Raw genomic sequence first — 142,229 nt, forward strand, 5'->3', positions numbered from 1 at the left:
TAATTTTTAGTTAATTAAATTAAATTTATTTTTTAATTTAATATTTAAAAATAATTTAATTAATTAATTAAAAAAACAATTGTGTTTAAAAAAAAACCAGCATCACAAGTAAAATATAGGGTAGGCGTGACCAGATGCCAAATTTGTGTGAACCAGATGGAAGGGGTTCAATGAACTTCAACATTCATATGAATCAGCAGTGAAGCCAATGCAGCTGATTCTCACCTGACCACATCAAGATATACATAATACTCAGGACTAGGGAAGTCAAGGTCCTCTCCTGATCGATCCATAGAGTGTTATGCTCAGGTCTGAGAACACTGATAAACAGGAGATAGCCAGAAGAAGGTGGCCAACGTGAGACAAAGAAATAAGAAAATGAAAGACATGAGGAAGGACTAAAAGGGTCCCAATAGTCTTGATTCTAAGTGATGGAACTTAAAACTAGGATTTCTATCTTCTAGTTAAATGTTCTTTCCGTTGCACCACACCATCTGCAAATAGGAATGCAAGAGTTGGACAAATAGGTGCCCTCCAGGTTTGTACTTTCATCCTGGTACTCCACACCAGGCCATGGGCAGGCACCTTCACTTCTGCCTTGTCAAAGGACTTCCGTGACTTCTAGAAGAGAGAGTGAGGCTCTGCTGATGAAGGAAATGCAAATTAAAACAATTCTGATACCGCCTGACACCTATGCGTAGTGGCTGATACGACCAAAGAGGGAATGTGGGAAATCTGAACTCAGTTCACTGATATGACCATTCTGGAGAGCAACAGGGAACGACGTACAAAGGGCCAGCTCTCCTGGGTCTGTATCCCAAAGAGATCAGAGAGAGGAGGAAAGGATCTACTTGTACAAAAGTATTTTTAGCAGCTCTTTTTGAAAGAATTAGAAACTGAGGGGGTATCCATCAGATGAAGAACTGCCAAACAGGCTGTAGAATATAGAAAACTACTGCATAAGAATGAATGAATAAGGCGAGTCCAGAAAAACTTGGAAAGATTTATATGAACTGATGCAAAGTTGAAGTGAGCAGCACCAGAACAGTGTCTATAGTAACAAAAATAGTGTATGATGATCGACTGTGAAGGACTAAACTATCATCAGCAAAACAAGGTTCCAAGATAACCCCAAAGGTTATGATGAGTCCAAGGACTCATGAAAAAATGTTCAGTGGCCTGGAGACTTCTCAATCCACTAAAGCCACCTCGACGCCCAGTGGCTGTTATCAAAGTGTGATTATCTGGGGGCAGCTGGGTGCTGCCCCAGAGATGGGAGGTCCTGGGTTCAAATCTGGCCTCATCCACTTCCTAGTTGTGTGACCCTGGGCAAGTCACCTAACCCCCATTGCCTAGCCTTTATCACTGTTCTGCCTTGGAGCCAATACACAGTATTGATTCTAAGACAGAAGGTGTGGGTTAGAATCATACATCTGGAAGAGCCTTTGAAAATCTTTAGGCCCCAACACCTCCCTAACCAAGGCATGACCCTTGCCTCCAACAGTCTTGAAAAGAGATCATCCAACCTTTGCTCCCTGATCACACGTGACAAGGTACTTACATCGAGGGAACCTGCTTCATTTTTGGAAGTCAGCACTGGCTGAAGGGAGAGGGGAAGATGTGGAAGCAGAGGGCATAGCCTTGGACAAACCACAGTACGTTCTACCTTCTCCCATTAACCGCCAACATTTTATGCAAGTGATCAGGTTAAAATAAGTATCAAAGGCAGCCTTGGAGAGAAAAAGACAACACGCAATGCAGCCTAGAAAAGGGGGGCTGGGAGCCCCACTTTGCTTCAGTAACGGGGGAGGAGAGAGGAGAGGTCCGCTCTTTACTTTGAGGGCACAAGGCTCATTCACGCAAAGGTGCATTTCATTTTCTAGGCAATTAGTCAATATTCTTTAAGTTTTACTATTTGATAAGCGCTGTGCCAAGTGCTATTGAGAAAGACAAGACAGAAGCTGAAGAGCCCAAACAAGCCTATACAGGGTCAAGGATATCATTCAGAATCACATACAGAGTCTTGGGGCCTCCGAAACGCAGACTGTGAAGTCTTAGCATCCTAGAAGCCCCAAAGCACAGAATCGTAACCCTCTGGACAGGGAGGGAACCACAGAGCTCATCCAATACAATATGGAACAGTGATCAGAGCCTGAACATGGGGTCAGGAAGCTGAGGGTTCGAATCCCACTCCAGATACTTGCTGATAACTGTGTGACCCTGCGAAGTTAATCAATAAGCATTAATTCAGACACTGTGCTAAGTACTGAATACAAAGGCAAAAAAGATCCTTATCCTCTGGGACCTTAAATTCTAATGGGGAAGGCAATACATACCTAAGTAGGAACAGACAAGATAGAATCAGACTAGGAGGCCTGAGTATCAGCAATAAAATGAGACAGCTGGACTAGCTGTCCAAAGGTTTCTTATAGGGGGCAGCTGGGTGGCTCAGTGATTGAGAGCCAGGTCAAGAGATGGGAGGTCCTGGGTTCAAATCTGACCTCAGATACTTCTCAGCCGGGTGACCCTGGGTAAGTCACTTAACCCCCATCACCCAGCCCTTACCACTCTTCTGCCTTGGAGTCAATACACAGTACTGACTCTAAGACAGAAAGTAAGGGTTTATTTAAAAAAAAAAAAAAGCTCTTATAAACCCTAGTAGGTGCTCAGTAAGCTGGTTATCTAATAACTGATGATTGACAATAAGACAGTTAGTGTGCAAAGAAGAGAGAGATCGCCTTCCTGCTTTGTGCAGCCTTAGTGTTTTGTTGTTTGTTTGTTTTAATAAATCCACTTCAGGGTTTAATTTCATTTTAAACTTATTTATTTGTCCAATGAACAAGTATTTCTTTTTCCTCCCTCCCATCTCTCCTCCCCACAAAAAAAAATTTGTGGGGGAAAAAAAAATCTTATAGCAAATCTGCATTATAAACAAATCCCCAGGATGGCCAAGTAGAAATGTTGATGGTTCGTTGTGTTTCCTGAGTCCATCCTCTCTTGGTCAGGAAGTGGGCAGCGCGGTTCATCCTCCATTCACTGCACTGGTTGTTCGCAGTTCTTGTCTTTCCAAATTGCCTGTATCTGTTACGCTCATATCGGTTTTTCTCCTGGTTCTGCTCACTTCGCTATGCACCCCTTCATACGCATCTCCCTGGGTTTTTCTAAAACGGTCCCTTTCATCACGTCTCGTGGGACAGTCACATTCCGCTACTTACAGCATCGTCTGTCCAGCCAATCCCCAACTGGTAGGAGCCCCCTTCCCTTCCAAAAGAGCCGCTATGCATCTTTTCAGACACACAGATCTTTTCCTTTTTTTAAAACCTCTTTGGAGTATAAGATTAGTAGTGCCATCTTTACCCGGCTTCCGAAGCTAAACTTTCCCTTCGCGTTCTAGGCTGCACGGACCTCCTCAGCTCCAGAGAACAAGTTTTCCTGCAAGAAGGAGAAAAACTGAGTTTAAAGGGCACCTTGTCATTTAAGAAAGGGGAGGCCAAGGAGCTAATAATGTGTGGGTGTAAGAACCAGGCGAGCCCAGCTGAAAAAGGACGTGGGGGGGAGGGAAAAAGATGCTGTGACGGGACGCTACGCCTCCACAGCGCTTACCATCCGGCATGCCAAGCTGCTGGACAGTGGCACCTGCCGGTGCTGCGCACAGCCCTCTTTCAGGGTCACCATGGCTCCGTGACAATCCCAGGTGAGCCACAGGATGCCCAGGGCCTCCTCCCACCCCACGGCTTCTCCAGAGCCCCTCCACACAGCACGTGAGACTGATCTGGGCACACAAACCGCTGAACGGGATGGTAATGAGGGTCAACTCCAGAAACAGAGAGAGGGAGACCAGAACATAGAGGGGCTCTGCTGAGCCTGTTCCCACAAAGATATGCCCTCCCGCTAAAAGGATCATAGTGTGCAGCTTGGTGGCTCAGTGGATAAAGAGCCATGTCTGGAGATGGGAGCTCCTGGGTTCAAATCTGGCCTTAGACACTTCCTAGCTGTGTGGCCCTGGGCAAGTCATTCAATCCCATTTTGCTTAGCCCTTAGCACTCTTCTGCCTCGGAACCAATACTTGGTATCCATTTTTAAGGCATAAGGTACGGTTTTTAAAAAAAGGGCCATAGAATGTTAAAACTGTAGTGAACCATAAGAGCTCACTGAGTCCAATCTTCTCATGGCAAGACAAGCAAAATATTTTACCCAGTCACTTAAAAAGGAAGGAAATGAGGCAGGATTCAAACCCAGACCTTCTGACTGAATCTCACATTCTTCCTACCATCCCACAGATTCAGCAGTTCTTGTATTTTGTGCACCTTTTAGTCATTTTTGTCAGTGTAAAGATGTAGACTGCTATAGAAAAACATTTTGGAAAGCCTTCCTATTCCCTTGTCACATTTTCCTTAAGAATACCTTTGATCTTTTTGTAGACCCTCGTCATAAAGATTTTATCAGATGAGAAACTACGTGTCTGAGTTGGCAGTAACTGATATTTTTCAGTTGCCTTTGAGGAATACGAATATTGTTTATTATTTTTTCATCCTGTTGGGTCTTCTCTTCTTTGGCATATCTTGTAAAACCATCTCTCTATGCTCTCAAGACTGCTGATATTTCCTCAGAAGGTACGTGGTCTGGTCCAGACACTCATCCTTATTTAAATTCTAGTCTGACTTCCTTGTATAACATAACAGGAGCTGAGGGAGGCACTAAGTTCCAAATGGGCTGCATCCACTGTCATGGATGAGAGCAGATCGTTATAGAAACATTGATAAACATGTCACTTTTTGCATTCTTTTGTTGCTCTCCTCCCAACTGCATTAGAGGGAGGCCAAGGCCCAGTCAAATAAGTGATTTGCCCCTCGTCCTCCAGCTTGTGTTAGAGGCAGAATTTGAACCCTGGACTCTTCTGGTGCTTCCAGCACGGCACAAGGATACCTCCTGACGATGAGATGATCATCCACGATTTTACTGAAAGTTCCAAAAGCTTATTTTTGCCTCTATGGCTTTTCAATGATTTTGTGAACATGGTAGTGTTTCATGAGTTTGTTTTCCTTCTATTATTCTTGGCAGCCACCTCTCTCCATGTGACAGAGATCAAATGTTTGCTGATCAAGGCAATGTCTGACTCTTTTAATAGCAACTGTTTTACACTGGTTAAACTTTTGCAGGAACAGCGATCATCAAGGACAGAGGTTGCCTTTCCCTTCGTCACTTCAGCACAGCCGACATTCAAACCTTTAGGTTTACAAAGTATTTACATGTTCAATCACTTTGCAAACTAACTGATCAGCAAGCATCGATTCAGTGCTTATGGTATGCCAAGCACTCTGTTAGATGCCAAAAGTATCAAGGGGGGAAAATATCCCTGCTTCCAAAGAGCTCACATTCTAACAGGAGAAACAACACAGAGATGAATCCAAACTACAGAGAAGGCAGAAGGTAGCTTAAGGGAGGAAGGGCCTGGGAAGGAGGAGCCCCAGGAAAGGCCTCCAGGGGTAAAAATTGGGTTATATCTCTAATAATAAAAACACTCTATTTTATGAGGTTTATTGAGGATCATGAGAAATCAAAGAATAAAGGAGATACAAAATAAAAAACACGTGCCCGTGGCTGATTAGCCAGACATTCTGAGAGGCAGAAGTTAGCCAGGAAAGCGTGCCGGGTGTGAGGGACAACCAGCAGAAAGGACAGCCGTAGCCGATGGGGCATCCCGTGTGGGCCTCCAGGGCTAGACCGTGGGCATGGAAATGGGTAAGACACGGTGCGGTGAGGTGACCCGGGGCGGCGGGGGCCACTGGCGACGTGACGGGCACTTTACAACCGCGCTGTGCCCAGTCGCCCAACCAGCACATACCAAGTGCCAGAAGCAGAATCTAGCCCCGGCTCGCCCGTGAATCCAGAGCGGGTCTGCTATGCTGCTGCCGAAATTAACAGGAGTTGTGTCGGGTCACTTCTGAGAGCTCTCGAGGCCTCGTCCAACTCCAAGCCCAGCCCCCCCCCCCCCCCCCCCCCCCGGTACTGTGCTACCAAACCAAGCAGCGAGAGATGCGCCCTGGCCGCAGGCAGCTTCCCGAGGCACCTGCTAAACGAGTGACGGAGGGAAATGGGAATGATCTGTCCCGCGGGTTCTCCTTTGTCTGGGATGCATCGGCTGTCGTTTCAAGTGTTCATAATACCAACACGATAACGTCAGTCGCTTCGATGCTGCGCTGAGCTTGCTTCACCACATGAGCCCCAAGTAGGAGCTCACAAGCTGCCACGAAAGCCGCTGACTGGTTCAGGAAGCCGGAGCCAATCAGACTGAACAGATCTAAACTCAGTTTGTCTCCTCTCTCCCAACGATGAACGTAAGGAAAGGAGAAACCCACTCCTTCTAGGTGGTGGGCAGGTGCTTAATAAATGTGGATGCAACGTATTGGCAACATGCAAGAACTCCCTACTCTTTTTTTTTTTTAAACCCTCACCTTCCGTCTTAAAATCAATACTGTGTATCAGTTTCAAGGCAGAAGAGTGGTAAGGGCTAGGCAATGGGGGTCAAGTGACTTGCCCAGGGTCACACAGCTGGGAAGTGTCTGAGGCCACATCCATCCACTGAGCTACCCAGCTGCCCCCAGAACTCTCTACTCTTAAGAAATCATTTTAAAAATTAAAAAAAAATTGCATTGATTTAAAATATAAATATATATGTCATATCTATACATATAAAATATAAAATTAAAAATTGCAATGATTTTTTTTCAAAGCCTGGAAAAAAATCACCCAAAAGCACTCACTAAATATCTGTTTCGTGCATTGTGCTAGAGTAGAAGTCAGGCAGTTGTAGTTTAAAGTGGGCTTTAAAGGCAAGGTGTTCTCCTTGGCAGTGATCATGGAAAGGGAAGAGATAAACGCAGGCGAATAGACTCACTGACCTCTGGCATCCCCTTTAAACCTGAGTATTCTGGGTTTGAAGCAGAGAAGGGGAACAGCCCCAAGACAGACCTGGAAGACCAAGGAGACGCCTCCTCTAGCCACGGTGAAAGATCATTCCCGACGGAAAGAAGAAACCTGGAGAGCGAAGGGGATTCCCCGTGTGACCCTGGGGCTGGGTCTGTCTCCTGGGGAGACAGTTCTTCTGTCTATCTATCTACCTATCACTGCTGTCTCAGCAGTGTGCTGTCCGAAGGAGCTCCCTCCGCCTGGTCAGGCCTTCCCCTGGGAGGGAAGGGGTAGGATTTCAAGCTGTCCTTTTCTGAGGGGGGGCAGCAGGAAGGGATGATCTGCCAAAAATCCAGCAACCGTTTCTAATGCCCCCCCCAGAGGAGAGCAGAGAAACCCTAGGGACACGAGCAGCAGCAAAGGGTGGACGTGGGCTCGCCGGATGCTTGGTTTTAAACACTGCAGCCGGCCCCTAGAGCGGGCGAACAGGTGGATGGAAGGAGCAGGCCAATTTGTATGTCAGAACATTTGTACGAAAGGCCATCGGGAACCATCTGAGAAACAAAATCTCTCCCACTCGAACAGGCTTTTCTTGCTCCTTCCCCCAACAGATTAAACACGTCTCAGGCAACAGAAAAGGCGACACTCTTGGCTCCGTTTGCTTAATAGTTCAGAGAAGCTTTTCCTCAATCGACAAACATTTGCAGAGTTGCGGAACACGCAGTACCCAGCACTTGCCTCTTCCCTGATAAGATGTAGAAGGACCAGATTTCGAGTCCCGAGTTCAAATGTTGCCTCTGCCCCATGCCAACCCAAAGAACTCGGACCAGTCAATAAACCTCTGTGGGTCTTCATTTCCTGCCTATAAAACGAGGGGATCTCCCTATGCATTCTGCCTTACATCTTTTCTCTCTGGCCTTGCCCGAGCTGCCGCCCTGGTACTGGTCTCCCTACTTCAGCGTTCTCTCCTTCCTCCAATCCAGCCCTCACCACTCCCACATTTACCTCTCATACGTGGTTCTCCTGCCCCTGTTGCTTAAAACCCTCTCCGTGCTCCCCTTGTCTGCCAAAGAAACACGGGTTAACCTGCTGAACAAATAGGGATGTGTCTGTTTAAAGAATCAATGAACGAAAAGCACTCACTGCTGAGACACTGCAGCAAAGGGAGAGGGATACAAGTCACTAAGCCTCAGCTTTCTCCTCCGTTCAATGGGCATAATACCAACAGTCTTACCTCACAGGGTGGTTGTGTAGCCCAAATAAAATTCTACAAGCAAACAAGACAGTCCCTGCCTTTAAATAGACATACAGAGAAGAAGAGTTGGGGCAGCTGCTAGTATAGTGGATAGAGCTCCAGGCCTGGAGTCTGGAGGACCTGAGTTCAAATGCGCCCTCAGACACTTCCTCGTTGTGGGACCCTGGGCAAGTCACTTAACCTCAATTGCCTAGCCTTTGCTAGCTTCTGTCTTAAAAGGTGAGGGTGGTTTGGGATTTTTTTAAGCCTATAGAAGTGGCTAAGGAAGTTTTTTAGAAAGGGGAATTTTAAAAAATGGTGATTAGAATAAACAGGGATTAGAATAATCGAGTAAACAATTGGCACCCCCTTACCAAGGATAGTAGTGTGTTTTCATAATTATTTTCTGAGCTAGGGTTGGAGAGGAAGGGATCAGGGAAGCATGAACGGGGCCTGGGAAGTGGAATGGTGGGCTCACAAAATGAGGTGACTCACCCATCAGAGCCTAGGATAAAGGGTTGGGATGTTCAATTCCAGGTGGCAGTGGAGGACTACTTAGACCCAGAATACTAACCTGAATCCTAGAAATATCTATTTTTTTCATAAGCAATAGATCTCTGTACTGGACCTTCTTTCTTATTTCCCCACCAATCTTCCTTACCACTTTCCCCCTCCAATCCTCATACCAATTCTGGCCACTTAACCACAGAATGACAACAGAGTCCAAATCTTGATGATCTTAGGAGCCTAGGAAGATGGCGCCCATGTTGCCTGAACTCATCGTGTCAGATTAGAAGACCTTAAAAACAAGGCTGTCTGCAAAGAAGCCAGAGCTCAGACACCTTCCTTGGTGCCTACCACTACCCAGAACCCCAAGACTTTCTCCTGTTTCCTCCACTCCTATTTCCACCCAAGGGCTAAAGATAATGAGTTTATGAAGTTGGGAATCATCGATTTGATTCTTCACGTGAACATTTTGTTTCCCAGTACATGAGAGAAGAAATCAAAATACCTGGAAATAAGCACAAGTCATTACTTTCCATTATTCTCCTGTGTTCCCTGCACTGTTCCCCTGCCCCAAAAATATGAAAATGCCTACACTTCGGTAAAAGATTACGTATAAGGAGAGACTGAATGGATCGAAGTTTTTACTCTGCTGGGCTAAATGCTGGGGGTACCCACAGAAGAGCAGAGCCTGTCCCTGCTCAAGGAGCTCACATTCACACGGGGAGATCACACACCTGGGTGCAGCTACGCGACAGATGGGAAGGTGCCATGGTTCTCCGGGGGGCAGAAACCAAGCAAAGGGTTATGAATCACTTTTAATATCATTTCCATTGAACCACCTGACAGGGCCAAGGGCTTCTGGTGTAGAGAACTTCTTTTCTGGGTCTTTAGTGGTCTTCAGTGGCCGAGAGGTGCCGGGGTTTTGGCTTCAGGAGCAGTTCCTACCAGGCTGCATCTCCATAAGGGTTGTTCCTCCAAGGAAGGCTGTGGGGGCCAGTTTGGAAGCAGGATTGGTACTTGGGGGCACTACTATACTGAGTTCAGGGTCCTGGGCTGTTGTAAGGACAGGTGGGAGTTAAAAGTTGTATAAGCAGAAAATTTCCACTTATACAAAGTTCAGCAAAACTGAAAGCATGACCCGCTTTTGAAAGTACACATAGATTTAGGTAAGTCTAGTTAAATCAATTTCCATGTGTACCAGGGGATGATGGTCTGGAAAAAAGAAAGGAATCTTGAGAGACCATCTAATCCCCTTGCCCCATCCCTCATTTTATAGAAGAGGAAACTGAGGCTCAGAGAGTCACTTTCCCAAAGCATCGGAGCACAATTTGTCTTCCTTCAATTCACTGCTTCTGACACTTCATTTTTCACAAGTCTTCCTTCCTGACCACATTTTTAGTTCTCCTTAAGAGAGGCAGCACAGCATAGTGGAGAGTCGGGAAGATTTGGATTTGAATTCTCTCCATAAAATTTACTTGACAAGTCATTAAGCCTTAGCTTTCTCCTCTGTTAAATGGGGAAAATCCCAATAGTCTTACCTCACAAAGTGGTTGTGTAGCACAGATAAGATTATTCAAACAAAACACTTTACAAAGTCCTCTAAGAGTTTCACATCAATGAAGGCAAGGACCTTGTCTTATTTAATTATTGCATTTTCCCCAAACCCTACTAGGAGACAGTAAGCATTAAAAAAAATTTAAAACCCATAACCTTCTGTTTTAGAAACAATAAAAGTATGAGTTCCAGAGCAGAGAGGAGTAGTAAGGGTTAGGTAACTGGAGTTAAGTGACTTGCCCAGGGTCATGCAAGTCTCTGAAATCCAATTTGAAGCCAGCGCACCACAAAAATAAGCATTTCACAAAATTTAATTCGCTGCTTTCCTTACCCATTCACCTATTTTCTATAACTTTCCATAAATAATTAAGTATTGTTTTTTTCCATATGCATCCTTAACCCACCCTTTGTATAGCAAAATTTTATAGCAGGATTTTTGCTGGTGTTTGAAGTCACTGATTAGTGAGTGCACTAATCCAAAGCTCTGTTGTTCTTCCCACAGGTTTGTAAGAGTTATGGGAAGGGCTCCAAAAAGAGGTATATCAAACTCCCTGAAAGAAAAATTCCACTAAAATTTAAGCTTATCTTTTTCCTCCTATATTTGACATCACAAATTCCACTAAAAGCAGAGGATGCTTTGAGATGGGGGAGTGATAGAGCCAGAGACCGGGAGTCTTCTCCCAGCTCTTCCAATGGATAGCTCCATAACTTTGGAAAAATCATTTCCCCTTCTAAGCCAGTTTCCTCACTAATAAAATGATGAGAACCCTGAAGTCCAAGTTTAAGCAGCTTCTAGAAGAAAATTAGAGACCATGGAAGTTCAATTGCCGGTCTGCCTGACTTTATTTCATTTAAATAAAAAGATCAGCTTTTAAAAAGGAAAGACCATTGTCTGGTTCAGTAAGAAATAATGTATTGAGCTCTGTACTGGCCTTATTGAGGGGGAAAAATAAGACTAGGAAAATCTCTGGGCTTAGCAAACATAGATGCTAGTGGAGAATATAGACGAGAATGTAAACGTAGCCCATGCACAGTACCAGAGGAGGTGTGACAGGCTCTTGGGATTTAGACAAAGGAGTGTTACATCTGGGGGGGCAGAGGCAGATTCCAATTAAGAAGATTCCAACGAGCTAATGATTAGTTCTCAGGGGTTCAACGTGGCTTCAGCCGGCAGAGAGCCAAAAGAATGTTCCAGGTGTAAAGAAAAGAGGGAGCAAAGGCACGAAGGTGGGAACAAAGAAAGGTTGAGAGCAGTCTCATCTGACCAGAGTAGTGTGTATGGGAATTAGAGCAGCAAGATGGGGCCAGACTGGGGAGGGCTCTTATGGACTGAATCGGGCAGACAACTGATTGTCCTTAAATACACTCGGGTAGGGAAATGAGCTGAGGAGAGCTTGAGGATAGGGGAGTCCTCAAAACGAACCTGGCAGTACTGCGTAAAATGGATTGGGTGCAAGAAGTTAGGCATAGAGCCATATACTCTAGACACAAGATATGGAGGCCTGGACTAAGGAATGATGGAGGGGAGAGAAGAAGGGATGGGAAAACACATTCTGAAGAAAGAACGGATCTCTAAGATCAGACAACGGACAGAAGAGAAGTGGAAGCTGACAGGCGGGATTAGGGGTACCACTAACAGAAAAAGGAAAGTCAAGATAAGCTGGTTTCCAGTAAAATATACAAGTTGATCTGGTGAGAGTGAGATCTGATTTTTAGCACATTTTTTTTCCCTTCCCTTAAAAACAGCCACTAAGAGCAGCTAAGTGGCTCAGTGGATAGAGCCAAGTGTAAAGGCAAGAGGTCATGGATTCAAATCAGACCTCAAATACTTCCTAGCTGTGTGTGATCCTAGGTAAGTCACTTGACTCAAATTGCCTAGCCCTTTCCACTCTTCTGCCTTGGAATCAATACTTAATATTGATTCTAATACAGAAGGTATGAGCTTTAAGAAATAAAAATAAAACAAAGCCTCTAACACCAGTTTTTTTTAATGAATTTTATTTAACATGGGAAAGGGAAGGTAGAAGAAGAAAGCCATTTTCTAGGGTAGAGAAAGGAGAGCCATGCTGACGTGATAAATGGCACCATGTCCTTCCCATCTATCTCTGCCACTCTAGTGGCTCTCACTTTCCTGATTAGTCTTGACCTCAAAGTAAATCCACTTCAGTGATTCACTATCATTCATTTTCCCTCCTCTGCTTGACAAATCCTAATCATCAACTAAATAATAACGGTGGCCATGTGAATTCTGCTACGTGGCTACTAAATAAGACTAGGGAAAATAGCAAAACATCTAAGGTTCATTACCCCTAAGCTATTTTGACACCGATTCCCCATCTCATTCTCCTGAGGGAAATGGAAGCCCAAAGAAGCTCCACTATTTGCCAAGGATAATATAACTATTCTATGTCTAAGGAAGGATTCAAACCCAAGTCTTCCCGTTTCCAAGTCTGACACTATTTCTGGCAAACACATCCTTCCTGATCTCTTTGCAGCAGGACAACGATGACTTCTCTTCCCAGATACTCTTTTCCTCCTGAGATGTTCGTGACACTTTCTCCTGGTTCCCCCTCTGTCCGACTGTTCCTCAGTTCTTTACTTTTTCATCACCTATGGCACACGACTATGGGTGCACCCCAATGCCCTAACCCTTCTCTTTTTTTCTCCACATTCTTACTTGGGGAATCTCATTTCCCATGGGTTCAATTGGCTCCTCCACAGGGATTACTTCTAAATCTGTGTCCATCCCTAACGTCCCTCCTAAATTGCACTCCTGCATCAAGAATTCCTTCTTGACAACTTTGAATTGAAATGTCTCATAAGCATCTCAAACTCAACCAGTCCAAAACAGAACTTTCCTCTCCCCAAACCCAGCTGCTTTCTAAATGTCACCAAGGGAATCCAGTCATCTGGATTATTTCCTGATATTCTCCTTCACAATACTGTTCCAGCATGTTATCTTCTGGTTCCCCCATAACCTCTAAGATCAAGTATAAATTCCTGCTTGGCATTCAAAGCCCTTCTCAACCTGGTTCCTTCCTATCTTTCTTGTCTTTTGATCTATTATTCCCTTCGACAATCCCTGCCATCTAATCATAATGGCCAACTTGTTCTACACACACTCTGCTCCTTCTCTGTGCCTTCACAAAGGCTGCCCCAGGGCCAGCAATGCAATCATTCCCTCACCTCCACCTCCCAGATCCCCGATTTCCTGGAAGATTCAGCTCAGGTACTGCGTTCTAAGTGAAGCCTTTTCTAGTCCCTCTAGTAGCAAGCTTACTCATTTCCCGAACTATCTTGGATCCATTTTGTATAATTACATACATATTTATTTTTACATGTTATATTTTATACATGTATATACACACACATACACACACTCTCTCTTATGTGTCTGTGTGTCTGTGTCTGTCTCGGTATTCCCAGTGCCTAGTACGGTGCCTGGAACACTGCAGGAATATAAATGCTCATTGATGAATGGCTTTGAAATGTCGGATTCTGACCCACCTCCTTCGCTCCAGACGTGCATTTCCAATGGCCCACTCTAGAGCTCCATTTAGATAAAGTCGCTGGTCCCTTAAACCCAAGGTATGTTCCTCCTTCTGGTGTCCCCCCATTCCACCGTCCCGCTGCCTCCTGCCTCCACTCCCTCCCTTCTGGTCCTACTGTGGCCGCTACTCGAGTCCCAGCCTTTGACTGCGAGCCTGGATGCCACAATGACCTTCTCCCCGATCTTCCTCTCTACCAGCCTTCGCCCTTGTGCAGGACCAAGCTGTCGTGAGGGGAACGAGGAGGAGAGGACAGCGATTCCCCTCCTATCACGCGAGTGAGATGTGAGAGCTTTAGACAAAGGCAGGCAGCCTGTCCCACACTTTTAGACCTCCTATAGCATCCTGCTAGGCACAGTCCATGCGCTGCTCAAACACTTGTTCATTGACAAGCAATGATAAAATCTTCATTGATTACTGAGCTTTATGCTTCCATTAGAAAATTCAGAGACAGGACTCGGCAATGAAAAGATTTTAGGTGAGTACCAGCCTGAATGCATATCTTTAGGCAGAAATGTGCCAACCTGCAGTGGTCAGATGAGTTCTACTCAATACTAAAGAGCCATTTAGGGCAGTGATGGCAAACCTTTTAGAGACACGTGCCCAAACTGCAACCCTCCTATCACATGCAAGCCCCCCACCTGACCCCAGACAGAGGAGAGAAGAAGAACTTCCATTGGGCTGCTGGGCAGAGGGGTGGGTCATGGGAGAAATGTCCTCAGGCATGGGGGAGGGGGAAGGAGATCAGTCCCCTCCAGCCCCCATGCCATAGGTTCACCAACACAGGTTTAGAGGCATTAAAACCAGCAAAACCCTTATCTCCAAAGAATTAGGTAGAATAAACAGCCCTGGAATAAAACATGGCATAAGGATGCAAACGATTATTATACCACAAGTTGCAATGAACATGAAGAATAAAAAAAAGAAAGTAAAAAAGACTGACAAGATGTGATACAGAATGAAGATGTATAAAGAATATACAAATGAACAACTATAAATGAAGACAACCTTAAAGGTCAACAAAACTCAGGTTAAATAGACTAAATGGCTCAGTACCAACTTGTTAAAACTAAATGGCTTCCCTTCTTTTGACAAAATGCTAACTGCAAAAGGATTGCATGTCTTACTATGTCAAAATTAGTATCAACTATGGAAATGTTTTGCATGATAATACATATATAACCCAGATTGAATTGCTCATAAACTCCGGGGGGGAGGTGGGGGAGGAAAAAGGGAGGGAGACAGCATGAATCCTATAACTTTGGAAAACGTATATAGAAATTTATTATTAAAATAAAGATTATCATTATTTTTTAAAACCATTACCTTCTATCTTAGTAATAATTCTAAGACAGGAGAGCAGGGGCTAGACAAATGGAATTAAGAGACTTGCCCAGGGTTACACAGCTAAGAAATGTCCAAATTTGAACCCAGGTCCTCTTGATCCTAGGTCTGGTCCATTATGCCATCTACGTGGCCCCAAAATTATTTAAAAAACACAAACAAAACTTGCTGTAAAACTGTCAGTGGTTAAATGTCTTATACTGAGTTTAGTAATTATCTGTATTTCAAGTTAAATGTGACAATATTTATATCACTAATAATTTAGCTCTAAAAGTAATTGTAAAAAAATTTAATTATAAATTGCCTTAAGTGGCTTTAAAATAGGTAGATTTAACCACTGGAATCTTAACATTTAGATTGCAATATCCACAACTCAGAAAATAAGAAATGTTGAAATCCTATCAACCAGCACCCAATTCCACCCTAGCAATTGAACTCTCCTATATTTGTCTTCTCTCCAATTAGAATGTAAATGGAAGAACAGGGAGGACTAATTTATCACTTTACTATCTGTATCCCCAATACCTTGAATATTACCTATCACAAAGCAAGCATTTTAGAGTAAGAGTGAGATTTAGGACAGAGACGTAACAAAAGTTTGCAACATATGACACCCCTGTTTAGATCACTTCTAAAGACTTCTACTCACCTTGATAAGTCAGAGAATTTTACACTTTTCAACAAAGAAAATCTCTTGAATCTCACAGCTTTACTTTTTAGCCAATCTACCTTAGATCTCCTTCCCAGCAACTGACCTGCCGGGATACAAGTTAAGAAGGATTGGTGTGGATAGGTGAATTTGCTGCTCCAAACAGAATCATCTCTGAAAGTCCTTGTTTTTAGCATCTTTATGATCCTCCCCGCCACACACATAAAAATTTTCCTCCTATGAAATCAGGTCCCTGATTTCCTTCAAGACTCAGTTCAGGTGCAACCTTCTACCTGAAACTTTTTTCTCAAGCAAATGCTCCCAACATCGTGACTTAGATGGAAATATTTAAATTCCCTTGGACAAATGATTTCATTTTTCTATATATCCATTTCCTCACCTGAAAAATGAGAGGCTGACCTATAGGATCTCTCAAGTTCCAACTCTAAAATTCTACCATGCAACAATTCAAAAGCTCAGAATTCAATATTCACTATCTACAGCCATTCAGGCCTTCCATAGGCTTCCATATCATGTGGAACTATCAACAACCACCTAAAATACAGATGTATCATGCTTGAGAAGTCAGTCAATAAGCATTTCTTTAGCACCTACTACATGCCAAGCTCTATGCTATGTGCTGGGGATACAAAATGAAGCAAAAAAAAATTTTCTTTTTCAAAGAGTTCATAATACACCGGGATACGCAAGAAATAAATATGTACAACTTTATAAAGGACAGACAGGAAGAAACTGAAAAAGGGAGAGTGCTAAGATGAGGAAGATTTCCTATTGAAGGTGGGATCTGAAGGAAACTAGAGAAACCAGGAGGCAGAGATGAGGAGGGAGAAAAGCACGAACAGTCAGAGAAATTGCTAGGAGGTGAGAGATGGGAGTGTTCTGTTCAGGGCACAGCAAAGAGCAAGGAAGAGTACACAGCAGGGAAGGAGATGTAAGACTAGAAAGAGGGTGGGGGTGGGAGTGGGGGTGGAGGTGGTAAATTGTGAAGGACTCTGCCGGAAGATTTGATCCCAAAAGTGGTAGGATATCACTGGAATTTATTGAAAGGAAGTGGGGAGACAGAAGTTACATGGCTGGAAGCACTAAATAAAAGACCAGATCTACCATTAAGATCATTGAGAATAGGGGAGAAGAGATGATTTGTTACTTTACCAAAGATTTACAGTAAGATTCTTTGATGGATTAAAAACAAAATGAATAAAAGCTTATTGAATATAATAAATTTGGAAAATGTAGGTTCAAATCCTGTCCTTGCTTCTTGATGGTAGCGATGGTCTACATTAGATAGGTCTATGTAGTCTGATCAGGCATGGTTGCACACACTGTACCTGTACCCCAACATAGTGTGTACGAAGGACAACCAATCAACCAAACTGGGAAGAGTCACAACCTTCCTCATCTGTAAAATGGTCTCATCTCTAAAATGAAGAGGTTGGACTAGGTCCTGTCTCAATATCCTATAATGTTTCAGGCTAACCAGATGTGGTCAGCTAACCCTCCTTAAGAGCTCTGGTCCTTCCCCTACCTAGCCTGCAATCAACGATGGCTTCTTAAGTGACTCCTCCTCCTCAATGACCAAATCTATTCACCCTCCTCCCTTAATCTAGCCTCTTACAACTAAGATATATCTTCAGGTTTACCTATGATAGGTTCATTCGACCAGCTTACTCTATGTACAAGCTTTGTGCTGGCTACTGGAGATGCAGACACAAAAACGGAAAGAATCCCTGTCCTCAAGGAGCTTATGGTCTACTAAAAAGCCAGTGGTGCCTTCATCAGAAATAAGGTTGGAAGAAGGGCAGATTTAACAGAAAAGAAAATGAACTGTGTTTGGGACATGCTGAGCTTCCAGAAGCATACAAGACATTAAAGGAAGAGATGTCCAAGAGGCAGCTAGAAAGTTCAGGAAACTAAACTGGGGAAATCATTTGTATAGAGATAAAATAAAATGTGAAATGTTGTGAATCTTGAAATTTCTCAGACTTGTGAATGTTAAAAAATTCCCCATTAGGGAATTCTCCATTGGGACAATTCCCTATTGGGAACATTCCCCATTTGGACAGTGAGAACTCTACTTAGATCAAAAATGGGAAGACCTCTACTCCACCTGTACTTAAGACTGCTTTAGGGGAGAGAACTCCTTGCTGAACAATGAAAAATACTTAAACCCATACTTAAGCCATGCCTATTTTTAGAATTAATACAAAGGGGTGCTAAGTACCTATAAAGGTCAGGCAACTTGTGAACTTACAAGGAGCAAAGAAGAAAAAACTTACTCAGAGATTCTAGCCTACTCAGGTGTGGATTACTAAAAGGATTAGTCTACTCAGGTGTGAATTCAGAATGGGCTGTCCTTTGGAAAATGTCTACTATGATTGGTAGATGGAAGAACTTAGGGAAGGTGACATAGGAGAAAACCCCCTATATAAAAAAAGGACAGGCTGTTGAAAGAGATGAGTCTCTTGAGAGAAAGCCTCTAAGGAGATTGTTGAGAGAAGGACAATCTCTAAGGAGGTCTCTCAAGGGAGGCTGACTCTGGCTGGAACTCCCTCTGGGGAGACTCTATCCCCCTGAATCCTCGCTTGAACAGATCTTATGGTGAGTGATTAAGGACTGACTGATCTTTTCTTTTAGGGCTTAAGCCTGGGTTGGCCAGAGCTGCCTGGGTCGGCCTATTCTTTTCTCATTTATTTCCTTTTTCTCTCTCTCTCTTTCTTTGATTCCTCATTGTATTATTAATTAAATTCTCTATAAAACCCAGTTGACTTGGGTATATTTATAATTGGGAATATTTCCCTGGCGACCACCTTATATATTGATTTAAAAACAAGACACTGTAGTGAAAACATATTTCCTGCGGTCACAAATTTACTCACTCACTCTTATATCTACTATAATTTAAGTCTTCAACTATTTTTACTCACTACAGTTTATAGCCTTCAACCATTTTAACTATTACAGTTTATGGCTCCCACTATTTTAACTGCCACAATGTCCATGACAGTGAGACAGAAATGTCAAGAGAAGAGTCCACTGAAGGAAAATTCATGTTTAGGAGATTAGAAATGAATGATAAAAGCAGGAAAGAACTAACAAAGAATAGTCAGGAAAACTTTGTTGGGACAGTGGATAGAGCACTGGGCTTGGAATCAGGAAGATTCACATTCATAAGTTAGTTCAAAGCCAGTCTCAGAGACACTTACTGGCAGTGTGACCTCAGGCAAGTGTAATCCTGTTTGCCTCAGTTTCCTCATCTGTAAAATGAACTAGAAAAAGAAATAGCAAACTACTCCAGTGTCTTTGCCAAGAAAACCCCAAATGTGGTCGCTAAGAATGGTCAGACAAACTGGGTGAACTCTACCACAGAAACCAAGGGAAGAAAGAGCAACCAGGACAAGGGGTGGTTGACCATAACAAAAGCTTCATAAAGGTCAAACAGAATGAAGTCTTAGGAAAGGCCAACAGATTTAACAGTTAAAAGATAATTAGAAAAATAAGAGTAATGGCTATTACCCCAACAGATAAGTGGTTAAAAGATATGAAGAATGTTTAAAATCATTAATAAGAGAAAGGTAAATTTTAAGGTTTTATCTCACACCCTGAAAATTGGCAAAATGACCCCAAATAGCAACACTCAACATTAGAGGGATTATAGAATAAAAAACACACTAATACGTTGTTGGCAGAGCTTTAAGATGGTCTGGTCTGGCCATTTTAGAAAACAACTTGGAATTGTGCAAAAAAAGTGACTAAATGCCCATACCTTTTAACTCCATAACTGGGCTGGTACTCTCTGGGGAAGTCACTGACAAGAAAAAAGTTCCCACAGACATCAAAATATTTATAGCAGCATTTTTTTTTTACAAAATAGATGTCTATCAACTGGGAAATAGCTAAATAAATTGTGGCACATGAATGTAATGGAATATTACTATGCAATAAAAAATGATGTGTGATGAATACAAATGTAAATGCTATATGTAAGATAGAGTAAAGTGAGCAGAGCAAAAAAAAAATCACACACACACACACACACACACACACACACACACACACACACACACACACACGATTACCCAAACCAAAGTAAACAGAAAGAATTATACCCAAAAAAAACCGAAAAGCAAGTGCAGCAAAATTACAAAGATTAAGCAAGGCACAAATGAAGAGATGACAAGACAATCCCAACCCACCCCCTTTCTGGAAGTTGGTGCTATACACTACAGATTTTTGTACTTTTTCAATGAATTGATTAATTGTGCTTTTTTTGGCCTCTAAAAAAAGCCAAAAAACCCAAACTATTTGGTCTATAGGATGGTTGTTTAGGAGCAGGTAAAAGAGGAATACTTGGGGAAACTATGATGTAAGAAATGGGCTATAAATAATAATAGCAATGATAAGAATCATAGCAGCTAGTATTTATATAGCACCTACTATGTGCCACTTTCCAAATATTGTGTCATTTGATTTTCACAGCAACCCTGGGAGGTAGGTATTATTATCACCCCCAATTTCCAGTTGAGGAAACGAAGGCAAACAGAGGTTAAATGATTTGCCCAGGATCACACAGCTAGTATCTGAGGTCACATTTGCAATCAGGTTTCCCTGACTCCAGATTAGTAGTCTATCTACTATATCACCTAGCTGTCTCAATAAATTTCTATTTCTTAATGACAGAATCAGAAAATTTTAGGTTAGGAAGAAAATCTTCGAGGCAATCTAGTTCAATTCCCTCATTAAATTTAGAAGAAAAAAAAAACTGAAGCCAGAAAAGTTAAATGACTTGCCCAGTTATTCAAAGTCAGAATTTTCTAAGGGAGAAAAAGAATATCAGAATTAATTTGCAAGGGAGGCCCCAAAGCAAATAAACAGTTCATTCCCAGATCAGAGACTTAGATCTTATATTTGAATCTAACTGATCATGAAACAGATCCACTTTCAAATGTTAAGTTCTTTTTCCTCAGTTTTTGAGCCCTTCCTTCCTGGTGATGAAGAAACTTTGAGCAAATTCTATTAGTTCTTTCCTCTGGCATCCTTAAAAGAAAATATTCCCCCTTGCCACAGATTAAAAACAAGGGCTGTCTATAATAGAGAATTAATTCACAGTCAGTTAGAAGTCCCAAGTTGTCAACATGGAAATGATGATTTTTATTACAAATGTACTGAGACCAAACTGATGTGACTCTAAAGTGCATTTCTAAACTGCCCAGCTTCTCCCAGTGCCTCTGCTCAGCTTCATCCCTATATCTACCAATATTCTTCCAATATTTAAAAAAATAGTTTAAAGGGTGCAAAAACAGATACAAATTGAGATTTCATCCTATTGTATAATTTAAAAAGTGAGCCTTTTTGAGAGAAAGGGGAAAAGAAATCAGCATGTACCCTCTCCCAGCCATTTTACTGCTAACTCCAATCATCCCAATCATTCCATTCAACAGTTTTAAAGCAAAGATAACAAGCTAGAGCAGCCATTTGACCAGCGGTCATTTCTATGTCTACTCTGTTTTCAGGCAAGTACATAAAGTTGGGAATTATACCTGCTTTGCTAATGTAAAAGTGATAGTGGAGGCTGGGGTTTGGGTTTAATATATGACACAGGAACAGAAATGTCGATCTGGGTCCCTTCAGAATTCTCAATCCTCTGAGTTACCTGCTCAGAGCACATATATTTCATACTTCTTGTGGCTTTTTAGTTATTTATTCAGTCTTTGAGGAAAAGCCAGTCCTACACGTCACTTATTTCTCTTGCTCCTCACTTAACTTGGGAACTTGAATGATGTTTGACTTGCCTGGCATGTGCTAAAATGATATGGGTGAGTGAAAATAAGTGAAAAAATAATAACAATTACTTCCAGTATCAAGGAAAATCAGACTACTTCAACTAGAGTCACCACCACACTAGGGGCCCAAATGTCACCACACATATGTATTCATCCCAAAGCCAATTACTGCCTTAAAGAGTGCTGCTAGACAAGTAGAGGAGCTGCTCTTTTGCCTACCAATCAAAGCACATCTCATTCTAGGAAGTCTTCTTTGACTAAGTTTTAAAGAGAATAGATTCCTACTCTCTTACCTCAAACTTTGAAAGACTTAATGATGGTTTGAGAAAGAGAGAGGGGGAAAAAAATTCACATGTAAGGCATCAATCTATATTTATCTATTCATTCCCAGAAAGCAAGGCCTGTGTTCTATCCAGAACTAAATAAATAACGGTCACTCAGAGCAGATACTGATGGTCATCCTGCTGATTAGAGACTGAAGTCACATTTCTAAGACTTAGGCCAACATCCTCTTGACCTTAGGGAAGGAATTGCAAGCAGGATCAATATTCCTGACTCCCACATACCCTTATTCTCTAGAATGAGAAAAAAGCACACACTCTGGTGAGTTACTAACAGTGAAGATATTCTTTCCCAGAGAAAGGAAGATACCTCAATTTCTTGGGGTCCACAGCATGGATCAAAAGATTCAAGTTAAAGAGCAAAGATGCTGTTTTATAGATCCTCATTGCCCAGTATCTGCTCATAGAACACACTATTCATTCCTTAATTGCAGATCTGATGCATCTATTTCTCAGAAACATAGTTGATGGCACAGCTAAAGCCAGAGGAAGGGCTCTAAGAAATAGTTACATTTTCTTCATGCCCTAAATCCCCGAGAGGTGAAAATGGAGATTTAACATAGCCTTGCCTACTGCTATTAGTGATATTTGCCATGAAGGTATCCATATCTTTTGCAAAATCACTTCTATCTTTTCTGTGTCTCCAGATAACTTTGGTACAAATGCTCCTTGCCCTATTTTATCCAAAGATTTGAAAAAAATCATCTGCCTAGGAAGATATGCCAGACCAGAAATTTTGTCAGCCAGTATGAAAACAGCAATGGGCCCCTAATTTTTAGAGAATGCAGTCCTAGTGAACTCTAGCACTGCCAACAATACCCCAACCTCCTGCCACAAAATCCCAACAGATCAAAACCCACACATGGGCACCAAGCTGTGCAGATGTTATGCCAAAAGGCTCTCAAGGAACTGCCTTCCTTCCCTTCTTGGCCTCAGCTGAATTACACCCTGCTAGTCCTTTCATCAATAGCCTCTGATCCAGCTGTTCTCTCACCTGTTCAGCAATAGCTCCATGCCAAAAAGACATCCTAAAACAGAGCTATAGTCCATAATGTTCACTGAAAAAGGAAAGGAAAAAAAGAAAAAGGAAAGTGGAGGGAGACCATTACCAGCCAAGAAATGACTACAGATTCTCCTCCTAACTATTTGTATTTTCAAATGACTCCCAGGTTTGCCTTTAGTGGCTCCACCACTAAATTCAAACCATGGCACACCTGTGACTTCCATAAATAGGACTGATATCATCAGCTTCCCACCCCTCCCAACATACCCCCCCCCCACCTTATGACCCAGCATAGCCCTATGGGCCATCACCCTATCCCCACTATTCCCATTTGACATTTTGAAGCTCCAACAACATTCTTGACCGTCTTCATTTATTCAACTTTAGAAAATGAATGATCCGCAGAGCTGTGTACATGTGTATAGGGATGCTCTTAGGTTAACAGAGTAAGACCCTTAAAGTCAAATACCTCCTTAAGTCAAGTACTCTTGGGCCTGGCCACAAATGGCATGACTCCAACAGCAGCAAGATCCAAGCAAGACAGGAAAAGTTTACAAGTGAAATGTGTTTTTAAAAAAAGTTTAAAAAGAGACAACAACAACAACAAAAAATCTAAATTCCTGAAAACCAATGAATTATCAAGTATCAATGAACTAGACACTCAAGCAGTTCACGAAACATCCCATTCATTTCTGGAAGAGATGTCTTGAGGAGGTTCCCAGGACAACAGGCAGAAAACCAAGACCATTACAGACCCTGAACCCAAGCGTCCCAGTCCTCTGTCCCTTTAGCTTTCATACTGCCTTAACCTTTCCCAACAAGGGAACATGGTCAGGGCTCCAGTTAAGAATATACCGTATTGTCTTCTTACAGAGAACTGGCTCCTCTGAAAGTATTTTAAAAAGAAAAATGAGCAAAACCAGGGAGACAGACTAATAAGTGACTTTCTCTTTTCCACTTTAACTGTCCATCAGTTTGCTCTGGAGGCTCAAGGCAAAGCTCTGGCTTTATTTCACCTGACTTCAAGGCTAATCCAGCCAGGAGGAGCCACTTTCATCCAGTTAAGACCAATACTTTATGCCAAAAGGACCACAGGGTGTTGGTTCCACTGCATTCACTTTAAAATACACTGAAAGGGAAGATGGAGGCTGGAGGAGAAAGCGACATCCTCCAATACAAGGCAGCATGACAGATAGCAGAACCCTAACTAGACCTTTAAGGAATTTATTTCATTCTGAAAGAGACACATAATTAAGTTTCACAAGTATAAAATCAAGTCATCACTCTGAATTCAGGAATAAGAGGCATTCGGATGTAGATACAATTCCATCTGTAAATGCTAACTTTAAATTTGGAGAGGGACAGCACTCGTTGCATTAATATTATGGGTCGGGATTCTGGTGAAGTTCCTATAGCCACATACTATTTTTTATACAATGTACATTTGTAGTAAGACTACCACGGCCCCAGCTCAATGGGTCTTGAGCTTCAGAAAGTCCATGGGTCATGAAGTTGGCTGTCACTGCTATAGCCGCTGCTCGAAGAAGCCTCGCTGTTTGGTGTTTGCCGAGTGGAGTCCTCACCATTTAAGCTCTTTCTGCAAACAGGACACGTGTCATGCTGAAACACAGACACCAGAGGAAATCAACAGAAAGATTTGGAGGAAAAAAGGGGCAGGGGGGGGAGGGGGGGCTAGAAAAAAGTCAAAATGTGACTCAAAGAAAACCATTATAATTAAAAGTTGTTGGAAGTATAGTTTTGAGGGCCCATAGGATCTACCTCAATATACCCAAGGCTGACTATTTTCATAGTAAGTGCCTATTAAAATACTTCTTCCTTTTCTAACTATATATCTATGTGAAGGCAGATGTTATTCATATAATTCAAGCAAAACAACATATCACAACCGACAGAATACAGATGATATGAAAATCCAGCTTCTTCTATTAAGTCAGACATAAAAGAGCCTTGCAAAAATACATAACATTCTCAAATTTTATTTGTTTTGGAAAGTGTTTTTTGCTATCAAAAATGTTTTATGAGTTTATTATTGTTATCTTAAAATATTTTGAAAATTCATTAGTTTTAATTTCCAATAGGGCTGTAACCCATTTAAAAAAAATCTCTTAAAGCCTGGCACAGTACCTAGCCCATAGACACTTAATAAATGTTTACTGGACTTACTGAAATAAGGATCTTTAATTTTTAAGAATATAAAAGGGTTCTGAGACCAAAAAGATTGAGAACTGCTGACAGAGAGATGATTGCTATCTGGAGAACACCTTAGGCTCAAGAGTCAATTCTAACAGCTGCTATGAATATTAGGTCTAAATCCCAAAGAGACCAGAGAGAGAAAAAGGATACATAGCACAAAAATATTTATAGTAACACTTTTTTTCTGGCTCTAAAAAACTGTACTGTTGCCTCCTTAATACCACTCCCATTCTATATACACTAAAGCCCACTAGTTGAAAACCAAACTCACCAGTTCCAACCATGGCACAATGCAGCTGCTGTGAAAGAAGTGGTTGCAAGGTAGCTGTCGTACTTTCTCTTCAACGACATAGTCTTCTTTGCACACTGGACACTCTAAACCCGTATCTGCAAGGAAAGAATACACGTCATGAAATGCACAGGTGATAGACAATGGCCCCATATTCCCACCAACAGGAGAGGAAAAGTGGGAAGAGAGTAGTGGTGAACAGAGCTGTGAGTTTTAACCCAAAATGGAGGAAGGGAAGGAAAATGGAAGAGAGGCAAGAATCTCAGCAGAATAGAATCTTCTCCAACATAAGCTTAGATCTGAACTAATTCAGCCTGGATTTTCAATTACAGATTAAACAAATCTAGTTTAAATTATATTTTTTACCAAAAAGAAAAACCAAGTTAACACCCTCCTAATTCTTTTTAGTTGACCATGTAAAATGCTCCAAGGCTACCTGCTTCCATTCAGCAAACAGTGGTGTTCTTCCAATCAAAAGGAAGGCATTCACCTCTGCACATTTAATAGCTTTCACTCAATGTCTCCGGTCACTGCTCTGTTTTTAGCAACCACCCCCATTCTCCTCCCTGCAGGAATGGCTGACCCATTCCAGGGGCACAAGGTGCAGGGTAAAGGTCTGGCCATAAGGGGGCAATGGAACCACAATGCAGGTGCCCTTTGAATCTGCCCTGCAGCCAGGGAGAGCCAGCAATGGATGGAGGACTTGAGGGGTGGGGCGGCCGGTGAAAGAGATGCCACTCTCAGCAGGCTCCCGTCTCAGTGTCTCCTAGCTCCTAGCTAGGATTGAAAACCAGGCGGCTCAGCCTCTCCCACTGCCCAGGGAGGCAGCTGTGTAGGAGTGCCAGTGGCGGCCCAAAGTGAGGTGGCTGTCATGGCAGCAAGAGCGGAGCTTCCCAGAGGGCACCATCCCCATCTCCAAAACAGCTGAAATGTAGACCTACACACAAAGGAGCTGGAAGAAGTAACAGCTGGGGATCTCTGGTTCACTCTTCTCTCAACATTCTCGCTGCAAAGATCCCAGTCCCAGGATACATATATAAAATCTCTGTCTCTCTCACACACACTTCCATCCACATTTGAATTACTTTAAAAGCCTCCCAGTCCACCTCTCTGACACCAAACTCCCTCCCACCTCAGTCTAAACTACAACTTCTAGACTAAGCTTCCTAAAATAAAACTTTCATCATATTACTCCCCTACACTCACTGCCATTTGAAGGTCTTATTGCCATTTTTCTAAGTGCAACTTAAAAAAGGGTGTATTTTATCTTCCCTCCCAAAAAGAATTCACACTCCAAACTTTTCCTATTTCTATGAATTGGGCTATCAAGATCCTAAACTCTCTCAAACCTACTTAATTTCTTTCTTTAAATTGTCTCTAATATACATTTCCTCTTTTATTTCCTCTGTCATGGTGTCAATCCTCCCCTTAATTACCTTTCTCTTTAATTCAGAAGCCTACCCAGAGGTATCAACATTATCTTCTTAAAAGGCAGTTTTCACCTTGTCTGGTTCAAGAATCAGCAATGACTTTCTCCTATGGTCTACCTTAAGTCCAAGTAAGTCCAAGCTGTTCTGCATGGCTATCCTGAACTTCCATAATCTACTTGCTCAAACTTATTTCTATTTCCCAATATACAATCCCTCACTGCACTCATCCATCATTCTCATTCTTACTACTCTGCTCTTAACTCCCATTGCTTCCTCTCAGAGTTCAAGATTTAGCTCAATCCTCATCTCTTCCTTAAGTCTTTCAAGATGACACCAAGACATACTCATATTTCCCTCCATCTGCACTCCTGCTTACTTGGGTTGGACTGCAAGGTACTAATTAGTACCTATATATTTATACTGTTATTAAATTGTTCCATGGTTCCCAACTAGGTCATAAACTTCTGGGTGGAAGGTGCCACCACTCCACTCATGTTTGTCTAGGTTCCCTCAGGTAAGTGCTATCACAATACTGAGCACATAGCTGGTAGGTACTTAAACTGCTTGTCAATCAGCACACGGAAAGGAAAAGCCATTCACTACCTCTCTCCCTATCTAGAACTAAAATAAACATACAAGACTGGCAGAGAACTATGGGAACATCAGTCTTATCAAACTGAGCCTAAAGATTCTAATACAGGAAGGTCAAATTCCTGAAGAGCACAGTGAAAAGAAGGTAACAGGTAAGAAAATTAACCCACCAACTTGTTCCTGAGTTACTGTCACTGTTGGAAGGGATGTGATCTTTTCTTTATCAGCTGGGGGAGGCCCGGTGTTTTCCAACTGCCCCAAGAGCTGCAAAAGAAAAATGCAGACAACTTAAACACTGAAATAGAAGGTAGCTGATGCAGCAGAAGATGGATGGTCAGATGGCGGGAGTGGGACATGTTTTCCGTTTTGACCTTTACAGGGCTTTGAAAACCATAGGTTTCCCCCCTCTTACTCTAGAGGTTCTTGGGTTTGTTCTCCAGGGCATCAGGTCAGGTTAATATTACATCAAAGTTAATTTAAGGGGTATATCATTTCTTAGTTGAGACACAACTAGGCCAAAATTTGGCCACATGGTAACTGCAAAGGCAGGAAGAGGGAGACAGTATTGGTGATACTATGAACAAGATCACAGGCTAGTTCAAAGAAATAGCTAGTGATTGGCAAACCTCATTTATCAGGAATTGGAAAGGAAGCTGCCAGAGACAGGAAAAGGACGAATGGGTTAAGCATACCCTGACTTTGGCAATCTATAAATTTCTCTAAATATACCCTATACCCACACCTCCATCCACCCTTACAACCTAATACTTCTACTAGAGAATTCTCCTCTCATTACAGTTGAACATCATCTTCCAGGAACTCACCGAAACCCCAAAAGAATATGGAAAGCACTTTCCAGGCACAATGTACCAAACCTATTTCTAGTCAAATGGAAACTCAGATTTAGGCACTGAGAAAAACTGTGAATGGTGTTGACTGCAGGGATCATCATTAAAGCACTGCTAAAAAGAAGGGAAGCCTGTGACTTGGAAACACAAAGAATAGACATCCTTACAAAGGCAGCTCCTCACCTGGGTGACAATGGCATCAAGCCCCGCCTGACCCCAGGCATAGTCCCCGGGATTGGAGTGCAGCATCCCACTCCTGCAGATGGGATGAGACAAACAGCATTAGGAGGGGTCACCTCGCCAAGCCCCAGAAGAACTGGCAAAGGGACCCCATTCTGGGGAATCTTGAAGGCTCCTCCAAACCAGTTGGAAAGGAATTACTCAAGTGGGTACTAGATGTTTTTCATCTCTAAGGGTTCACTCTCTACACTGAATAGAGCACCAAAAGGCAATTCATCATACTTAAGATAGAAGATAATAAAGCAAAAACCAAAACAAAACCCACCCACCTACCTGCCAGCCCCATCTAGATGCTCAAGGGAGGCTTCTCCTTACATTTAAAGAGTGGCCCAGAGGGGCAGCTTCCAAAATGACACCACAGAACATAATAAAGCAAGAGGTAGGTAGTTACTTACCATGAAAAAGGGTGGGGGGTTCCAGGAATTGCTGAGTTTGCAAAGAATCCTGCAAAGATCTGTTGAATGATTCTGTTAGAAAAGAGGGAGGCGGGGAAGGAGGAGGAAAGCACACATAGTCAAGAAAACTGAGAACAAAGAAAACTCTCCTCCACAACCCAGAAAAAAAAATAATAACAGTGGAAGATGAATCTAATAGGCCCTCCCTAAACCTCAAAGTAGTTTAAGTGGGGAGGGCTAATCACATCAGGTGTTAAGTATCTTTTTGTCCCAATGGTTTCTCCCTTTAGGCCAAAATCCTTTACTTAGGTAGCCAAACCCTTGCAGGAGCTTCCCCTTAGGCTTCAGCCCCACACAGTAATTCCTGTCCAGGACTCCACATTTTTCTTTGTTACCATTGTAAAGCCAATCAACTATCCTCTCTCATCCTCAGTCCTCAGTTACCCCAAAAAGGTGCTTAAGCTTTCCAATTTTAATGGCTCTTTGGAGTTTTTCATCTAAGCAGTAAGCAGCCAGTCTGGGGACTCTGGGGTTTATGGCACACAGCTCTGTGAGGAGGCTTTAATAACACACGAACCCCTTTTTCCCTAATTAAAAAATTGTTTTTCTGACTATTTAATAATTCTATGTTTTTTCCAGTTTAACAGTTGTGGTGATTGGCTTCCTATAAAATGAATCCAAATCAAGATCTTAAGCCCTTAGTCCCTACAGAAAGTGTCTCGGGAAAAGAGGCTGGACAAAATCCAACTGGGATCATCCTTGAGTGTCCTATCACCCTAGAATGACCCTTGTGGCTTCAACTGAATTGCTACTTCCAAGTCAAAATAGTTGGACAGAAAGATGTGTAAATACCTAAAATCTCCCACCAAAGATCTCTGACCACATAATATTGCCTGTGTAGTGCATTAATAAAAGTCTACGGTCACCTATAAGATTACAAGTTTCTTTGGGTTTCAAAGATCCCCAACTATTCTCACTCACCAGAATAATCAAAAATCCCCTAAATCTTCTTACCAAGTTGCTATGATGTTGCATTTTACAATAATGTGTAATTATTACATTATAATAATCCACCATGCCTCATCTAAGGTTAGGTGATCACCTGAAATTTCATCAACATGCTGCTGACTGGTCCCATTTTTTCTAGCACATTCTCAACTCTTTTGGCAACCTACTCCTCAGATTAGAGAACTAGAAGGCATCATCACTCAATTCCACCCCAAGCCATCTTTTAGAGAGGGCAAGATGTGGGCTTGGCAGTTCACTGCACTTTCCATCCACTGCTCAGTTTGGACTCAACACTGCTGAACAAGATGACCTGGTCGTGTCCTTCTCCTCCCTCCATGCCCAGCTTTCTTCTCCCTTTTGTCTTCTCCCTGTTGGATTGTGCCTTCAGGGCAAGAACTCTCCTCTTTTTCTTATTTACTGACACAGTTAATTATATGCTTAATGAATTTAATAGTGTAATATCTTATGTTTAGTATTTCTATTAAAATATCTTTAATAAGAAGAAAAATTAATTAATCAAGTATTTCAGTTTGGTTTCCTGGGAGGTTGGAGGTCCTCCTGGAGGGCAGGGAAGCATCTCATTTTTCCCTTAGGGTTATTCTCAAGTTATCTAAAAGCTGGGATATCCCCCTCTCCCCCATCCATGTCTCTTCAAGCCCCCTTCAAGATATGATTACCCTACCCTTCTCCCAGTGGACAAAGTGTTTGGGCTGGGTTTCTGGAGTATGACTGGGAACTTGCCAGGAACAAGTGTCCCAGATAGACCCAAAGATGAAATATTAAGAACTTTTTTGTTTTAGAAGTCTCTTCCATTATATCAGAGGCTTCTTCCAGGTAGTTAGCTCAATGGCTAGACATCAGCTCCTCCCAGACAATCCAGTTCTGAACTCCTATTTGTATGACTTCCAGATCATTTATTTAAAATGTTAATCTGCTTGAATGTACCCACTATAAAGCAATTATTCAATTTCTTGAAGATGTTAATTCTATTGTATTTTCCTATAAAGTTGGAAGTGTCTCTGTAAACCAGAGGACACTTAGTATCAGAAACATTTTCTCTCCCTCTCCCTCTCTCTGGCATTTGTCTTAGGTCGGTGACTTGAGGCAGTGCCCACATTTCTCTCTGAATAAATACATTCCATTTTAAGGATGGTTTTTCATGGGGGGTTTTACTAGTGGTTAAAGAGGGTATATTTTCAAGGTCCCCTTAAATTTCCACTTCACAGACCCTGATCGCCTCAAAGCTTGGCAGACAACTAAATGCTTGATTAATTGAAGCTTATGTTAAAGCAGAGATGGGTACACAGACTGGGAGGGATCAGTGTTAGGAAAGGCTAAATTCTTAAGGTTGTTTTCTGCCTAAGAGTGCACCTAAATTTTAGAAGGTATGGAACAAGGCTGATTAGTGTATACCTGTGGTGGACAACCAGAGTTGGTTACTAGAAAGCCGGAGGAACTCGGGCTGAGCGGCTCCCCCTTCTCCACCCGCCTGAGGACATTCTTCACTTCACCCACTCTGCCCAGAAGCCCAAGAGGAGTACTTCCTCCCTTCCCAGTCTGGGGTGGGGGGCATCAGCACTCAGTCTAAAAAGTTCACCATCACTTATCTATACTATCAAGATTACAAAACTTACATCACCAATAGAGATAGATAGTAATAATAATAATAGCTTATATTTATGAAGCACTAAGAACAGCAAAATGCTCTACATAAAAGGGCAACTATGTGGCTCAGTAGACAGATAATCCTGGGTTCAAATCAGGTCTCAAACACTTCCTAATTGGGCAACCCTAGGCCAGTCATTTAACCCCCAACTGCCTAGGAACCAATATTGATTCTAAGACAGAAGGTAAGGGTTTGTTTTTTTTTAATAGTCTATATAAATTGCGACATTGGACAATGGGGGAAGGTACTCATTGTTAATACATATATAAATGAAATGAAAACACTACTGTGCTGAAGAAATCATAAGCACCGTTCCTGTAATTATAACTTTAAATCCAATTTTGCAACTAGTTTCAAGAGCACAAAATTCTTCTCCACTCCAACGCGTCAAAATAATATGATGGTGAAATGCCCTACAGGTTTTCTTACTCCATGCCTGCAGAGCACAAGTCTGTCAGATCCTACACCAAGCTGGAAAGTCTTCAAGTATGGGTCTATAAAAGTGTCCAAATTTAAGGTAGGTTCATCCTTGGAGAAGCTCATCAGCATAAAACTGTTTACCATGCCATAGTAAGCCTATCTACACAGGCTAACTTTCTAAGTTCAACTTCAGAAAGCTGATGCTCATGCATCCTAAGAAATGACAAGAGATGAGTTTAGAGAAACCTAGGAAGATTTATATGAACTAATTCAGAGTGAACAAAATCAAGAGAATAATTTGTACAGTGACAACACTGTAAAGATGAAACAACTTTGGAAAGCTGAGAGAACTCTGATCAATGCAATGATCAACCATGATCCCAAAAGAATGATGAACTCCCTTCCTGAAAGACAGGTGGTATGCTCAAGAGGCTGAATACTATGTAAGTTTTTAAATATGGATAACGTGGGAATTTGTTTTGCTTAACTAAGCAAATGTTACAAAGGTTTTGGTTTTTTCTTTTAAATTAAAGGAATGAGTAGGAAGCTATGAAAATAAATGCTTATTAAATGAAAAACAAAAGTAAAAAGATTTAATAACCCATATCTGTGCAATGATCGATGGTGATTCACAAGACCTACTTCCTTAAGAAGGTAATGGACCCAAGAAGCAGAATAAAACACATTTTTGAACATGATCAATGTAGGGATTTGTTTTGCTTGACTATGTATATTTGTTATAAAGGTGAGTTTTTATTTTATTTTTGTATATTCCCCCCAATGTGTGGGAGAAAAATAAATGCTTATTAACTATTTCAAATTATTATTTTAATTTAAAAGACTAAGGCAGAGAGTTGTTATAATCTGCATCCACAGAAGTAGTACTTGCAATACCAATAATGATAAAATCAAGAATCCTTGCAGTATGATTCAGTTGGATGAGATATCTATGTCAAAAAGGAAAAATGAAACCTGATTTCTTTTTTTGTGGAGAGAAAAGGTAACAATATTTCAAAGGACTATTGTTTAGCTTGGGAAACTTTCTGCTGACATTTATTAGTGTGGCAAGAATTTCAGAAAACAAGCCTTTAAAACTCAAATTCTGCCCCTTCATTTGCATCCATAGGATCATGGATTCAGATATGGCAAGGACTTCAGAGGCTGTCTAGCTCAGCTCCTTCATTTTATAGAGTATGAGGCAACAGTTAAGTGGCTCACCCAGCATCACACAGACAGTAAGGGGCAACACAGGCATGTGGTGCCAGGCCTTCGCCTCAACCCCAGTGCTCTTCCCACCACACTACATAAATCCTACTCTCTCCTTCAAATCATTGCAGATTTCAGGTATTTGTCTAGGACAAATGAATGAATCAGGCATTTTTTCCCCATACTCGATAGTTAATAAAATCTGACCACAAAATATTTTTACATCAATTTTTAAGTAGAACTTTATCTTCTGCCTTGAGAAATGGAAGTACTGTACTAGTAATTATGAGAAAGGAGAATCTGACTGCTTCTATGACTCCACTTTCCAAAAGAGGTAGTTCCCAATTCCCAGAGTAGACACTACTCGGACTACCCAGACACAATCATTAAGAATTTTTAAAAATCTTTCTTGCTAGCTCTGTCACAGAGATTTGCCCTTCTACAACATAAAAAGAATGGTAAATGTTTAAGAACAGTTAGAAGGTGCAAAAGGAGACTCATATTCCTGAGTTCAAATCTGGCCTCACTTGCTGTGAGACCCTGGGCAAGACACTTGACTTTGTTTGCCTCAGTTACTTCACATGTAAAATGAAGTAGAGAAGGAAATGGTAAACTACTCCAATATCTTTGCTAAGAAAATCCCAAATGGGGTTATGAAGAATTAGACACAATGAAAATAACTAATAACAAGTGTTTAGAAATATGAGGCTCAATATAAATGGGAGGTAGCATGATGGAGGAGAAAGGGTGCTGAATTTGCAATCAGAAAGATCTGAATTCAAATCCTCTCTCTGATACTTACCAGCTGGGTGACCCAAGGCAAATAACCATTCTCTGACTTTTAATTTCCTTTTTTTTTTTTTATAAAATAGGAATAACAAAATAGCTACCTAACTGGACTGTTCTAAAGACAAAAGATAAATGTATGTTAAGTACTTTGCAAACCTTAAAATGTTACATTAAAGCTGGATTTTTTTATTAACACAGCAGAATCCTAATGATCTCCTAATTAATCTACCAAAAATAGCATTGGTCTGGGTCTTTTCAAACATAAGGCTAAATATATATATATATGTATGTATACATACATACATATATATATATATTTCTTTCATCCTGAATTCATGTCAATATGCAAGTCTCAAGAAGTAAGACAAAAGCTGAATAAAACAGTATTAAAAAAAAGTTTTAGCACATGGTAGAAAAAGATTTTGGGGTGACAGCACAACTGGAGAAAGGTGACCACAACCCATACTGGCACTACTCTGCGTAGAAGGAAGCAGCTTGGAACTCCAGAAAAGAAAGTTAGCTGCAATCATTCAGAGATGCTGGTGAGCAGAAGGATGATATAACCGGTATATTAAAAAGTTATAGTAAGTAGTACTGGGGCAGTTTAGTAGCATAGTGGATAGAGCACCAGGCCTAGTCAGGAGGATTTGGGCTCAAATGTGGCTTTGGATCCTTCCTACCTGTGTGACCTTGGTGAAGTCAACTGCTTAGCCCTTACTGCTCTTCTGCCTTGGAGTGAATCAAAAAAATGTTATTAGTACTAACTACATGTCTAAACTGTCCTCACTGAGGCATCAAACACAATATGTAATAAATGAAAAGTGAAGAATCAAAATGAAAGTCACTTTTCTCTTCGTAGTAAGAACTCAAGAAAAAAAAATGTTGGTCAATGAGATACAGTCAAAAGCCATGGATTTGGGAATCAAAAGGACCTGGGTTCAAATTCCAGCTCAACCATGTCCTATTGATATGATCTTGGGTAATTTTCCACCTGTTCACCAGTAAAACAAGAACAGGGAGCTAGGTCATGCCTAAACCCCTTTCCAGCTCTAAGCCTGTGTTCAAAAAGATTTAAGTTCAATTTCCCTTTGTTAGGTTTAAGCTTTCTTAAATAAGGATCAAATGTCACATGGGTTGATGGGGATATGGTTGGGGATATAAACTCTAAAAGATTACTCTAGTGCAAATATTAATAATATGGAAATAAGGTCTTGATCAATGACACATGTAAAACCTAGGGTCAGATACAGGAAGGGGATTTGGGGGAGGGAGGGAAAGAACATGAATCTTGTAACCATGGAAAAATATTCTAAATCATCTAATTAAATAAAATTTTCAAAAAAAAAAAAGGATCAAATGAAATAATATTTGTAAAGCATTTAGCACAGTGCCTGGCACAAAGTAGACATTTATTCAATGTTCATTTCCTTATCTCTCTAAATCTTTTATTTTCTTCTTAGCTTCAACTTCTACTTAGCTACCCCTGTTTCTCCCTTTCTCTAACTAGCAGCAGACCCAGATGATTATTAGATGAAAGAGCATCAACTTCATTACACCAAAGCTAACATTGACATATACCCATACCAGAGGTCTATAAAGCTCTCCTTCCAGACCAGGCTGATGAGAATCAAAGTGTATGTAAACAGCAGATCCTTTTTTGTCTTTTTTAAGCTCATACCTACCATCTTAGAATTAATTCTAAGTATCAGTTAAAAGCAGTGAGACCTAGGCAATACTCAGAATCACACAACTAGAGAATGTCAGATTTTTTTTGAGGTCAGATTTAAACCCAAGGCCTACTGTCTCAAGGCTTGTCTCTTATCCACTGAATCACACAGCTGCCCCTAGACACTTCCTTCCTAAGGGACATGAATGTTGTGCTACCCTAAGGGTTATCTCTTGTCAAGGAAAGAATCTAATATTGATAAGCTAGAGGGAAAAGGGGTATATAGCTTTATTCCGCAAGGTTACTCTAAGAACAGAAGTCATCAAAATTGTTTTAATCTTGATATACACTTACCCTTCAATTGCTGGGGACCTATCAGGCCGAGAACTCCCCCGGGATCGGTATCTCCTGGTCATTGGCAGTCTGGGTGGCCTGCTTGGTCCCCAAAGATCTGCATGAGTTTGATGACCCCGTTCATTGTCTCTAATGTCTTGGTCCAGTGGACTGCTACTTAGAAATGGTCTAAAGTCTGGGAAAAACATTGTGTGGTCCAAATGGTCCCAGAGCTGGTGAAAGTCAGAGACAAAGAACAATGAATGAGACCAAAAAAACCCACAAAAACAAAAAACTCACACCTCATATTTTTCAACTTTAGCAGATAGACAAAGGAGTATAAGTTCTTTCCAATTTCATGTAAGAGCAGTATCTTAAAAAGCAGATTTCATATACACATGAAATCTAGTAACTAAATAAAGTTCATTCATTTAAGCAGAGCTAAGCAAATTTCTTTCCTAACATCTAGTTCCCATTCACATATCTCTTAACCAGTTTTATTACACAGACTCTGGCTACATACTCACTTAGTCCCCTAGAATTAAACTTCATTTTAACAATTACAGGGGGGGGGGGGAAGGGGGAGAAGAGATCATCTGTGGGTTCCATTCTTTAAGAGTCCTAAATTTTCTTCTTCCTTCTCTGCAAAATACAGCAAGAACAGTAAATTTTCTGTTCCTAGATGTTTATGTTACAAGGGTTTTTCTGTTTAAAATAAATATACATCTATAGACATACATATATGTAAAAAGGAAGGGCACTGCATAATGAATCATAATTGAAAGAAAAATCAATTTGAAAATTACTTAAATTTTAGTTGGTTTGCCAGACATTTTCTAAGTTCTACAAAAACTCCTTCTAGCAGTGGTTCTCAACCTTTCTAATGCCGTGACCCTGCAATACAGTTCCTCATGTTGCAGTGACCCCAAACTACTTCAAAACTGTAATTTTGCTACAGTTATGATTCGGAATGTAAATACCTGATATGCATTATGTATTCTCATTGCTACAAATTGAGAGGTTGAGAACCGCTGCTCTAGAACTATTGAACCCTGGTCACTCTTAATTTGTTCATTTTTACTATTTCTATGGTAATTTTACATGCAGAACAAAGGAGTTTTTTACATACACACAAACACATGTATGCACTCACCAGTGCAATATGGAACTAGTCCTGGCCCTCTTAAAGGCTATGCCAGAAGAGCAGAGCAATAGTTCTAAAAGATTCTACCCAGACAAGTTTCAAGAATGGGCCCCAGGGTGGACTCATTTCTGTTGCCAGAGAACCAGTCCAGCTAAATCTGGAGAAGCTCTTCATCAATCTGGCCATAGTACAATAGGATTTGGGGACCAGAACATATAGATACATATCATACTATATGGAATATCCTCTGCATGTCTCATATCCAGCAATTTCTACTCCATTCAGCTTGCAAGCAGGCACATACAAGCGTATACACACACACAGAGGTCTGATTCCTAAAACAAATCTATTTCAGTCTCTAATCTTCTCCAGAAAGTATCTTCTAGCTTAGGAACTCTTAACTTCTTGTGTCATGGACTAGTCTGGAGAAGTCTATGAACCCTTTCTCAGAATAATGTCTTTAAAGGATTGAAGGAAATGCTTAATTTCAGTTAGAGGTTAATGAACCTAAAGATGGTGTCTTTTCCCCCATCCAAGTTCACAGACCCTCTGAAATCTACCTATGAGCCCTCTGGGGTGAAGGGACACTTAGGGGAACCATAGCAGGCCAATTCTATTCATGAGATTTTCTTGGCAGAGACACTGGAGTAGTTTGCCATTTCCTATTCTGGTAGTTTAAGGGAAAAAGAGGTTAAGTGACTTGCCAGGGTCACACAACTAATAAATGTCTAAGGCTACATTTGAACTCAGATCTTCCTGACTCTGAGCCCTGAACTCTATACATTGAGCTGTAAATAGCAGGGGCATGCACTCCAACTCTCACTCACTCTGAGAATTATTCTCCATAATAATTGTGGGACTAACAGTTTCACATTCAGCTGAGCTAATATCAGTTTAAGTTGACCCAGTTTTCCTTTCCTTTTCAAATAACAACTCAAACCTGGGGATATCAAGGATCACTAGCTTCTAGTCTGAAAGAGGAGGCCAGAACTTTTAAGTTCTCACTGTCTTGGAATTTCAGCAAATACATTTGAACTTTACTTGTCCTCAACTTCACTTGTCCTCAAGGGGAAGTGGAATTCCTTGAACAGTTCCCTCCATGGTGTCTAAGTTCAAAAGTAACAAGAAATTACTCTCTAGCATGGGACAAAAGTTTTGCAACTGCATGGAATAGCATAACATAAGGTGACATCCACTAGAATTACAATCTTAAAAACATGGGGGAAAAAAGTCAGAAAACCCCTCAGTTACAAAATGTTACAGGATTTTCCCTGACCAAGAAATATTGTGACTTGGAACAGAAAACTTATCATCCTCCACCCCCTAGTTAAAGAACCAAAAATTTCATTTTCAAGCTTACCCAAGTACTTTTCTAAGAAGATTTTGAGTAGCACAAAATTTCTTTAAATGTCCCTCCAAGTTCTCACTGAGCAACATATTATACCTAGGACTTTGCACATGGCCCCTTTTGGCTAATTTTTGTCAGTGACTTGTATAAAGGCATGGATCTCAAGTAAGTAACAAATTTACAGATGGCACAGTTACATATTACTTAATGAAACTGGATTAAAGAATTAGAATCCCATATGTTTTTTATGTGCTGGTGGGAAAATGTTAGTAGGATGAAACTAAACAGTAATAAATGTCAAGTCTTACAATTTGACTTCAAAAAGTCAACTGAACAAGTGTATGATGGGAGAGATATGGCTAGAGAACAGTTTATATGAAAAAATATCCAAGGGTTCTGTTGGATTTCAGAACTCAATGAGTCAATAATGTGAAGTGACAAGCCAAAGAGCTAACACCTGTATAACTCAGGATATGTTCATAGAAGCACAGTGCCAAGAGCAGAGGGAAAGAGACTATAATATAACTAGATTATATCTGGAGTAACATGACAAGATGCCATCTAGTTGGAGAGAAATGATTCAATTAGGACTCATATCCTAGGAAGACAACTGAAGAATCTGGAAAAGACTGAGGGAAAGGAAGGCATTGATGATCTTTAAAATATTGGAAATCTACTGTGTAGAAGGGTCAATTTCTTCTATAAAGAAAAGCTTCCTAAAAGGTTTAAGTCAGAAGACCTGGGTTCAACTTTCACTACTTTGTGGCCTTGGGCAAGACACTAATCTCTCCAAGCCTCAATTTCTTCACCACTGGAATCCTTTGAGCAGGGGCTGCATGACTACTTGTAGTTTTTTTAGACAGCAGTCAGACTAAATGAACTCTTACATGTCTTCCAATTCTAAACTTCCATTACTTTTATTATTTCCCTCAAGAATCTTCACTAGTATGTGTACTCTGCTCACTCATAGACCGGTTGTGGATAGCATACCCTTTAACCCATACTCTCTCCTGACCTGTAAAGCCTAGGTCTGTGTTGTGGAAGATATGACCCAAGTGCTCCTGCATACCAGAGGGGGCTGCTCCCTTCCCCCTCTCCACTACACCTGAGGACATTTTTTGCATGCCCCACCCCTCTTACCCAGCAGCCCAATGCCAGCACTTCCTTGGCTCATAGGCAGCCTAAAGGTGTAGTTTGGGCATGTAATCTCTAAAAATCTAAAATCTAAAAAAAAAAAATCACCAACCTTAGCCTAGGCAATAAGAAAATATGTTAGAATCCATTATATCAAGTTCTGTCCAAAGGTCCCTAGAACTCACAGGATGCCCTTCCCTCTTCTGATCATCTCTAAAGGTATCTATCCTATAGCTTAGGAAGATTAATAGCCACTTTGGCTCTGAAACAATACAATGATCAGATCCAAGAGACTTGGTTTCTATTTCTCTCTGGCATACAAATACAGTCAGCCACTTTCAGGACACTGACAATGCTGACATGTAGCTACGGGCTTAATTCCCTAAGATTCTTTTTCATCAGTCATCCAGAATGAGACATAAAACAAAAAACTCAGTACAGTCTCCTCTGGTCTCCCAAACCCCTATAAAGTGATGGTACTTCTGGCCACCCTCCATTATTCCTCATATACTTCTCAAATACTGCCTTTCATCTAAAAGATTTTTCCCTTCTCTTAAAAATTCAAAGCTGGTTTTATTAACAGTAATATGTTTATGTGTTATGTGAAGGGGCAAATTACTATCCTATAATATGCTACTATACATGAACACTTCATAACAATCACCTCTTGCTGGGGGGAAGGAGGGGAACCACTGCAAGGTTAGACTAAAGGTGGGCCCCAGAACTTATCTTACATCTCTCTCTTAATCTGGGGTCCATAAACTTGGCTGTTTTTTTTTAAAGGAATTGTATTTCAATATCATTAGTTTTCAATATCAATTTCAATATCAATAGTTAGTTTTCTTTGCAATCCTGTGTGTTTTAATTTATGTAGTTAATGACATTCTGAAATGTCCATAGATTTCACCAGATTGCTAAAGGTGCCCATGACACAAATAAAAGTTAAGAATCCCTGTCCTGAAAGACAGAAAATAAAAATAAATTTTAGGTCTATATTCAATTTTTTTCCAAAGAAGTATGAATTTAAACAACATAAAACAAACTTCTCTTGCCACGGTTCAGTTCAAGACCTAGTTAAACACTTCTCCCAAGAAATCTTCCCAGAAGACAAAGTCCAAGCTCCCTTTTCCCTACTCTACTTTAGATCTCACTACTATACAATTAGCATTTAAATTCTCTAAATGCATAGGGTCTTCCAGCCCCACCTCCCAGCACTACTCCCAAAGTATTCTTATAAACACGTCAGTAGAAACTCTCTTCCATTTTACCTAGTAGAGTAATGCAAAGCACAGAGTAGTTATCTGATAAAAAAAAAAACAACTTAGTTGTTGAAGGTGCAGGAAGGGAGAAATCCCTTTTATAGTCTTATCTGGGTGCCTTAAGTTTTTTGGAAATGATGGCAAAGAAATCCCAGAACCCCAGGGAAGGACTAAATTATGGGGGAAAAGAGCATAACTGAACAGGGGAATCAAATGTCCCAGGGCAATTTTATCAGTGCCTTAAGATCATAGGACCAAACACCACAGACTATGAGAAACAGCATAATCCTGTTCCCACTAGAGAGGGAGCTAATGCTCCAATTTCAAATCTAGCATTACTATAGTTGGGAAACTGACTCACAGATATAATCTCCTTACTCACAAGTGTCTCTCCTGGTTTGTCTGAATCATGCCTGCTCACCTGGCAGACCAATCTGTTCCTATTTATCCCAAGAGTAAGATTAAAAAAGGAAAGTAAGGGAAAGGAGAAAAAAACTAGATGAAATGTCTTCTACCTCCTATATAAACAGCAACTGACTTCATAACCTGTATTATCAAAAGTGATTGATGATAAAGGAGACAAAAGTTCAAGGAGTCTTCTGGGCCTAACAACTAACTGTAGGATACTGTGAAGGTGGAAGGTGAAGAAGGATCACCAAATCCATTAATTCAGCTTTTCTCCTCCCAAGGCAACAACAACAGAGACTAAAAAAGAACTGACAAAGGACAGGATCCTTCTAGATATTTGAACCTAGGGAATTCAGTCAGTCTGTCAATAAGCATTTGTTATGCTCCCATTTGGTGCCAAGCCTTGTGGTATTCAATGACATTCAGACTGGACATTTAGAAGGTAATCTGATATCAAAGAACAGAGTGGTGCAGTGCTAGACTTTGGAGTCAAGAAGACCAGAGTTCAAATCCTACTGTAGACACCAGCTATGTGATCCTGATCAGGTCAATAAACCTTTTTCAGTTTTGACTGCCTCCCCTTTAAATGGGGAATAAGTAGAATATCTGATTCCCAGAGTTGTCTTAGGGATCAAATGAGATAATATGTGTAATGCTTTGTAAACCTTGAAGTGTTACATAAATGTTAGCAATGTCCTCTTAAAATCAGACATGGTTCGAACAAAGAGGTGGAGTTTTTGGACTTTGTTCTTGAGTTACTTACATTTATGAATCTGAAGCCACGATTTCCTAAGTAGAACTGAGGGTTTTTTTTAAATGTTACTATTCTGCTCACTCACCACTTGGAGGCTCCGATATCCACCGAGGCCACTTTATAAAAGTGCATTCAAACAGTTGCACCGGTTAGTGTTTATCAATCATTTAACCTTAAAGTGGGAAGAGACCCCAAAGGTTACATACTCTACCACTCACTGAAAGAATGAAGTCCCTCTACACCATCCCCCACAAAAGTGATGATTCAGTTCCTTCTTCAACACCAACAGTGACAGAGAACTCACTATTTCATTAGACAATCCATTCCATTTCTTGAAAAATGTTTATGAAATTCTTCCTTGTATTGAACCAAAATCCAATTCTTTACAACCTCCATCTAACTGTCCTACTTTCTAGCCTTTGGGAGCTAAGCAGAGCAAACCTAAACCTCTTTCACATGATAACCTTTGAAATATTTAAAAATTATCATGTTTCTGCCAGCCCCCTACTCCAAGGATTTTTTTTTTAGGCTAAATATACCCAGTTACTTTAGTAGATCCTCATATCATTTCAAATCCCCTTGATTCTCTTTTGAATGATTCATGTAATCATTCTCCCTCCTAAAATGTGAAACTCAGAAATGAACTTTCTAGCCACTCAAGAAGCATACTGTGGAACACAATTACAGAGGAATTCTTTATTTAAAATAAATCTTAATTTTTCCTACTTCTATATGGAAATCACAATTTTATGATCTACAAAGGATCAAAGGCTATACAGGATTTTGCAGGTTAGGTTAGCCTGTGAGATGGTAACTGAATAAAAAAGTGGGTGCAAAGAAGAGATTTCATGGCAATAGGGGAAGGTACAAGGAGAATTACTAAACATTTAAATATTAAATAATACACAAACATATAGAGTGACCTCTTATTTTCAAGTTACAATAGAGTTCCTTTTTATAACAGGGATGCATAATCAGACATGTGAAAAACCATCTGGAGACCTGAACAACCTCAAAATGCCCCATCCTTATTTCCCTCCCAAATTTCAACTCTGACAATTAACATGTGATCTGGGGGCTAAAACCCAGCATCCCTACACAAAACAAGCAGCCTGCTTCCTGCCAAAATGTGTTATGGGAAATACTGACTTATGTTGAGGGAGAGCTTTGACATTGCCAATTCAAAACATTATTCTCATACCAGATAGGATATCCCAAAAGTCTTAGTGTGGCTTTAAAGCAATTAAAGTTAAAACTACACTAATATTTTTTTAAATACTCTGTATAACACAGAAAAAAAAATAAGACAGTAAGAAAATTAACAATTAAACCCAGACTGGTCTCTAATGGTATGTCTCAGGGCTAAGATACTCTCTTTGAAATGGAGTTTTTACTGAAATTCATGCAAAGCTCCAGCCACCTAAAGCCAAGTTTGGCTCTCAAACAGGCCATATCCTGCCTCTATTTTTCATTAACACACTGCTGTTTGCTCTACTATGAACTGAATTTTGGCTCAAGTTTTGATTCAGGCAAGCTGCTCAAGAAACTCCTACCATCAAAGTAAAACTTACCTCTGCAAACTGCGTAGAAGTGTTGTCGTCTATCCCGCTGCCACCACTATCTAAAAAACTAAGGGGAAACAAGAGTGAGTAGTGATCCCATTCCCAGAAATAAGTTCCTCTCCTAGAAGCTAAATATAGACTGGGACACATGAGAGCAAAAGCCTGATAAAGAAAAAAAATCACCACATGACAACCACAAAATAACAAGGAGCTGGAATGTTGGTTATTGTCAAAGAAAACAAACCAAACAAATTAATGTCAGTACAACAAACAGAAAAATCAATGTGAAGCCAAAGGATAAGGGGGAAGGGGGAAAATACATTGCCAAGCAATGCAATTTAAGTTTTCCTTTACACAAAATAGAGAAGGAAAAAAAAAACCCATTGCCCATGTCACATTCTCAACTATGTGCCACTAAAAACACCTGCTCACTAGTAGGGCAAACAAGATCTTGGGCAGCAATAATCAAGACTATGGCTGGAACTAACACTACTTAGAGTAGTTCATCCTACTCTATGACTGTCTAATCAACAGAGAAATTTTCATTCAAGTACTAATATCCATAATCCTTGGATCAAAGGAAAGGATGCACTGTGCATGCTGCAAAGGAAGCTGCCTAACACCTCTTTATTTTCCTGGCAAGAAATCACTAGCTGATACCACTGCTGAGTTTGTACCCCAAAGAGATAATAAGGAAAAAGACTTGTACAAGAATATTCATAGCCACGCTTTGTGGTGGCCAAAAATTGGAAAATGAGGGGATGCCCTTTGATTGGGGAATGGCTAAACAAATTGTGGTATATGTTGGTGATGGAGTACTATTGTGCTAAAAGGAATAATAAAGTGGAGGAATTCCATGGGGACTGGAACAACCTCCAGGAATTGACACAGCATGAAAGGAGCAAAACCAGGAGAACACTGTATACAGAGACTGATACACTGCGGCACAATCAAATGTAATGGACTTCTTTACTAGCAGCAATGCAATGATTCAGGACAATTCTGAGGGACTCATAAGTAAAAACACTATCCACATCCAGAGGAAGAACTGTGGGAGTAGATATATAAAAAAAAAAAGATTTGCTTGGTCACATGGTTCATTGGGGATATGAATGGGGATATAGATTCTAAACGATCACCCAATTGCAAACATTAATAATATGGAAATAGGTCTTGATCAACGATACATGTAAAACCCAGTAGAATTACTCATAGGCTAAGGGAGGGGAAAAGAGGAAAGGACGGAAAGAACATGAATCATAACCATGGGAAAATCTTCTAAATTAATTAATTAATTTTTTAAAAAAAATTTAAATCACTGGCTGGAAACAGCAGCTTCTTAAGATGACTTCTTCACAACATACATCCTCCATCAGTCAATCAGCCAGACAACCTGTACTTTCTATCCTCAAAGTTCTATCTGACCAAAACACCCAACCCACAGCTTCACTTTCAGCACTGCCACACCAAGCTCCATCAACTCCTAAGCTCACTAACAGGTCAGATTATACATAAAAGTGATGGACAAGAGCTGAAGCTTCCTAGGATACAATTTTTTATTTGCTGATTAGAAGCTGAAGAACATGCTTAGTCAACAACTTCATCAATATGGAATTTACTTCTCCTTAAAAAAAGTCTACATACTTTTTTTCCACAACCGGTCACCCACTCCTTGCTATTAACATCCCTCCCCAGTCCACCTCCTATCAGGAAGAAAAATCAGAGGCTCTTATTCTTATATAATGCTCATCAGTCTCAGCCCCTTCAAAAAGTCATTATCTGTCTTTTCCTTCCTTTCTTCAGGAAGTACTGCCCCAAAACCACTGCAAAGAGATGAGTCTTTATCACATACTTTTAAATAGACCTTTCTTTGAAAATAAATAATGTAATGAACAGGACTCAATAGTTTTAAGAACAGAACTTGCTGACTTACTAATAAGAGGTTAGCACCTAAAGATCTATCCCCTTATTGGGAGAGCAATGTCCAACATGCCAACCTTCCCTAGACACATGGCAAGTTTGAGTCAATGAAGCACCAGACTAGAAATATAAAATCATTACATGTTTTAATCACCAAATATAGAATATAAAAATACATATGAAATGCTACTTGACCACAGGAAAATGTCTTTCAAAAGTTAACGTACTTTAAGTATCCCACAGGCCCAATATCCCTGCACATCTCTAGTAAAAATGACTAAATTAATTTTCATGCCTCTCTGAAAATAAAACTGTATCAAGGGTTTCCCAAAAAATCTTAGTGAAGCTTCATGATTAAAACTGTAGTTGTTTTTTTTAAACATGGGATCTTTTTTTTTTTAACAATTATAAAGATCTTTCAAATGACTTTGTACAAAGCAAGGGTGTTTAAAAAGACAGGTTAGAGAAAGAAAAGGTCATTGCTGTTACCTAGTCAAATATTTACAAACGAGTAAGATCTGTGACCTTTAATCCATTCTTACTCCAAAAGCTTCCCAACCTAGAAAAAGGCCTTGTCTACAACAAATACAGATGCCTTTCTGGAGCCCCAATATCTGACATTTCAGCAGTTTTTGAGTACAGCAGTGACTGTAGTGCTTTACATTTCATTTACAATGTGAAAAATGGGAAGCATTGTAAAGTTAAGAGAAGACAGAGCCATAAGAATCAGAGAACTCTTGGGGGCAGCTGGGTGGCTCAGTGGATGGAGCACCAGGCCATGGGAGGTCCTGGTTCAAATCTGGCCTCAGACACTTCCCAGCTGTGTGACCCTGGGTAAGTCACTTAACCCCCAATGCCTAGCCCTTACCACTCTTCTGCCTTGGAGTCTCCAAGACAGAAGGTAAGGGTTTAAAAAAAAAAAAAGAATCAGAGAACTCTTCCTTTCACTTGTACTGTCATGCTAAACTCTGCTTTCACTGCCCTCTTTAGTGTGGACATTTGCCAATGAAGGTTTAAAAAATTAACTTAAATGTTTAAAAAAAAACTTGAAGCAATGAAGCCCACTTCCTAATAATATCATTAGTTGATATGGCTTTAATGCATGCAAGACACAAGTATCTGAAATAAGCATTGGATACATATGGCATACAAACAGCACGTCAGCCCAAGTTAACATGCTGCCCACACGCTTTGCTGACGTCATGCCAGAATGCAGGTTTAGTGCTGAAGCTGCTGCCTCAGAATTCTAGATATGGGAACAGTGAAACTGTAGATCTGTTCTAAATTGAACTCATGCATCAAATGGACAAAGGACAAGGTCAGAAGCTCTGATTTATTTAGGCACACAATCTCCACTCATTAGTTAAAACAAAACAACACCATACATACTGTAAGGTGGTAACTTCCCCTGGGTTTGGAGGGAGCTTTCAACTTTAATTTCTGCCAATAGCAACAGTAAGGGAATTAACAACTCTCATTAGCCCTGAGAGACATGTGTTATAGTAGTCTGTGAACTCGCCTCCAAGCCAGGAAGCTTTGAGTTCCAGTTCTGCCTTCAACACATCCAGATAGCATTACCCTGAAGATGTCTCAACCTCTCTTTGTGCTCAAGGTGACTCTCTCCAACTACAGGCTACAGAGAAGGTGGCAACTTGCTTTGTGGAACCAAGTGTCTTCATTAAGAGCTGCCTAGACCAGGAAGAAATCACAGAGCTGGTCCCCTGTACTATGAACCATCAAGAGCACAAATTAAGGTTCTTCAGGACTCCAAGGAAATAGGTTGGAATACACCATCTTGTTTACATACCTGGAGAGAGCCACTAATCCAACTATCTCATCATCAATGACTACTTTATCCTAAAATAACCAATTTCTAATTATGCTGAGTTTTAAAAGAGCATGTCCTTGAGACAATTTCACTCAAGGTGAAACAGTTCTATTAATATTTTTTTTTTAAAGTGCATGTTCCTAAGATATTAAAACCCTAAAAGACTGGCATTATTATTCCCCTTTCAATCAATTTCCACCTGGTCTACCACAGAAGGGCAGTGACCATTAAATAAACGTCTCCTCAAACTTAATTAGTCAACCCTTCTTTCAGGGATTAGAAATGGAAATTTCTTCCCCTGACCAAACTGGCATTAATTTGATCCCATTCTCAATGAAGCACACCTATAAGATATCAAAGGAAAACATTGCTTCTTCTTCAAAGTAAAGAGAACTCTGTTCTTCATAAATAAGGCTACCAAGAATACGTGAAGCTAGTTATCCTTGCCAGAAATTACTCACCCTTGATATAGCACAGTCACTTGGCTCTCAGACAACAGGACAGATTATCATAAATCTGAAAGCATGCTAGAACCATAGGAACTAAATGATAATCAACTCAAAACTCTAAATAGTGTAAAAATAAGGACTTCCCAGAAAATGCCATTTTCCTATGACTAGAGGAAAGGAAGGGAATAAGTATTTATATAGTACCTTCTATATGCCAGGCACTGTGCCAAACGTATTACAAATATTAGCTCATTAGATTCTCTTAAGAGCCCTATGAGGTAGATGCCATTTTCAATTCTATTTCACAGTTGAGGAAACTCAGGCAAACAGAGGTCAAGTGCCTTGCCCAGGGTCAAACAGCTACTAAGTGTCCGAGGATAGATTTGAGCTCAGGTCTTCTTGACTCCAGGCCTAGTGCTCTCTCCTGTGAGCCACCTAGCTGCCTCAAAACAATTGCTAACCCTTTCACCATTTCTCCCTTCCCCCCACCCATGCCATCCCTTTCACAAATACCCAAGTCTTTACTTAAAACAGTGAGAGAAACAAATTTACTCCAATTCATTCAACCAGTGTTGAGAAAGATAATTGACAATATGATGTCTGATTTATTCATGAGCTTGTACAATACCTGGAATCATCAGTCACTTCTTCAATAAAGCCTGATTCACATCTGGGGCAAATATACTCCTATAAAAGAAAGGAAATAAAAAAAGTCATTAGAGAGCTGAGTATGCAGGTTTAGACTGCAAACAACACAAAAGCTGATGCTGTGAAATCGTCTAAGTGCCCATCCATCTGTACTATGGTTTTTCTTTGTTGTACACTAGCAAATACTGGCATGTTTGGAGGATTCATGAACTGGTTTCATAGGTGCCCAAGTAGGTCTAGGCTGAAATCAGAAGAAATAGATGTAAACAATGTCAAAAGTGTTGAAATCCTTTTAAAACTGCTTCATTAGTTCAAAAATGTTTGCATTATATCTAGCTAAATGTTAATTACTTAGCTTCCTCCTCAAATCTAGCTCTTAATGAAAAATCTCTACAAGATAAATGAGCTTAGAAATAACACATTATAAAGTGGGAGAGAACAGAAACAGATGTACTACATATCATCATGAATACAGAGGGCACTAACCAGTGTTACTAAATTGGGAGAAGGCAGAGCTTTCCCATATTTCTGGTCTGTTTTGCTTTCTGATTCCTAGCACCTTAAAATAACATTTAGCAGTCTCATCTAGTCCAAAAAAAGTCCTAACTGGAAAGCACCACAATATCATGGATTTGGGGCTGGAATGGATCTTAAATGCAATCTAACGCAGCCTCAATTAACAGGTGACAAAACTGAGGCCCAGAGAGGTAAAGGAGACTTGAACCAAAGTTACCAAAGTAAGAAAAGGGGACAGGTAGGTCATACAGTCAATAGAGCAGCAGGCCTGCAAGTCAAGAGGACCTTGGTTCAAATATCACCTCAGACGTTTCCTAGCTGTATTATCCTAGGCAAGTCACTTAACCCAGTTTGCCTAAGTTTCCTCATCTGTCAAATGAAATAGGGAAGGAAATGGCAGACCACTCCAATATCTTTGCCAAAGGTCACAGAAGAATCTGAAACTACTGAACAACAACAAAAGGGGGTTAGGATGGAGAGAGAGCCCAGGCCTGTGGTTCCATTACTATAGAAAATTCCCTCTCCCAATACCAATGGATACCTGCTTGGAACCTCACAGTGTTAGAAAGCTGCCTAGGGAACTGAGAGATAAAGTGCTCTATCCCAGTGTCACATGCCAGCATGTGTTTAAGTGGGATTGAATTTAGATCCTCGGGACTCCAAAGACAGTTCTTTAATGCTGTCACTCAGAGAACAAGCATAATCTCTATTTCACTGAGAGAAAAACAGAGGGTAGAAAACTGATCCTGAATTAAGGATAGAATAGAATATAGAACTCAAGATTGGCCCTGAGCCTACATTCCCTAAAAAGGATTACAGACTCTACAAGCAATTAATTGGCTACTGAGAGGCTACTCTTCTAGTCAGTTCGATTCTGATGTGGATAAAGCATTTTCTAGTTTTCAACTTAAACCCTACACTGTGGCTTTCCTTGCTACTTTATAACTCCATATTTACTAGAAGGAAGTAGATATTTCTTTTCTTTTCTTTTATTTATCTGGGGTTTTTTTTGTTTATTTATGTTTAAGTTTTTTTCCACAGTTAGCATGCTTCATGTTCTTTCTCTTCCCCATCCTGAAGCCAACAAACAATTCCAATGAGTTATATATGTATTACCAAGTAGATATCTCTTTCCCTCAAATTGGCCTGCCTTTTTGTAGTAGAAAACAGAGCTGACTGTGACAAATACGGAGCCTTAAACTGGAGCTGGCCCCTCCTACGGGCAGCACCACAGAAAGCTGAAAGACCCTATGGAATTTACAGGCTGTTCACACTATGATTATCAGAGTCAAAAGGAGAAAACTCCTCTCTCAAACACTGCAATGTGAGCAGGCCTTAGAGCAGAGTAGAACATCTCAGTCCTTAGAACCTCAACCAGCATTTTACAAGTCTAGAAAGCCAAAATAAATCCAGAAAAACTGCAACTATTAGATCTCAAAGCCATCTCTGCAGTTCCACTTCCCCTTCTGATTTCATGTGCCCAAGACAATTACTAACTCTTCTCCATTTCAACATCTCTTAGGGTCTTTCTGCTGCCCCTTACCACTTCAGGAGGTTTAATCATCACATCAGTTTTTGAAACATTAAAAGACAAGAGGCTGTCCACTCTGCCAAAATCCCTAGGGATCTTCAAGGAAAAAAAGGGAATGATTAGTGATGACTTTGTACCTTTGGGGATAATAATTCACTACAAAACAGCTTCAAACTCCATATGCCTCAAAATAAGATGGAAGAAGCAACCATTTTGTTATTTTTGCAGGAAATCCACCCCACCAAGGTCCTACTCCAATACTTTATTGTGGCTTAGAATAGAGGTGAACCTGACTTTGGTGCACAGGCATTGGCAGATTCCATTAAAAAGAAAAGGTTGGAGTTGAGGTATGGTGACAGGCCATGTGATACTTCTCCTCCTCCAAGGATCAGCCCAGCTCATTTCAGAAAAGTTCCTCATTAGAAAGCTGGGTAACTTAATGCAACTACTGATCAAGCCCATGTCTGGAGGAAGAAAGTTGTACTATGCATTTGTGAAGAGCCTTGAACAAAAATTCACAGATCCTCTACAGACAATCATCTCAAGGTCATACAGAAATCAAACCTAGGTTCTCTTCCTTCTGGGCCTTGGGCATTCACATTCACATCACTGTCACGTTACAAGGAATGTTCAGAATTTCAAGAACAAGATCCCATCTAATACTCCAAAAAAATTACAAATGAAAGATAATCTCTTCTTGGAAAAAAACATTTGGATTAGTTATTGATAGTTGTTAGCAAGTTGAATCTTTTTTCTAAAGCCTCTAATGCAGAGGTCCCCAAACTGTGATCACCTGAGGCCATTTATCCAGCCCCCACCACACTTCCAGAAGGGGCACCTCTTTCATCGATGGTCAGTGAGAGGAGCACTGTATGTGGCAGTGCCGCAAAGCATGGCGTCACTCACATACAATACTAGTTCTGGTGGCATAATCCTTTGCGTGGTGCCTTGTTCTGAGAGTAAATGAATGAGAACAAGGTGCCACACAAAGGATTATGTGGCTGCACAACAGAAGATGTCAGCATGGTGAATGGTGATCTGGGGGAGGGGATTCCACACTGTGTATGCTGCTGCCTGGTATAGTGGTGGTGGTGATGAGCCTGTGCAAGATGTGACAGGCCCATCACGGTCAGCGCTGCAGCCTCCACTATCCCAGACAGCAGTATACAAATTTGTTCATAGTTTTTTGTTGGGTTTTTTTTTAATAGTCCAGCCCTCCAACAATCTGAGGGACAGTGAATAGCCCTCTGTGTAAAGAGTTTGGAGATCCCTGCTCTAATGCATCTAACATGTTGGGTAGTGAATAAAAATTAAGTGTATTATGTGACTGAGTGTTAGGAGTAAAAAGAAAGGTAAAAGACAATCTTTGCTCTCAAGGATCTCATAGCCTAATGATGGAGATAAGACGCAAACAACTAGGTACAAGCAAGCTACATACAGGACAAAAGTTGAAAATAATTAATAGAGGGAAGCATTAGAATGAAGAGAAATTGGGAAAGGCTTGATAGAGAAGGTGGAATTTTATCTGGGACTTGAAGAAAGCTAGAAGGCAGAAATTGAGGAGGGAGCTTATTCCGTGCATGGAGGACACCAAGTGAAAACGCTTGAGTCGGGAGACAGTGTCTTCTACAAGGCACAGCAAAGAGGTCAGGGTCAATGTATCTCAGTACCTGGAGAAGTATAAGAAGACTGGGAAGATTGGGGGGGGGGGGGGGAGACAGACACATACAAAGTTCTAAAGGGCTTCAAAGGTCTGAGAATGTTATACTTGATTCTGGAGGTGATAGAGAGCCCCTAGAGTTTACAGAGCAAAAGGTGGGGAATAACATGGTCAGCCCTCCTCTCCGCAGGAAGTTCACTCTGCCAGCTGAGTAGATTGAACTGGAGTAGGAAGAGACTCATAGCAACCAGCTAGCAGGTTCTTGGAGTAGTTCGATGTGGTGGCAGTGTCAGAAGACAGAGGGAGCATTTAGGAGATGTTATATAGGTAAAGTTGACAGGTCTTGGCAACAGACTAGATATGGGAGTTTCAGTAAGGAGTCAAGGATAGCACCTGAGTTACAAACCTGAGAGACTGGGAGAATGGTGATACCCTCCAACATGTTACATTTAAGATCTCTATGGGACATTTAAATACATACAAATAAAAATAATTAGAATATTCCCACCTTTTGAACTAGAATTCCACTACTAAGAGAAGTCATTAATAAGAGAAAAGCTCTTTATACACCAAAGATATTTACAGCAGCACTTTTTTTGGTAGCAAAGAATTGGAAATAAAATAGCTGCTCACCAGTCAGAGGAATGAATGGCTAAACAAACTGTAGGTACATGAATACAACAGAATATTATTGTGCTATAAAACAAAAAAGGAATACAAAGAAGGCATGGAAAGACTATATGAACTGATGCAGAGTGAAATAAACAGAACAAAGTAATGACAACAATATAAAGAACACCATCACAAAATAATAAAAAATAATTCCTTCTCTATTCTATACTGTATATCAAAAACATTCTCTTGTGAGGTATCCATCAAATTCAGAATTAAATTTTAAACTACACATACTATACATATGTGTATATATAGTATTCATATATAGTTTTTACCTTAATTCAAAATTATATTTAAAGTTTACATATATTAATATTTACTAGTATAGGTTAGCCTGGTTACTTTGCATCACCTTAAAAGTAAGAAATATTCAGCACTCACTAACACTAGAAAAAGAAGTATACCTCTTGGATTTAATTATTTCATTTTCCTTTTCCTCTTGTTTCATAAGATATAGAACTATGAAAGTCTGAGTTGTTGGCAAAGCAGGAAAGCAGGCTGAGTCATGATCCAACTGAAGTAATGTCCCACAAAGGGAAACACTTCTGAACTCTATGCATATTTATATCCATTCCTACTATTCAATCTGAATTCCTCATTGATATCATTACCACTTATACCCTGACCTCAAAGTGTTAGGTCTGCTCTCAGTTATTGATTCAGTGATGGCACTTTATGAACAGGAACTACAAAAGTCACTAAATCAATGGAGAACCCACCTATTTTCTGTCCAGTTAGTACAGTGATTTAAGATTAAATCATTGTACTAAATAACAACAGTACATTTATACAACTCATACTGGCTTCAAGTATCAGTTGGTAAAATTATACAGAAATAATTACTCATGAACTACTTAAATAGGTGAATCAGAGGCAAAATATTTTATATGCCATCATAACTCAGAATTAGATATGTCATCATTTAATAACTATTCCTTTTCCTCTTATTCTCTAAGACTAAATCTCCAGACTTAAAACTTTAATTCTCTTTTTTTATTGTACATTTGAAAAAAATAAGCATTTTGATAAACAAAGAATAGATTTTTAATAAGTTATTTTCTTGTTGCATATAGTTGTGTTTTTTTTTTTTAAGTACAAGCTAAAATTCTAAAATATAATTTTATTGCAGCAGCTGGGTGGCTCAGTGGATTGAGAGCCAGGCCAAGAGATGGGAGGTCCTAGGTTCAAATCGGGCCTCAGACACTTCCTTGCTGTGTGACTCTGGGCAAGTCACTTCACCCCCACTGCCTAGTCCTTACCACTCTTCTGCCCTGGAACTAATACATAGTATCAATTTTAAGATGGAAGGTTTTAATAAAATATATTTTTATTCTGTTAAATATCTCCCAATTGCATGTAAATTTGACATTTTAAAAAATTTTGAGTTCCAAATTCTACCTTTCACTCTCACTCCATCATCCCTTAAGAAGGCAAGCAATATGCCAATTATTCATGTGAAGTTAAGTATGTGTAAATTTTAATATGATAGTAACAAAACTGCCCTAATAAACTATATCTCTTTCTGAATATCCATTTGCTCTTTTCTGATTTTGAAGTTTTTCAGATTATTTTTGCATTCCCCAAACATTTTGAAAACATCATCAACATATGTATAAATTATATCACATTTAATAATACTGATAATTCAATATATTGTGAAATTTACATTAAAATAGACATCTAAAAATTTGATTAAGATTAAGTATTCTGAAAACATTTTATTAGGTCCAAAAAACCTTTTGCTCTCATTAAAAATATTAATATTTTTAGTGAAAGCAATAGCACAATAAAAAACTTTTTGCTCTCACTGAAAAGAGGAAATATGCTTGGCTTAACTCTTTAAAAAACAGATTCTAGGCCAAAAATTGGAAAACGAGGGGATGCCCATCAATTGGGGAATGGCTGAACAAATTGTGGTATATGTTGGTGATGGAATACTACTATTGTGCTAAAAGGAATAATAAAGTGGAGGAATTCCATGGAGACTGGAACGACCTCCAGGAAGTGATGCAGAGCGAGAGGAGCAGAACCAGGAGAACATTGTACACAGAGACTAATACACTGTGGTATAACCGAACGTAATGGACTTCTCCATTAGTGGTAGTGTAATGTCCCTGAACAATCTGCAGGGATCTAGGAGAAAAAACACTATCCATAAGCAAAGGACAAACTGAGGGAGTAGAAACACCGAGGAAAAGCAACTGCCTGACTACAATGGCTGAGGGGAGACTCTAAATGAACACCCTAATGCAAATACTAACAACATGGCAATGGGTTCGAATCAAGAACACGTGTGATACCCAGTGGAATCACACGTCGGCTATGGGGGGTGGGAGGGAGGAAAAGAAAATGATCTTTGTCTTTAATGAATAATGCATGGAAATGATCAAATAAAATACTATTAAAAAAAAAAAAACAGATTCTAAAGTCTGATTTGAGTACTTTGCCCCTTGTCCTTTTCTTAATCTTGCCTTGCCAAGCCACAAGCAACCTTAGATTACCCCAACAGTCAGTAGTCTTCAATCCTATTCATATGTTGCCACATAAGGCTGGAGGGAGGAAAAAATCCTTTGCAGACTGGGTCCACTATAAATGTATAATATATAATGTCAAATGGACCCTCCTGACTGCAGCAAGGCACTTTTACAATACCTTAATCAATTGGCCTTTACAGAAACTTTTCTAAACTTTTTTTCAATCTTCCTTACTCCTCTTTTGCCCACTTTCTAAACTGAAAACTTTGCATCGTTTTTCACTGACAAAATTAAAGCAAGTGCCCAGAGCTTCCTTTTATCATTTCTTCATCTCACACCACTCAGATACCTTACCCAATATCTCTGCTTTCACGCCTACCTTATGTGAAAAATCAGGTTCTTACCAAAGCAAACCCCTCTCTACATTCACACTCATTACATCCCATATTGTCTAGGAGACTGACCTCTTAATTATACTCATTCTCCCACTGGTCTTCAATCTTTCCCCACCTACTTGCCTGCTTCTCTGCTATCTAAACACTCTCATATCTCTCCTATTCTTAAGAAGCTTTCACTTGTTCTATCCATCATTGCTAGCTATCTTTCCTTTCTTTCTTGGTTAAACTTCTTGAGAAGACCATCTATAATTGGTGCCTCCATATCCTTTAGTACTTATTTTCTTAATTCCCTGCAGTCTGGCTGTCAACCTTTCATTCAAATGAAATTGCTCCTTCTAAAGTTTACCAGATTTGTTTTTATTCTTATAGTCAAGGAAAAGAAAAACCTGCATTGGTCATATACAAAAGATGTGTATTTGAGTGTGTGAATCACTCTGTACTCATCAAGTCTTTCACTTCTATCAGGAAGTAAGGTTAACACATTTCATCATTAGTCCTCTGGAATCATGGTTAATTATTATAGCAATGAGATGCTAATTCTTTCCAAGTTGGTTCATTTTATTATAGTCACTGTACAAATTTTTCTGGTTATATTCACTTCACTCTGCATCACTTCATGCAAGTCAATCCAAGTTTCTCTGAAACTAACTTCTATCATTTCTTATACACCACAACAGTATACTATTATACTGCCACCTTAAAAAAAAAAAGTTCTAAATATTTGTGGAACTCTTGGAGTGAATGTCACTCTTAATCAACCCTCCCTCTAATTCTTCCTTCTCCTCTTTCTCTATTTCTATTGAGTGAAATGTATTTCTGTGCCAAACTCTGCATGTGTAGGTTTATTCTTCCCCTTTTTGACCAGTTCAGATGAGAGTGAGGTTCCCGTCAGTTGCTCCTCCCACTCCTTCCTGCTTGTTTGAATACACATCAGAGTATCTTGATTTCGTGAAAAAATTTTCCCTATTTTATCCTTCTCCATTATATATTCCTCTTCTCTGCTCTCTCCATTCTTCTTTTTAAAATCATCAAGATCAAATGGAATCATTCCCAAGTCTTTTGTCTAATTAGACTTCTTCTATGATCCCTGACTATTAATAGGGTTCAGAGGGAACACATGTATTTCCCCATAACTGATCTTAAGCAGTTTGTTCTTGTTTAGTCCCTTATTATTGTTCGTTCATATTTACCTTTTTTTCTGTTGTTTTTTTAAAATCCTTACCTTCTGTCTTAGAATCAATACTATGTATTGGTTCTAATGTAGAAGAGTGGTAAGGGCTAGGCAATGGGGGTTAAGTGACTTGCCCAGAGTCACACAGCTAGTAAGTATCTGAGACCAAATTTGAACCTAGGACTTCCTATCTCTAGGCCTGGCTATCAATCCACTGAGCTACCTAGCTGCTCCCATGTTTTTCTTAACTCCTGTGTTTAAATTTCAAAGTTTCTAGGTAGTTCTGGTCTTTTCATTAGAAATGTTTGAAAGTCCTCGGTTTCATTAAGGATTCATTTTTTTCTCCAAATGATTATGTTCAGTTTTGCTGGGTAAGTTATTCTTAGCCATAAAGTTGCCTTCTGAAATGCCATATTCCAAGCTCTCTGCTCCTCAGTAGTGATGGCTGCTAAATCATGTGTGATCCTAACTGCGGCTCCTTGGCACTTCAATTCTTTCTTTCTGGCTACTTGCAACATTTTTTTATTTGACCTGGAAGTTCAAACTAAGGGAACCTAGGAGTTTTCATTTTCCTTTTACCCTCTGGTTCTAAGAGATCTGTAAGTTAATAAGCATTTTCTATGTGTCAGACATTGTGCTAAATGCTAGGGATTCAGAAAAGAAAAAGGCAAAAAACTAATCCTTGCTTCTCAAGGAACTCACAATCTAATGGGTGAAATAATAAGCAAATAAATATGTACAAACAAGCTACACAGAGGAGAACTAGTTAATTTAGACAGGAAAAATAGGAAACAGGGAAGTCATGAGGAAAAGTTTCTTTAGAAGATGAAATTTTATCTGAACCTTGTGCATAGTTTTAAATCTTCTTGAAAGATGTCTAATATCTCTTAATATCTTATTGGTCATGGCATTCAGGTAGTCCAATAATTCTTAAAGTTTTTTTCTCCTCAATCTGTTTTCTAAGTAAGGTGGTTTATGATGAGAGATCTTACATTTTCTTATACTTTTTCAATATTTTGTCTTTGTTTTAAAATTTCTTAATATCTCATATAGATACTTTTCCATTTGGTCCATTAAGTCCAAATGGTTCCATTTCCAATTATCAGGGAGTTTGTTGCTTGGGTTGCTTTTGTACTTCTTGTGCCAAGCTATTAATTCTTTTCTAATCCTTTCTTCCATAGCACTTTCTTTTCCAAAATTTTTCCTCTAGTCTTCTCATTTCATTAATAAAAACATTCCCCTGTATGAATCTTGAGACCTCCTTTTGCCTGGATACATAGCCTCTTTCTTGTACCAGATTGTTCTTCAAGGTGTCCTCTTGGCCACATTCTGTTCCCCAGTGAGCACTGACTGTCCTCCCTATGCTGACCTGGGATGGGAAAATGACTCACTCTAACATTTTCTTGGATTTCCATATCAGGATAGGATCTTATGCAATTTCTAGATCTGGCTAAAGGAATTGCAAGGGTGAGGGTAGGCAGACTAAAAGTATTCTTCCTTCCATTTGGCTTGGCTTATTTATTAGATCTTAAAGGCCTTTTCTCAATTCTCATCTTTCTTTTTCTAAACCCTTCCTTTCTGGTTTAGAATACAAGTATGGGTTCTAGGACAGAGGAATAGTAGGGTTGGATAACTAGAGTTAAGTGACTTGTCCAGGGTCACACAGCTAGAATGTACCTGAGCCATACCTTCAATCTCCAGGCCTGACTCTAGAGAGCCACTCCACTGAGTCACCTAAGAGTGCCCCAGTTCTCATCCTTCTTGACCTCTCTGCAGCTTGACACTGTTAAACAATCTCTTCTCCTTGATACTTTCATCTAGATGTTTGTGGTCCTGGTTTTCTTCCTACTTGTCTTAAGTCTCCAGGAAGAGAAAGTGAGAGGATAGATATGGCTGAAGTTGTCAAATGCTATTAAACCAAACAGAGAAATCACTGGAATACAGGACCACTCCTTTCTTCCCAAAGTTCTGAAGGCAAGTAAGGGTGACATAATTCAGACTTCTCACTTATGAAAGGGTTAAAGAGCCAAGCCAAGACACTCTTCTGTAAGACCATCCAAAGGAAAAGGGAATGATGTCAACAAAGTAGTGCCAACAAACATAAGGAAGTCACAGGAAACAATGCTTCTGCCTCTGGAGATACAGCCTGACAACTGCAGCTACCACATCTTATGAAGACTCCCCCCAAAATTCTTGTCAACAAATACCTAGCATTGTCAAATGGCTCATTACCAAAAACTAAAGTGACGTTATTCATTGATTTAACATTTAAAAAGAAGCATTTCTCACTGTGCTTTTACTGTGGTATCCAAACCTTTTCATCTGACTTACAACTGAAATTTTCGCTCATAAGAATGTGAACTCTTGAAAAGCTGGGGCTATCTTACTTTTCTGATTGTATTCCTAAAACTTAGCAGACAGCAAATGCTTAATAAATGCTTTGTTCATTTGAGAGAGAGAGTGAGAGAGAAAGAGAATGAGAGAGATCTCCAGTAACTCTAAAGAAAGCAGTATGTATGTGTGTTGAAGGGTTCAAGAATAACAAAGAAGCTGAGAATCTGGAACACTAGAAAGAAATCAGTGCTCTAGAAAGAAGCAGGATGTGTTGGAAAAGGGATTGGGGGGGGGGGGCAGCTAGGATATAATCATGAGACCTGTGATTTGGACAGCAAGCCATACCCTCTCCAGTCATCCTTCAGGCCCTCATCCTGTCCCACCTAGCATGAAAAGAGTAAGGTATAGCTCTCACTTTTACAGTCGAATAGCCATGAAGTAGTCTGTTGGGGCAGAGGCAGGGGCAGGGTCTGGATATACTTGGCAGAGGGGGATGGCAGGGGGTGGGAATCAGGAAAGATTTTTCCCAATAGTATGGGCTAGAGATTGGGATTTTGTACAATGGTCAGAGGTCAGCTGTTTGTTTTTGGGGGGGGCATAATAAGGGATGAAGGGGGCAGTGTGAGTATATCAGACAGGATCCCCTGGATTTGTTACTTTGAGAAAACAGAATGAAGCCCATCTTCCTACCCTCCAATTAGCTCCCACTAAGAGTCATATCATAACCCACTAGGGGTACACATCCCTATTTCAGAGTCCACTGCTCTAAACAATTAGTCTCCCTTCTCCAATCCAAACTTCAAATGACTGCTAAAATAATCCTCCTAAACTGTAAGGTCTGACCTCAAAAACCTTCATTGGTTCCTTATTGCCCCAGGAAACATCTCACATATAAATCCCTTTATAATAAGCCTCCAGCCTACTTTCCCAGGTTTATTGCCTATTATTTTTCTCCATGCACTCTACATTCTTATCAAACTGACCTATTTGCTATTCTAGGCATTCCACATTCCACATTCTCCTGCCTCATGCCTTTTCATAGGCTATGCCTCATGCCTGGAATTCAGGTCTCCTAACCTTCCTTTCAAGGCTCAGCTCATATACATACTCCTTAGGGAAGCATTTACTGACCTCCTTAGTTGTCTGCACTCTATTTAAATTTTCCAGAATATATATATATATAAATTTGTCTCCATGTCCCTAGTAGCAGCAGAGTACCCACTAAAGGCCTGCAGGATGGGACCCCCCAAAAAAATACTACAAGGTCACTGGGCTTCATTTTCAGTTCTACTAATGACTTCATGTTATTGAAGGAAAAAGGAACTTTCTTCTTCAGCAGAACTAGAATTCTCCTCAATGACCAAGCTTCCATTCACATTCAGCTCTTGGTTTCCTTTTAAATCCCAGCTGGCTGCCCCCACAGATGTGAGCCACTCAACATTCTCTCCAATGGAGCATTTCAGAATTAGATCTTCCATAGGGGAAGGAGAGTAAGAAGTCTTAAGGAACCTTCCCTGGCCAATTGTGACTACTAAACAGGAAAGAGATATGCAAATAAAGTGAAGGTGTAAATCACAGAATGGAAGAAACAAAAGAAATCATCTTACTGCACATTAGGTATGCTCCACATGCATGAGTTACTACAAGCAAACTAACCTACTTGTATGATCCCTGCACATGGCATTCTAATTCCCATTTACTTACCCTGGCCCAGGCTTGGCCTAAGCCTAGAATGAATTCCCTCCAGGAACCCCTAGCTTCCTTCCAGGCTCAGCTGAAGCACACCCTCACAAAAGGGACCTTTCATAACCCACCCAGTTGCTAGTCTCCCTCATCCCTTTAAAAAAAATTTACTTTGTAGATATTTTGTATTGACATATTGGTGTATACTATAAACATTTCTCAACAGAATATATTCTCCATGAGGCAGGACCAGTTATCTTTTGTCTTGATATCTCTAGTCCATAGCATAGCACCTGATACACGGTATGCAGACGCTTAATAAATGTTTATTCAAAAAATAAATAGCATAATCACCATATTTTCCATCAACAAAAGTCTTAAGTCTAAATTTAAATAATTTACAAGAACGTTCTAGTTCTAAGATTCAATTTCAGCCCAATAAGTTGCTTTACCTCCACCTCCACATCCACATCCAAATCACAACTATAATCAATATTCACAATGCATTCACTACTCTTCCCCTTCATTCTAGAACTTAACTGGACAGAATCCTATTCTCACTCAAAGTCTCCATTTATTTAGCTTACTGTGAACCCAGGCACAAACTTAGGGCAAGAAAGAAAAAGAGCTACTTGGCATATACTGTACATAATGACTAAGAGGGAAATTTTTAAAAACCCTCACCTTCCATCTTAAGAGTCAATACTATGTATTGGTTCCAAGGCAGAAGAGTGGTAAGGGCTAGGCAATGGGGGTCAAGTGACTTGTGATCACCCAACTACGAAGTACGAGGTAATATTTGAACCCAGGACTTCCAGTCTCTAGGCCTGGTTCTCAATCCACTGAGCTACCCAGCTGCCCCCAAGAGGGGAAATTTTCTTTAAAAAAAAAAAAGTTTAAACTATAAGAAATATCAAAAGTGACCACATCAGCCCTCCTAAAAAATACCTCCAACCTAACCTAACAATAAAAAGGATTCAATTGCTGTAAACTTTGCTCATATCAAAAGGAAAAGATTAATAAATCTAAAATAACTGGTAAATCTCTTCCAAAAAGTTATGTTTAGCTTTGAAATACACTACATTAATTTCCAAGTACAATTTACCTTTTTAGTGGCATCTGATTTGGCATGACAATTTGCAAATTATCATGCTAAGTTTAATGGGCTAGCAAGAATCAAACAAGATGGCAGCAAAAAAACAGCTTAGAATTAAACTATTAAAAATGATTGAAAATGCTGTTTTCTTTTAAAGGTTTTGTTGAGAAAGAGGGCTTGCTCAGTAGAGGATGTGAGATGGGAATAATAAAAATTAATGATAAAACAAAGGAAGTAAAACTTTTTAAGAGAAAAAAGAGAAATATCCACTAATGAAATAAAGGTGTCAGACCTTTGTCTGGCATGTTTACTCTTATTAGGAATAGCAATAGTACTTCATAGATTCAAGACTTGCCTGTGTGTCATATCCTTGCTTTGAGACAATGAGCAATTTCAACCCTGGGAGCTCCCACAAATGAAATCACAAGTCTCCTCTAAGAGGAAAGAAATTCTCCTGGTATCTTCCATGGGAGGATGAAGAGTTAGTTGACTGTCTTGTAGTTAGTGATGAAATTTATGTACACCAAACAAAACCTTCAAAGTATACTAAGGACCTTAAAATGAAGACTGAACAATGAAACTAAGGATTTCCTAAGTTCAGAATGGTCCAACTCTCAACTGTACTCAAATCTACTACTGACCTTTCATCACCAATATAAAACAATACCTGGAATTCAATTACTGACTTCCCAATAAAAGAATTCAAAGTGCTTTGCAAATATGGTGTCTCAGAGGCACAATGGTAAAGAAAGGTCAGGACAGCACTCTGGAACTGTTGTATCAAGTATGCAAACAATGGGTTAAAAATATTTTTTAAACCTTGGAGTCATCTTGGATCCATTACAATGTTGATAATATTTAAATCATAAACAGTTGATCATTGTACTTTATTGTTGATACTATGTATGGTGTTCTCTTGGTTCTGCTCACTTCACATCACTTCATAAGTCTTTCCAGATTTTTTTGTGAAACTTTTTTATGATTCCATGCCAATCACATACTACACAAAGCTCAAGTCAACAAAAACTTTTTTAAAATCCTAACTAAGAAGGCAATTATGGGAGCAATTAAGTGGCTCAGTGGATTGAGAGCCAGGCCAGGAGATGGGAGGTCCTGGGTTCAAAACTATCCTCAGACACTTCCTACCTGTTGTGACCCTAAGCAAATCACCTAATCCTCATTGCCTACCCCTTATCATTCTTCTACCTTGAAATCAATAAAAAATATTGATTCTAAGACAGAAGGTAAGGGTTTTTTAAAAAAAGGCAATCATGAGATGAATTTTTCTCAATGATTTGACACTGTTATTCAACAACTTTTAGCAAATATTCCTTAAGTGAATTACAGAAGGAAAATTTTAGAGTATTCATGCACAAAGAATCCTTCTGTCATAAGCACACCAGTGATCCTAACTTTTTTAGTACTGGTCATTCCCATGGTATTGGAAGAGCAAGGCAGCTATACCTGTAGTCTTGATGCCAGAGATTCTTAATGTTTAGAAGTTAAACATAAAATTCCAGTCAAGTTTATTTCAACCGGTATCTTAGGTTAAAAGACAGACACTCCTGTTTTGAAGGGAGAAGGAACACAACAAACTCCTTTTTTTGTGAGAAACAAAAATGAAAAATCAAATCCTAGAATTATAAAATCATAAAATTGGAAGAAATATTAGAAATTTAGTTCAACTTCATTTTAGAGATGAAAAAAACTGAGGTCCACAAGTCACCAACAGACCAAAGTTTTCCCTATAAAATTAATGATAATCATCATATTGAATTGGAGGTACTAAAAGATAAACAGGAGCCCAATTATTACTGCAGGGAGTATCCATGGAAATAGATGACACTCTGCAAAATTTGGAGTGATGCTCTCAGTTCCAAAGCATGTGGCCATCATCTCTTCTGGAGGCCTTTTCTTACAACTCCCTGTTCTGAATTGTACAAGAAAAATCAGGTAACCTATGTATAAGCTATATTACTTTGAAGTTCCAATGACTAATAAGGAACACCTCGAGAATTTTAAATCTTGGCCAATACCTCCCCCACCTAGAAATATAAAAAAGGGGAGGAATGTTCTTTATATCAATAAAATGTGAAAATAACTTTGAAATAAGTCAAATTTAGTTTGAAATTGAAATAAAACTGTTAGGCTAGCCTCAAAATTGTTTTACCTATTACATCATCAAAAAAATCCACTTTTTTAAAATGTCCCATTTGTTTTGCTTTTACCCCAGATTTCAAATGCTCCAAGTGATCTATCCTATGCAACAATCAGTGCTTTATACTTCTCCTTCCCAATTACCTCTGCTTCAAACACCATCACCATCATATGCCACAATTTGTTCAGCCATTCCCCAATTGATGGACACTCCCTCATTTTCCAATTTCTTGCCACCAAAAAGAATAAAATATTATTATTTTTTCCTTATTATCTCTTTAGAGTACAAACTGAGTTGTATTGGTGGATCAAAGGGTATGCGTTCTTTTAAGCCTTTAAAATTTAAAGCCCTTTGCACATAATTCCAAATTGCCTTCCAGAATGGTTGGATCAATTCACAATTCCACCAGCAATGCATTAGTGTCCCAATTTTGCCACAACCCCGCCAACATTTATTTTTTCCTTTACTGTCATATTGGCCACTTTCTATGTCTATTGCATATTTTGATTTGTCATTTTGTTTTCTAGAAAAGACATGTCTATTATAATGCTTTTGTGTTTAAAAGGTTCTGATATTTTAATAGAACACAGGTGCTTCTTTATTCAGTTTATGCATGATGTCCAGGATAAAGAATCAATCAGAAGTAGCTGGTGGCACAGTGGAAACAGAAAGTCACGGGTTTGGATCTGTCCTCAGACACTTCCTAGCTGGTGTGAAGATGGGATTAACTCTCCCCTGCCCATTTTTAGATTTAATCACCAAAATCATACACTTTTTTTTAAGTGGGGAAGGTCTGTGAGCCAAGTGTAATAGAAAATGGGTGATAAATCAGAACCCACTGACTGCCCCCTGGGCAGTCTTAAGCAAAGTCTTAACTGTAATTGGCCCATGTAAAAGTGGAAGGAAGGCACAGGAAGTGAAGAAAGGAATGGTCTTTAAAAGTGGCAAGAACCTCCTGTGAGGAGATCTTGCACTTGACCATGGAGAAGTACCAGCCAAGGACCAAGGACTGCTTTTCTATATTCTATTAGAACTACTACATGGATGAGTGAAAAGGCTGACTTCTTCCCTGATTTTCTGGAGGGACTAGCCTCTAGAGCAGTGGTTCTCAACCTCTCAAATCTGTAGCAATGAGAATACATAATGCATATCAGGTATTTACTTTCTGAATCATAACTGTAGCAAAATTACAGTTTTAAAGTAGCCACCAAAATAATTTTTTGGTTTGGGGTCACTGCAACATGAGGAACTGTACTGAGGGGTAACGGCATTAGAAGGGTTGAGAGACCCCCCCCTTGGGAGAGGCTTTGTGGCTAAAACCTTTGTTTAATTTACCTCTGAGCCCCCTTTGCTGGGCCTCTTAAACCCTGCCTGGTTGGGACCTGGCTTAAGTAAATATCTACTTTCTCTGATTTTCTTACTTTTACTCCTCCTTTTGTAAATAAATAACCATAAGAAATAATTTGGAATTTAGTAATAATTCCTGGAGACTACACTCTAATAAATTAAGTCCAACCTTTTATTTTTACCCCTTACAATCTAGCCTTTACACTGGGTAACCCTGGGGAATAGGGAAGTCACTTGACCCCAAGTGCTTAGCCCTTATCTCTCTGCCTTAGAACCAATACTGAGTATGAATTCTAAGACAGAAGGTGAGGGTTTAAAGAAAAAGAAAGAACCAATCATTTTTTTATGTTTATCATGGTAAGACTGACCAATTTAAAGATTTAGTGTTGTTAATTCATTATTATTCACTGGTACTTCAATCTATTCCTGACCTCTAAAGTGAACAAATCAAAACAAAAAGTGAAAGCTGATTTGCTAAGTCACCTTACTAAGCATTTTATCCCACAAATAGGTTTGCAAACAACTATAATTTACAATCATACTCTCTTGGCAATTCTGGAATAATGGGGGGTCCTCAAACAAATACTAGTGTTACAAAATATTTTCTCAAACCCACACTTTGTAGCTCACAAATTGTAGATATGATCCCTAAGACTTTAGCCAGGGTCCTATGTGGTTTCAGATACTTCAATGGATTCAGCCTTGACATCTTCCAAGTCAGCATCCTAATAGCTGACAACAGAAAGATAAAAACCAAGAAGCCCATATGAGAAGAAATGTACTTTACACTCTCATTCCAACAACAGAAGAGCCACAAAGAATAATGAAATATCTTGCTTAATGGACCAATCAATTGTTTATGTGTAAAGAAATCATTTGAGAACTACATGAAAATGTTATATTATGTCCAGGGCTGTGTCTTTCTTCAAGAACTGTCAAAAGGTATGTGACAAAAGGGTAGCTAGGTACCATAGTGGCTAGAGGGCCAACCTAAATTTGAAAGGACCTGGGTTCAAATGTGATCTCAGACACTTCCTAGCTGTGTGACCCTGAGCAAGTCACTTAACCCTGTTTGCTAGCTTTTGCCACTCTTCTATTTTAGAACTGACACTAAGGTGAAGACTTAAAAAATAATAAATAAATAAATAAATAAATAAATAAATAAATAAATAAATAAATGAATGAATAGTACATTTAGAGTAACAGTATTTCTCAGTCTTATGCTACCTTTCAGTACAGCTTTCAGAATCCTTTCTAAAGCATTCAAACACCCAACAGGAACACTACAGGATCATTTCATAGGTAGGTATGCCAAAGTGAAGGGGTTAGTTGGTTGACTCCTCGCCATTCACAGGAAAAGTTATTATTCTGTGACTCCAACTCAAGTAAAAGACAGTGGGTTATATGTCATTTCCAAGAGCATGAACTAGAGGGGTATAGGACCATAACTTTCTAAGCTGGTGAAAGCAGCCTCTGCAGCCAGGAGCACACAGAAAAGCAGACTCGGTGGCTGTTAAGGCAAGCTACTAAAGGGCTAAAAGGTGTATTTGTTTTTGAACTGGAATTTCTAGCTGTCTTACCAAGTTACACTCAATGTTACTATTTCAATTAGCTTCCAGCTAACAAAGATTTGGGTACTCTCCTTTTAGAGATCACTTCTGTAGAGGGTAACCCGAGGAGTGATCCAAAACCTCTGGTCTCATGACTGCAAGGAGCTAAAGTGACAACAGATATTGCTGCAGGGGACCAGCAAACACAAACTACTCAATTCTAGCCCCAGTTCTGAACAATACTTCTATTAGGACCTTGGCTAAAGCTCAGTCTTTCCATCTCAAAGTCTAACCAGGTTCATGGCCTTTGACAAAGTGATCTCACTGCTGAGCTTATGTCCCAAGGAGGTCATTGAGAGAAAATATGGCTATATATATATATATATATATATATATATATATATATATATATATATATATGGCTATATATATATATATATATATATATGACAAAACATTCACAACCATAATCTAGTGATAATGAAAATTTTTTAAATGAAAATAATTGGTGTCCATTGACTGGGAAATAGCTAAAAATTATAGTATATGAATGTAATACAAAATTAGTACGACATAAGAAATTATGAACAGGGAATTCAGAGATACATGGAAGGGCTAGAATGTATAACTGAGGCCAGATTTAAACCAAGGTCCTCCAAATCCAGGCCTGACACACTAATTCACTGTGCTACCTAGCTGCCCCTTAGAATAAGTGATGAACTATAATGAACAATCTAAGTGTGGTTAAATGATAATTGACATTCTCCTCCAAAGTCAGCTAGCTTGGTTTAAATTGTTTTTGTTGTTTTGTTACAATGAAAGGTTTAAAGGAGAGAAAGTGACTGTCAGAGTGTTGTGTCTTTAAAAAATCTTAATAGGAAAAAAATCTCTGTAGAGATCCAAAATTAGGAATCAAAGTGAGACACTAATTTAAGACCTTTGACATTGAGAGCATAAGATAGAAGCCCAAAACCCATGAACTTTTTCATTCCTATGCATTCCTCCAATTTTACACCCCAAGTGGAGCATAAAGCAACACACTCCATTCTCTTCCTAATAACATTTGCCCAATGCTCTGATAAAGTATTAAGTATAAATACTACCGCCATTTCGGTTAGGGAGATCGAAGTTCTGAATGGTTAAGTGATCCCACAGCTCAGTGTTTGAAATAGGACACAGCCAGATCCCCAGCTGCAGGTCCAGCACATTAATCTATGCTGCCTCCTCCTAAAGAATAGTGGCCCAAGAATCCTACAGGCCCTTCTGAATGGAGGCACAGGTTACCAAAAGCACAAAGACTGGAACCCCTTCATTCACCCCCAGGCACACTGGATATTTCACCTAGATTCTCACTATTCCATTATATGATGTTGTTCTTCCACATACTGCCTGAGGAAGTTCCAAAGCTAATTCTGTAGCATATGCCTGTCTTGCCTAAGTGCTGCTACCTAGACTATTTCTTAACAATACCTTGTGGCTAAACTTTGCCTTCCCTTCTGAGCATCCCTTCCATGACTAGGTAGTTATCTGATTCTGTCATTTCCAAGATTCATGTTCTATCCACATTATCTGGAACCACCCCTCCCAAAAGGCTCCCAAAACAGTGTTCCATATGTCTACTCTTTTAAAATATTACAACTATTACATATTGGGCCAACTCATGACAGACCCACCTCCCAGTGAGACAGCAACAACAGAATTTCAACAGACTCCAAGAATTCCAAACCTAGAACCCAGGTTTGAACTACTAAATTGTTTCTTAAGTTCAATGACTGACATCATCTACTGGCTTTCTCTGAATGTTCTGGGTAACCACAAAAAGCAAAGTCTTCTAGCTTAGGCTTTAATCCTCTCGGTCTCTAAAAAATATTTTTTCCACACACAGTATATTCCCTTACACTTTGTTTTGGAAAAGTTTTTCTGTACTAATTATAAAAGTACCCTACAACTCTGGACACTCTTATCCTGGACAATATTCTTTTCTAATGAGAATGATCTTCAAATGGGTCCAAGGTAGTGACAAGGTTATGCCAAAATCTCACTTTAAATTCCGCAGTTATGCTTCTTACATAGAAGATATTTAAGTTAGGCTAAAACTTTTGGTGTGGTTCAGAAAGGATTCTGAGAGTTCCCCATGTAATCATATAGAACCATGATGGTGAACCTATGGCACACGTGCCAAAGATGGCAGGCAGAGGCCTCTCCTTAAGCACGCTGGGAGGCTTGGCCCCACCCCCAAATGCAGGGGCTCTATAGTTGCAGGGGCTGAGTGCCCTGAGTGGCAGTAGCCATACCTGTACCCCCACCCCAATAGTCCTGCTTTTGTAAGCAAAGAATTGATTGAGTTAAGGCTCTCCGGACTTCACTGACCCTAATTATAAAATAATCCCCTGAGCAAATCTAGGACTGAACCCCATTCACCAATCCCTAAGGGCAAATGCTAATCAGATCTTCTCTAATCCTTCAAAGGAAGATGGAGAAATCCTACACCCAGTCCAAACAGAGGGATCTAACCAGCTAACACTTCATATCATCCTATCCACCCTCACTGCTATAAAATTGTAAGGGCAGAATACATGGACTCATGTCTCTCCCATTAAACCCTTTTTTCCTCCTCCTCCACCACCATCACTATCACCACCACCACCACCACCCCCAAACAGGTGGCAGAAGAGACGGTGAAGACACCTATTCCTGTGAGTGGGTGGAAGACCTCAAATATCTCTTTCAGAGCAGAAAAAAAAAACTGTTATCTTAATCCCTCCCTTTGAACTATGGGGGTCCCTTAGACTATTGGGTATGCAAGAAACAGCCACCAAGTGAAAAAAATCCCCAGCCCCTAATCTATGGTCTCCATGCCTCAAAGGCCTACCAAATGCTGGGGTTTCCAGGAAATTTGAATCCTGGTTTTAGTGGCAGCCTTTACTTTTACTGAATATCTCCAGGCACAGCACATGGAGTAGATGCTTATTCAGGATGGATGGGTAAATCAAAACCCCTTCCAGTATAAGTGCTTTAATAAGGGTTGGATCACTGATGACTGATGCACTATGTAGAAATTGCACTGGGAACCCTGTCACAAGGAAGGGAATGAGGTATTATTCTAATTGTACATACTGGTATCCTAATGTAACACCTGTGGCCAGGCCCCTGCATGTAGTCAGGGGGTGGGGCACACAGCTGGGAGTAGGGCATGGCACAGGGTCCCTAAAAAGTTCCAAAAGGTTCCCCATCACTGGTATAGAAGATCCCTAAATATTTCCTGTCACAATAACGGTTAGGACAATGAGGCAAGTGTTGGGTTTCTTCTGTCATTAATATTGAATTTCTTTCAGCATTAAAAGTACTTGAAATCCCAAAACTTTATTTAGGCTGCACAATCAAAACCTTTTACTTAAAATGTTTTTTAGATTCTAGAATTAGTACTAAGTAACTTCATTATACCTTCACCTTATTTAAGTAGGAAAATGTTTCTACTTTGAAAAAGAACAGGCTGTAACAATGTGGTCTCCTAAAGCAGAGAATCAAATAAGATGCACATTGTACTACAAGAACCACTGAAGAAATTTCATTTTTAGTTCTAAAATCTCCTTCATGATTTACCCATAATTGTGTTACTGTCTGTTTTCAAAATGAATTCTTGTTCTCAGCTGTAGTGGATCTGAACCAAAATCATATACACAAAGGACTCAGGGAGGTTACTTCACAGAGCTAAACTGTACTAAGCAAGCACTTCAGTCTACCTGTGCAGCAAACTTTCTCCACATTTTGTGTGCCTAGGGGTGAGCATAGAACCAGAACCACTTTCTCTGTCAAGAGGACCGTTAAAGTGCCATTGGGGAATCTTTCTGGATTGCAAGATACACTAATGATGAGAAAAGGTGACGAAGCACAAAGGAGTCCTATAATTTACAGCAATCACTGTCACCTTTAAGAATATCAAAATGAACTAAATTCTGGAAGAAACTTTCTCTAGTTCTTGTCAAAATGAGATGGAAATGGCTTATGCACTAGTACTATGAACCTTATCCAAAGAGTATCACTTCCTTCATTACTGACTAGCTAGAGAAGGGCTAAGATGGAAATCTGTTAAACTTTGTAAAATCTTATTTCATTCATCATAACTGTGACTCTAAGCTCAGCAGGCAAAATGACAAAAGAAACATCACAGCTCTGGGACAGTCCCTTCTACTAACACTGGAAAAACCTACCCAAGTAGCTCATTAAAGACCAATGGAAACTTGATAGAGACAGTCCCTGGTGCACAGAGAAGTCAGATCTCCTGGGGGGGATAGTTCTTCAGTCACTCAACTATTACAGCAAAAGTCAGTTCCCCAGTAGGAGTACAAACTAAACCTAAAGAAAACTTTCATGCATGTTAAGCTGAGACTAATTTATCTCATTCATCCAGAAACATAAAAATAACACCGAAGATCATCAAAAAGGATATAAAAGGAGTTTAATACCTTTTAAGGGAGATGCTGTGGCATATTGGACAGATAATCAGCCTCAGAGCTAAAAATAAGAGGGTTTCAAGACCTACCTCAATCACATATCAGCTGTGGGAGCCAGGACAATCACTTCACCTTGTATAGCTATAGGTACTCTCAAAGATTACATAGATTAAGGGGCAGCTAGTTGACAGAGTGGATAAAACACCAGGTCTGGAGTCAAGAAGACCCGAATTCAAATATGACCTCAGACACTTCCTAGCTGTGTGACCCTGAGCAAGTGGATTAACCCCAATTGCCTAGCCTCTACTGTATTTCTCTCTTAGAATTGATAGTAAAAAAAGGTAAGGGTTTAAAATAAAAAGGGATAGAGAAGTTGTTTATTTCACTGGTAAAGGGAATTTCCTCTACCAATGAAATAACAAGTCAACTTCCTATCCTTATATTTTCTTTATGTATGAAAATTATCATGTACTTTTGAGATAATTTTCTAATAGATGTTAAAAAAAACTGTAGATCCACTCTGTTTCAACTAAAGATATATATTCCAGGTGCTAGAAATATAATTTTTAATTCTACAATGTAATAAAGATAATTAAAACAAATATAGCAGCTAAACTACAAACCCGAACTCAGAACACTTTTCTAAACAACCACTTATCCTACTCAAGATGCCAAGAAGGCAAAAGACTACATGTAAGTAGCAAGAATAGTTATATATCGCCATATAATCACCAAACCCAAACATGTCTCATGCATTCCCACCTTCCAGCCCTTACCTTTACACCTCCTTCCTCTATCTTCCTTATCCTTCTAAACTCAAATACTATCACTTCTGTGAATGAAGTCTTCCTTCACAGCCCCAGGTCAAAACTAATTTTTCCTCTCCTAATTTCATTAGCATCAATAGTCAGCAAAGTTTATTCATAACAAACAAACATTTAAGACAGCATTTTCTAAGACATAACAAATACAGTTAGAACTGCTCCCCTCAACTACTTTTTTTAAGTTCCTTGAGGACAGGGGCTATGTCTAATATTTCTCAGTATTTCCCACAGTGCCTGACCTTGTACAGTCATAATAGTCCTAAATAAAGTATTTTATTGTAAAATGAGACCTAACCCAACCAAATAGAATACGCCAAAGCTAAAAAGGTCTGGTAGATTTGTGAAACAAATGGCATTAATTGCATAAAACTTATTTCTACTGAGACTTTAGAAAACACCAGAATGTGTTCAAAATGGGGAGTTTGTGATGTGGGAACAAGCAGGGAACTGGGCAGAAGAATAAAAATTTCCCTAAGTTTTTTAATGTTTCGATCTTAGCCAGTAAAATGGAGAACAGCAGCTTAAAGTTCAGAAAAGAGCTGAGGATGTTCAACAGGGACATACATTCCACAGCATGTCATGAATCACATATGCTCAGCTAGGACCCCCCCTCTCCACAAAGACCTGAGGTCAATGAAGGTTTCCATGTCTACTGGACAGGGAGAGCAAGATAACTGCTCTTCCCAGAGGAATTGAAACACTGTGGGAAAACTGCCAAGTCAGCAACCAAGAGCAAACAGCAAAGAGATGAAACTGAAGCTGAATTTGGAGGATGGGGGAAACCAGTGTAGAAGAGAACAAATTCAAAGAGAACTTCTAAATTAAATTCAGAGGCAGGCAGGAATGGAGGCCTTACATAGGCATTTAATGTTAGATGGACACTTCACAGCACAGGGTTGACTTGGAAATCTGTGCTTTCAAGGGTTTATAGCACATGAATGGATATACCTGTGACTCCAAAAGCCCTCATTCCCACAAGCAAGTCTTGTCTGTGCTTTGTAAACAGTGCTTATAGATGTAACTGGGTTTGTGGTTGCCCTTAACACTGTATCTGGAGTGCAACATGAAGCAAAGGAATAGCCAAAAGCCTTTTTCCAGAGAAAAAGTCTAGGCAAGGCAGTTTTCTATGTGTGTGTGTATATATACTACATATGTAGTATATATCACCATAACCCTAAATCCATTAACCTTGGTGGGTGCTTCTAGGGTGGTCATCACCAAATGCAAATCCCAGAGGTCTAGTGATTGAGGGGATGGCATGCCACAGGAATGCTTCCCTCATCAGCACAGCACTACCTTTTCGAGGACAAAGAGGGAGTTCAGCAGAAACAGGTGAACACCAGCTGTACGTCAGAGGATGCAGTAGCCTACATTCTGCTCCTGCAGCACTTTTTTTTAATGGGATGGGGGTGGGGGGTGATACTAGTGAGAGATCACTGATGATAACACGACCAAAATTCCCAGATGGCTGAGACACCCGGTCTGAAACAATCCAGCCCCTCCCAGAGCCATGGAAACAATTTAGCCTTCCCAGGGCTATTTCTTTTAATCTTATCGGGAAGGGAGGACAGACTCCAAATCTTTAGACTTAAGCTCCTTCATTTTCATGAAGACACCCGAGACTCAGGGAACATCCCTCCACCCCAGCACCTCCCCCTCCAAGACCCCCGGGGAGCCTGGGGATCCGTTATCCTTGCCTGGCAGGAGGAGAGGATGACTTCTTCCATCAGAGTTGAGGAGGGAAAGGAGAGCTAGAATAAAGTGGCCAAGAAAACCCATAGGGCAAAAAGCAGAGGAAGCCGGAAGAGTGGGGGACCAAGATCAAATGCGGATCCCCAGGAAGGGGCCAGTAGGAGAAGGAGGCCAAGACTCCCTGGGGCGAGGGGTGTCACGGGGGAGGAGGGGGTTCAAGGAGAGGAAGAATCCAAAGGGGAAGGGCGGTTCATGACCCTCTCCCCCCGCAACGCAGAGGAAGGTCCAGGGAAAGGAAGGAGAGAAGGGGTCGGACTCCCCCAAGCTTGGGAGGGAGAAGGCCGGGCACTCTGGGAGCCCAAAGCGGGGGGCGGGTCTCTTACCGGCAGCTTGGGGCTGACCTCGCCCTTGCAGCAGTGGCAAAAGAAGCGGTGCGGAGGGACGGCAGCGCCCGCGCCCGCCGCCGAGGCCTCCGCCATGTTCGCCCGTGCCCGTCCTGCCGGCCGCCCTCCCGCCCGCTGCCACAGCCCGGTCCTCCTTCTCCTCCTCCTCCTCTCCAGCCGGAGCCGGCAGCACCAGCGGCCCGCGTCACGTGACTCTGTCGAAGCACCAGTGAGACGGCCGCGCCGCCGGCGGCCAAACAGCTCCCTAAGCCCGCGACCAACGAGGCGAAGGAAAGAGAGGCCCTTCCGGCGCGACCGAGAAAGCAGCACCTCCCGCCAGAACCCGAGCCCGACGGCTCCCAAACGTCAGTCCCTCTGCGGACCGGCGACAAGAAGGTACGCGTCCGCCAGCAAATCGTGAAGAGAACAGAGGGCGTGCAGAGCAGCATAGTTTTTATTCCTTCCTGCGCAGACCCCGCCCTCGGGAGCGGAAGGAGCGTGTGAGCCTCTACGGCTCCGGAAGAAGAACCGGAAGGAGGTGGGGGAGGCTCGGAAGTATTTCGTTTCACTGGGTACCGGACCGCACTTGGCCGGCGTGGTATGGCTGAACATTGATTCGAGATTGTGAGTCCCTGCCAGGTGCAGAAAGCGGATGCTGCGCGGGTCCCGTCCCAAGAACAAGGTGTCCTTATCGGTGGGCTCCGGAGAAAGGGGTAGGGGCACCAGGAAAGAGAGGGAAGGGAGCAATTCAACTCATTTCTATTCAGTGAACGCCTTCTGTGTGCTGGGCGCTGAGGATACAAGAGGCGATGATGCCTGCCCTCAAGGAGCTTACCGTCTAACGGGCTTGGGAGAGGACCCTGGGATGGGGCATTTATGCGCCAAGATGCCAGAGGTGGGCTGGCACATCGTCCCTCTTTCCCCAAACTGCAGGATTCTCTTATTTCGTGGGATGTAAAGTTCACTCACACCGACTTATTCTTTAGAAAGGAACTTTAAGGTTTACTACTGCATTTTAAACATCCCGGTTCCTTTTTCCTTGTCCTTACAGGACTCTTTTGAGAAACTCCCCTTTCACCCGTTTTTGTTTGTTTGTTTGTTTGTTTATCCTTGTCTTTCCTTTTCTGTTCGTCGTTTCGAACTATTTCACCTCCCCGCTCCCAGTACTTGGCCCAGTCGCAGCAAGTGCTTATTTAGTGAGTATTTTATTGTTTATTAGTGGGTTGGCTTGATTTTTTTTTAATCCTTACCTATCAGTAAGGGCTAGGCAATAGGGGTTAAGTGACTTGCCCAATGTCTCAAATAAGTGTTTTTCATTCTTTTCTCTTGTTTATTTTTCGGGGGCTTTAATGCTATCTGGAAGTGTGGATTAAAGTCTACCATCAAAGAACTAAAGGTCATCAGCCCCTTCCTTGTAGGAATGGCTTTTTCCATCATTTAACTTTTTTTGTTCCTTTGGCTTTTACTACACTCAGTGTGAATTTTTCTGACTCAGATTCTATCATGCCCTCAGTAAACATCACTGGGAAATTTATTTGCAAGAGCCATTAAGCCTTTTTACACATATTTCATCACCCTCCTTCTGATTGGAAGGGAACTACTCAACCTCTGTTCAAGAAGCAGGGACTTTTCTTTTTTAACATTTTAAATTTAATCATTTTATTAGGTCCTGTTTCCTAGGACTGAGACTTCATAGCACAATGACTCAAGCAGAAATTAAACTATGTTCTTTGCTGCTTCAAGAGCATTTTGGAGAGATAGTGGATAAAATTGGAACTCATCTTATCAGAACAGGTGGCCAACCATTGAGAGTAATTGTCCATGATACAGGAACATCACTAGATCAGGTAAGTCTGCAGGGATGTCTATTTTATCCCACTAGGGATCTAAGTGAAGTCTTTTTGGAAGAGGGTTCTACTTCTATAAGTACCCCTAATCACCCACAAGAATAATCAATATTTAATAAGCATCTACTGTGTGCCAAGCATTGTGCTAAATGCTAGGAATACAGATAGGAAAAAAGAAAAGAATTACAAAAGACTCTGAGAAGACAGCACACAAAAGAAATCTAAAGAAAGGTGGGGGGGGGAGATGGTAGAGAATCAGAGAAATTCAAAAGGAGTTGTAGCAGGTGGGAAATAATATTTCTGCTGCCTCTCATTCTTAAATGGAGGTTGAGAAGTTCAATAAGAGGGTCAGAGGGTAATGAGGTATGAGTGCCAAGGCTGACTGACTTTTGCATTTCCCAGTGATAAGTTTATTGGGGGCATGTTGGAAAATCAGCGAAATCTAAAATGAATGCAGAAGAAGCCAAAGAAATCCAAAATGAGAGCAACCAAATGGGAAATGAGAATACCTTTGAGGATTATAGATCTATAACTGGAAAAGACCTTAGGAGTCATTTAGTCCAGTCTCTATTTTACTGTTGAGGAACCTAAGGGCCAAAATTTCCCAAGTTCCTAGAGCGAATGAGTAATAGAACCCCAGACATAGACCTAGGACTTCTGTGTCTAAATCTAGCACTGTTTCAAATTTCCTGTCTCTACTCTTCACCATAATTATTCACTATAAGAATGGGGATAACATAACCTAGTAGTTATCAAACATTTTAGTCCCAGGACCCATTTCACTTTTTTAAATTGAGGGAAACTCAAAAAAAGAGCTTTTGTTTATGTGAATTATATCTATTTATATTTACTATATTAGAATTTTAGACATCTCAGTATTATTACAAAAATTCTTTTTACCTTGATGACTCCTGGAAAAGGTTTCAAAGATCCTTAAGAATACCTGGACCACACTTGGAGAACTACTGACATATCCTATAAGAAAAAAGAGTAATGTGGAGAGACTACCTCAAAGAGAAGGAATCAAAGGAGAGAGTCACCATGATGGAATGTTTTTTATTTTCTCTTATTTGGCCATTGTCAGGAAATTCCCTGCTATCAAAGAGAAAGCAGAGAGTTCCTAGCAAATCACTGATGAGATTCTTGAAAGTCTTGAGTTTGCAAAGTGCTCTCTTCAGCCTTACAATATCCTTGTTGCTAAAGTTATTAAGATGCCCATTTGACAGAAAAAACTAGGACTCAGATTAAGATACTTGCCAAACTCTATAGCTATTAAATCAGAGCCTTGCCCTTGTAAAAATGGAGATTTTGAACCCTAGACTTTTAAATTTAAAACACCCTCTGCCTCACTTCTCTTCAGAGAGAAGTAGATTCAGAAGGGTTCAGATTATTGACTTCCTTCAAGGTTCAACTCAAATGCCATCCACCAGGAGGAAGTATAGCCTATCCCCAGACTTCCCTCATTCTCCCCACTCCCTATCCATACCCCCACACCCCAATCTGCCAGAGCCTTCCTTCAATGGTTATTATCCTTCCACTCCATGTGTCATATGGGTCAATTTAGATATAGATTATCACCTCCCTTCTCCCCCGCCCCCCCACCAGTGTAAGCACTGCATTGAGCCAGAAACCACTGTTGTGTTTTTTTAATATCTTCTACACTCAGCATAGTACTTAGTAAATGGTATTTTACTAGTATACTGTCCACCATTCCATGGACCTCTCAAAGAATATTAGAAATATAATAAGCCATGGTTCCCATGACAGCTAGATGTTATAATAAATGGATTTGAGTATCAGGCCTAGAATTAGGAAGACCTAAATTCAAATCTGGCATCAGACTTTTTTTAGCTGTGTGACCCTGGGAAAATAACCTTTTTTGTCTCAGGTTCCATGTCTGTCAAATGAGCTAGAAAAAGAAATGGCAAACCTATTCTAGGTTCTTTGCCAAGAAAACCTCAGGTGGGGTCAGTCAGACACAACTGAACAACAACAAAAATGTTTCCTATTCTTTCTCTTGAACCTACCTAGGTAAAGAAAGCCCTATGTGTCCTCATCCAACATAACCTGGTAACTTACCAGATACACAAACGAGGGATTGTGGAATATGAAGCCCACTGCAGTCGGATTTTGCGGATCCTGAGGTATCCCCGATACATCTATACAGCCAAGACCTTGTACAGTGACACAGGAGAGTTGATTGTAGAGGAACTTCTGCTCAATGGGAAAATGACCATGTCAGCTGTGGTAAAGAAGGTGGCTGACCGACTCACAGAGACCATGGAAGGTAAGTCAGCCACTGGACTGGCTATATAACCTCAGTTGTCACAGCCCATCCATCTGATCCTCCTCACTCTCTTCTCATATAGATGGGAAAACCATGGACTACTCCGAGGTGTCCAGCACATTTGGCCGTCTAGCAGACACACACTTTGTACAGCGATGCCCCTTTGTTCCTGATCCCACAGACAGTGCCGATGCTCAGCCGCCGCCACCTGCCCCAACACTTAGCATTAACGAGAAGGACATGTACCTGGTTCCCAAACTGAACCTTATAGGTATGGAATCTCTTTTCAGACCTATCCAGATTTTTGCCATGTTGGGTATACCTATTCCCTTGCCCTATCAGAAAGTATCTTCTGTGGTCAGTGTCCTTAGAGTCAAGATTCAACTCCTCCCAGCACCCTTCCCTCTCTCAGCCATCTGGTAAAAGTCATCTTAGCTTTCTAAGCAACTCCCATCCCCAGGTAGCCACATTTCTGTCAGAGACTAAGAGACTCCCACCTATGTCTTTGTGTTCAGTCCCTTCCACTCATGGAGGTTGTCTTGATATGACAGGAAAAGGAAAGCGGAGGCGATCATCTGATGATGATGCAGCCGGAGAGCCCAAGCCTAAGCGGCCAAAGCAAACAGCAGAGAGCAAAGAGGTAATTGTGGTTTTCAGCCAAGAATGACAAACTCCAGGTGAGCCAATCACAGAGACAACAAACCCCAAAGATGGCAGAACTGTTCAGAGGAGAGCTAGTAAGATCCAACCGTTACTGAGCATGGAAATCTGCCAGAAAGGGAAGTCTTCTGCCAGGGTAGACTAACAGAGAATATTCTGTTTCCCAGATTGTTCTGTGCACTTTCCAGGATCCTTCAATGCTTTAGAAGGTAGTCTGTGTCGTCCATGCCTGCACCTAGCCCTCATTGCTGAGTTCCCTGCACTCACTCTCCTCTCCACCCACAGCCCATTCCAGATGATGGCATTTACTGGCAGGCCAACCTTGACAGATTCCACCAGCATTTCCGTGACCAGTCTATTGTGAGTGCAGTCGCCAACAGAATGGATCAGGTATCTGGAGTGGGCAGGCTGCTGATCAAGAGAAACTCTCTGTTTGCTGCATGTGATTACCAGAGCAGGGCCATCAGAAGGGGAAATGTGAATGTCAATCTGTGTTCCAATAGACCAGCAGCGAGATTGTTCGGACCATGCTCCGAATGAGTGAAATCACCACTTCCTCCTGTGCTCCTTTCACCCAGCCCCTGTCTTCAAATGAGGTGAGTGCCTGATTCTGTTGGTACCTTACAGCAATTCCTTTCCTTTCCATCTAGGTGGCTGTGTAATGCACCTAATAGGATAGGGCTGAAGGTAGAACCTGAAAGAAGAGAAAGTTTTACTTTTTCAGTTCAATTCATCAGGCATGGATTAAGCATTTACTTTATGTAAGGTGCTCCTGTCGGGGCTAAGAATACAAAGATAAAAATTAAATTAGCCCTTAAGGAGTGTCCATTCTGCCCTAGGAACTTCAGTACATACATAGATAAGTAAAGACAAAGTATAGCAAATAGATAAATGTCCCAGCAGTTCCACAGGCTACTAAATCTTAAAAACTACATTAAGATTTTTGGGACCCCCTATACAAAATAACTTGAAGAAGGCAAACTCAGAACTGAGGCAGCCTGGAAAGACATCTATCTGATCTGAGCTTGGAAAGAAACTAAGAGTTCTAAAAGGCACAGGGGAGGAGCAGGGACACCATCTAGGCAAAGGCATTGTGGTACTTGGTAAACATCAAGCTGACCACTCTTAACTAGATAAATATATGGAGAGAATCAGACAAGGTACGTTTTGTGATCAGGTTTGGAAATGTTAGAAAATCCCAACAAAAGCCATGAAGAATGGGATACTGCTATAAAGTATTCCAACATAGAACTTTAAATAACTATAACATCACCTGATTCCCCTTCCTAGGCAAGTCATAACTGCCTTCCAATCATTAGCATGTTTCCTACTTAAAAGAATACTTCCTCGACTAGGGACTTTTTTTTTTCAGATAGCTTTGGCCCCAACTGCTTACTATATATATCCCTTCAAAGCATCTTTATCTTTATGCCAGCAATTCCTAAGAACATGAACCTACCCAGCTACTCTTTATGGCCCTACAGATCTTCAGATCTCTCCCTGTTGGATATAACATCTCCAAGCAAGTTCTTGATCAGTATTTGACTCTTCTGGCAGATGATCCAGTAAGTCTGACTTTTTTCCTATATCTATTTTTCCCTGAAGTATTTCTGCAACTAACATCTGGTGCCATTCTCCTTCAACCTCATTCTCAGTCAATCATATGCTTTCCTTCTTTAACCTTTTGTAAGAAGGTTGCCTGTCAAAAACCTCTGATCTCACTTCCTCATTATGTTGCAGTTATGGGACTCTCCAAGAAGTTAAATCTCTTCTCTTTCTGCAGCTGGAGTTTGTTGGGAAGTCAGGTGACAGCGGTGGAGGAATGTATGTCATCAGTATCCTTCCCACTCAGATACACAGACTAGGTAGCCCTGGCTAACTGAAACAGGGGCTCTTCCCTGGGGATTCAGAAAAAGACAATTAATTTAAAGTCTAGTGACAAGAAAATAACCCAATAGCAAGAATTTTTCTTTTAAGTGGCATAAGCAGGGGTGTATTCTAGAGTAAATACTGATTCAGTATAGACTTTTACATATTGTCTTCCTACAGTTCTGAACAGCAAGGGCTGACCTTCATAATGAGGTATTGTGAGATTCTAAATAATCAAAGAAAAACTGTGATAAGCATACACTGGGTACTTGGAAAGATTTTAAATCAAAGTATAACATAAAAGAGTTTTCCAGTTGAGACCTTGTAATTTTTTTAAATTTGCTATTAAGAATACCTAGTTGATGAAGATTCATACAAGGTAATGAAATCCCAAAATAGACTGTTCACAGCCCTCTGTTTCAGGTTCTAAAAGGCTGTTACTTATACACATTCACATACTGCCAGAACCAGGACACAGCTCCCTGGGTCTCTCACTTCCAGGACCACATAAGACCTCAACTAGCATTGTGACCTTAATGCCCCCTACCCAGACCTCCACAAGGCTTTGGCATCACTGGCCATGGCAACGCTGGAGTCCATTGTACAGGAAAGGTGAGAGAATGGCTTTGAATAAATTAATCCCTTCTTGTTTGGAAACAGATGCACACTGTCACTCTCTTTTTCCATGTCCCTCCTTCTTTCTTATCCTCCCTCCCTCCCCAACAGATGATGTTATTCCTGGGGCCCCCAGTCAGATAGATATATATATATATATAAAGCAAAAAGGAACTTGAGAATCATGTTTGCAGTTTGGGGCCACCCCTTTGCTCACACCTGGCTGCATAATAATACCACTTGACCTGGGTGAAAATCTTTCCTGTGAATCCCAACACAAACCCCAGTTCTTTATGAAGCCAATTCATTTGTCTCCAGCCTGCTCATTGGCTTAGCATGTGTGCCCTAAGCAGCAGGTGGTGACCATTAGCAGACCCTTTGGAACTTTGAAAGACCCTGCCTTCCTTCCTCTGCTTTTACTGAAATAGATTGCGGGGCAGCCCCTGGCAGGTGGAACCAGCTCCAAGTTCTCCTAGATTTGGCTTCTTCCATCTTCTTCCAGGTTTGGGTCTCGATGTGCCAGGATATTCCGATTGGTTTTGCGGAAGAAGCACCTGGAACAGAAACAGGTAGAAGATTTTGCTATGATTCCTGCCAAAGAAGCTAAGGATATGCTGTACAAGCTGCTGTCAGAAAATCTCATATCCTTACAGGTAACTAGGACATAACCACATTGCCAGACAAGGGAGCAATGTCCTAGGCTATGGAATACTGGGGGGGGTTGGGGGGGAAGTAGGGGGTGTAAAGTGCAGAGAACAGATTCTCAGTACCACCTCTGCCTGAGGGGAGAAATTATAGAGAAAGCCCAAATTCCCTAAGATTTGGTGGGTGACCTTCCTGAGTCTTAAGGCAGAACTCTTAATTACCTCACATCATCCTACCTTAGAACCTGCCTCTCCCAACCCCCTTAGAGTAGGGAGAGACTCTTCCCTGAGGTTGTCAGCAGCATTTATTGAGGCTCCATCCTGTAGAGAATTGTGTGGCAGATGAGAGAAAGGAATCAACTGCCCCTCCCTTCAGGGAGCTTAGTCTTAACAGGCCCTAGGAGTCAGGAGAGGGAGACAACAGGCAAACAAATTGTTTACATACAAGTAAGTACAAGGTCGTTTGGAGTTGAGCTAGCAGAAATTGGGGCTAGGAAAGACTTCTTACAAAAGGCAGGATTTTAGCTGAGACTTGAAGGAGGCCAGGAGGTTGAGGTGAGGATGAAGTGTCTGGATTATAGCATAAATCAAGGGAAGTATAGTCTACAAAGCCTAGGAAGAGGAGAGAGATTGGGTCCAAATTCCAGGAAGATCTGGGTTGGAGTCCTGACTGGGTGGTCATGGCCCGGGCTCACAGGCCACTCTTAACTAGCAGTAAAGGGGCTGGCCTTCCTGGTAGCTCCCTTCCCTATCTAGATGGTCACAGACATCAAAGGCAGAGAGACAAGGCCTGAAAAGTATAGGACATTAGCTCAGGTAGCCCCACATCAAACCTAAGGTCAGGATAACTGACAAGAAAGAAAACGCCATGGATGTCAGGACATCGTGTCTTCTCTGCCCTTCTCTGCAAATAGGAGATCCCTAAAACACCAGACCATGCCCCTTCTCGGACCTTCTACCTATATACGGTGAATTCCCTGTCTGCTGCCCGAATGCTGCTACGCCGCTGCTACAAGGTACTGCCCAGGCCATCACCCACCAAAACACCCCTTGCTTCACATCACTTCTGAACTGCCTCTGAGCTAAGCTGGGCTGGGACATGGTGTCTCCCCTTTCTTCCCCAGAGCATCGCCAACTTGATAGAAAGGCGGCAGTTTGAGACCAAAGAGAACAAGTAAGTGGCATTCTGGTTCATATCAGCTGTCTCCTATGGCCCGGGGGTTACAAAGAAATTTCCATACATGACAATAACTGTCACCACCCTGAGAAAAGTGAGGACCTGAAATCACCATGGAGAATGAAAAGGGAAATCAAGCATCTTCAGCACATCATGGCCAAGAGCCGGGTGTGGCTGGGGTGTCTGAATCTTGGGAGTCCTGATTAGCTAGCAGAGATTACTAGATCACTTATACTAGCTGTTCTGGTTAAAGTGCAGAGATGGGCTACAGTTGAAGAAAAAACATTCCTCTTAATGTCACGTGGAACTTATCAATATGATAATTCTGTACAAATCCCTTAAGTATGACTGGGATTAAGAGTTCTTGGAGTTCAGTCCTCTCCACTCCTAGATGAGGTATAAGTAGAAGCTATGTTCAAGATGGGAGTTTTATGTAAAGGGGGGTGCCCAAGGGAGAGTGCCCACAGTGAGCCAGTCCGTCACGTCATGTCTGAATGGTGCTCTCTCTTCTCTTCCTGGCAGGCGACTGCTGGAGAAGTCCCAGAGAGTAGAAGCCATCCTTGCATCCATGCAGGCCACAGGAGCTGAAGAGGCACAGCTACAGGAGATTGAGGAGATGATCACAGCCCCTGAACGCCAGCAGCTGGAGAGTTTGAAGCGCAATGTCAACAAGTGAGTGGCCCTTGGGGCTCCTTAGGCTAATGATTACCCATTACTTCTCTTATAGGAGACTTGGGCTGTTCCTCCTGGCCAGAGATGATCATGGCAGTTATATTTCTCAGGTGCCCCAAGATTAACACTTTAATTTGATCCTCACTATACCCCTGGGAGTGCTTAGATTGTCTCCCATTTCACAAATAAGAAAACTAAGGCCCAGAGCAGTGGTCCATGGTTGCACAGCCTTGAAATACTGAAGGCAGTATTCACACCCAGGTCTTTCTGACTCTAAACACAGACCTGTACCCATTAGACAGCACTGCCTTCTTGTTAACATAGAATGGAATCCTTTCAAACACACTTTTATCTCCCTGCAGGTTAGATGCCAGTGAGATCCAAGTGGATGAAACCATCTTTGTGCTGGAGTCCTATGCAGAGAGTACCATGAAAAGAGCTTGATGGGATGGGGGCGGGAAGGGGGAGATCCTTCCTGGGGAAAGAATAAAATGCATATTTGATGAATGGCAACAAATTGGTTATGCACATAGACAGCACAGACTGCCTCCCCAGCCTCTCCCCATCCAATACACTCCCTAAGTCAAAGATTGATGATCTTCAGTGTGCACCTGAGTCAGACTGCACAAAAGCAGAATGACAGGCCCTGGTGCTGATGGGTGCTGCCACCTCTTGGTGGGCATATTGGTGCTGCTACTACCTGCCCCATGGAATTGGTGTGATAGCACAGCTGCTTCCCCTAAAGCACACATGTGGCCTCCCAGGATTGGAGACCAGGAGCAAAACAACACTAATTCCATAAGGTTGTCAACATTGTTCTAGGGCTGTGATGAAATTTCCTCTTCACACTTCTTTTTTAAACCTCTACCTTTGTCTCAGAATCATATTGGCAGAAGAGTAGTTAGGGCTGGGCAATGGGGTTTAAGTGATTTGTCCAGGGTGACACAGCTAGGAAGTATTGGAAGCCATATTTGAACCAGAACTTCCTATCTCCAGGCCAGGCTCTTTATCTACTGAGCCACCCAGGTGCTCCCACACCTCTTTCTACCTGTAGGTGTTGTCTTCCATCCTCTCCAGACCCATGACAAGTGATTCCTGCTCCAGGCTTCTTTCACAGCTGCCTTTGGCCAACAGTGACTAATGTTAGGAGGCAGCTGTAGGGCATCATTATGCTGCTTAGTATTCGGGTACCAGATTTGGAATCAGAGAAATTTGATTTCAGATCCCATCTCTGACATGAGCTGTGTGACCCTAGGTAAATTATTTAACCTTTGAGCCCTCACCTTCCCTTCTGTAAAAGGAAATAATAGGGCCTACCTTATTGTGAGAATAAAATTAAATAATAGATGCAAAGTGCAATAGAAACATTTGTTTAATATGTCTCCCTGCATTGTAGCTGGATTCTAAATTCGAAGGACCAGAGGGACCTGGCCTTCAGTCAGTAAGCCACTGTTCCCTGAGACTATTAAATTCACAAAATAAATAAGACCTAGATGTGCTAGGTGGTCTCTTCCAGTGTAAGCTGTCTATGACTGTAAGTGTGTATGTTTCTATTGGCATAAGTGTAGAATGCATGCTTTGGTTCCTTAGCAACCTCCTTATGGCCAAATCTGCCCCTTAGATGTGCTCTGAGGCTCTCACCTTGGCTCTCTGAGCTACCCAAAATCTTGGGATTTTGTTACTCAAGGTTTCCATGATCATTTTTACATCTTCCAAATCATAAAGCAAGTCTTCTTTCTCCTGAGTTTCACTAGTCCAGGCAATAAACATTTACCAAGCACCTACTATGAGCTAGTCTTTGTGCCAAGCACCAGGGATATAAATATGGAAAAGAGAGCCCCTACCCACAAGGAATAATCTAATAGAGGAAGACAATAGAAGGAAACTAAAAGAGGAGGGGGAGGATGATCTGATGAGAGCTCATGACAGAGAAGCCCAAAAGTGATGGGAAATGTGGAAGACTGGCCTGGGCACCCTCCTTAGATGGAAGAGTTGTTTTCACTCTGCCTCCAGCATTCTAAGGGCAGAGGGTACCAGAGGTGTGAGCATCTTCCAAGGATGATGTAATCATGCAGGAGTTATAGCACCAGTTTTGCTGCTTGATATTTCTACCATCTGGTATCCCATAAACTTAACATGTCCAAAAAACTCAAGGTCTTTTCCCCCCCCTAAATCCACTCCCACTCTTCTCCCTGACTTCCAGGATACCACTGCCATCCTTTCTATCACCCAGGTATGTAATTGTCTGAGTTATTCTTAATTCCATTCTTCATTGCCCCTTTCCAATGAGTTGCCAAGTCCTGCCTCCACAATCTGTATCTACCCTCTTCTCAGTCAGCAGTATTAGCAGCCCTTACTAAGACTGACAATAGTCTCAAAATTGGTCTCATTTCCAGATCCACCTTTCTCCAATCCATACTTGTGTGAAGACTGGATTAAGCTCTCCCCTGATTGTAATAATGAAAGCACTTAGCTCTTCCTTGATTGTGAAGATTAAATTGTAATCCCCTGTCTATTTTTGGATTTAATCCCCAAAGTGTAAGCATTTTAAGTAAGGTACTTAAAGTTGAGTATGGAGATCTGCCCATACTGGATTTAATCAAAAGGTATCAAATATAATCAGAGAGATGCAAATCAAAACAACTCTGAGGTATCACCTCACACCTAGCAGATTGGCTAACATTACAGCAAAGGAAAGTAATGAATGCTGGAGGGGATGTGGCAAAGTAGGGACATTAATTCATTGCTGGTGGAGTTGTGAATTGATCCAACCATTCTGGAGGGCAATTTGGAACTATGCCCAAAGGGCGACAAAAGAATATCTACCCTTTGACCCAGCCATAGCACTGCTGGGTCTGTACCCCAAAGAGATAATGGACAAAAAGACTTGTACAAAAATATTCATAGCTGCGCTCTTTGTGGTGGCCAAAAACTGGAAAACGAGGGGATGCCCATCAATTGGGGAATGGCTGAACAAACTGTGGTATATGTTGGTGATGGAATACTATTGTGCTAAAAGGAATAATAAAGTGGAGAAGTTCCATGGAGACTGGAACAACCTCCAGGAAGTGATGCAGAGCGAGAGGAGCAGAACCAGGAGAACATTGTACACAGAGACTAATACACTGTGGTATAATCGAACATAATTGACTTCTCCATTAGTGGCGGTGTAATGTCCCTGAACAACTTGCAGGGATCCAGGAGAAAAAAACACCATTCATAAGCAAAGGATAAACTATGGGAGTGGAAACACCGAGGAAAAGCAACTGCCTGAATACAGAGGTTGAGGGGACATGACAGAGGAGAGACTCTAAATGAACACTCTAGTGCAAATACTATCAACAAAGCAATGGGTTCAAATCAAGAAAACATCTAATGCCCAGTGGACTGACGCGTCGGCTATGGGGGGTGGGGGGGAGGAAAAGAAAATGATCTTTAACGAATAATGCTTGGAAATGATCAAATAAAATATATTTTTAAAAAAAAAGGTATCAATACCCATCTCACACACTGAGTAGGAAGTCCCTGACCCACGTGTGAAAGAATGGGTGACAATCAGAATCCACTGAGTGCTGTCTGGGCAGTCCTAGAGTAGATTGTGATTGGTAGATGCAAAAATTAAGGGAAGTGACAAGAAAAAAAGGTCTTTAAAAGATTGACAAGGGCCTGAAGGCACTGAGTTCTGGAAGTTCAACTTGGACTTCCACTCTGCTGGAGTTCTGCTGGCAGTTCTACCAGAGTGTAGAATAATTCTTCATTCAGAAGAGTGCTGACCGGACCTGTTTTTCCTGGTGACCCTGTTCCTTTGAATTGACACGTGGTGAATGTAAAGGCTGTCTCCCTTTCCCTTGGCTGGGGCCTCTGAACTCCTGCCTGGCTCAGAGAAGGCCAGAGCAGCTATCTCTCTTTTTCTTCTCTTTGTCTCTTCCTTAATATCTTTCCTCTTTATTGTAAAATAAACTACCATAAATTCCATTCTGACTATAGTAATTCATTTGGAATATAGTAATTAAATCTCTGGCGACCAACTAAAATATTATTCAGTCCAACCATAAATGTAACCATTGCCACTAAAGCATCACTATCATTTTAGAACAAAACAATAAACACCCTTTAAAAGCCCTTGGCAACCTGGCTCTATCCCTTCTATGACATTTACATGGCGTCCCCTACACACACAATATTCGTAAACTGCCCCAGTTGCTGTTCTTGATTCATGGCATCCCATCTCATCTTAGTGTGCCTTAGAATGCTTTCCTTCCTCATCTTTTTCTTGAGATTCTTGCCTCCAAGACTCAAGGGAAAAGAAAAAGAAATGTGTACATAGGTCCAATTTCCTAAAAGTGACCTTTCAGGGGCAGCTAGGTGGCTCAGTAAATTGAGAGCCAGGCCTAGAGACATGAGGGTCCTGGGTTCAAATGTGGCCTCAGACACTGCAACTGTGTGACTCCGGCCAAGTCATGTAACCCACATTGCCTAGCCCTAACTGCTCTTCTGTCTTGGAACCCAATATTGATTCTAAGATGGCAGGTAAGGTTTTTTCCTTTTTTTTAAGTGACTTTTTTAGTTTTCTGAGTTGAGTGCCCTCTAATTAGTTTCCTAATCGGGAAGCCAGTCTAATAAAACACCTATCTCATAGGGTTAAAATGAAATATGTATAGAGCTTTGCCGATTTTAAATATTATATAAATGCAAGTCATTATTAAGCAATCAAAATGCAATTCAGTTCCTACCACCTGCTAGGTCCTGGAGATAGGAAAACGAAGCCGTCCTTGGCCTCTAGGGGTTTCCTTTTATTGGGGAGACTCCATGTGTAAAACACACTAGGGTGTGTGCATATGCGGAGTTACCCGTCCCTTTATAGGGAGGAAGGAGAGCCCTTGGGAGTGCAGTGCCCAACCATGGAGTACATTTACTCTGCGCAAGTGTAACGACAGCCTGTGCAAGAGCACGGAGATGCGGTGATCCAGCCTGGCTGCCAGTGCCGGGAGGCCTGAGGACGGCCTTTGAGGACCACCGACCCTTGGCCACAGCGGGACGGATGGGCAGGGTTCCAATCCGTGGGAGGCCCAGCGAAAGGACCTCGGCAGCCGGCCGCCTAGGCGCTCTGTGGTTCCGGGGCCCACACGGCAGGGAGCAGAGGGCAGGGACTGCCAGCGCAGCGCGCACGCTGGGCTGACACTGGCTCCGGGGCGGAGGCTGACAGTTCTCGGGGAGGGCAGAGGCCCCAGGACCGCCCCCCTCAGAGCTCCCTTCCGCGCCAGGTGCGGGACTGGGTCTGGCCACCAGGGGGTCGCGTGAACCGTTTTCCAGAGCGCCCCCGCCATGGCACGGGCTCGCCTGTTCCTGCTCTTCTCTGGGCAGGCGGAGCCCGCGGACTTCGCGCGGAGCGTGTGTGACCTCCTGGGCCTGGGGCCGGGCCCGGGGCCCTGGCGGGTCCACTGTGGTCTGGAGCCGGGGAGGCTACTGCTCTCAGAGCGCCCCTTCCCAGGCGCCACGACACAGCTCCCTTTGCAGGTCCGCCCGCCCCGTCCCGCTCTCGGGAGGGAAGAGGAGGAGGGCCCCGGAGCCGAGGACTTTGGGAGGTGGAGGGGAGGCCGCTGGAGAGGGCGGAGTCCGAAGCCGAGGTTGGGGAGGGAGGAGAGGTGAGAAGGAAAGAGAGGGGTCCGGAGCTGGGGGAGGCAGAGGGGGCCCCAGGAGCGGGAATCGAGAGCTCAGAATGAGGAAGAGTCCAGAGCCTGGGAAGGGTCCCGTTCCCCAGCAGCCACGGCTCTGTGACCCCGGCTTCCCCTCCAGCGTCCCCCATTCTGCCCCTTCGCGGCCCTGGAACATCAGCCCCCTGGAGCTTCGGGGCTGACGCTGCCACGGGACCGCGAAGTGGACATTGGAGTGAGTGTCGTCCTACAGTCCAGTGACCAGAGCGTGCTCTTGACCCGGAGGGCCTCAAGGCTGCACACGTCCCCCAATCTCTGGGTCCCTCCAGGTGAGCTCCCCGGTACCGCGCACCCCCAACTTTTCCTTCCTCCAAGCCCAGGGAGACGGGTGGAATGCTAGGAAAGCTCCCCCCGGCCCTCAGGCGATTCTTTCCAACCTCATTTCAGTAGATTGGAGGCCCTAGGTGGGTCTGGAGATAGAACCCAGGGCCCCGGGCCGGGATCCGGGCTTCTCGGTAGTCGGCTGGAGAGGGGAGGAGTAAAAGAGTAAAGGGGCCCCAGAATAAGGCATGCAGTCAGCAGCGCGTTGTTATTGTAGGTGGACACGTGGAACTGGATGAGGAGGTAACTACTGCTGTTAAGGAAGCCTCAAACCATTGGGTGAACGAACGCCTCCCGCTCCGCCCGGCCCCTCCCCCACCCCATGGACACCGCTGCACTTGAGGGGGGGAAGCCCTGGCGTTGCCCCACCCCCCATGCAAAGGTGGTTTTCTTTGCCCTCCAGCTTTTTGACGGGGGACTCCGGGAGCTGAGGGAGGAGACCGCTCTGCAGCTGCCGGAAGGCCAGCACTCCCGCTTCCTGCTAGGACTGTGGGAGGTGAGAGTCCCCGGAAGACCGCACCGGCCCTGCCCCCAAGGGGAGGAGTGCGTGTGCCTGCTCCATGCCACCCCGCTCCCCGCCTCCTGCCAAGACTTTTCTGAGCAGCCTTGGGGGACCCCGGGAATCACCCGCTGGGTTCCCCTCTCTCCTAGTCTGCCTATCCCTCCCGGCTGAGCCAGGGCCTCCCCAGATACCATCACATCGTTCTCTACGTTTTGGTGGCATCCCAGGAAACGGAGGAGCAGCTCCAGGTAGGATGGAGTGGGGGGAGGGACCTGGGGGCGGGGTGATGGGGGAAGCGGATCCAAAGGCCCCCACAAAGGCCGTGTGACAGAGGTCTCTGAGGCAGTCGTGATTGCAGGGCAAGTGTCTGACCCCCAGAAACGGATCCGTCCGAACCAGGAGGAGGTCAGTGCCTATGCCTGGCTGAAGCCCAACGTGGCCGCTGCTGTGGCAGCCTCGGAGGAGGCCCCAGAGACAGCGGACCCTGGTTCCGAGTCTCTGCCCCCCTTTATTCAGTAAGTAGACCTCACTCCCACCAGGGCTGGACCAGGCTCCCAGCCATCCCAGAGCCTGAGCTGCATCCTTTCTGGCCCAGGGCTGTGGAGCTTCAGGGGGACGCAGCCCGAACCGTGGACCTGCCTACATCCACCCTGCTCCGGAAGACTCTGGCTACTAAGCAGCACGAGGAGAGGGTCAGTACCGGAACCAAATTCGCCCTGGGCCTATGGCTGCAGCATCTGAAGAGGTAAGAATTGGAGGCAGGTGCCCATTCACCATCTCAGCTTCCTGCCCAATTTCAGCTGTGCATGCCTTTTCATTATGAAAGAAGCTGCTCAGTGGTTAGAGAGCCAGGCCTGAAGGTCCTGGGTTCCAATTTAGCCTCAGATACTTCCTAATAGTGCGACCCTGGGCAAGTCACTTAACCCCAATTACCTGCCTGGACTGTTCAGCCTTAGAAGCAATACTTGGGATCATTCTAGGTCAGAAGATATGGGTAAAAAAAATAGAGGTAAGGGAAGAGAGATGAGACAGGACTAGACTTGAGTTTTAGTGCTCCAGCCGGAGGGCAGGGCAGTCACTGTTAGGAGAAATTCTCCTAAGGCTTTTGATTCCAACATCTCCTGCTCCATCTTACATTCTTCCTCTAATAAAACAGGAGATATTTGTACTACCTCCTGCCATCTGTGGCAAGTCTCAGTGTCCTTTCTGTCCCGTCCACCTGACTCTAGGCCCTTGGAGCATCCCCCCCACATAGCGCCAAAGGCAGAATCAGAATGAAACCCTGGATTCGAACTCTCCTCAGAACCACCAGAGGAGGTGAAGGAGGAAGTGAAGGCTTCACTTTTCAAATACAGAAGTCAAGAGAGCCAAGTCGAGGAGCCACTCTGCATTTCCCTATGGACATACATAGGATTCACAACCTTTATTGTCGGTGAGAACATTGCTACAACTTTGGAAATAGGAAATTAAATTAAAACAAAGGTCATAAAAGAGGGAAAGGGGAATTGGGGGGGGGGGAGGACTAAATGTCCACCCCCAAAGGTGCAGAATGAGTTCTGTGGCCATAGCTGAAGACTATGGGTCCCACTGGAACCTCGGACCCCAGGATAGGGAAGCCTTGGGGAAGTGTTGTCAACTTAAATATATACTTATATATATAAATAGAGAACCAGGCAACAGGACAAAACCCTACCTCCCCTCCCATCCCAAACCTTAGAGAAGCAGAGGAGGGAGATCGCCTCATCTCATCCTCAGTCAGACTGGGAAAGGAGTAGGGGTCATCTTTGGAGTTTTTTGGTTTTTCTCATTTATGTACAAAAAGCTGCAACTGAAAATAGAGACTTCAGGCCGTGTCTTTATCTCTCCATCTGTCTGTCTGTCCCATATATAGAAGGAGAATGAATGGACATAGAAGAAATATCAGGTGTACTAAGGGGGGGGCTGATCAAGATCTCCTGTCCATCCATCTACCCACTCTCCCTGCCCCTCATACCCCAGCTGTTTCAGGTCTACTAGCTCGGAGTCACACTGGGTGGTAGAGAAAGGAAGAAATGAATGGAAAACCATCCAGGCTCAAAACTTAGGCATGATCTTATAGCTCCCTTCCCTTCTTGGCTTACATGCCTCCATATGAAGAGCATTTCCAAAAATAAATCCAAAATGTCCTTTTAAAGAGGTTAAATATTAACCCTTTGGATGCTGGCCCTGCCAGGCAGAGAGGGAGCCAGGAGACAAGTCCATGAGTGTCTGTTTTGTAGCCTTTGGCTAGAGCCCCAAGGGGATGAGTTGATGGGGCTGAGGGACAGGGCTCCCCTGCTGTCCCCACTCAGTGCTGGAGGTGGGTGAGGAGGTCCAGAATCCTAGAGTTTCAGTCCAGGGAGATAATGTCTGGCCGACAGCCAGTCAGGGAAGAACCTGGAGGGAGGGGTCCCCCATGTCCATCCCTCAGGGTTCCCCCAGGGGCCACGATGCTGCTGACTCGGCCAGAAGGGGGTGCTGGAGGGGAGCCTCTGTGAGAGCTCCCCAACACTGGGGCCAGCGGACCCAGGAAGTGGGAAGGGGTGCCCCGGTACTGGAAGAAATGGCCAAGGGTATCCTGTTCATCTATTGAGGTGATGACCGAGGGACTGTAGTGCTGAGGGGGAATTAGGGGAGAAAATATTTAAGACTTCACTCTTCCCCCACCACCCCCATTTCCTACCCCCTCAGACACTCCCACACACTCTTTCACATCTGACTAATCCACTTGAGGCTTTTTTTCTCAAAGACCTGCACTCCTTGGACATGAGAGCCTCTCCCCTCAACAGCTTCATCTCCTCCCTTATCCCCAGCCAGAGAAATTCCACTATCCTCATCCCCCTCCAATGTTGTGGGTGTTTAAAACAAATGGAATGTCTGGGCCTGAGGAGGGCAGGGCCTGGTATCTGTTGGGGCAGAGGGAAGAGAGTGGGTAGAATCATTCTGGGACCAAGTGGATTGGGATACCTCCGTTTCCTCACCTAGAAACTGATAATCTCTTCAAGCTCGAAAATGATTATTCTGTTCCTTAGAGCCCCAAAAGAAAACAAGCTACCTGCCCATCGCCTCACTGTCATCCCATGTGGGAAAAAGGGGTGGAAGGTGGGCTCTTGGCACCCAGGACAGATCCCTTGGTAAGAGTTAGGAAAAGGGTGTAAAGGAAAAGCTATAGAAATTGGAGACTTTAGTAGAGGGAGAAAGGGATTCTTACCTGACTTTCATTCTGAAAGAAAGTAAATAAGTCCAAACCTAGGAGGAAGCAGGGAAAAAGAGAATTCAAAATCATTCTGCATCTGCTACCCACACTTTCCCACAGGTGGGCATTCCCTCAAGAGTTATTGATATTTGGGGAGCAGGAGATTCAGACATCATTACCTAATCTCTGAGCAAAAAAGAAACAAATGGTATTTTTATAAAGGGGCCCTATTTGGGTGTAGGTCATACCCTGGAGATCAGCCCCCAAAGAAAAGGCTGGTGGATATTCAGGAAGAGGGAGGCTAGACAAGAAGTCACTACCCAGGGTACCAATAGCTGGGCTTCGGAGTACAGATGAGGGCTGGTGATTGGTAGCCAGTACTCTGTAAGGAGAGAGGAAACTGGGAAAACAAGCTACAGTTACCCCCTAGGAAGTCTCCATAAGCCCACCCATCCTTTGCCCCATGTCCCAAATCAGCCCAGCCTCTGTGCCTGTCCCAACCCCGTGCCACTACGCAGGAAAGTGGGTATATCTTCAAGAGGCAATGTCTTGGCCTCCCCCACTGCCTCCCACCCCACATGTCTTCAATGATCTTGCTCTGATCCCTAGCCTCTCCCCCAACTAATGTCTCAACCCATGATTTCATACCCTTTGCCTCCAGGTGGGGCAGGGATGGTGGCGGAGGTGACAGGACAGTGCTTCTTGGGAGGGGGCAGGTCTTCTTCATCTGAAGAGCTGTCAAGGGTTAAGTCGATGACCTCGATCTTCTTCTTGGACTCAGGAGGCTTGCCCTCAGGACCAGGGCCAAAGGAGGGACCTGGAGATATTGGAAGGACGTTTATCTCAGGTTGGACATCTCTAGTCCATAACTGAAGAGAGAAATGGTCAGATGCCATCTGACTCTAGAATGGACACAGAGTCACATCTGTTACTCACCATCTAACCCATAGCCTGATGTAGGGCAAACCTCTGGTGTCTCCTTTTTGGGCCTCATTGGACACCAGGATCCATCTTCCATGAACTGGATCTCATCACAGTCAGTGCAGGAATTCAGAATCTCCATAAATAATCTGAGAGAAGGAAGGAGGTCACGAAGAGTCATGAGAAGATGGGGAAGATACAGTTGTGAGAGAAGCAGGAATTCAGGAGCAACAGAAACTACGGGGGGGGGGGGGGGCCTAGAAAGAGGGACAAAAATGTGAATCCTTCAGGGTGAGTCTGGCTAGGTGGGAGTCTCCATACCCAGCAGTGCCCAGACTCTCCTGAGGGGTATTCTTGCTGCCCATGTCAAGGGAAAGAAGGTTTGTCTGGGTACCCTAGACAAGTGGGAGCAGAGGTGGCCATACCCATCTATGACAAGAGATTCATAGGGAGCCTTCTTGTCACACACAGGGCAAGTCCACGTTGGCTTCTTCTCATTCATCTGCAGGTAGAGGGCAGCATCGAAGCTCTGTAGGTGGGCACAGGTGAGGGCCCGGCACGGGACGGCCAAACGCATCTTCCCTAGCTGAGAAAAAATCACGAATTCTCGTCACATTTGTGCTAACCAGCTTTCCCCTTTCTTAGAGACTTTCCATTGATAGATAGGAACCCCAAGAAGACTCAGACTTCCCACCTACATTCTATCTCTAACATCTCTCCTTTCCCAGTACCCACCGGGCACATCAGTGACACACGAAGACTTGTGGTGGCCACTTCACTGTCAGGGTCAGCTGTCAGTTTCTCCTTAACTGAAATGAGACCAAAGTGGAAGCCATGAGCCCCAAATAACCAGGGAAGAGCCCAAAGAGGTGCGCAGGGCACATGCCTCATGAGACAGGACTGAGATCAGGGGATGCCCCAGGAACAGGCTGGCATTAGGAAGGTTTTGGCTGGAGGGGAGTGTAAGGGCTGGAATCAGTGAGAGGAGAGCAGGGAGGATTTATTTGGTGATAACTCACTCAGTGCCCGAGAGTGATCCGGATTCCGGATGCCCTTTGCTCTCAGTTTTTGCAGGAGCGTCACGGAGGTCAGCTGCCTCACTAGGTACACTGACAGTGAGTAATTCTGGGGAGAATATCAGTATCTGTTTTCCTGTTGTCATGGTACTCCCAAAGCAAAGCTGGTTATTTGAACCAATCCAATGGAGGTCTAGCCTCTCCCTGAAAAGCAAACCTCAGAAACCCCCGCCCCACTTCTTGCCCTCCCCAGGCCCTCTCCTGCCCCAGGCATGCAACTCACACGTCCAAACTCAGATGACCAATTGACCACAATAGTATTGGGAACCGTGGCTGAAAGTCGAACTAAGGATGTGATGTTGATGGGTCGGCTGGGCCTTTTTGGTTCAGCCCCATTCTTGGTTGGGGGAAGATAACCCTAAAGAGAAAGGTGGGGAGGGTAGTCAGGACAGAAGTAGCCCCAGCGTCTATCAGAGGTTCAATGCTATACCCTGTAAAGTTCGCAACAACCTAGGCACAGACACTTTTAGAGAGGAGTATCCCCATTTAGAGGGAAGATGGTAAGACCCACCAAGTCTTACCACAAGTTGGGGGGGGGGGGAAAGAGGGGAGACACTTACCGGCAGGGGACACAGTTTCCCATTAACTTTGACAAAGAGGTTGGGAGGAAAATAATCTTCCTGGGGGCAGCTGGTCTCACAGAGACAGAACCTAATGAAAGATGTGGGGAGGGAGAGGGACAGAAGGGACAGGGAGTCACCATCTAGAGGGCTGGCTCCTGAGGCCAGGAGTCTGCAGGCAGAGAGGAACAAATGAAGGGCCAAACCCAGGGATAAAACTCTTATTTCTTCCTTCCAAGGTTCAAGGGAAAAAACTCCTCCATCCCTTATCCCAAAGAAAAGAATTATTGGCCCTAGACAGAGAATAAAAGTCTCCTAAATAAAAGCCTGGTTGAAGGGCAAGCAACTGTCTGAGGTCTGGCAACAGGATAATATAGTGGGGGCTGTTTTTTTAAATAACACTTTTCTGAATAAATATATAGACCTATTTAAACCCTTACCTAGGGCTAGAAGAGGGGTTAAGTGACTTGTACAGGGTCACACAAGTAGGAAATATCTTGAGATATAAATATATATTAAACCCTTACCTTCTGTCTTAGAATCAATACTGTGTATTGATTCCAAGGCAGAAGTGGTAAGGTCTGGGCAATGGGGGTTAAGTGACTTGCCCAGGGTCACACAGTTAGAAGGTGTCTGCGGCTAAGTTTGAACCTCGAACCTTCCTTCTCTGGGCCTGGCTCTCCATCGGCTGAGCCACCCAGCTGCTTCTGTGAATATATTTTTAATGTCAGAAAATATGGCCCTCTAGAGCACATGGATATTTATTTTGTTAAGGTAAGTCTAGTTGTGTGTGTCTGGTAACAAACAGGAAATGCCCCTAAGGGACCTGAATACAGATGCAATTTTCAACCCTCCAGGGTACAGAGGTGCCTTGAGGCCATGTTGGTCCAAGGGAAGCCCCCACCCAGAGGGGCACGGACCCAGGACCCACAGTGAAGAGAGATGAGGAGGAGAAGACTTCTGGGAGCTCTTACCTCAGTTGGACCTGTACTGTATAATCACACTTGGCACCAGGCAGGACATCCCTAAAAGAGAAAGAGGGTAGAAGAGATTCTAGCATGTAGGGCACGGGAGAGAAACAGTCTGGGGAAAGGGAGGAGGGATGAAGGATGCCAGAGGGATGGATACAGAGAAAGAAGTGGCAGATGGGAAGATGAATGGACTAAGGCCACATGAGACAGGAGGGCAGAGCAGGGCTAGAGTCATGGGATGAGGACCAAAGGTCACCACTGACAACCAGGGACAGGAACGATGGAGGGACAGAGGTACCTGGATGAGAGGATCTGCTGCACCTGCTGTGGTGTCAGTGCAAAGGTGAAATGAGCCTCCTCAAACCTCTGGCTGTTGGTGGATGCTAGGTACACAGAGGAGAGATGTAGTTACTGAGGAGGCTAAAGGACAGCCACGAACAATGGGTACCCCAGCCAAGGCAGCAAACCTCCTGTCTGAGAGCTCAGCTCAGCATCCTATTTGGGGCAGCAGGTGATGGTGGTTGTTCACCCTGTGGGCCACTGCAGCCAATACTGTTTTCTTGGCAAAGATACCAGTGTGCTCTGTCATTTCCTTCAAATCAGAGGAAGTGACTTGCCCAGGGTCACACAGTCAGTATATGTCTGAGGCTGGATTTGAATTCAGGTCTTCCTGACTCCAGGCCCAGCACTCTATCCACTGAGCCACCTAGCTGCCCTGACACTAGGGGAGCCACTTATTTAGGATGGGAGTGTGAATGGAGAAGTGGGAAAGAGGATGGGGCATGCTCATACCAGATGGGAACATAGAATGGACTCATACCAAGGGTGGTGGGTCGGATAAGTTCCCCATATACATCATAGAAGGGCAGTGGCCTCATCGTGACATCAGGGTGGACCGGCTGGGGCAGAGAAGGGTGTACATCAGCCTCCCGTTTAGGCCCCCCCAAGAGGGGTCCTGAAGGCAAGAGGGTGGAGGGGGCAGGAGTCAGTGGGCCAGGAGGGACAATCGGGGGAGCTCCTGGGGGCAAAGAAAGCAGCGACAGCTCAGAAGGGACAAGGGCCTTTCTGGGGAAACGCCTGCGGTAGAGTTCTTTGATCTTCATCTGGACACTGGGGCCGCAGCCAGACTTGAGAAGCTGTAGGGCCTTGGTCAACAGCTCGTGCTTTCTCCCACTCTTGTTCCTGCCGGCAAAGCCCAGAAGCACCTGGAGCTCGGACACCCGGAAACTCATCACCATGTGCTGGAGGAAAGACAGTGACAGCGTTAAGATGGGAGGGAGGACCCGGCCAAGTCTCCCAGATAAGAGGGGCCACCCGCTCCACCCCTGAAGAGCTGGCGGATACCTATACCATCACTAGGCAGAAGCAGATGCCCATCAAAGAGGACCCCTCCAGAGGACTTACTTCTCCCTCCTCCCTCACCCACAAAGTAAACGGAGTTCCACTTCCAGGTGTCCTTCCTAGTCTTGTTTCAACAAGCCCCAGTTCAGTGTCTTCCCTCCCCCCAACTTCTCCCAACCAGAGACCCAGACATACCTCTCTCCCTTTGGTAGCTAACAATAGGCCTGGAAAAGCCAGTAAAGATGGAGGAGGGAAGAAGAAGAGCCACCTCCCTCCTTTCCCCCCCACCACAAGGCTTCCAACCCTCCCCTGGAAGTTGCTTTCTCTCCTCCTACTTATTTTTAGACTCCCAGGCCCACCCCAGCTTTCTGAGAGATAAGTTAAAGGCTTAAGAAAAAGCAAGAGAGGAAGAAGAGTAGGACAAGATCCTAGGGGGAGAGGAACACAGAGCCTAGGACCAGGTGGCTGGAGGATCTGCATGTAATTCCCAGCCCCCACTTATGCCTCATTCCATGTAAGCCTTGGGGCCAAGGTTTCTAAGGGAGGGTTCAATACCCTTCAAATCCCTTTTCACCTTCACCCCCAGCACATCTAGATCTCCCCATTTTGGGGGAAGGGAAACTAAGGCCCAGGGCATAGTACGAAGGAAACCACAGAACACTGGAATTGTGCCAGGAATATCCCAAGAATCCATGAATGGACATCATTTGGGACCTTCCTTTAATAAAGGGGAGAGGGCTGGAGCTGATCCCTGAAGGAAGGAGTGATTCCTCTCCCCTGCTGAGATCCAGATGGTAAAGCTCTGACCTGATTCCCCCAGGGAGTAGGCTTATGGATAGGGAAAGCAGAGAGAGGGGAGTAGCATCTAAGAAGAATGAAATAACAAATCCACCAGGCAGGTCCTGGGGCCATTGGTCTGACAGGGAGTGCTCTTGGATAACAAGACCTAAAATGTGCCCCAAACCATGGCTCCACTCCAAAGGAAGGGAAGGGAATGTCTGAAAGCAAGGTACAGATTGGATGGCCTCTTGAGAACCTGGGAAACATTATCAAAGAACAGAATAAGGGGGAAGATTGGTGGCTCTGTGGATTGAGAGCCAGGCATAGAGATGGGAATTCCTAGGTTCAAATCTGACTTCAGACTCTTTAACTGTATAGCCCTGAGCAGGTCACTTAACCCCCCACTGCTTAGCCCTTACTGCTCTTCTGCCTTAAAACCGATAATCAGTATTGATCCAAGACAAAAGGGTTTATTTTTTTTAAGGATAAAATATTTTTGTAAAGCATTTAGAAGATGGTTCGCACATAGTAGGTGCTACATAAATTCATGTTCCCCCTTCCTTTCCCCATGCTACATTCTCTGCAGAGGAGTGGCAAGTAATCTAGCGGAATGATTACAGATAGACTGCCAGCTACATCTCCTCCTGAATAACTAGATCCCTTCATCCTTCATCCTTTATCCCCGACTTCAGTCTCTCTGCTGCATGCCTTGTCATCTACCTTCTAATGGCTTGAGCTCTGCCTGTGAAGAATGTGACTGCCCATTTCCCCTTTCCCCTCAAATTGATCCTTCCTATGTCACTGCCACATGTAGCCTCTTCTTTTTTCTATCACCTGTAGCTCTCATCTCCACAGCTGCACACTAGCATCCTGACATCTGTCCTCTTTCGATCCTTAATACCTTGTATCCTCCATAGTCTCATTCACACAAGCCCCTCATCTGCCCACAGCTCCATCTCCCTATATCCTGGTGTCCTCCTAGAGCCCCATCCCTACCTCTCTTCCATCTCCCACAATTCTCTCCCTGTGCCCTCCCCCAGTCTGTCTCATCCCTGTACCTTTCCACAGCCTCATTCTTCCATGCCTGTGACTCTGACAGGCTCATTCCTACATCCCTTTACCCTTCTACAGTTCCATTCCTACCTCTCTGCCCCCTCCCACCACCACATCCTTACATCTTTGCCCTTCCATCATCTCAAACCTACATCTCTGTCCTCTCCCACACCCCCAACCTCCCTGTGCCATCTCCACATCCTTAGCCCTCCACAGTCCCATCTCCATCCCCACCTCTAAGTAGGGATATTTCTCTCTAAAGCAATGGATGGATGGATGGATGGATGGATGGATGGATGGATGGATGGATGTACGTATGTATGGTACGGATCTCCCGGGGTGGTAGTGAGTGTAGAATGAGATAACGTATGTCCAGAGCTTCGAAAACCTCAAAGTGTTGCGTAGATGTCTATTACACTGTCGTGCTATCCCTGCCCAGGCAGCCCTGGCTCCCCAGTGCCCTGGCTACCGGAGGTCTTAGCCCGCACTTTGCCCCCCCCCAGTCCCGCCCCCGAGGCCCTGTCCCCCCGCAGGCCCTGCCCCTCCATCCCTGTCTCAGGAGGCCCCCGCCCCTGCCCCCAGCGCCGGTTCTTGAGCCTCGCTGCCCCCGCAACCACGAACTCAGGACCCCGGCGTTGTCCTCTGCGTCCCTGCCCCCAAAGTCCATCCTCTCCAGGTGTCCCGGCGCCCGCATCTCCCCCTGCCGCCCTCAGGCTCGCTTTCCCCGGCCGCTCGTCTCCCTGCCGCGCCGCTCCTCCCCCGCCCTCCTGCCTCCTCGCCTCTCGGGCCGCTGAGGCTCTGGCTCCGAGGGTCCAGGGGGTCCGGTACCTTTAACTCGCCCAGCTCCGCCATCTTGAGACATCGCAGGCGCCGGAGCCCAGGCCCAGGGACCGGCGCGCAACTCCCCACCCCGGGGCCGGCCGCAAACATCGCCCGCCCCGCCCCGCCCCGTCCGGCCTCCTCTCCCGTCCTCTCCCCCTCCCATTCCCAGCCCCGCCCGTTCGACTCCGGCCAGGCCACCGCCACGGCCGCGGCCTCCTCCCCCTCCCCCACAGCTGGAGGCGGCCGCCGCGGCACATCTGGAGCGGAGGGGGAGGGAGAAAACAGAAGCGCTGGGAGTCCCAGCGCTCCCCGAACCCCGACGGGACAGGCTCAGAGGCAACAAGACTAGGCCGGGGCATCCGGGCGTCCCTTCGGGGACGGACAGTGGAAGGAAGCTAGACTTGGCGCTCTGAGGTGTGGGGTGAGACCAGGACCCCAAGGTGATGGGGTCCACAGGGACCCATAGCCGGGGGTTGGGACGTGGAAGTAGCTGGAGTCTCGGAGTCTCGGATTCTCGGAGCTGGAAGTCAGGATGGCAGGGGGCTACCCAGCACTGACTGCAAGAGATCCCAGGGAGTGGGGTCTGCAGGCTCTGGGGCAGTCTGGGGGCCGGAACGGGGGTGTAAAGGGGGAAACTCGGGACTCCTAGACGTGCAAGCAGTGAGTTTTTCTCCCTCTTCTCCCTCTTCCACCTACTTATCCACTCACTCCCACCTCCAAGTTCAAATACATTGTCCGGACCTGAAAGCTCGGAACAGAAAAGTTTGGTGCTGGGGGCGGGACTTACCAGCTCCTGCACAGGAGGGGGGAAGGGGCCCCCGGGGCTCCAGGCACGGGACAAGGAGGTGGGGATGGCCCAAGTCGGGAATCAGCGGCGCTCCCGCAGGCTCCACAGCTCCGATTGGGTCAGACACTTCGGCCAAGGTGCAAAGGAGCTCAGTCCAGTCCTAGACTCCAGCTGGGGCCGCCTCCTTGCTGCCCCCCTCCGGGGCAAACCCGCCAGGGCCCGGGAGAGGGGGCGGGACTAAAGGCGGACCCCGGGGCCCGGAGTGGGTGGGGATTAACCCCTTCTGGTGACAGATTGAAAGTTGAGTCTAAGAGTCTGGAGTGTAGAATTTCCCCTACCCTCCTCCCCACCCCCACCCCACCCTTAAAATTCCCATCCCTGGGAGCTTTGTAGAAGTGGTGCCCTGAAAATTGAGGTCATGGGAGCTGAAGGGTACCAATCAAGTACAAGCCCCGTCCCCCTTCCCCACACTGGGATACTTACGCTGGTTATAATGTATACATTATCAGCTCCATAGAAACTTAGTTCTAGGGCCGGAAGAGGCTACGGAAACATTCTAATCCTACCACTTCATTTGACACAAAAGAAAACTGAGACTCCGGGAAGGTTGTTAACTTTACCAAAGTAATAGTTGTATAGGAAAGGCAGAATTTGAACCCCTGACTTAAAGACTAATGGGGCTTTATTCTCTTTTCTTACTGAGTTGGGGTACCACCCCTCCCCGCAAGCCCAAAAAGATATCATTACAGGTGTACCTTGACTGCCCCTCCCCCAACGCACCCGCACACCTTTCTAAGACGTTAACACTCTCCTAGAGGCTAAAGGTGGGATGGGTTAGTGTAGGAAAACTTTGGTAGTTGGGACCTTCGCGGTTCCCCAGTTTTTCCTCCCGGAGTTGCTAGTCCTTGACTAATGAATAGCAATAACTCTAAGTCCCCTCCCTGACCAGACAAACAACTCATTTGCAGGCCCAAGAATTAGGTGGCTGGTCCTGTCAATCACCTCAATCTAAATACCATCTTTGAGGAAGATTAACTCACATTATGGTTGGGAGGGGGGAGGGGGCTTAAGCAACTGGGATCATAGAATTTCAGAGCTGATGATGACCATAAGAAATCATCCTAGGCAACTCCAACTAATTTAGTTTAACCCCAGAGATATTTCCTGAACACCACATAGGGTACCAAGGAGAGTCCTCAAGTTGAGGTCTGAGTAGTGGAAAAATCTGTGAATTTGGAGTCAGAAAACCTGGATTCAAATTCTATCTGCATGTGAGGCAGCTAGTTAGCACAATGGATAGAGTACCTGACCTAAAGTCAGGAGGACCTGGGTTCAATTTTGGCCTCAGATATTCCCTAGCTGGATGACCCTGAACAAGTCACTTAACCCCATCATGAGACCTTTGCCCTTCTGACCTAGAAAAAGAGTGTTGTTTTTTAATCTACCTGTCTGCTTTGAAGTTAATTTATTTCTCTTGGTCTCAGTTTCCTTATCCTTAAGATAAAGGAGTTGACCTAGATGTCCCCAAAAAGCCCTTCCACTAAATCTATGATCTTCTACCTTGGCCTGACCTGGGTAGGTGGTAGGATAGACAGAAGAAACAGAAGAAAATTCAGCTTACTCAACCCTAAGCACCAAAGTGTCAAGGACAGGTCTTATCTAAAGTTAGGTGGCACAGTGTATAGAACAATGGGCCTGGAGTCAGAAAGACCTGAGTTCAAATTCAGACACACCTTTATTCAGTGACCCTGGGTGAGTCCCTTCACCTCTGTCTACTTCAGTATCCCCATCTGTAAAACCAGAGTGATATTAAAGGCACCTTACCTCGCACGGTAATTGTGAGGACAAAATGAGATACTTGTAAAGTGTTTTATAAGTGCTATTATTATTAATAAATTTTGTGTGGCACCTAATACATTCTGCCAATGTTTGTTGAATTTCCCAACCCATCAGGTTGCCCTAGGGAAGTCATCTTCCCTTTCTGGATTTTCCGGTTGCTTCCATTTGATCCATCCAGTCCAATCCAACAAGCATTCTTCAGGCATTTAGAATGCCAAGTACTGGCCATCAAGGCCACCTTCTGGTCTATTTGCTCTGATTCCAAGGTCTCACAGTTACCCCCCTTCAGGACACAACACTTCAGCTAACTGCAAGCAGACAAGGTGAGGACTAGGCTTAATGTGTGCTTCATGAGTTTGTTTACAAAGCAAATTTCAGTATCTGAAGACCTTAGGTGTTTGTTTTAAAGTAAAATGGTGTATTGGATAGAAGTCATTTTAGAGTTTGGAATGAGGAGGAAAGAACTAGCACCAGCCTTCTTTGTTTTACCATTATGCCTCCTTTCCCCAAACCCTTGCATCATGGGCCAAGCTTCCAGAAACCTCAGAGAGAGTCAGGAAGCCTGGCTTCTATTACCAGGGCTGTTCCTGATTCACTCCATAAGTCTAGGTCAGTCCCACTCGCCCCCACCCCAAAAAAAAACAAAACCCTTTTGCTTCTCCAGCCTCAGTTTCTTCTCCCTTTCCAACTGACCCCATGACACGTAAAGATGAATAAAACAAATTCTTCCATCTGTTCTCAGCAAGATCAAGAAGTAAGATTTCTATTCAAATGACCACAAGTAAGGAGGGCCTTTATAATACTTGCAGATGATTTATGTATCTCCTCCATTCCTCTATTTCATCCCTCCTTCCCTGTCCCCCCATTGCTTAAAGCAGTCTCCATTCCCCCACAACTACTCATTAAAGCTGACCCACCCATAGACCACAAGAGGGATCTCTAGAGGAACTGATCCAGATTCTCAGCTGCTCTTCCCCCACCCAGACTTGGAGGAAGCAGCTGCACCCCCTCCACCCCCCCAACCCCTCTCCTTCTGAGTACCACCTCCCCATTCTTCTCTCCTCATACTCCTCCCCCTCAATATTCTCTCTCTCTCTCTCTCTCTCTCTCTCTCTCTCTCTCTCTCTCTCTCTCTCTCTCTCTCTCTCTCTCTCTCTCTCTCTCTTATGGAAATGTTTAAACTTGAAACTCAAGAGCCAGGCAAATTAGTTCTGTTCAGCAACACTCCAATCCCCATTCCCCATATACATATCAGCCACTGTCCCCACTTCACCCAGCATCTCACCCCACCTCCAGATGGGACTTGTGTGTCCAAAAGACTTATGGGAATTGCATAAAGGGCACTGTGGGGAGACAAATTGCAAAGATTCCTCCACTTTTGAACTGAAGCGTACTGGCCCCATCAGATGATAGACCCGGGCCCATGATTTTATTGGTATCAGAAAATGCTAAGAAATGACCTCTTCTAATACAGGTCCGCACCTTTTCTTGCATTTTTGACTGAAGAGAATAGTCTAGGGGACTGAAAATTTCAGTGATTTGCCTAAGATTCACTTGACTGGGATATCAAAGATGGAACTTGAACCCACATCTTTGTGAATTCAAAGCCAGCTTCCTATCCCACCTATATCATCTTGCCTCCATCAGAGAAACCAGAATTGGAAGAATTCAACTGTAGGACCAACCTCCAAGGCCACTCAGTATTTCTCCTCTCATCCAGCAGCCTGGTTGCTTTGGGAGTAATTCATAAAAAGGGGTGGTAGTAGAAGTCTTTATAGAATAAAGGAAACTTGTCCTGGCTGAAAAAAGAACTGCTTGGGGGAAAGGAGAGGTCCCCACCAGGTCCATACTTCACAGTTTCGAATATAACCTAGCTTTCTACCCCTTTACACATTAGATAAAAAGCTTATGTCAACTTGATGCCCCTAATGAGAAGAGATTGTCATTATCTTCATATGAAATAGTGTTGGGAAGAGGAAAGGTCCTCCCCAGGGGTGAGAGGCCATTTGGGTCTAATTCCAAAGAGAGCTAGGAGATGTCTACCCTTCTACCACCCCCACACCGGCCCCAGATGGAAAAAGCAATGAGATCCAACACCATACTGGCTCCTGCTTTATTTTCCACAAAGATGGTTTCCTCCATGTTGTTTGCTTTTTTTTTTTCTGGTTCCATCAGTCCTGGCATCTGAGGTTGAGCTTCTCAGATCTGGGGTCTTCCAGGTTAGGGAAGCCCAGCCCACACCACTGCTATCGGCCAGCCCCACCACCACACCAAGGCCATGGTTCTGGTCTCTGATGCTGCTCTTGCCTTCTGTAAAAAAGAAGAGGCCATTAAGAAGGAAATGTACATTCTAGGCTTCTCAGTCCCCATATACCCCACATCAAGTGCTCAAAGGAGACCCCATATATGTGAACTAGTCCACTTTGCTTAGAAACAGAGGAATGAAATGAATGTGGGGTGGAAAACAAATTGAGGGAATTGGGAATCTCCAGCATTCTTGGATTGTACCATGGGAGTTATCACCCCCATCAATTGCTACCCCCCCTTTAACTGACCATGAGTTTATACTAACTTCTCCACCAGGAAGGACTCCCCTCAGATGACTTCTTGAACTCTCTCCACAGTTAGCCAATCACTCTGTTTCCATTAATCCCACCCCCCCCCCCTTAGATCGGCTCTCCAAAAGTCTCTTCAATCTTAGTCACTCACAAGGAACCAGAGGCAAAAAGGAAGGGGGACCTCTACTGAAACTTCATCTTCCAAATTCTCTTCTCTTTCCAGCCCCTCTCTTCCCTACACCTTCATAATTATCACTAAAACTCACAGCAGAGAAGTCGCTCATCCAGCATCATCCATCGGAACTCACTCCTGCATCTTGAGAATCCGAAGCAAGATCTTGTATACATCCTGTTCCATATAGCCCTGTGCACACAAGGAAGATGGGAGACATGAATGGAGCTGAAGCAAAGGAGGTAGAATAAATAAGAAAGTGGGCAACCTACGTATCCCTCCTTCCCAGAAGTCAGACCCAAGACACCCTAATGGGAGTAAATTGGTTCCAGTTAGCACTGAAGCAGAGAGGCAAAGGGACTAAAGGAAGGGTAAAGAACAAAAAAGTTTGTTCCTAGTAAAACAAGGATGCCCATTATCACCTCTATTATTTAACATTGTACTAGAAACACTAACAGTAGCAATTAGAGAAGAAAAAGAAATTAAAGGCATTAAAATAGGCAAGGAGGAGACCAAGTTATCACTCTTTGTGGATGACATGATGGTTTACTTAAAGAATCTTAGAGAATCAACCAAAAAGCTAGTTGAAATAATCAACAACTTTAGCAAAGTTGCAGGATACAAAATAAACCCACATAAGTCATCAGCTTTTCTATATATCTCCAACACAGCTCAGCAGCAAAAACTAGAAAGAGAAATCCCATTCAAAATCACCTTAGACAAAATAAAATACCTAGGAATCTACCTCCCGAGACAAACACAGGAACTATATGAACACAACTACAAAACACTCTCCACACAACTAAAATTAGCCTTGAGCAATTGGAAAAGCATTAACTGCTCATAGGTAGGATGAGCCAATATAATAAAAATGACCATCCTACCCAAACTTATCTATTTAGTGCCATACCCATTGAACTTCCAAAAATTTTTTTTTACAGAATTAGAAAAAAACCATAACAAAGTTCATTTGGAAGAACAAAGGATCAAGGATATCCAGGGAAATTTAAAAAAAATACAAAGGAAGGGGGCCTTGCAGTCCCAGATCTCAAACTATATTATAAAGCAGTAGTCATCAAAACAATTTGGTACTGGCTAAGAGACAGAAAGGAGGATCAGTGGAATAGACTTGGGGTAAGTGACCTCAGCAAGACAGTCTATGACAAACCCAAAGACCCCAGCTTTTGGACAAAAATCCACTATTTGATAAACCTGCTGGGAAAACTGGAAGACAGTATGGGAGAGATTAGGTTTGGATCAACACCTCACACCCTATACCAAGATAAATTCAGAATGGGTGAATGACTTAAACATAAAGAAGGAAACTATAAGTAAATTAGGTGAACACAGAATAGTATACATGTCAGACCTTTGGGAAGGGAAAGATTTTAAAACCAAGCAAGACATAGAAAGAGTCACAAAATGTAAAATAAATAATTTTGATTGTAGCAAATTAAAAAGTTTTTGAACAAACAAAACCAATGCAACCAAAATCAGAAGGGAAGCAACAAATTGGGAAACAATCTTCATAACAAAAACCTCTGACAAAGATCTAATTACTCAAATTTATAAAGAGCTAAATCAATTATACAAAAAAATCAAGCCATTCTCCAATTGATAAATGGGCAAGGGACATGAATAGGCAGTTTTCAGCTAAAGAAATCAAAACTATTAATAAGCACATGAAAAAGTGCTCTACATCTCTTATAATCAGAGAGATGCAAATCAAAACAACTCTGAGGTATCACCTCACACCTAGCAGATTGGCTAACATGACAGCAAAGGATAGTAATGAATACTGGAGGGGATGTGGCAAAGTTGGGACATCAATTCATTGCTGGTGGAGTTGTGAACTGATCCAACCATTCTGGAGGGCAATTTGGAACTATGCCCAAAGGGCGATAAAGGACTGTCTGCCCTTTGACCCAGCCATAGCACTGCTGAGTTTGTACCCCAAAGAGATAAGGAAAAAGACATGTACAAGAATATTCATAGCTGCACTCTTTGTGGTGGCAAAAAACTGGAAAATGAGGGGATGCCCTTCAATTGGGGAATGGCTGAACAAATTGTGATATATGTTGGTGATGGAATACTATTGTGCTCAAAGGAATAATAAAGTGAAGGAATTCCATGGGGACTGGAATGACCTCCAGGAATTGATGCAGAGTGAGAGGAGCAGAACCAGGAGAACATTGTACACAGAGACTGATACACTGTGGTACAATCGAACGTAATGGACTTTTCCATTAGTGTCAATGCAATGTCCCTGAACAACCTGCAGGGATCAAGGAGAAAAAAACACTACCCACAAGCAGAGGACAAATGGTGGGAGTAAAAACACAGAGGAAAGGCAACAGCATGAATACAGGGGTGGAGGGGATATGAATGAAGAGAGACTCTGAATGAACACCCTAATGCAAAAACCAATAACATGGAAATGAATTCAGATTGAGGGCACATGTGACACCCAGAGTCACCAATGGGAGGGGTGGTGGGAGGGGGTGGGGGAAAGAAAATGGTCTTTGTTTCTAATTAATAATGTTTGAAAATGACCAAATAAAATAATGTTTAAAAGGAAAAAAAAAGTTTGTTCCAGAACCTGAAAAGAAGATGATTCAGAGAGAGAAAGGGTTGTTCCTCTTAAATACAAATAGATACACCACACAAACCACTGCATACCTTCCTATCAGGAGCCAGTAAACAGAGAAGCTCTCGAATACAGAATCCTGACCTGGTCATATGCTTACCCGAGCAGCATTAAGCAGATGGTTCCTATATGTGGAAATGATTTCCTGGTGGTTCTTCTGGGAATCCTGGGAATGAATATCAATGGATTGAATCTTACATCCCTTAAGGAATCTATTCCAAATCAATTCCACTCAAAATATGTACTTAGGAAGCACTCATTACCTGCAGAAAGCTATCATACCCTGGGAGTTCTGCTAAGACACAATGCCCCCCTTCCTAAATATTACAGCCTTAAGTAGGCACAACCACCCACTAATGACCATAATGGAAAATAATGTCCCTAATAACATAAGAGACATGGAAACAAAAAGCTAGCTGAGGTTATGGGCTGGCAGACACCAAATCCCAAGGATCAGTAAGGATCTACTCATCAGGGACTCTGCCCACAGTCTTACCAGTCCCCCTCAGCCTCCTTTTCAGAGTTCTCCAAAAGTATGACCTACCTGCAGCTGAAGCACCAGGTGGGTATTTTCCCCACGAACAGCAAGGACTTCAGCTGACATTTGCTCCAGTTTCTTCAGCAACTCTTTGATCTGGAGTCAGAGTTAGAAGAGGGAATCAATGCTGTCAACCCAGAACTCCCATTTCCTCCCTATCTCACTCCCACACACAAAAGGCATCAGATGCCTGCCTAATACAGACTACAGGGGCAGCTGGAGTGCCAGATCTAGATCAGGAGGGCCTGGGTTCAAATCTAGCCTCAGATGCTTCTTAGTTTTGTAACCTTGGGCAAGTCACTTAACCCCAATTGCTTAGCTCTTGCTGCTCTTTTGTCTTAAAATTGATACCAAGACAGAAGGTAAAGGTTTAAAAAATAAAATACCAACTATGCCTTGACAAACACCACCAAATAAGTAGAGACCAAAACACATGGAGAGGAAGTTAAGGTCCTTTTTCTTGGGTCCAGTTCATCCATCTGTGTCCCCTCCCTTCCTTGAAAGCCTGGCTCCAAACCTGCAGGAAGTCTTCTAGCTTAGCCCCACCTCATTTTGATCATTCCTTTAAACTTATGCACTCTGGGCTAAGATCAATTGCCATTTGTTTAGATGGTTTTCTGACATTCTTAAGTTGTTTCCCATACCGATCATCTGGGGTTATGGCAGCCCTTTCAAAGCCATCTAACTTGGGTTTGGTTTTTTCCTCGTGCAGGAGGTTGTGAACTCACTAAGGGAAGTTCTTAAGGGTTTAGGGTTTGCAAGTCAGTTGTTTTGGAATTCAGGACGCATTTCCCCTTAGAAACAATGCTAAAATGGTGGGTAGGTTCCCAGAGCCAACCCACAAAACGCCAGCATGTCATTTAAGCACGCAGAGATAGAGCTGGGACTTTAGAGATCATTTGGGGCGATTTCTTGATTTTTCTGAAGAAGAGCCTGAGGTCCAGCAGATTGTGACTTGCCTGGGGCAATGCTACGGGTCGGGGCATTTCCCACCACCATCCCAACAGAAGCCTTGCACTATGGATCCCTCCAGGTACACTCCCACCCTCCCAATACCCTCAGGAGAGGGACTAAATCTTCCATTTCTCCATCCTCCCTCTAACACCTTGCATGGCCGCTGTGGCCACCATTGGGATATCATCTGGCTCATTTATGAACAGAATCGGGTCAGTGGTTCTGCGCCTGCCTCAGGACCTTCAGCATCCTTAGCTCCAGGTCTCTGGAGCCCCCTGGCTGGCTCGGTCTTCTTACCTTGGCCTCCTTTTCCCTGCAGGCCGCAATGAGCTGGTCCATCTTCTCTTTGAGCACCTCACCAGCCTTCTCAAACTGCTCGGAGCGGCCCCTCATCTCCCTGGCCTGGCGCTCCTGCTCAGTGGCCCGGGCAGCCAGCTCCCGGCTGCGCCGCCGCTCCTCAGCCACAGCATCCCGCAGCTGCCCTGTCTCCTTGCAGGCGTTGTTGTACTTCTCCAGCACAGCCTTGAGCTCCTGGCCCCAGGACTGCGCCTGGGCCACTAGGGACGCCCGGCTCTTCTCCTGCTGCTTCAGGCTGACCGCTTCTCGCGCCCGCAGCTCGGCCACCTCCTCCGTGGCCTGGTACAGCAGCTGCTTCAGCTTCCCAATCTCCTGGCTCTTCCCCCCCATGGTGGCCTGCACAGCCCGAAGCTCCTCCTCCAGCTTGCCCAGGTCCTGCTCCAGGGCAGCGACCTGGGGGACAGCCTGGGGGGCCCCAGCGTCCTGGCAGCTGCCCTTCAGCCGCTGGTTTTCTCTCTCCAGGCTGGCCAGCTCCCGCTGCGCCTGGTCATATCTGGCCACCAGGGCTCCCACACAGGCCTGCAGCTCCTCCAGGGGGTCCGAGGTCGAGCCCTGGGGGCTCAGGTCAGGGGGCAATCGATCCCTCAGCCCCTGCAGGCCGGTGCTCTGGGCCTCCAGGCGCCTGCGGAGCTGCTCCGTGGCCTCCTTCTCGGCCGCCAGCTCCTCGGCCAGCAGCCCCACGCTGCTGCGCAGCTGCTGCAGCTGGCCCTGAGCCTCGGGCCTGGGCATGTATTCCCGCTGCAGCCGCTGGCCCAGAGCCTGCAGCTCCCCCTGCAGCCGCTGGCGCTCCCGGCCCAGCTGGCCCAGCTCCTCCAGCAGGTTACTGTTGCTCAGCCGCAGGGCAGACACCTCCTTCTCCAGCTGGCCCTTGGGCCCAGCTCCCTCCGGAGCTCCGAGGGGCTCCCCCCGGGCTTCCTGGGCCCTTTCCTCCTGGGCCTGGCCTTCTCTGGCTGGGCTTGTGGGCGAGGTGGCCTGGGCTTGGAGGGAAGCCCCCTCTGGGCACTCCGGGCTCTCCATATGCAGTCCGGCCTTGGCCCGATCCAGCCTGGCCAGCACCTGCTCTAGCCGGGCTTCCATCTTCTCCCAGGCAGCTGCCGCAGCCTCGGCCTGGCTGGTGCCCCAGACCCCTTTCCCTGCCGGTCTGCCCAGGACCCCTCGGGCAGCATCCTTGTCCCTCCACACCGCAGTCAGTTCCTCCCTCAGCTGCAGCAGGAGCTGACCCAGGGCCACCATGCCTGCCGGCTCAGCCCCGGGAGGCCTCCTCCTTTCCTCTCTCAGGGCAAGCGCTGGATCTCCACTTCCTTGGCCTGGTACGTCTGCCAGCTGCTCTCCCTTGGCCTTCCCCGGGACCTCCTCCACCGGACTCTGCCCCTCCGGCCGGGCCTTCCCCTGGCTTTCACGCTGGAGCCCTCCGGCCGCCTGGTGCTGTCTCTTCAGTTCTTGCACCTGTTCCACCAACAGGTCCAGGACACAGCTGTGCTCCATGCCATCCCCCCCAGGCCGCGGGCTGACTCCTTGCCCGCCTGGGTCTCTGGACTCCTTGGCCAAGAGCAGTCCCAGCTCCTGAACCTGCTCTCGCACACTGCTCTCCAGACCCTGGCAGGCTGTAGCCTGGCTCTTACACTCTTCTGCCTTTTTTACCAGCTCCTGCTCCAGCTGGGAGACTTTCTTCCTCTCTGCTTCATATTTCCTCCTCCATTCCTGAGGGCTGCACAGCTCCTTACCTCCTTCCTCTTTGTCATCCTCTTCCTCTGGCTCTGCTCTTATTGGGCAATTAGGTGGAGAGCCCTAGAATAAACACAGAGTGAGATGCAGCTCTGAAAGGGGGGCAACTCTATGGGTAAAGCTGGAAACAGGAGGCCTGGGTTCAAATCAGACTTTAGATACTTCTTGCTGGGTGACCCTGGGCAAGTCATTTAACCCCTACTGCCTAGCCCTTAGCACTCTTCTGCCTTTAGAACTCATACAGAGTATTGAATCTAAGACAGAAGAGAAATAAAGAATACATCCTAAAAGAAGTCCTTTCCCAAGCCCAGCCCTTGGATACCTTCCCACAGAGCCACTGGAGTAAGGTTGTCTGGGATATGGGGTTCAAAGGGAAAGGCTTTGCTTTTTACCTGAGATGACAGATCAGGATGTTGAGCCAGTCCTTGACCTGTCAGAAAACAACAGCTGTCATTTAGGTGGCACCTTTGGTTTACAGACTCTGACAAAGAACCAAAGTACCTCTCTGGAGCTTCCTCCCCCCAACAAGTGTAATGGCCCTTCTTCCTCATTAGAATGTGAACTCCTTGTGGGAGACACTGCCTTGGATTTTGTATCTGGATCCCTTAAAAAGTGCTTATAGCTCTCTGGTTGTTGTCCTCACCGTCAGACCTCCTGTTAGACCAAAAGATGGAGGACAAAGTCTCATCTAGACTTTGTATTTCTCCTAGCACTCAGAACTGTCCTGTCACACACTCGGGAAGTGTTTAATAAATATTTGCTGGCCTCAATACTACCACTGAAATTCTTGAGAAAGGACCTGCTCCAGGAAGTGTCCTTTCCTAAGAAGCATTGCCTTTCTCTTCGTTGATAATAATAATAATAATAATAATAATAATACCTAACTTTTACAGAAAGCTCTAAGATCTGGAAAGCCCTTCACGTTTACACATAATCTCAACTGATTCTCGAAACAACTCTTTGCGAGAGGGGCTGTTCTTACAGCTCTTTGCGAGAGGGGCTGTTCTTACAACTCTGAGAGAGGGGCTGTTCTTACAACTCTGAGAGAGGGGCTGTTCTTACAGCTCTTTGAGAGAGGGGCTGTTCTTACAGCTCTTTGAGAGAGGGGCTGTTCTTACAGCTCTTTGAGAGAGGGGCTGTTCTTATAGCTCTTTGAGAGAGGGGCTGTTCTTACAGCTCTGAGAGAGGGGTTGTTCTTACAGCTCTTTGAGAGAGGGGCTGTTCTTACAGCTCTTTGAGAGAGGGGCTGTTCTTATAGCTCTTTGAGAGAGGGGCTGTTCTTACAACTCTGAGAGAGGGGCTGTTCTTACAGCTCTTTGAGAGAGGGGCTGTTCTTACAGCTCTTTGAGAGAGGGGCTGTTCTTACAGCTCTTTGAGAGAGGGGCTGTTCTTACAGCTCTTTGAGAGAGGGGCTGTTCTTATAGCTCTTTGAGAGAGGGGCTGTTCTTACAGCTCTGAGAGAGGGGTTGTTCTTACAGCTCTTTGAGAGAGGGGCTGTTCTTACAGCTCTTTGAGAGAGGGGCTGTTCTTATAGCTCTTTGAGAGAGGGGCTGTTCTTACAGCTCTTTGAGAGAGGGGCTGTTCTTACAGCTCTTTGAGAGAGGGGCTGTTCTTATAGCTCTTTGAGAGAGGGGCTGTTCTTACAGCTCTGAGAGAGGGGTTGTTCTTACAGCTCTTTGAGAGAGGGGCTGTTCTTACAGCTCTTTGAGAGAGGGGCTGTTCTTATAGCTCTTTGAGAGAGGGGCTGTTCTTACAACTCTGAGAGAGGGGCTGTTCTTACAGCTCTTTGAGAGAGGGGCTGTTCTTACAGCTCTTTGAGAGAGGGGCTGTTCTTACAGCTCTTTGAGAGAGGGGCTGTTCTTACAGCTCTTTCAGAGAGGGGCTGTTCTTACAGCTCTTTCAGAGAGGGGCTGTTCTTACAACTCTGAGAGAGGGGTTGTTCTTACAGCTCTTTGAGAGAGGGGCTGTTCTTACAGCTCTTTGAGAGAGGGGCTGTTCTTACAGCTCTTTGAGAGAGGGGCTGTTCTTACAACTCTTTGAGAGAGGGGCTGTTCTTACAACTCTGAGAGAGGGGCTGTTCTTACAGCTCTTTGAGAGAGGGGCTGTTCTTACAACTCTGAGAGAGGGGCTGTTCTTACAACTCTGAGAGAGGGGCTGTTCTTACAGCTCTTTGAGAGAGGGGCTGTTCTTACAACTCTGAGAGAGGGGCTGTTCTTACAACTCTGAGAGAGGGGCTGTTCTTACAACTCTTTGAGAGAGGGGCTGTTCTTACAACTCTGAGAGAGGGGCTGTTCTTATAGCTCTTTGAGAGAGGGGCTGTTCTTACAACTCTGAGAGAGGGGCTGTTCTTACAACTCTGAGAGAGGGGCTGTTCTTACAACTCTTTGAGAGAGGGGCTGTTCTTACAGCTCTTTGAGAGAGGGGCTGTTCTTACAACTCTGAGAGAGGGGCTGTTCTTACAACTCTGAGAGAGGGGCTGTTCTTATAGCTCTTTGAGAGAGAGGCTGTTCTTACAGCTCTTTGAGAGAGGGGCTGTTCTTACAGCTCTTTGAGAGAGGGGCTGTTCTTACAGCTCTTTGAGAGAGGGGCTGTTCTTACAACTCTGAGAGAGGGGCTGTTCTTACAGCTCTTTGAGAGAGGGGCTGTTCTTACAACTCTGAGAGAGGGGTTGTTCTTACAGCTCTTTGAGAGAGGGGCTGTTCTTATAGCTCTTTGAGAGAGGGGCTGTTCTTACAACTCTGAGAGAGGGGCTGTTCTTACAGCTCTTTGAGAGAGGGGCTGTTCTTACAGCTCTTTGAGAGAGGGGCTGTTCTTACAGCTCTTTGAGAGAGGGGCTGTTCTTACAACTCTGAGAGAGGGGCTGTTCTTACAACTCTGAGAGAGGGGCTGTTCTTACAGCTCTTTGAGAGAGGGGCTGTTCTTACAACTCTGAGAGAGGGGCTGTTCTTACAACTCTGAGAGAGGGGCTGTTCTTACAACTCTTTGAGAGAGGGGCTGTTCTTACAACTCTGAGAGAGGGGCTGTTCTTACAACTCTTTGAGAGAGGGGCTGTTCTTACAGCTCTTTGAGAGAGGGGCTGTTCTTACAACTCTGAGAGAGGGGCTGTTCTTACAACTCTGAGAGAGGGGCTGTTCTTATAGCTCTTTGAGAGAGAGGCTGTTCTTACAGCTCTTTGAGAGAGGGGCTGTTCTTACAGCTCTTTGAGAGAGGGGCTGTTCTTACAGCTCTTTGAGAGAGGGGCTGTTCTTACAGCTCTTTGAAAGAGGGGCTGTTCTTACAACTCTGAGAGAGGGGCTGTTCTTACAGCTCTTTGAGAGAGGGGCTGTTCTTACAACTCTGAGAGAGGGGCTGTTCTTACAGCTCTTTGAGAGAGGGGCTGTTCTTACAGCTCTTTGAGAGAGGGGCTGTTCTTACAACTCTGAGAGAGGGGCTGTTCTTACAACTCTGAGAGAGGGGCTGTTCTTACAACTCTGAGAGAGGGGCTGTTCTTACAACTCTGAGAGAGGGGCTGTTCTTACAACTCTGAGAGAGGGGCTGTTCTTATAGCTCTTTGAGAGAGAGGCTGTTCTTACAGCTCTTTGAGAGAGGGGCTGTTCTTACAGCTCTTTGAGAGAGGGGCTGTTCTTACAACTCTGAGAGAGGGGCTGTTCTTACAACTCTGAGAGAGGGACTGTTCTTACAGCTCTTTGAGAGAGGGGCTGTTCTTACAACTCTGAGAGAGGGGCTGTTCTTACAACTCTGAGAGAGGGGTTGTTCTTACAACTCTGAGAGAGGGGCTGTTCTTATAGCTCTTTGAGAGAGAGGCTGTTCTTACAGCTCTTTGAGAGAGGGGCTATTCTTACAGCTCTTTGAGAGAGGGGCTGTTCTTACAGCTCTTTGAGAGAGGGGCTGTTCTTACAACTCTGAGAGAGGGGCTGTTCTTACAACTCTGAGAGAGGGGCTGTTCTTACAGCTTTTTGAGAGAGGGGTTGTTCTTACAACTCTGAGAGAGGGGCTGTTCTTACAGCTCTTTGAGAGAGGGGCTGTTCTTACAGCTCTTTGAGAGAGGGGCTGTTCTTAAAACTCTGAGAGCGGGGCTGTTCTTACAACTCTTTGAGACAGGGGCTGTTCTTACAGCTCTTTGAGAGAGGGGCTGTTCTTACAGCTCTTTGAGAGGGGGCTGTTCTTACAACTCTGAGAGAGGGGCTGTTCTTACAACTCTTTGATACAGGGGCTGTTCTTACAGCTCTTTGAGAGAGGGGCTGTTCTTACAGCTCTTTGAGAGGGGGCTGTTCTTACTGCTCTTTGAGAGAGGGGCTGTTCTTACAGCTCTTTGAGAGAGGGGCTATTCTTACAACTCTGAGAGAGGGGCTGTTCTTACAACTCTGAGAGAGGGGCTGTTCTTATAGCTCTTTGAGAGAGGGGTTGTTCTTACAGCACTTTGAGAGAGGGGCTGTTCTTACAACTCTTTGAAAGAGGGGTTGTTTTACAACTCTGAGAGAGGAGCTGTTCTTACAACTCTTTGAGACAGGGGCTGTTCTTATCCCCTTTTGCACATGACTGAACTGAGAATTGCCCAGAGGCATACAGCTAGATTCCAAGACAGAATTTGAACTCAGGTCTTCCTGACTCTAGGTTTCCCATTTTATCCATTCATCATACCACCTAGCGACCTCAAACCAGAGCTGTATTGTAAATCCCCACCTAAGGAGACTGTCCTAACAATGAAGGCTTAGGTAGCTGGGGCTTTATGGACTTGCATTTTGCCCAGAGATAGTCTTAGTCAGAGTTGCCCACAGGAGAGTCAGGGCTTCCTTAAATAATTATGTAGCTTTGCCCTTTGGAATGTGGCATGCTCACTTTTTCATCCTAAAAGGATAAAGTCCTGACCTCAGACACTTCCTAGCTGTGTGACCCTGGGCAAGTCACTTAACCCTAGCCCTTACCAGTCTTCTGCCTTGGAACCAATACCTGATTCTAAGATGGAAGGTAAGGTTTGTTTGTTTTTTTTTTTTAAAGAATAAAATAAAATAAAAATGGCAGTAATAAATCATGTGAATATAATGTTGCTATGACTTTGAAAGGGAAGGATGTTCTAGGAGGAATCTTCAAAGCCACCAATAAAGCCACAAAGGCTTAGGAATTCGGTGAGAATTGGTTTGAGGATGGGGAGTGACAGGGGAAGATTAGGTCTAGCTTGTCTCACCTCCACGCTGGCGGCGATTCAGAGCCTGACGGAGCAGCCTCCACAGTTCCTTGTCTTGGGTGCGCAGAGCATAGTACAAGGCATCATGGCCCATGCAGTCCACAGCCCCTACATCTGCCCCGTGGCTCAAGAGCAGTTCTGCCACCTCTGCACTCCCCTTCTCACAGGCCAGGATCAGAGCTGATCTGTGGGGTGCAGAGGGATGTGTCAGACAATTGATTTTTGGAGCCCTGGCTCTTACTGACTCTACTGATCATCCAGAAGCTTCCCTGGTTTCCTTCAAGTCTCCGTTAAAGACCCACCTTCTCCAAGGCTTTAATCTTTCCCAGTCTGTAACCTTAGTGCCTTCCCTCTGAGATTACCCCCAACTTATGATATAGACACCTATAGGGATAGATATATAAACTCTAGTTATAGATATCTTGTTTCTATATCTTTGCCTGTTTTCTCCACCATTAGACTGCAAGCTCCCTGAGAACAAGTTTATTTTTTGCCTTTTTCCTTATCCCCAGAACTTAGTACAGTGCCTGGCACATGCTGTTATTCAGTCATTTCAGTCGTTTATGACTCTTTGTATCCCTGTTTGGGGTTTTCTTGGCAAAGACCCTGGAGTGATTTGCCATTTCCTTCTTCAGCTCATTTGACAGAGGAAGAAATGGAAGGCAAGTAGAGTTAAGTGACTTGCCTAAGGTCACACAGCTAGTAAGTATCTGAGGCTAGATTTGAATTTAGTTCTTCCTGACTCCAGGTGCAATATTCTATCCAATGCCCCCCACCTGGCACATAGTAGATGTTTAATAAATGCTTGTTGACTGCCTGACTGGCTGATGGGGTGGGGGTCATACCAGCCTTGTGGCAAAGCCTTTGGACTTGACCAATAGGCCTGGATAGTTGTGGCAAAGAGCAGGGCATAAGGATCAGTAGTTGAAGGGGATAAGGACACAAGGCACAAGAATTATTTTCCTGATCCTCCCCAAGGGAAAAAAAAGCACAGCTTAGCCATGCAACTGAGGCAGGAAAAATTTCCCATATATATACACACACATGCATGCCCCCCTTTCCCACCATCACACCTGTTGGCACAAGAGACAGGACGATGGGGCCTGAAATCTGGTTTGGAGAAAAATTGGGGGAAGGTTGGGGCTGGGGGCTCACTTGTCTTCTTTGTCTGTGACGTTAACCCGGGCACCTCTCTGCAAGAGCTGGGCACAGATGGCAGCATGACCACCCAGTGATGCAATCATCAGAGGAGTCCTTCCATCCTACATAGGTGGGGAATGGGGACAGCTAAGAGAGCCAGGAAATACCAGAGGCTGAGCCTATCTCCTCCCTCCTCCTGCCAACATCCCCGCTACCAACAACTTGATGGGAAGGAGGGGAGCAGGCACTCCCTACTCCCTCATTGCAAATAGAGATCCATAGCATTTCCCCCTGAATTGCCTGAGGAACATGGAGTTTTGACCCCTCTAGCAAGGGATGAACAAGTCCAAGGCATTGAATTTAGTGTATTGGTCCTCCAAACTAATTGTGTTCAAAGATAGCAACTCCTCTCTTGAAGGCATTCTCCAGGCTCCACAGGGGACACTCACATTATCGAGAACATCCAGAAAAGCTTCATGATCACAAAGGAGCAATACACTAGAGGCGCAGCCAGATGACGCTGGTTTATGTGGGATTAAAGAAGAGTTTGAGTCAAGAGGAGGACCCATTGGCATAAAGGCACACAACCCAGCTTAATCCAGATTCCTAGAAGGACCCTCTCCTTCTTCTGTCCCGACACCAGTCATCACCACCGCCCTACACACATCCACTCCTATCCCTCAGGATCCCCAACACTCACCAGCCCAGTGTAGGGGGCTTCGGTTTTCTCCATCCACTGCATCTTCATTGGCACCGTGCTAGGAAATGTCAAAATAGAATTGGCATGACCCCTATAGACAACCCTCCCATCCATCACCACCACCAACCATCTCCCTACTCTAAGTCAAAAATTATGGATGCGAAAATGGAGAAAACAAAACCCTAAGGAGCCAGCTACGGACAGTCTAGTATGGTACAATCCAGAAAAAGATCAGGATATACAACAAAAACAAATTTTAGTACAAATAGCAATTGTGTCCACTGCTGGGACTTCAGGGTTCATAGCCATAACTGGGACACTAGAAAGGAACTTCAAAGAGACAGTATCAACATTTTCCCAACAGCCTCTACCATTTTGACTTTTCTGGGGTTGCTTTACAAGTTCATCTTAATGCTCTTTCATGTTTCTGCTCCCCAGCTAGGTCATCAGCCCCCAATGGACAAACACTATGTCTTTTCAAAGATCACCAACAAACTCTTCATCACCAAACATAATGATCATCCTCTTGGGCTTCCCAACAGCACTTGACACTGGGGACCACCACTTTCCTTGGCATATTCTCTTCTCTCTTGGCTTTAGAGATAGCATTCTTTCTTGGCTCTCTTCCTCTTTCCCTAGTTTTTCACTTTCTGGCTTCAATTTCTCCTCTTCCCAACTCCTAAGAGTACATCTCGACCGTCTGACTTTAGTCCTCTTCTCTTTCCATACTCCCTCCTTTGGCAAATTTATTAATTCCCATGACTTTATCCATTACTGTTCTGTGAAGATGCCTCCCTTCTGTGTACTTCCAGTCCAGACCTCTCCTCTGAGCTCCATTTCTCTGTCTCTCATTGCCTGCTTTTTTCAAATCACTGCGGTAGGTGCTGGAAATTTGAAAACATACTAGTCTTCAAGGAGCTTATATTCTACTAGGAGACTATGACACGTTCATAAGTATATGCAATATATATATAAAGAAAGTCAAGAGGAAGGGAATGCTACAAACTAAGGACTGGAGGGAGATTTATCAGCTTACATAATTGGCAGCATGGTGGAAAGCACACTGACCCTGGATTAAAAACTCACTTCAGGGGCAGTAGATAGAGAGCTAGGCCTAGAAATGGGAAGTCCTGGGTTCAAATTTGACCTCAGATATTTTCTAGCTATGTGACCCTGGGCAAGTCATTTAACTCCCTTACCTAGCTTTTACTGATCTTCTGCCTTGGAACTAATGTTTAGTATGGGTTCTAAGATAGAAGGTAAAGAATTTTTTTTAAATCCCACTTGATGTGACTACCTGTGTGATCTTGGGCAAGTAACTTCCCCAACATGGGTATCAGTTTCCCCATCTGTAAAATGAGATGGTTGAACTTTTCTGGTTAGCCTCTAAATGGCTTCTGAAGTCCCTTTAGGTCTTTGATCCTATGATAGTCATTCACATCTCTTTCTCATGTTCAAAATCTTGGAGTTGGTGGCAGCTAGGTGACTCAATGGACCAAGGACCAAGCTTGGAGATGGGAGGTTCTAGGTTCAAATTTAGTCTCATATACTCCCTAACCGTGTGACCCTAGGCAAGTCACTGAACCCCCATTGTTTAGGTCTTACTGCTCTTCTGCCTTGGAATCAATGCACAGTACTGATTATAATAAATCTATCAATTTGATAGATCTATGATGATATTGATAGATTCTATCAATAATAATAGATAGAAGGTAAGGGTTTAAAAAAATCTTGGTGTTATCTTTACTTTTTATCCATTCTTTTATCATTTTAACTGGATATTAATCAGTTATCACTGGCTGGTCAATTCTAACTCTTGCATCTTCCCATCTTCTCTATTCCCACAGCCCCCAAGGCAATATGGGCCCTCACCAACCACCTAGACTATTATAAAAGCCTCTTAACAAGCCTTCCTGCCTCCATTCTCTCCTCTGTTAACACATACTGTTGTTTAGTTGTATCTGACTCTTCATGACCCCATTTGGGGTTTTCTTGGCAAAAACACTGGAGTCGTTTGCCATTTCTTCTCCAACTGATTTGACAGATCAAGAAACTGAGGTAAGTAGCATTAAGTGACTTAAGGTCACACAGCTAGTAATATCTGAGGTTAAATTTGAACCCAGGACCTCCCATCTCCGAGCCTGGTCCTCAATCCATTGTGCCACATAGCTGCCCTCTATCCACATGAAGAAGGCTGGTCCTGCCCCTGCTCTACTCAAGAATTTTCAGTAGCTCCCTATTTATCTTTTTAATAAAGTCCATATTCTTTTGCCTGGCATTTAAAGCCCTCCACCAGCTTGCCCAACCCCTGGCTCTCCAGTCTTATGCTATTCTTTTCTCCATGCTCAAGCTAGACTAGACCATTTAATCACATTCTATACTTCCCTTCCTTCATATCTTTGCTCAGTTTCCTATGCCTGAAATGTCTTCTATCTCCATTTTCATTTGCTGAATTCCTACCTATCCTTTAGAGCCCCATTCAAATCTCGCCTCTGCTCTGAAGCCTTCCCAGATACTCCAGTTAATATTGAACTTTTCTTCCCATAATATCATAGAGCATTTTGTTTTGTAGCTCCGGATATACATAGAATTTTGTAGTTATTGGTTTCACATTTTATGCCCTTCTATTGACTGGAAGATCCCATGAGGGAGCTGGTAAACCATGCCAAGTTCTGTCATTTTCCCTCTCTGACATGTACCCCCAGTATGATAACACAGGAGGTGTTCGATAAATGCTGGTTTATACATAGTGACGTACTACCCTCAGGAAGCGCTCCTGAGCATCACGAGAATGTGCCCACTCTGCTTGGTGAGGACTGCCCCAAGCTAAGGGAACAGCTAGTTGTGGATCTGGTGGAACAGTCCTATGAGGCAAAGTTGGATGACACCCTCCCTGCACCCCCATGATCCCACCTGCAAATCTGTAGTCTCTACCCCAAGAGGAGTAGCATCTTGGGGTTTTCTCCATACCTGTAGCAGGACCTTGACACACTGAGGCTGGCAAGAAATAGTGGCCAAGTGCAGGGCGGTGCTTCCTGGAAAGAGAGATGGGGAGAGGGACCCACACAGCCCTGGTGACTCACAGGGAGGGAGAGCAAAGACGCACAGATAATCAGAGGGAGATTAGACAGAACAGCTTACAGCGACATAAGGCCAGAAATTCCTGTTCCCCCAGTGGCTGGGTCCTTGCTGTGGGGTGAGGGTGAGTCACACCTAACTTTATGGGGAGAGCCCCTGTAGGGACGCTGGCTAAGGCATGTGACGGAAACCATACTGGGGCCTGTGGTCAGAAGCTCTCGTGGGTCCCAAAGGCTCTCCTCTCAAGGAGAGGGCAAATGGAAAAATCTCTCTGGAACTCACCATCCTCATTCTTGCTGTTGATTTCGGCCCCATTCGTCAAGAGTATACTCAGGCACTCCGTCAACCCTTTGGATGCTGCTAGGTGGAACCTGGCCAGACCAAAGGAAGAGAAGGATAAGGTGGCTGGAGGGGAGCCAAGAAGTGACCCATTCTCGATAACCCACCATCCCCTATCACCGCCTCCCTAACCCATCACTCCGATTCTAAACTGGTTGCCCCAGAAAGGGATGGCAATTGGCCAAAAGATCTCATAGAAGAAGGAGACAGAGGCAGAGAGAGAAGCCAGAATTCCTGTTCCCGAGTAGCCTCAAACAACTCAGGGGATTAAAAAGGGAACTGAAGTCATTGCTTCCTACTAAATTGGGCACAGGAGAAATCCAGAGACCCATCTGAAGATGGGCAAGCAGCTAGAGTGAGCAAATCAGGTATCCAAAGGCATTCTGGCAACAGGAGAATGATACCAGTCTACCCTACCACCTCCAAATTCACTTCATCTGAATTTGTAACTTCAAATCCGTTCATCCTTCTGTTTTCCCAAAGAACAAATACCACCTTCTATTTAACTGGTGTGTTATTTTAGCATTGATTTAGTCGTTATGCCCTCTCTATGTCTATCTGTCAACTCCCAGTCTCTTCGAATTTATGCTCCTGATGGGCAGGTTCCATATTTAGGGAATTTACCTTGTACGTGTATATGATCCTGGATGCTCCTTTAGATGAAAAAAGAGGGAGCCGATTCCAGGTTATTGGCTTGCCCTAACCCCTCTCCCATCTTCTAGAGAGGAACAGGAGCTGGGAAGGGGGACAAGAAATCCTGGAGCTTCAGGAGGACTTACTTACGGGGACTGGCCGTGAGAGTCGAGCTTGGTGGGACGGGCAGTCTTCTTGCGGGTCAGGGCAGACACCCGATTCACGTCTCCCCGCTGCACTGCTTCCAGGAGTTTCTGGTCTCGGCGGTTCCATTTCTCCACCTGTCCCAGAATTGTACGATGAGGGTGGGGAAGGAATTGGAGGAGCAGAAGAGAGGGGAACAAAATGGGATGTTGGGATAGGGTGCCAATTACAAAAAGTCTGCCCAATATAAAATAATTGCCAGGGCCAACCTTTGGCAAAATTATGGAGGATGTGGTTTGTGTTTTATCATCATCATCATCATCATCATCACGACCTCTTCCCCTTTTCTTCCACCGTCACTGTAGATGCACAGTTGATGGAGAACTGAGAACCACTGTAGATTGATGTCTTTCCATTTGATGTAGTTTACATTGTAGCATCGTTTTATGTAGTAAAGCTTTTTATTTACACGATCTGGTTACTGTGACGTAGATAAAGCTACTGTCCTCATTTTACAGATAAGGACACTGAGGCCAGGAGACGACTTGACTTGCCAAAGACATTTCGCTAGTACTTGGTAGACCTGGGACTCTAAACTAGGTCTTCTCACCACACACCCAGGGCTTTCTCTATTCATTACACAACTCTTTTGGGCTCCACCTCTCCCCTAATGGACTTTGGTAATCTTTCACTCCTTAAGAGGTGGACATAGCCCCAGGTGCTGGCTTCCTAAGGAGGTATCTCCCTGCCTGCTCCCCTCCCTCCTAGCTGAAGCCTCCCAGTTCTTATCTTTTTCTCTAGCCAAATTGTCAGCCTACTAAGGTGATGTGCAAATGGGAGAAAGAGAGAGTACCAACTCAGTACCGCAGGAGGCAGGAGAACAGAACCCCTGAAGACAATGTCTTTTTTTTAAAAGCAATTTAATTGGTTGTAAGCTTTTTTTTTTTTAAACCTTACTTTCCATCTTAGAATAAACACTCAGTATCCATTCCAAGGCAGAAGAACAAATGCTAGGCAATTGGGACCTGCCCAGAGTCACACTGCTAGGAAATGTCCGAGGCCAGATTTGAACCTAGGACCTCTCATCTTTCATTATTTAAAATTATTTTTTTAATTTATTATTTAAAAGGAATGCACTCAGGGAACATTTCTGACCACACAGGAAAGGAAAGGGGCTTGAAAGGTGCTTCTGAGCAAGCTAATACAGGGCCAAGACAAGCTTCACTCTCTGCTCCCCTATGAGAAATAGCTAGTTGATGAACCTGAAGTCAGGAAGATCTGAGTTCAAATTTGACCACAGGCATTCACGAGTAATGTGCATCAAGTTGCTTAACTGCTCCAAGCCTCAGTTTCCCCATCTGAAAAATGGGAGTGGCACAAGTGTCTACCTGCCTTGGTTGTCTTGAGAATAAAATTAAATGATGTTTACAAAGTTTGAGGCAGTTGATAGGACACTAGGCCTGGAATGAGGAAGACCTGAGTTAAAATCTAGACTCAACACTTTTTAGTTGTGTGTTCCTGGAAATGTCACTTAACCTCAGTTTCCCCAAATGCAAAGTAGAGATAATAACAGCATCTACCTCCCACAATTATTGTGAGTATCCAATAAGATAATATCTGTAAAGTGCAAAGCACAATACCTGGCTCATAGAAGGTACCATATAAATGATTATTTCCTTTCTCCCAAAGTGCTTTGCAAACCTTAAAATATCAACCAAATGCTAGTTATTATTTTTTTTATTAAGAGCTATGGGTAGCAACATAACCTTGAGATGAACAGCATAGGAGTGGTTGATTTGAAAATAATAAGTGCTGGGGGCAGCTAGGGACTTGGAGTCAGGAAGACTTGGGTTCAAATTTGGCCTCAGACACGTCCTAGCTGTGTGGCTTTGGGCAAGTCATTTAACACCAATTGCTCAGCCCCTGCTCTTTTGTCTTAGAGTCCAAGATAGAAAGTAGGAGTTAAAATAATTTTAAATGTTTATTCAATGGGCTTTTTACATTTAATTTTTCCTTTGTTCATTGAATGCTCAGTCACAGAGCAATCCTCTTAGACCCTACTCCTTTCTCCTCCACCTCTCCCCCCCAATCTGTCAGACCTTTCAGAGACAAACTGGGATAACCCGCCTAAATTCTTGGCTTGGATCCACTCCAGTTTGGGGCTAGCTTGCTCCAGTACTGATTTGCACTGTCAGTTCTCCAAAAGGTAAACTAAGGCATAATAGTTTGCCCTCGGTCACAGATAATTACTGATGACCAAATCCCTGGTTCCCACCCTGTTTTGCTTTGTTTTTTGTTTTTTTTTTTTGTTTTAATTTCCCATCTCTAACCATTTGTCTAACCCCTAGTCTATTCCCTGGGCCATTCCCCCTACTGCACCCTGGTGTCCTAGTAACGACAAACAAAAGGCAGGGATAGGTTCTTGGCTAAGCCTGGGCAGGTGACAGAGAAGCTCAGCACTCCTCTCCCCTCTCTTCCACCAGCTGTCCCAGACTACAGCCACGCCTGCCACGTATTGTTCTTCCTCGAGAGTTTTGGTGAACATCATCACGGAAAGTGGCAGCAGGCGTCAATTACAGAGAAGGGAGAAAACAGCCCGGGCTACCCGCCCCAGAGAAGCCACCTCTGACTCCTACCTGGCTTCCTCAGGTCTAGAGTTATTCACTAATGGACACAGATGGAGGAATTTCTCAGCTGGTTCTGCTGTCAACTTTTCAATAGGAAGGATGCCCTAATCACAGGAGGCATTCAAGATAAGTGAATCGAAATTCATATTATGCCACCTTACACTTATATCCTCCACGACATCCTTTTATTTTTTTTAACCCTCACCTTCTGTTTTAGAATCAATACTAAGTATCAATTCCAAAGTAGAAGAGCAATAAGGGCCAGGGAATTGGAGTTAAGTGACTTGCCCAGGGTCACCCAGCTAGGAAGTATCTGAGGCCACATTTGAACCCAGGACCTTTCATCTCCAGGACTGTCTCTCTACTCACCGAGCCACCTAGTTACCCCTCTACTGCATTCTTTTTTTTTTAGTACATAGTGTTGCAATGTACATTACAATTTTCTTTTCCCTTATATTTATTTACACTAATTATATTCTTTGATTCATTTAATTCATTTATATCTTCATCAACCTAATTAGCATTATTTTCATTTATACTCAACTTATCCCTTAATTCAATTACAGGTTATTGCAACAATAGATAGATTAATTGATAGTGATATATTTTGTTTTTACATAATCCAAGTTCCCCCCCTGCCTACTTCCCCTTCCCTTTCCCAGAAAGTCACAGATAACACAGATTTTTTAATTTTTATTTTTTAAAGAAAAAAGACAGGGGCAGTTAAGTGGCTCAGTGGATTGAGAGCCAGGACCAGAGATGGGAGGTCCTGGGTTCAAATATGACTTCAGACACTTCCTAGCTGTGTGACCCTGGGCAAGTCACTTAACCCCCATTGCCTAGCTCTTACCATTCTTCCCCCTTAGAACCAATATACAGTATTTATTCTAAGACAGAAGGTAATATTTAAAAAAGAAAAAAGGAGACGGGGTGTCCGGATGGAGGCAGGAATCAGTAAAACTGATCAATACAAAGAAAAAATTGACAAGATATTCAATGTTCCACATCTGTGGACTACTCATCTCTACCAAGTAGCTTCCACTTTTGCCCTGATGCCCAACCCTGGCACTGAGGTGATCTGGGTTCTTGGAGGCTCTGCCAGAAAGACACAAGCTCTGGCAAGCCCTACCAAGCTGGAGGGGCGAGGACCAACAAGAGCCTACTCAAGTTTGGAGAGGCTCATTCATTAACAGAAGTTTGGCTGCCATGGGAGGAAGGAGAGATGGGGCGGGGGTTCCCGTTTAGGGTTTGCGGTTTTTTGTTTTTTGCCTCATCACGTTGTAGAAAAGTTGGAGATTTGGAATCAGCATTAATTTTGAAAAAGAGACCAAGATCATAAAAACATAGATTTTTTTGAAGTATTAAAAAAAAAACCTAAAGTGACACACACATCAATGACTTTAAGTTTTGTTTTTAAACCCTCTCCTTCTGTCTTTGTAACAATTCTAAGAAAGAAGGGCAAGGATTAGGCAAATTGGGTTAAGTGACTTGCCCAGGGTCATACAGCTAGGAAGTGTCTAAGAACACCCTTGAACCTAAGTCCTCCAGACTTGGCACTCTATCCACTGTGCCACCTAGTTTTGAAAATATTTTCCCACCTCCTGCTCAGCTTCCCAACCACCCTATGAATAGATAAAAGGAGATAATGATACCTGCCCCAACAGATGAGTTCTGCTCTCCCTGAGAGGTGGTACCATACCAATTATTCTTTGAGTGATATGAAAACTTCCCCTTACTCCAACTCCTAACAATGAATGGACTTGTCCAGGGACTAGAATCCAGGGGTTCTGACATCTAATCATTGGTCCGTACTAGTTTCCGATTTTATAATGCTTATAAGGGGTTAATTTTGGAAGCCATTCAGAACAAAGCAGAACCCTGCTCCGATAACTTCTTTTCTCGGAGACCCCTTGAGGAAAAGGTCTTCTACACATCATGGCACAAATTCTTAGAGGTGACATGATTCAGACCTTTGGAGCAGCTAGGTAGCTCAGTGGAGAAAGTAATTGGCTTGGAGTTAGGAGACCTGGGTTCAAATCTAGCTCTAGATATTTCCTAGCTCTGTGACCCTGAAAGTCACTAAACCCCAATTGTCTAGCCTTTGTAGCTCTTTTGTCTTAGAACTGATGCTAAGATAGAAGGTAAGTGTTAAAAAGCACTCCAATTTTGGAGTCAGGAGACCCTTTAGGGTCAAATCCCAAAGCCACACTTTGGGTGACCTCAGGTAAATCCCTTTACTTCTCTAAGTTTCAGTGTTCTCATTTTTAAAATAAATGAGTTGTACTAAGAGTCAGATTAAATTGTAATTGGGGAGCAGCTAGGTGGCTCAGCAGATAGAGTTGGGAAGACCTGGGTTCAAATTTAGCCTCAGAAACTTCCTAGGTGTGTGACCCTGGGCAAGTCACTTAACTCCAGTTGCCTAGCCCTTGACCGTGGAACTGATATTTATATTGATTCTAAGACAGACAATAGTGGTTTAAAAATGGAATTGGGAAATATATGGCAAAATAAATAAAAATGCAATAGGATGAGACATAAAACATATATTTTAAAAACCCATACCTTCCATTTGAGAATCAATACTAAGTATTATTTTAAAGGCAGAAGAGCAATAAGGGATATGCAATTGGGAGTAAGTGGCTTGCTCAGAGTCACATAGCTAGGAAGCATCTGAGGCTAGATTCAAACCCAGGACCTCCCATTTCTAGGCCTGGTTCTTAATCTACTGAGCCACCTCACTGCTGCCCCAACAAAGCATTTAAAACTAAGTCAGTGGGAACCCACAGGGATGCTTATGTATGGATTAGCAGCCAGTTTCTATTTAAGTTTGCATTAGATGTCCTCTAAAGTATCTTCCAGTCCTATAATTTTGATTCAGTCAGCTTGGCAAAATAAGGCAAGTGGAGTATAAGTCCTGATTTTCCCAGGCAGTGATAGCAGAAGTGCGTTATCAACTATTTTCAAGGGCCAAGACATCCATAGGAAAGGAGCTAGGGAAAGTCCCCACCATGAAGCACTCCCTACAGCTGACTATAGCCTGAATTTTCCAAGGGAAGTTACTTCCCACTCCTTGTTGGGATTAAATAAATTAATGTACACGGGGTTCATTATGAACTTAAAAATACCCTACAAATGTCAGCTGTCGTGATTTTGATGGACATTTGCTGGAATGAGTCAAGAAGATGCTGTAACTCCTCAGGCCAGAAAGATTGGATCAGGGCATTCATCACAGCGAAATTGAATTAGTTTCCTTTTTTTCCCTTCCTTCCTTCCTTCCTTCCTTCCTTCCTTCCTTCCTTCCTTCCTTCCTTCCTTCCTTCCTTCCTTCCTTCCTTCCTTCCTTCCTTCCTTCCTTCCTTCCTTCCTTTCTTCCTTCCTTCCTTCCTTCCTTCCTTCCTTCCTTCCTTCCTTCCTTCCTTCCTTCCTTCCTTCCTTCCTTCCTCCCTCTCTCCTTCCCTCCCATCTTCTTTCTTTCTTTCTTTCTTTCTTTCTTTCTTTCTTTCTTTCTTTCTTTCTTTCTTTCTTTCTTTCTTTCTTTCTTTCTTTCTTTCTTTCTTTCTTTCTTTCTTTCTTTCTTTCTTTCTTTCTTTCTTTCTTTCTTTCTTCCTTTCCTTCCTGAAATATGAATTCTAAGACAGAAGAATAACAAGGACTAGGCAATTGAGTGAAGTGACTTGCCCAAGGTTACACAGTTAGGAAGAGTTTGAGACCAGATTTGACCACAATCCTCCTGACTTAAGTTTGGCACTCTATCCACTGTGCTACCTAGCCGCCCCTTGGGTATGTTCATTTCAAAGAATAATTCAGCCTGGCAGTGTCCATGGTGATGATTAATAAACTGCTTCTCAGCAGTTACCCAACCAAACCAATACCATACTTACTTGCTTGTTTCAGCTCTCATTTGTTTCCTATCATTTCCCTATACTCAAATTCACTATATGTTAAAATTCTTTTCTCCCGTCACTGTTTTGCCTAGAGTGGATATTCTTAAATCCCTTATCAGACATCTAGAATGAGATTGTTATTAGGAAAAGTTGAGTGTTTTTTTTTCACTTATGTTCATAATGTGGTATCTGTTTTCATATAGAGAGCATGTTTCCAAAATTTTTTTCTTTTGAACTAATGGGAAAGAACTATGTACCTGATTGCTACTTTCTTGTGTTTTTTTTTTCCATACATGAACTTTGGGATCCTTGACATTTTTAATTCAGTTCTCTAAATCAATTAGGTGGCACAGTGGATAGAGTACAAGTCTGGAGTCAGGAAGACTCATCTTCCTGAATTCAAATCCAGTTTCAGATATTTATCAGCTGGGTGACCCTAAGCAAGTCACTTAACCCTGTTGGCCTTGGTTTTCTCATTTGCCAAATGAGCTAGAGAAGGAATTGGCAAACCACTATTTTTACCAAGAAAACCCCAGGTCATGAAGAGTTAAACATTATTAAAAATGACTCAACAACAACAAATCAATGCTTCTGATTATTTTCTATTCCCAGGTATCCTTAAACATTTATTAATTCACTAGGTCAAATCAACAAGGCAGCATAATGAAGTATTTGGAGTCAGAGGACCTGGCTTCAAATTCTATTATTTCCACCTATTACCTGTATGACCTTGGGTAAATCATTTAACTACTTTCTCTTCTCAGTTTCTTTATCTGTAAAATGGGGAGAGATTGGGTCAAGTTGTTTCTGAAGTCCATTCCAACTCTAAATCAGGTTCTGAATCATCACATATATCCAGACCTGGGATCTAGGTCTTGGGAAGGCAACAGGATTCCAGGATCCTGCCCCACTACCTCCTAGTAGCATCTTAAGGATACGTTGATTCAGTACTTGGATTGGCTTCATTTGAGTGGGCATTTCTTCCACCACTGGGGATCATAAAATATCTTTCTCATCCTGGGCAATACAAGCTCATGCCTACACATTGAAGACCTAACCAATATGCTGGGATGTGGGCTAAACACTTTTCTTGGGTTCTCTTCATACTTTGTGGATACCAGTACAGGATTTGGGTTGTCTGCATATTAGCCTTCATTCTCACTGCGTGACCAACCCACTTCCTTTTCTGGCTATACATTTGATGTCTTGATGATGTCTTTTACTACTTTTCTCATTCAAGTCAACATTGGTAATAAACTTCATCCTACTTTTGCCCACCAAATGTCTTTCCATTGATCTTTAGGAGATCTGTAAAAACCTGCAGGAAGCACTAAAGTGTTACCAAAAGTCCAAAGAGACAAACCCCAAATAAGTCACCTGACACAAGGAAACAAATACCAAATAAGTCATCTGTCACAATAAGGAGGTTCAGGCTTGAGCCTTCTCATTCTCTACTCACTAGAGTCTTTGCAGAGGTCTCTACACCCTCTGCTTTAACTCCAGCTTCCTGTCTAGGACATCCTATAGAAACAGAAGTGCCCCAGCAGGTAGAAAGCAGGTTGTACTGTCCCTGACAGGTTGAAATGGGAAGGAATAGACTATATTAAGAGTCGGTGGTGAAACCAGGACTAGATTTGGAGAGACCTTCACTCTTAGCCTTACAACTGTCAAAAATAATATAAATCTTTTTAAAATTACTTTATTTAGTCAATTTAGGACATTAGAAATAATATAAATCTTAAGCCAACCTGATGTCAAGGAGTTCTAAAATTAATTCCTGGCCCTGCTTCTTACATAGTAAGCTCAGTAAATTATTTATCTGTAAGCGTGTGAGATATGCCAAAAGGCACCACACCTGGTTGATTGAAACCAAGTCATATTTTTTTAATATTCTACCCCACCTTCAAAAAAAAAAGTTAGAGGTACTTAGATAATGTCTATAATGATTTCTGCTTATGCAGTAGCCTTTTCCTCAAGATAAAGAAATAGAACTCTAGCCCTGGATTCAAGGAGTAGGAGTGGGAAAATGAAGCTCCTAAGATATCTGGCATGACTAGGAAGTCGAGATCTGGGAGGGGCCAGGGAAGTTGTTACTCTATTTCCCTGACAATTGGGTCCAAGGAGGTTGGCCACCCATTGGGTGGAGGAATTTACGATGAGAGAGGTGTGGGGGAGTTTCATGAGGAAACCAACAACTGCTGAAACTGATCTGGTTTCCACCTTTCTAGTTCCCAGGCTTGACTGAGAACTCTGGGAAAATCCTGGGACTAGCACAGTGGAGAGGGAGGAAACAGTTATTCTCAGTGCCCTAGACTAATTTTCCCATACCAGAGGTGGAGGTGAGCCCACCAGCCTCCTTGGAGAGGAGAATGGGGATCCAAAGACTCTCAGGAATCAGGGAATAGGCTATGTTATCAACAACCACGGATACTAGAATCTAATCTGAGGGCAGGGATCACATCTTAAGCTTCACACATTCTCTACAGCAACCAGCCCTTATGGAAGAACTTTTAGTAAAAGTAAGCTCTAGAGGCAACAGAGTGGCTCAGTGGAAAGAGCCAGGTCCAGCAAAAGGTGCTGAATTCAAATTTGACCTCATATACTTCCTAGCTATGTGACCTTGGGCAAGTCATTTAACCCTAATTGCCTAGCCTTTACTGCTTTTCTGCCTTGGAACAGATACTTAGTATGGAGTCTAAGATAGAAGGTAAGTGTTTTTTTTTTAAATCTACTGTTTGATTGAAATAGGAAGTTGAACAGAGGAGTTATTATGGTGAGAGGGATTAAGGACATGCCTCAGTAGACTTCTTAGTATTTTCATTCTCCAACTCAATTAACAAACATTGATTAAACATCTATTATGTGCCAGGCACTATGCTAGGCAAGGAGAGGTGTGGGGGGTGAATGAGATATAAAGAAGGAAACAGCCTCAAACCTATAAGAGCTTTCATTAAGCCCATAAATCACTTCCAGGCTTCTGTTCAAATGCCCACACTGCCACTTATTTAGGCTTCCATTCAAATACCCACTTTTATTTGGGTGACCCTGGGCAAGTCATCTAATTTTATGATCTTCAGTGTTCCCACCTACAAAATGAGGGGGTTAAATAATATGGCCTCTAAGGTCAGTTGAGTCAGTCAATAAACATTTATTAAGTATCTACTAGGCAGCTTAGTGGCACAGTGGATAGAATGCCAGGTCTGGAGTCAGGAAAACCTGAGTTCAAATCTGACCCTAGAGGCTTACTAGCCTATGACCCTAGCCAAGTCTATTTGTTTTCACCGTTTGCCTCAGTTTCCTCATCTATCAAATGAACAAAAAAAGGAAATGATAGACCACTCCACTATTTTTGCCAAGAAAATCCCAGATATGGTCACAAAGAGTTGGACAGCACTGAAGAACAACTACAATAAAGTATCTACTATGTGCTGGGCACTGTGCTAAGCACTGAAGATACAAAGAAAGCCATAAAACAGTCCCTGCTCTCAAGGAGCTCACAGTCAAATGGGAGGGAGACAATATACAAACTATGTATAAAGGAGGTATAAACAGGATAAATTAGAGATAATCAGCAGAGAGAAGGCATCAGTTAAAGGGGCATTGAGAAAGGTTTCCGGGAGAAGGTGGGATTTTAACTGAGACTTGAAGGAAACCAGGGCAGCCAGGCACTGGAAATGAGGATAGAGAATATTCTAGAGCATTCTAGAGATGGAGGACAACTAATGAGAATGCCAGGTCCCTTCCAGCTATGAATCTTTGGTCTTAATTATCTGGGCATTTCTCACACTTGCTAATGGATAAACACCTCCAGGTCAGCTTGGACAAATCAATCTTGTTACAGGAGGAAACTTTATTTCTGAATTATTTGGATCAGTAACAGGACTACTATGCCTAGGGTAGAGCAAATTTTGAGCAGTAATTCCAATAACTGTGCAGGCCATTTTATCCCTAATGATCCCTAAATATCCTGTTGGAGATCTTCCCAGTTGGAAATGCTAAATCTTCTCTGTCAACCCTTTCTGGAGGCTTCTACTCCAAATTCTGCAGAAGAGGGTAGAAGTGTCTTGACCTCTAACTCTCTCAATTATTTCTATCCCAACACAAATCAAGGACCCAGAGAGGACAGTAGCTCCAAGAAATTATGAGAAGTTCTGGGAAAGGGTGGGGGTGGGGGGTGTTGGAGGGGATGTGTAGAAGGCCTGGACAGACCAGCCCAATGGCCAAAGGCTGCAGGGAGCTGGTTGGACGAATATGCCGCAGGCAACTCATCCTTTACCTGGGAAGCAGCCAGGAGAGCTGCTCCTCCTCTGGCACTGCCAGTTGGTCTGGCCAGACAGCAAGATGAACCTGCAGAGGGCTAGTGTAAAGAGATTCAGGGGCACTGGGAGAAATAGTGAGAGGTGAGTGGGACACTGGCCAGAGAAAGATCCCGAGAAGACAGTGGAGGAGGGGCAACGGAGGGAGAAGGAAACGGGGGGCCAAAGGGACTTAGGGGCAAAGGACAGGGGGGCACCCTGGAGGATCAACGGAGGAGAGGAACAAGAAGAGATAGGTATAAGAACGGCGAGAGGACCAAAAAGTCTCTCGCTCCCCAGCGATGTTAGCAGTTTCAGGGTAGCGCAGACCACTGGGCATCTCAAAGCCTGGACCCCTGCCTCTAGGGTGTCCTCACCCACCCCGCTGCATCCCCAGGCACCTTACCGCCACCTGTGAACTGGAGCAGGAGAATATCCGCTTCATGGCCGGGGCTGGGGCCAGGGCCGCCGGGAGAGCGGGGCTGGGGAGACGCGCAGGGAGTTGGGCCGAAGCGGACCGAACCCACAAGACTCGGCGGCTGCTGCCGCAGCAGCCCAAGTTGTCAGAGGCAGGAGGCGGAGCCCCGCCCCCATAGGACCCAACCTATCACAGGACGGAATCCCGCAGCACCTGGCGCGAGGCCACGCCCACCTCCCTGGTTGACCGGGGAGGCAGGGCGTACTAAGGCTACTCCGGGCTCTCTGCAGTGGCTGGCCCAGCCCGGGCCATAAGTTGCTGGTTTCTTTTCTGATGAGCCTAGGCTCCAGGAGAGGGTGATTAGAATGCCCAATCTGCCCAGGACCATGCACACAGAGAACAAACACAAACCTGGAAGCTGAGAGAATTTGAGTGGAACAGAAATTGGGGAGAAACCCGTGACAAGTGATTGAGAGGGTGGAGACATACAGAGCCCAGCTGATAAAGCATTGGACCTGAAGTCAGGAAGATCTGAGTTCAAATTTTACTTCCTAGCTGTGTGGACCTGGGCAGATTATTTAACTTCTCTGGGCCTCTTTTCTCATCTGTAAAAGGGGGATAATAGAAACTACCTCACATAGGTGGCAAATGGCACTGACAGAAGCAAAAGGAACAGAGCGCAGTGGATAGAGCATTGGATCTGGAATCAGGAAAATTTGAGTTCAAATTCGGCCTCAGATACTGACGAGCTGTGTCCACGACCTCCATGAAATTAACTTCTAGCAGCTTCTGTTTTCTCGTCCTTAGAATGGGAATAATAGGGGCTACATCACCAGGCTGTTGTGAAATAATATATCACAGTGCTTTGAAAACATTAAAACACTATGTAAATGCTAGGTTGATTGATGGACTTCTGGAGCAAGAAAAGGAGGAGACCAGGACTAAGGAAAGGAGGGAAAGAAATGAAAAGGCAGGAGAATGACCTTTACGGCATCCTCTTGTTTCTCGACTGAGAAAAATGCTGGCTTTCTATCCATCGATCTGATTCAAAGATCATTTTTAGACTGACTTTTTTTCATCTCTGATTTTGATCTGTTCTTTCTCCATATTTGCTTTTGCTGAAATTTGACAGTCAGGTCTGTATCTAGAAGGGCTCTCAGAGGCCATCTATTTCTACTCCTCCATTTTCCAGATGAGGAAACTGAGACCAGGGAAGGTAAAATGATTTGTACAAGGAAATATAGTGTCAATGGAAACAGTGTCAATGGAAACATAGCATCAATAGAAACAGTGTCAATGGAAACATAGTGCCTGACTTTGGTAAAGATTGGGATCATGGCTCTAAAGTAAGAGGATTGGGTTCAAATTTCCCCTTTGTTTCTATGAGATCCCAAGGTAAAGAATTCATGTGAAAGAGTTTTCACAGGAGTTAAGAGTTAGACAAAATATCAGAAGCCACCTAGTCCTATTTCACATCTAATTTAGAAACTTTTCTATAATATTCTCAATGTGTCTATTAAAAACTCTATTGAAGGAGAAAACTACTAGACCCTCAAAACAGCCCTTCCAATTGTTTTTTTCCTTACCTTCTGTCTTAGCATCAATAATGAGTATTGGCTCTAAGGCAGAAGGGTGCTAAGGGCTAGGCAATGGGGGTTAAGTGACTTGCCCAGTGTCACCCAGTTTTCTCCATGTATATTTGCTTGTCTCCTCCATTAGAGAAGGCCACATTTGAACACAGGAACTCCTGTCTCTGGTACTAGCTCTCTAACCACTGAGCAATCTAACTGCCTGTATACTATTTCTAATAGGTACCCTCCAAGTTTTAATAAATCTGATATCTCAGATTTTAATAAGTATGCTATAGCTATGAATTTGGAACCTTATCCAAACCAGGATTGAAAAAATATATAGTACGGGGGCTAGATTGCTCAGTGGGTTGAGAACCATTCCTAAAGACAGGAGGTCCTGAGATCAAATGTGGTCTCAGACACTTCCCAGCTGTGCGACCCTGGGCAAGTCATTTAACCTCCATTGCCTAACCCTTACTGCTCTTCTGCCTTGGAACCAATACACAGTATTATGTAAATATATCTTTATATTTACATTTTCAATTAATAAAATTAAATAATTTTTAAAATGTAACTTTAATTTTAAAACTAATAAAACTATTATTTATATTTAAATATAAAAAGGGTTTAAAGATATATTGTCTATAAATTTAAATATATAGAATTATAATATAGTAATATATTATTATAGATATTATTTAAATATATATTTAAACCCTTTACCTACTGTCTTAGAATCAATACTGTGTATTGATTGAATCAACACATATATACAATACAAGGTCAAGGATAGATCCTTGGAGGGGGGTAGGGGATGGACCACTTCACTAGAAACATTCTACAAGTTAATTTTGAGTCATTAATGACTAGTCTTTGAGTCTAGTCATTTGACCAGTTTTTAATCGCTTTACTATATTTTCTTCTAACCTATATTTTTCCATCTCATCCACAGGATAGCATGAGAAAATTTGTCAAAGGCTTTGATGGAATCTAGGTAAACTATTCCACAATACTGCCCTGATCTACCAGTCTAATAACCTTGTCAACAAAGAAAACAAGTCTAACCTGCCATTATCCTTTTATTTTTTGTTACTTTAATACATTTTACTTTTTGTTATTTTGAACTTAATGAAAATTAATAAACCTGACCATTTCCATATTCAAAAAACAGGAAAATGGAACCTTTTCTAAAACCACACTTCTGTTATGTACCTTTTTTAAAAACAAGTTCATAAATAACTCATATATTAGTTTCAAAGGCATCCAACTTGTGTGTCTCTCTGAATTTTCTTTTGTTCTCTTCAGTGCATTTTCATAAACCTTTCAATGGCCCTGTTTGCTTCACAATTCTGAATTGCTTCTCAATTCACAATTCTGAAACATTCTTCAGTTTCCAAGCAACCTCTAGTTACTCCTTCCCTCCCAACTTAGCTTGGGCCATCACTTTTGTTTTGATCTTAATTATCATACTTTCTTCTTGACCTTATAGGTAACCTGTTTAACTTCATGATCTCTATATTTGAATTCCCAACCCCCATTTTTCATCTCTTTTCTAATTCTAGCCCTGTGTCCATCCCAAGATCCATCCTATTTTCTTCTACTCTTGCTTTAGAATGCTGTTAGAGAGATAAATTTTTTTTCTTTGTTGCCTTCTTTTTTTTGCATCTCTATTACTAGCCTCTCCCCTCAAATTAAAAAAACAAAACAAAACAACCCAACTTCACCTTTGTACAAACAGATAAAGTATAACAAATCAGCACATTGACCATGACCAAATATGCCTGTGGTATGACATTCTGGATGAAGCTCTTCTAGCCAATTGTAAAAGTGAACATTGATTAAGGACCTACTATGTGCCGGGCTCTGTGCTAAGCACTGGGAATTCAAATAAGAAAGATATTCCCTGCCCGCCCTCAAAAAGGCTACAATCTAAAGGGAGGGACAGGACACAAAAGGAAGCTAAAAGGAGGGAATGACATGAGAAGGTACCCAGGATGGGGCATGGTGTTTATGGAATCAAAACCAAGAAGAGAGGCTGATGTGAAATGAAGTTAACTGGAAAATTCTGAGCCTTCCATAAAAGAAGGCTTTGGGAGGAGTTTATTCTTAGCCTTCCAATCAAAGAAAAGAGAAAACTGAGACTGCTGAGGAAGCAGGTTGTAGTATCAAAGTTGAATCAGTCTTCTTGGTGATGAAATATCAAGTAATGATCTTATCCTGGGGGTTGGGGATGGAGCATGAGCCATGATTCTCCTTTTCCTTTTCTGGATGTTTGCTGACTTCTTTAACATTATGCTCTAGGATTTTGCTAGTGTAGCATATACTCTGGGGCACCTATCCCAATTATATTAACTCCTACTTACAATACCAATTCAGGGTTTGAGAGAATGTCTCGTAGATCTAGGGGTTAATCCTGAGAGGTTGGGGTGTCTTTTTTCTTTTTCTTTTTAAACCCTTACTTTTTATCTTAGTGACAACTCTGAGACAGAAAGGCAAGTGCTAGGCAGATAGGGTTAAGTAATTTCCCCAGGAACACACAGCTAGGAAATGTCTGAGGCCAGATTTGGACCGAGATCCTCCGGACTCCAGGTCTGGTGTCATACTAGCTGCCCCTGGGGTGTCTTTCTAATATTTCCAAACCCCATTCAGTGTGATTCACCCATGATTACCTGTTGATTTCAACCAGCTAGATTTAATAACTTGTGGAAAATAGTATTTTACTAAGATAGCGAGATTCTCCCGCCAGTATATGTAGTATTTAGGGGAGAATAGACTCAAGTTTAGAGAACACATGTGGCCAAGGGGCAACTCATAGTTCATAGAAGCCCATTTTTGAAGGTCTCAATATTTTCACTTTAGGTAAGGTATAATAGTGGGGTATATTCTTTCTAAATGGTTCCTCATACAATTGTTGAAGTCACTTTTTTCTCAATCACTACTGTTCTAGAAATATTACTAAGATGATCGATTAGAAACCTGAATCCTCTGGTCCTCCAAAATTCACAAAGTCCTCAACTGGTAAAAATAGGGCTGGGAAGAGATCATGGCATGCTTCTCTCTTCCCCTTCAAGCAATTCCTTCTCAGTGGTGTCACTATTAAAATTAAGGTAAACTGAGGCACAAAGTCCTATGCATGATCAATTTATTAGCAAAGAACAAATTGCCAATAAATAAAGTCTTAGCCTCCTCATCAATAACTAAGACCCTGAGTTGGGGCTTACAGATCTTTTTTTTTTTAATCCTTACCTTCTGTCTTAGAATCAATATTAAATACTGGTTCTAAGATAGATAAGCAGTAAGTGCTAGGTAATTAGGGTTAAGAGGCTTAAAAGTCTCACAGCTAGAAAGTATCTGAGGCCAGATTTGAACTCTAGTCCTCCCATCTCCAGGCCGGATTTTCTATCTACTGAGCCACCTAGTTGCCTCTACAGATCATTTTTTAAAAAAAAATGCATTTTCCCCCAATTACAAATGAACAACTATGAGAAAGAACACTATCCACATTCAGAGGAAAAACTGTGGGAGTAAAAACACCAAAGAAAAACAACTGCTTGATTATATGGTTTGAGGGGGATATGATTGGGGATATAGACTCTAAATTACTATCCTAGTGCAAACACCAACAACATGGAAATGGGTTCTGATCAAGGACACGTGTAATACCCAGTGGAATTGCGTCAGCTGTGAGAGGGAGTGGGGGGAGGGAGGAATAGAAAATGATTTTTGTAATCAAGGAATAATGTTTGAAATTGACCAAAAAAAAATAATGTTAAAAAATTAAAAATAAACAAGTGAAAACAATTTTTAAGATTCGTTTTCTTTCTTCCTTCTCCTTTGTCCTCCCCAAGATTGTAAGCAAATTGATAAAGATTTTACATCTACAGTCTCATAAGACATTTTCCCATATTAGTCCTTTTGTGGAAGAAAATGCAAACAAAAAAAAGTGAAGATAGAAAATGAAATTTAGCATACTTTGGCCTGGATTCAGACTCCATCAATTCTTTCTCTGGAAGCAGAAGGCATTTTTCATCATGAATCCTTTAGGATTGATTGTCTTAGATCATTGTGGGTTGTTGAGAATAACTAAGTCATTCACAGTTGGTTACCCTTCAAGATTGCTTTTACTGGGCATAGACTTTTCTTGGTTCAGCGCACTGCACTCTGCATCAGTTCATGTAAATCTTTCCAGCTTTTTCTGATATCATCCTGCTCATTGTTTCTTATGGCACAATAGTATTCCATCACCTTCACTTATCACAATTTTGTTCATCCATTCCCCAATTCATGGGCATGCCCTCACTTTCCAATTCTTTATTACTACAAAAAAGAGCTGCTATAAATATTTTTGTACATACGGGTCCTTTTCCTTTTTTTTTTTAAATCTCTTTAAGATACAGCTCTGGTAATGATATTGTTCAGTCAGAGGGCATATGCTGTTTTAAATCCCTTTGGATATAGATCCAAATTACTTTCTAGAATGGTTGAATCCGTTCATAACTCCTGGAAGAGTGCATTACTGTCTCAATTCTCCCACATTCCCTCCAAACTTTCATCATTTTCCTTTCCTGTCACAATAGCCAATCTGAGGTAGGTGAGAGTTGTTTTAATGTGCATTTCTCTAATTAGCAGTGGTTCTGAGCATTTTTTCACATAACTATAGAAGGCTTGGATTACTTTATCTGAAAACTGTCTGTTCTCTCCTTGGACCATTTATCAGAGAAAGACCTGCGTCCTTATGCATTTGACTCCTTTCTCTGTGTATTTGTGAAACAAGGCCCTTATCTGAGGAATTTGTACATTTTTGTCACCATTATGATGACTGTGTATTACCCTCCATTCTATTTTCTCCCCTTCTACAGATCATTTTTATAGACAAAAGAGAGAGCATCCAGATTAAAGATCAGCCTAGAGGTGGGGAAAACAATCTGCTCTCTGCAGATCAGTTAGGCTGCCTAGCCAACCACCCCTCTTGTCATATTGTTGAGGATTGACTGAGTCCAACTGCAAGGTCAGTTAGTGGTGCATGAATAACAAACCAGACTTCCTTGAAGGACAGAGATAACAGTCCAGACTTCCTTGAAGGACAGCTAGTGGGATAGAGATAACAGATTTCCTTGACATAAGAATAGACCATTGATTTTGCAGAAAAACTAAACTCAGAGACAATGAGTAATTTACAGGAAAACTGAACTTCTAAACTTAAACTC

At 43.0% G+C, this 142,229-nt stretch overlaps 5 protein-coding genes and 2 long non-coding RNA genes across 17 annotated transcripts; 3 read left to right on the forward strand and 4 right to left on the reverse strand.

Moving 5' to 3' along the window:
* Positions 1-2,806: 2,806 nt before the first annotated feature.
* LOC130457521 (uncharacterized) lies at positions 2,807-23,132 on the reverse strand. Its single transcript, XR_008916788.1, has 2 exons — positions 6,973-23,132; positions 2,807-3,432 (listed from the first exon to the last, which is right to left on the reverse strand). It is a non-coding gene; the product is annotated as an uncharacterized LOC130457521 (long non-coding RNA).
* Positions 23,133-24,098: 966 nt separating this feature from the next.
* On the reverse strand, positions 24,099-74,517 carry RNF115 (ring finger protein 115). Its single transcript, XM_001363577.5, has 9 exons — positions 74,386-74,517; positions 48,420-48,478; positions 43,604-43,661; positions 36,007-36,218; positions 28,898-28,969; positions 28,446-28,518; positions 27,585-27,678; positions 25,376-25,491; positions 24,099-24,510 (listed from the first exon to the last, which is right to left on the reverse strand). Exons 1-9 carry the CDS (start codon positions 74,479-74,481, stop codon positions 24,379-24,381), a joined length of 912 nt encoding a protein of 303 aa, XP_001363614.1. The 5' UTR covers positions 74,482-74,517; the 3' UTR covers positions 24,099-24,378.
* LOC103103119 (uncharacterized) lies at positions 63,804-66,335 on the forward strand. Its single transcript, XR_463383.3, has 2 exons — positions 63,804-63,930; positions 66,165-66,335. It is a non-coding gene; the product is annotated as an uncharacterized LOC103103119 (long non-coding RNA).
* A 142-nt stretch (positions 74,518-74,659) lies between the features above and the next one.
* POLR3C (RNA polymerase III subunit C) lies at positions 74,660-84,673 on the forward strand. Of its 7 annotated transcripts, none has more exons than XM_056819312.1 (16): positions 74,660-74,781; positions 74,858-75,009; positions 76,052-76,232; positions 78,264-78,519; positions 78,602-78,790; positions 79,071-79,159; positions 79,465-79,569; positions 79,683-79,775; positions 80,664-80,744; positions 80,963-81,014; positions 81,600-81,660; positions 82,166-82,316; positions 83,222-83,323; positions 83,432-83,481; positions 84,007-84,156; positions 84,519-84,673. In XM_056819312.1, exons 3-16 carry the CDS (start codon positions 76,086-76,088, stop codon positions 84,598-84,600), a joined length of 1,608 nt encoding a protein of 535 aa, XP_056675290.1. In that variant the 5' UTR covers positions 74,660-74,781; positions 74,858-75,009; positions 76,052-76,085; the 3' UTR covers positions 84,601-84,673. The 7 variants fall into 7 exon arrangements, with proteins under 7 accessions (XP_056675290.1, XP_016284609.1, XP_007485400.1 ...); XM_016429123.2 differs by lacking the exon at positions 74,660-74,781 and adding an exon at positions 75,550-75,581 and having other exon boundaries at positions 74,870-75,009; XM_007485338.3 differs by lacking the exon at positions 74,660-74,781 and adding an exon at positions 75,153-75,280 and having other exon boundaries at positions 74,898-75,067.
* Positions 84,674-89,069: 4,396 nt separating this feature from the next.
* NUDT17 (nudix hydrolase 17) lies at positions 89,070-92,558 on the forward strand. 2 transcript variants are annotated; one of them, XM_001368994.4, is made up of 8 exons: positions 89,070-89,673; positions 89,953-90,139; positions 90,409-90,434; positions 90,595-90,687; positions 90,843-90,941; positions 91,072-91,208; positions 91,289-91,438; positions 91,923-92,558. In XM_001368994.4, the coding sequence occupies exons 1-8, from the start codon at positions 89,482-89,484 to the stop codon at positions 91,969-91,971; spliced, it is 933 nt and encodes a 310-aa protein (XP_001369031.3). In that variant the 5' UTR covers positions 89,070-89,481; the 3' UTR covers positions 91,972-92,558. The 2 variants fall into 2 exon arrangements, with proteins under 2 accessions (XP_001369031.3, XP_007485407.2); XM_007485345.3 differs by having other exon boundaries at positions 89,100-89,673; positions 91,997-92,558.
* On the reverse strand, positions 92,080-101,571 carry PIAS3 (protein inhibitor of activated STAT 3). Of its 4 annotated transcripts, none has more exons than XM_056819310.1 (14): positions 101,438-101,571; positions 98,256-98,676; positions 97,734-97,818; positions 97,439-97,489; positions 96,465-96,555; positions 96,128-96,262; positions 95,848-95,953; positions 95,564-95,637; positions 95,254-95,414; positions 94,844-94,977; positions 94,556-94,724; positions 94,156-94,289; positions 93,923-93,960; positions 92,080-92,521 (listed from the first exon to the last, which is right to left on the reverse strand). In XM_056819310.1, the coding sequence occupies exons 1-14, from the start codon at positions 101,537-101,539 to the stop codon at positions 92,498-92,500; spliced, it is 1,725 nt and encodes a 574-aa protein (XP_056675288.1). In that variant the 5' UTR covers positions 101,540-101,571; the 3' UTR covers positions 92,080-92,497. The 4 variants fall into 4 exon arrangements, with proteins under 4 accessions (XP_056675288.1, XP_056675286.1, XP_056675287.1 ...); XM_056819308.1 differs by having other exon boundaries at positions 92,080-93,328; XM_056819309.1 differs by having other exon boundaries at positions 94,156-94,307.
* Positions 101,572-106,146: 4,575 nt separating this feature from the next.
* ANKRD35 (ankyrin repeat domain 35) lies at positions 106,147-135,616 on the reverse strand. The gene is made up of 14 exons (XM_056819313.1): positions 135,440-135,616; positions 124,234-124,364; positions 123,394-123,482; positions 123,004-123,068; positions 120,034-120,091; positions 119,783-119,853; positions 119,349-119,455; positions 118,194-118,378; positions 113,401-113,438; positions 111,224-113,071; positions 109,979-110,068; positions 109,535-109,600; positions 106,882-106,979; positions 106,147-106,367 (listed from the first exon to the last, which is right to left on the reverse strand). Exons 1-13 carry the CDS (start codon positions 135,476-135,478, stop codon positions 106,920-106,922), a joined length of 2,847 nt encoding a protein of 948 aa, XP_056675291.1. The 5' UTR covers positions 135,479-135,616; the 3' UTR covers positions 106,147-106,367; positions 106,882-106,919.
* Between the last annotated feature and the right edge of the window lie 6,613 nt (positions 135,617-142,229).

This window comes from Monodelphis domestica, chromosome 2, assembly GCF_027887165.1.
Source record: "Monodelphis domestica isolate mMonDom1 chromosome 2, mMonDom1.pri, whole genome shotgun sequence".
Lineage (NCBI taxonomy): Eukaryota > Metazoa > Chordata > Mammalia > Didelphimorphia > Didelphidae > Monodelphis > Monodelphis domestica.

Excerpts from the sequence above, each read along its gene's own strand:
- RNF115 (XM_001363577.5), bottom strand. The coding sequence starts at position 74,481 with ATGGCGGAGGCCTCGGCGGCGGGCGCGGGCGCTGCCGTCCCTCCGCAC. Across the intron at positions 43,662-48,419 it reads GAAGTGACTGATGATTCCAG|TTTTTTAGATAGTGGTGGCA; the intron begins GTATTGTACAAG and ends GTTTCCCCTTAG. Across the intron at positions 28,519-28,897 it reads ACCCCCCACCCTTTTTCATG|GAGTGGGATGCTGCACTCCA; the intron begins GTAAGTAACTAC and ends TCCCATCTGCAG.
- ANKRD35 (XM_056819313.1), bottom strand. The coding sequence starts at position 135,478 with ATGAAGCGGATATTCTCCTGCTCCAGTTCACAGGTGGCG. Across the intron at positions 120,092-123,003 it reads GTGTCAAGGTCCTGCTACAG|CACGGTGCCAATGAAGATGC; the intron begins GTATGGAGAAAA and ends GACATTTCCTAG. Across the intron at positions 113,072-113,400 it reads ATCCTGATCTGTCATCTCAG|GGCTCTCCACCTAATTGCCC; the intron begins GTAAAAAGCAAA and ends TGTTTATTCTAG.
- NUDT17 (XM_007485345.3), top strand. The coding sequence starts at position 89,482 with ATGGCACGGGCTCGCCTGTTCCTGCTCTTCTCTGGGCAGGCGGAGCCC. Across the intron at positions 89,674-89,952 it reads CGACACAGCTCCCTTTGCAG|CGTCCCCCATTCTGCCCCTT; the intron begins GTCCGCCCGCCC and ends CTTCCCCTCCAG. Across the intron at positions 91,209-91,288 it reads TCTCTGCCCCCCTTTATTCA|GGCTGTGGAGCTTCAGGGGG; the intron begins GTAAGTAGACCT and ends TTTCTGGCCCAG.
- PIAS3 (XM_056819306.1), bottom strand. The coding sequence starts at position 101,539 with ATGTTTGCGGCCGGCCCCGGGGTGGGGAGTTGCGCGCCGGTCCCTGGG. Across the intron at positions 97,819-98,255 it reads TATCCGACCCACCACCCTTG|CATCCACCAACAGCCAGAGG; the intron begins GTATGAGTCCAT and ends CTGTGTACCTAG. Across the intron at positions 95,638-95,847 it reads GGATCACTCTCGGGCACTGA|TTAAGGAGAAACTGACAGCT; the intron begins GTGAGTTATCAC and ends GTCTCATTTCAG.
- POLR3C (XM_056819312.1), top strand. The coding sequence starts at position 76,086 with ATGACTCAAGCAGAAATTAAACTATGTTCTTTGCTGCTTCAAGAGCAT. Across the intron at positions 79,776-80,663 it reads AGCCCCTGTCTTCAAATGAG|ATCTTCAGATCTCTCCCTGT; the intron begins GTGAGTGCCTGA and ends ATGGCCCTACAG. Across the intron at positions 81,661-82,165 it reads GAGTCCATTGTACAGGAAAG|GTTTGGGTCTCGATGTGCCA; the intron begins GTGAGAGAATGG and ends ATCTTCTTCCAG.